This window comes from Triticum aestivum, chromosome 5B, assembly GCF_018294505.1.
Source record: "Triticum aestivum cultivar Chinese Spring chromosome 5B, IWGSC CS RefSeq v2.1, whole genome shotgun sequence".
Lineage (NCBI taxonomy): Eukaryota > Viridiplantae > Streptophyta > Magnoliopsida > Poales > Poaceae > Triticum > Triticum aestivum.
The window spans coordinates 306,662,316-306,806,494 of NC_057807.1; the positions used below are offsets into that span (position 1 = coordinate 306,662,316).

A 144,179-nucleotide genomic window follows, 5' to 3' on the forward strand; every position below is an offset into this window, starting at 1 on the left:
TGAGACACGTGAAGGATGGAAGCTAGTGGAGAGCGTTGAACAACTTCTATCGGTATTTTGAATGTGATGCAAGGAACATCGTGCTCGGCACGTGTACCGATGGCATGAATCCGTTTGGCAACCAGAACACCAACCATAGCACATGGCCCATGTTTGTATGGATGTACAACCTCCCCCCCTGGTTGTGCATGAAATCGAAGTACATTCACATGAGAATGCTTATTCAAGGGCCGAAACAACCAGGAAATAATATTAATTTGTATCTGGGGCTACTTAAAGAGGAGTTAGACACGTTATGGAAAACACCGGCCAAGACATGGGACGCTAGCAAAGGTGAGTATTTCAACATGAGAGCCGCGCTGATCACGACAGTGCAGGACTATCTCGGTTACAGATATGTGGCAGGCCAGGTGTGCCATGGATATTGCGGATGCACGCGGTGCATGGACGATACGACGTCTCAGCAGCTAACGTCAAGTAAAGATGGCGGGTCTGGGAAAATCGTGTACATGGGGCATCGAAGATGGCTTGAATAGGACGACCCATGGAGAAACCATGGAGATCTATTCAATGGTTACGCTGAGCATCGAGGACCTCCACGTAAGCGGAGCGGTGCCGAAATTGATGAGCTATTGAAAAACTGGAAGGAGTGCCCCGCGCCGGGAAAGACGATGAGAAAGGCACCGGAGCCGCTGCTGAAGGTATGGAAGATGAGGTTTGTGTTCTGGGACTTGGAGTACTGGCACAAACTCGATACACCTCATTGCCTTGATCAAATGCATATCTATAAGATTGTCCTTGAGAGCTTGCTCGCAACACTGATGAACATGCCGGAAAAGACAAGGGATGGGCCGAATGGACAAGCACGTCCGTGACACGCTTATTGGTCTCTGCAACTTTTTCGACGTCATCTCTCGAAAGTCGATCAGTGTGAAGCAGCTCCAAAGGCTACAGGAAGAGATCGTTGTGATACTGAATGAGCTTGAGATGTACTTCCCGCCCGCGTTCTTCGACGTGATGGTGCATCTGTGTGTCCATATTGTGGATGACATAATAGACCTGGGGCCGTCATTCCTGCACAACATGATGCCGTTTGAGAGGATGAATGGGATCATCAAAGGATTCGTTCGTAACATGTCCCGTCCGGATGGAAGCATCGTCCAGGGCTATTTGGCACAAGAGTGCATCTCTTTCTTTGAGAATTTTCTATATGGCGCAGACCAGCCGCCTGGTGCTAGTGTTGGTTTGCCCGTTAACAAGCACGATGGGAGGCTCAAAGGAGATGGTCACTGCAACGGTCGCAGGGAACTGCACGTGACATACTCAGATCGACGCATCGACTTTGACAGAGCAAACTTGGTAGTGCTACAACACCTAGACGAGGTAGATCCTTTCGTGGCACTGCACAAAGAAATTAACGCAAAGAAGTATCGTGACCGGGGGTATGCAGGACGGACGCCGAAGTTACTAGAGAGCACAACTCCACTTTCCTGCATTGGTTCAAAGAGCATATTATTGCTAATCCCCCGGAGGAGGGCTCTAAGGACGGATTTCTCATATACGCCTTAGCACATGGCTCCTCGCCCAACCTCGTAACCTATCAGGCATATGATATCAACGGATACACGTTCTACACGGAGGCAAAAGATATGGACAGTGATGATCAGAACTCAGGGGTGACGATAGAATGCATGACCGGCAGCGACAACGGCACAACTGAATGATTTTATGGAAGGGTCGAGGAGATCTGGGAGCTTGACTACTCTAGACTGCACAACACGACGATGTTCCGTGTCAGATGGGCTAAGAATGTCGAAAGAGAAAGCCAGATGTACACTACCATGACTATACCCGACGCCAAGAGTGCTACCGTGAACGCTATCGCAAAAAAACGAGCCATGGGTACATGCTAAGCACGTGACACAATGCTTCTTCATAACTGACCCGCGCAATCCCAGCCGTGTTGTCGTGAGGAGAGGCAAAAGGAACATCATTGGAATGGATGGAGTCGCCAACGAGGAAGACTATGATCAGTACGGCAACCCAATGAGGGAAGATGACGATGATGATGAAGTATACATCAAAAGAAGAATCAATACTACATTACCTAAGAAAAATTGTACTCCATGGAAAAGGCAAAGTCACAATGAGGGGCTCAATTATTCTTCGACGAACAAGAAGGGAAAGAAGCTGACTCAAAAACGAAAACGTCAGCACTGAGGAAATGTATGTTATGGGTCCAATGATGTGTAATATATATATATGTTCCTATTTTGTATACACACTTAGCCATTATTATGCATGGGTCCAATGATGTGTAATATATATGTTCCTATTTTGCATACATATTTAACTGTCAAACGATGCAATATATATCGCCCTCCCTTCATTCACTGCCCTCGGGAAATAAAAGTGGGATAAAATAAAGGAAAAGAAAAAGGAAAACTGGCAGTAGCGACGGTAGTAGCAGCGCATTTTGCATAAACCGCTGCAGCTACTGAATTTAGTAGTAGCGCATTTTACCTAAACCGCTGCAGCTACTGATGTTAGTAGCATCGCGTTTTGACGTAACGCGCTACTGCTACGTCCACTTAACCCAAAATTCTCACTCGCCCTGCTTCATCCCGCCATTTCCCCCCAAATCCCCACTCTCTCTCCCCCGTCGCACCGCCGCGCCCGACCTGGCCCCGGCGCTCGCCCCCGACTCCGGCGCTCGCCCTCGACCCCGGCGCTCGCCCCCGTCCCGGCCCTCGACCCCGACCCCGGCGCCGGCGCTAGCCCCCGACCCTCGACCCCGACCCTGCCACTCGCCTCCGACCCGACCGGCCCTCGCCCCCGACTCCGGCGCCGGCGCTCGCCCCCGACCCCGGCGCGCTCGCCCCTGACCCGTCGGCCCTCGCCTCCCTCCTCTCCCCTGCCGGCCGTCGTCGGGCCTGCCTCCTCGCCCCTGCACTCTCTGTAAACCCCCCCCCCCCCTCTGCTAGGGTTCTTCGGTTATGTTAATTAATTAGGTTATCTATTTAGTTATGAATTTAGCTAGGTTTCAAAATTAGCTGAATTTATATGCAAATTTGAACTGGACATGTGATATGTGCATATGTCATGTTTTGGACATGTCATGTTTGGAAAATGATCCGAGTGGCCTATGTTACGCCGGAATGTTGATTCATTTCCGTTCCGGTGAATTTCAGGCGCTCGATATGTCCATTTTTTAGCAAAGGTCATGCCAAAATTTCCCGTGAATAAAGGCATGATTTGTGCTACATAGTTGGCATATCGAGTGCTGGCACATAGATATCTTTTTATGTCATTTCTCATTTATTCATACTTTTAGAAATAAATGAGGTCACTTAATCATGGGAAACATGTCGAACAACGAAGAAACTGGGCCTTCTGACCAAGATGCAGACGAGATGGATTATGAGGGTGAACAAGAGTACCTCGACTACTTGACTGCTAAGCAAGGTTTGCAGGTCGGCCTCGATGATGGTACTGACGCCGACATCGACACCGACGGCGCCAGCATCGATGGCGGCACCGAGACCGGTGGGGAAGGTACCGGGGGGAAGGTACCGGCCCCGATGCCGCTACCGAAAAGAGGAAGCATAAGAAGCAGAGGATACAAAAACCTAACAAACTAGGGATTGGACGACTTGTGATCACAAAGATGGCACCTAGAAAGTTTGAGCCGTTAGAGCTGGAAGAACCTCGCAAGTGCTATGGGAACCAAGTAGGATGCATCCTACGGGAATGCGCGAGCATCAACGACGATGACTTAAGGAGTAAAGAACATTTGACGCAGTTGCTCCTAACGAAGTTGCACAAGAGATTGAAGTTCCCCGACCGGGATGATAACATAGAACAACCGTGGGATGATCCGAAGATGAAAAAGATTATCAATCATGCCATGGGCATGTTCAGCAATGATTTGTCCTCCTGGAAAGGGAGGGTGAAACGAGCTATTGAGGCTGATGAACCCCTGTCCAAGATTCTGGAGGAAAATCCGACACTTACGGAAGAGGAGTTCGAAAAGTTCAAGGACACTTGCGCTACCGAGGCAGCCAAGGCTAAGGCTGCGAAATTCAAAAGCCTTCAGCAAAGGAACACAGGGAAGCATCGCCTCGGAAGCCGTGGCTACCTCGGTAAAAGGCCCATATGGGATAAGGAAGACGCGGAACGTGAAGCCGCGGGTCTCCCAGACCCCTTCGCGAAGTTCACCAACCCCTTGGAGCATGACTTCATCAGGGCCCACTACAAGTGGGACAAGGAGAAAAAGGTTTTTTACACGGACATGATCACGAGGAAATTGATTAGACTACTGGAGAAGCAACACCGGCTTGCAGCCAAAAGCCCTACTTCTCCGATGAGGCCCAAGTGGGACACCCCTCTCAACCGGGCCTTGAACGAACTTAAGGGACTCCCGTTGGACCAGCGGCCGCAATATGGTCATGTGCACGGCGCTAGAGACGGCGCCACGTGGAAGGTGTTTTACAACGACGGCCCGGAGGCCAAGAAGCAGAAAAAGAAGTTTAGTCAGGCGGACATCGACGCAAAGGTGAAGCTTGCGGTCGAGAAAAAAGCAGCTGAGGACGCGAAAAAAGCAGCCGAGGACAAATATGAGTTGCTACAGCAGGCAGTCAATGCAGTTGTAACTGCCTGCAGAAATGATTTTGCTACTAACTTGGTTCCAGTTATCATCAACTGGGCGAAGGAAAATCCAGACAAGATGGTACATGATATCCCGATGCCCAGTTTCGTCGCGAGCAACTCCATGAACAACAACACCATTGCACCATCACTTGCTCAAGCAACCGGGCCTCCTCTCGCAGTCGCTCCCGCTCATAGCAGCCCGTCCTCAGTCTCAGGCACGCTAGGTGGGCCTTTGTCTTTGGCTGAGCTCGACGCCGTCACGGTAATTACATGTCGCACCAACATATATATATAGATAATATTCCATTTTTGTTGCCTTTCGGTTGTTTTATGCCACAGACATATGTGTTTGCAGGCGAAAGAAACCCCGTGCACCATACTCTACTTGATCAAAGGCCAGAAGGTGGACGTGGGAAGGGGATGATAATGGACCCCTCTCAACGCACGTTCCACAACCAGCCGATCCCCGCTGGGCACTTCAGGGTTAGCTTGACCAGTGTGAAATCAGGGCACGAGGATTTGCCTCCTCCAGTACAGCATGTGGGAGCGAACGACGAGACCCCGCCGCGGATTGGAAGCTGCAAGGGTTGGGTGCTGCTATGGCCGAAGAATCTTATTCGTCTGGAGCCGGCCGAGAGCACACCAATAACTACCACACATCAACAAGCATGTGCGGAGACCACCACCCCGCCTACGCAATTACCAGCTCCTGTAGTGCCGGGTGAGAGCGGCGGACGACATGATGAAGGGGGTGCAATAGTATTGGCTGATGTAATTTCTCCTGTAGAACAGAGAATGGATGATGAGACGGAGGTCGACCCTATGGATTACCTCAATACAAATGCGTATGACTGTGACATAGATATGATGAGTCAACCATATGACGAATCGGGCTATCAGCTTGCTAATGAGGATATGGATGATATGCCCGGGCAGGGTCGTACCATGGATTGCAAAAAGTCTCTCTTCATGAAATCCTCACAGGACACGCCTGAAGATGCCGCCTCAACACAGGCTCAACTAGCCGGGCGCGAGGGTCGTTCAGTACTTAGCCCGGGAACACTTGGGCAGGGGTTAAGGAAGGGTCTGGAAGGTGTGCCCAAGAAAAAGGAGAGGAAGAGATCCGGGAAGGTAACTGCCTCCAAACAAGCCAGAGCACACAGCAGCCAGACGATGCATTCTCAAGAGCGTGTACCCATGAAAGGTGCGGTCATGTTCCATCTCACGGGCGAGCCGATGCTACCGCCGAAACTGCTGGAGGCACTATCAGGGGATCTCAGGAGACTGCACAACCATGTGTTGTCGACTGAGAAAAGCCTACTAGCCTCAAAGGATCCAGGATATCCGACATATGTGGCTCGTGTGCCTGAGGGGAAGTGCTACGTCGACACACGGCCCGCGGAGGTGTTCTTCCTGCGGTTTGACCATATCTTTGAGATGTTTCTAACAAGGCGGCTTGATTTTACTATCGTCCGCCTTTTTGCGCTACATATGAGCTCCGTCATGAAGAGTGAAGAAGTCTCGCAAATCTGTGTGGCGGATCCGTACTACATGCACGAGTCTTTCTTGAGTCTCGGCGACTTTGAGCGTGAAACTGCTAGGGAGTACCTCCAAAACTTCATGGTACAGAATAAGGACCGGGAAATTGTCCTCGTGCCTTATCATCCAAAGTAAGTCAGTTCCGGACAACCCTTTCGTACATTTCAATCATTCCTTCTCTCTCATATGGGGAATAATTTGAGGTGTCTTTTCCCCGCAGCAATGGGCGCGCCGTCCTTATCGTTCTTTACCCGGAAGTCTCCCACGCCGTGTATTTTGACCCTTCCAGAGACTACGAGAAAAAGGACTACACCCACATAATGAATATTCTAGATGATGGTCTCCAAGGCTTCAGCTTTAGAGGTGGCCACGTGCATATCAAGAAACAAAGGAACAAGAAGATGGGTTTCGCGCATAAAACTAACTTCTCCTGCATCCATGTCCCAAAACCAAGCAAGAAGGATGGATTCTACATCGTCCATCTCATGATTCAGTTCAACACGGATCACCAAAAGCTTCGCATTAACAGCAGAAATGATGATCATATCCACAAGTGGCTAGAATCTCATGGAGAAGCGAATTATAAACTTAGAGATGACTTCTTTCGCATCCAAAGCGACATTATGACGATCATCATGAAAGAAGTCGTCGATGAGAAGGGGATGTTCCACCACGGCCCTATATCGCGAGCTGACGTCCGAACTCGCATAGGCATGCAACGTCTAGACCTCACGCCGTTCAAGAAGCTAGGGTTCGTCCTCGATGATATGGAAGGATGGAACTTCTAGTGATTTATGATGCCGATGATGATGATATGTGTCGGTTGAACTTGTATACTTTTTGTAGCGATGAAACTTTGTGATCGTCCATGGTCCCTGCCGAACTTGCGTAACGCTACTTTGTTAGTTTGCGTACGATGACCTGCGTACCTCTAGTTAATTAATTTGCATACTGTATATGTTGCATCTAGTTGCTAACCCTTTCTTTTTCGGTGTTGCTCTAGTATATTTTGTTGCATATATATGATTGTACATCCTCTTCATGAACATGCATCTCTAACAGGTACCTAGTTTCTTGATGGCGAGATGGAAATGCTATGTCGTGTACAAAGGGAAGGTTCCGGGGGTGTACAATGAGTGGCATGAGTGTCAGGCGCAAGTGAATGGGTTCACGGGCGCCAGCCATAAAGGCTTCAAAAGCAGACAAGAAGGAGAAGCTAGTTACTTGAGGTTCACGCTAGCGCGAGAGAGGACTCGTAACCACCACCTCATGTACTGTATAGTTCCGCTCTCACTCATAGTGATAGCACTTCTTGCGTATACCTTTGTTTAGATGGATGACGTTGTTGTAGTTGCAAGTATTCGAGACTTGCATGTATCGCTATTTTCGAGATGATGACAAGATATCACTTTGTGTTGGATGATGATTATGATGAGACTATTTGTATGTACATGCTATGATTACATTTGTGGTCTCGCAGGCATTTGTATGTGTATCATGATGACATTTCTATGTGCTAAAGATTCTTCTACAAAGCCTGTTCAAATACAAAACAGATATGCCAAAAAAAAACTACTTAAATTAGCAGTAGCGAGTGTATAAAAGTTAGCAGCAACGCCACAGTAGCAGTAGCGCATCCAGCCAAAGAGCGCTAGTGCTACTAGCAGTAACGAGCTTCACCTAACCGCGCTGCTGCTACACTTGTGTAGCAGTAGCGCGGGTGCGCACGCGCTACTGCTATGAGTTAGCTGTAGCGCCTTATTAGTAGCGCGGATACCCGCGCTACTGACACATCTAAAACCTGCGCTGGTACTAGCCTTTTCCCTAGTAGTGTAGGCGGCACTAGCGTGTGGGTATCTAGTAGTACCGGATACCATAATACAGTAAGTACTTTCAGATCACTGCCGCCCCAGTACCGCACCCTTCCTGAAGGGAAAAGCCCTAGAGCGGTAGTAGGGCCGACATTTGGAGCGGTAGTGCCGCTCCGATAGAAGTGAGCGACACTACCACTTTAGTGTGTGGTACTATCGACTAGGTATGCCATGAAAAGTACAACTCCCACAGGGGAGCGGTGCTATCGTTGTGCATAGCGGTACTACTGGGTGCACAATTTTCGCTCTAAGTTGGACAAGGGTTCGCTCCTCCAAACATTGGGAAAGTGATGTGGGTGCAATATAAATTTTGTGTACGTGCTTTGATTCCACCCATACCTTCCAATGCAGACCCCCCACCCCTCTTAATACTACGGATTTCCTACGACCAAAGAAATAAAAGCGTCAGAAACACCATCTTCGATTTTTCCTTCCAGAGGGGAACTTAACTAACTTGTGCCATTAGAATATTCCTGTGTAGCTCAAGCACACGGTTCATCTTAAAATTGTGTTGTCATCAACACCAAAACACTTAGGGAGGAAATGACATTTCACCCTTTGGAGCGAGGTTGACTCATGTAACACGGCTAGGCACAGCGGCAGACCATGGCGATCACGCCGGTCGCACACTACAGGCTTGGAGGTGCTAGATATAACATTCTGCTATACGATGATATGGCGTGATGAAGGGGGGCAAAGCTGAATACTTAGGAGCTAGAATAGCAGTGACGGTTTTACAATGAAACCGCCTCGAGTACTTCCGAACTATAGGGCAAAACTATTGCATATGGTTTCAAAGTTTCATCCGCTTCCGGCACAAAAATAACTGACTCCACTAATTTATTACATGCGGCTTTGTATCGTCCTGCCATAACTGCTTCTGGGGCTCGCCAGTAATGGCCGTCTTTCAACTAGCGTTACTCAGACTACATGCACCATTGCCGCTGCATACTTATTCCAAAAACTCTTTTTGGATTTGGGAAGCTCTTTCTATTTGTGGAGGACGATGATGATCCTTGTCATGTTTTCTCTTTCATTGGTTGTCCTTGTCATCGAACTTGCTCCTGTTTGACCTCTTATTGGAGAGAATCCCTTCTGTTAAAAATGCTCAAGTTCGTGGCTCTCCCTGTAGGTTGTCCTTTAGTGGCTATTGCCTCTCACATTCTCTTGTAAACCTCCTTGAGTGGTCCCTGCACAGTGTGACAATTTTGCAAACGACCGATGTATAAATGAGTGATGGGAAAGACAAAAGGGAAAGGGGATTGGGATTCTCCCACGTCTCTCCCTCCCCATCCCTGTCTCTACCTCTGGAGTTCCAACAAAAATCACCTATGGTGTAGCATTGTCTCATCCGCATGGTCTAACTCTAAGCGCCCGAGATGTGGGCATTCTATGACACGGGAGTGCCCAGTGTAGAATTCGATTTTGCGACCATTTCATTACTTTTCTTTATCTCTACTCCTAATGTCTCAGTTGGTAGGTCGCGTTCCGGGTTTTATTTTCGTCCCACCTCACCTGGTCTTTTTTGGTACTTCTTTGGTACTTCCTCCCACCTCCCACCTGTTTTATTTCGCTGGGTTTTTTTCGTCCTTCCCCCATCCCACCGGTTTAGTTTCGCGTCACCCTCTCACACAACGAAAAAATCTTAACGGATCATAACTTTCCATGCTGATGCAAGTTATTTTTAGTAATGTCTTTATGTGAAAGAATCAATCACGATCAATCTCTAAATATCAAATCTAAATTAATTAACCTTACCTTAAATTGCTCAATCACATTAATTAGGAAACAAAATAACCGATTTTAAGAAAATATCTACTCTTAATGGAGGGTATTACATACCAAACATAGGTACGTCATTAGCTCGCTTCCTTCCCTTCTCTTCCCTTCGTCCCTCAGTCACATGCTCGTGGCGCTGAAGTGGCATCGACAGGCGATGGCGGCGAGGACAACACGTGGCAGCCCCTGAAGCACGAACACGACTGCACCTCGGGTCTGTCGTCTCCCAAGATATGGGTGAGTTCTTGTGATGCCCACCCTAAACCCTCACGTCCTACAAATTCCTCAACCTCTACCATCTCGATTTCGTCCATGCTCTGATCCAAATGACGATGCAGCTCCGGCCGATTGACAATGGAGGTTTGCCATCCTTCCTCTCAGCACCCACTCCTGGAGGAACGACACGCCATGCCGATCGAACCCGGTCGAGATCACTCACCAAGATTGCTATTCGGAAGAAGAGTGGGACGGGATCTGCACTTTTGTTAATATAACATATACTTGTGCAGGTGCAGGTTTTGTTTTAAAAATCCAATTTGTTTATCCTTTTGTCGCTGAAATTGTTTACTAATTATGTCATTGGTTTTATTTCTTCTAGATGTTGTATATTCTTGGATTGAAGGGACTGTCTGACAAGGTGAAAGAGCTAATCTCTACTCCAAATGATCATGGGCTAATCTCTATAGTTTATTTTTGTCAGGGTTTTTTCGTCCCACCTCCACCCCCTAGCTAGCCCCACCCCTCGATCTTCTCCAAGTTTCCGGTTTTCTTTTTTCATGCAGGAAATTAGGACACAATCTATCTTTCCTTTAATGCACATCTCCCCAGTAAAAAAATCAGGACACTATCCCCTCCTTCCTACTAACACTAACACACATTTCTTCTGAAAATCCGGGACGTAATCCTCTCCTTCCCACTAATCTCTCTTATATGGCTTTCTCATAATTATGTCGGTCCTGCTCAGTTTGATATAATTCAATTTGGATGAAGGACGCCAGAGATTAACTTTCGCTGGCAGAGAAAGAGACTAGGGATTGATTGGTTTTAAACATTGGATTCGGTATTAGCTTAACATCTGCAGGAACAAGACGACCATAGGAAAGGCTGGCTTGCTCGACCTGCATGCTTCATGTATATTCATTCTCTCTCCAATTCTAATACAGTCCAATTGATCATTGTATATGTATCTAATCATGGTTCCTATATCGTTTTGTATGGCTACGTGATGGGGTCCCATCCACATGGGGGAATATCGCAGATTGGATCGGAAGCAGGCCGCACAGATGAACCACCCCACCTCGTTGTCTGCCTGCACGATCTTCATTAATATCCAGCACCGCCTCTCGAGTGGACGACCTGCATGTCGCCAACAACACCACTTACCTCTGCGCTCCGACCAAAGATCATTGTCCAGGTGAGGGTACCTCGCTGCAAGCCCGTAACAGTTGCCGTCACTGTTGATTATTCGTACTCAGATTAAGTTTCAGGCTCAGTCGTCTCTGTCGTCACTCGTCAGCGCACAGACGATGGGTTGGTGCCATACTGTTGTTGGGGAACATAGTAATTTCAAAAATTTCCTACGCACACGCAAGATCATGGTGATGGTATAGCAACGAGAGGGGAGAGTGTTGTCCACGTACCCTCGTAGACCGTAAGCGGAAGCGTTATGACAACGCGGTTGATGTAGTCGTACGTCTTCACGATTTGACCGATCCAAGCACCGAACGTACGGCACCTCCGTGTTCAGCACATGTTCAGCTCGATGACGTTCCCCGGGCTCCAATCCAGCAAAGCGTCGGGGATGAGTTCCGTCAGCACGACGGCGTGGTGATGATGATGATGTTCTACCGACGCAGGGCTTCGCCTAAACTCCGCGACGATATGACCGAGGTGGAATATGGTGGAGGGGGGACACCGCACACGGCAAAGGAACGATCCGTAGATCAACTTGCGTGTCATGGGGTGCCCCCCTGCCCCCGTATATAAAGGAGCAAGGGGGAGGAGGCCAGCCCTAGGAGGGGGCGCGCCAAGTGTGGAGTCCTACTAGGACTTCCTAGTCCTGGTAGGATTCCACCTCCCTTGTTGGAGTAGGAGAAGGGGAAAGAGGGGGAGAGGAAGAAGGAAAGGGGGGCTGCGCCCCTTGTCCAATTCGGACCAGAGGGGGGGCGCAGGCCTCCTTCCTTTTGGCATCTCTCCTCTATTCTCGTATGGCCCAATAAGGCCCATATACTCCCCGGCGAATTCCCGTAACTCTCCGGTACTCCGAAAAATACCCGAATCACTCGGAACCTTTCCGAACTCCGAATATAGTCGTCCAATATATCGATCTTTACGTCTCGACCATTTCGAGACTCCTCATCATGTCCCCGATCTCATCCGGGACTCCGAACTCCTTCGGTACATCAAAACTCATAAACTAATAATATAACTGTCATCGAAACCTTAAGCGTGCGGACCCTACGGGTTCGAGAACTATGTAGACATGACCTAGAACTGTTTCCGGTCAATAACCAATAGTGGAACCTGGATGTTCAAATTGGCTCCTACATATTCTACGAAGATCTTTATCGGTCAAACCGCATAACAACATACGTTGTTCCCTTTGTCATCGGTATGTTACTTGCCCAAGATTCGATCGTCGGTATCCAATACCTAGTTCAATCTCGTTACTGGCAAGTCTCTTTACTCGTTCCGTAATACATCATCCCACAACTAACTCATTAGTTGCAATGCTTGCAAGGCTTAAGTGATGTGTATTACCGAGAGGGCCCAGAGATACCGCTCCGACAATCGGAGTGACAAAACCTAATCTCGAAATACGCCAACCCAACAAGTACCTTCAGAGACACCTGTAGAGCACCTTTATAATCACCCAGTTACGTTGTGACGTTTGGTAGCACACAAAGTGTTCCTCTGGTAAACGGGAGTTGCATAATCTCATAGTTACAGGAACATGTATAAGTCATGAAGAAAGCAATAGCAACATACTAAACGATCAAGTGCTAGGCTAACAGAATGGGTCAAGTCAATCACATCATTCTTCTAATAACGTGATCCCATTAATCAAATGACAACACATGTCTATGGTTAGGAAACATAACCATCTTTGATTAATGAGCTAGTCAAGTAGAGGCATACTAATGACACTATGTTTGTCTATGTATTCACACATGTATTATGTTTCCAGTTAATACAATTCTAGCATGAATAATAAACATTTATCATGAAATAAGGAAATAAATAATAACTTTATTATTGCCTCTAGGGCATATTTCCTTCAACTATCATGTGGCATCTCCGTCGTTCTGGGCCGGAAAGATAATAGATTTTCAGAAAACAAATAATACATTTGAACCTAACTTTCTTAAATTATGCAAATCAATCGATTCCTTTTATTGGTTCAATTTGTCTTAGGAAACAAATAACAGATTTTTAGGAAACAAATAATACATTTTAATCTAACTTTCCTAACTTATGCAAATCAATCGATTCCTTTTATTGGTTCAATTTGTCTTAGAAACAAATAACAGATTTTCAGGAAACAAATAATACATTTTAATCTAACTTCCTTAAATTATGCAAATCAATCGATTTCTTTTATTGGTTCAATTTGTCTTAGGAAACAAATAACAGATTTTCAGGAAACAAATAATACATTTTAATCTAACTTTCCTAACTTATCTAAATCAATCGATTCCTTTTATTGGTTCAATTTGTCTTAGGAAACAAATAACAGATTTTCAGAAAACAAATAATACATTTTAATCTAACTTCCTTAAATTATGCAAATCAATTGATTCCTTTTATTGGTTCAATTTGTCTTAGGAAACAAATAACAGATTTTTAGGAAACAAATAATACATTTTAATCTAACTTTCCTAACTTATTAGTGAAATTTGTTTTAGGAAACAAATAACAGACACGTCACAACTTTCCTCCCAATAAATAGTTTCTTAACATTTGCAAACTTTCCTAATCAGACACATCACAAACGGGCAGGTACTGATATCACATTATCCAACAATAAAACCCCATTTGCATAGAAATCAGTTCAAAAATCCTAACTTTCCTAAATTTTTACCTTTCCTTGATAACAACAAACATTTTCTATGTTTTCCATCGATATTAGCATTTTTTTGAACTGAGATCTCCGGGTTATGATTTTTTTTGTGATTCTTTCCAATTGTGACCTCTCCTTCCACTCCGGCTCCTTGTCGGATAAACACCTCCACCACAGCCAGGTGACACCGCCCCAGACCTCCTGCCTCTCCACAACTTCTCTGCCACCTCCTTCTCGTACTCCATTAACAATCCCTCCGCCACATTTGTCCACGGCGGTGTCGAGGGCATGGTGCAGCAGCGTACCAGCGGTAGAGCAGCGCATAGCAGCAGGAAGCAACACGTAGTAGGCAAGGCTGAGGGGGCGGCCGACAGAAGATGGCCATGACTGGAGGCGGCGCGAGGCAGGGGGCAGCAGACGGGGCGAGCGCCGCCAGCGAGAGTGTGGCGCGCGGCCAAGGTGTGTGTCGTGCGGGGCACAGTGGTGCGGTGGCTGCGGCGAGCGCGACGGCAGCGGCGGGCGCGACCGACGCGGTGTAGCACGGGCGTGGGCATGGAGAGGGAGTGGCCCCGCGGGCGCGGAAGAAGAGCGGTAGGCTCGGGCATGGGCGTGCATAGGAGCGGGCATGTGCCACGGGGTCAATCCGAGGAGCTCGGTGGCTACCCCTGCAATGGCCATGGCGGACGGCGGTTCTCGGCCACGGCGAAATACCTAACGAGAGCAAACGAGAGGGGAGACAAGGGAAAGGCAAGAGGAGATCATGGCGGTGTCAACGGCGCCCTAGGCGAAGGCATGGGAGCTCGGGGCAGCGCGGATCGAACGGCAATGTCGCGGTAGCCCAAGGTTGAGGAAGACGGCAGCGACATCGATGCGGGGGTGCTGGACTTGATCTCGTTGGCGCAGACGAAGTAGCGAAGGCATTCGGAGCTCCTCGACAAGCTCCTAGCCCGCAGGGAGGGCAGTGGCCATGTGGATGGGGTCGGTCATGGTGGCCGTGGCGTCTGACTTCCTCCAGATCGACGGGATCGAGCGAGCGAGGAGGAGAAGTGGATTTGGGAGGGGGCGTCAAGGAGGAGTGAGGCCATGGGGTAGGGAAGGCAGGGCGTCACCCTTATCCATTCCCCTTCGATGCCAGCGAGGTGGTCGGGCGGGAGCCCGTCTCTGTAGCGACGCGGCTCAGGGAACAAGAGAAGACGACCGCGTGGGGACTGGACCGCCGAGCCGGTTCGGTGGCAAGGCCCGGGGGGCAGGGCGAATCCTCTTTTACATCGACCTTTTGGTTTTTCAATGTATTCTAATCTGTTTCTCCTTTTTAACACAGTTTTCTATTTATTCTTATCAACTAAATGATCTCTACTCCTAATGTCTCAGTTGGTAGTCTCCGTTTCGGGTTTATTTTCGTCCCACCTCCCGAGTGAGGGAGAGGGGGAGAGAGAGTGAGGAAGAGGGAGGAAGAGGGTGTGTGTGTGAGAATTTGATGGTAAAAAAGGTCGTCGATGTCACTTAATATGTATGAGAATATTCAATGTAATATTAACATAATTGATATTGAACTTTTAAAGTTAATGTGGCCCCGTTGCAATGCACGGGCGTTCTTCTAGTCTTTATACTTGCTTAAAAAGAATGTAAGGTTTAATGTTTCAGTTTTTTCCCGACATTCCTTCGTCCAACCTTCCTCGTATGATAATCAATCACCTTAATTTATTGGCCTTCTCAACCAATTCTACTCTAATTTACTTACCAAACCTCGCACGGGCAGGATTTTATAAACATTTATTTGATACAATCACATTAATATGCGCAGATAAATCACAAGATAACATACTAAAATATTTACAAGAAAATGATAAATTGTGAATGCTCGGATTTTAAGCATGGCAAACCGAATGTTTTTCATGGCAACTTTAGTTCACACGAGATTGACAAACATGACAATTTTTTTGACAAAAAAGAACGAACTGGACAAAGTTGCCATGTCTTAATGACTAAAGTTGTCACCTCAAGTCAACTAAAATTGCCATGAAAAAATATTTGTAATGAAATGCTTAAAATTCGAACCGTTCAGAATTTATCGGGTCCTATTTATATCACATTGCAACGCATGGTCATTGTACTAATAGTTTTTATAAAAAAAAGAAATCCAGGATTGCAAACTCTTGTTATTAACGTGAATCAACATTTTGGGTAGATAAGAGTCGGGATTAACTTTTCATAACAATCTCCTCGCAGTTGTTCAACATTTTTGTTACTCCTAGACGTGCGGTTTATTTAGATGGCCTTCTTCCGCATCCGCAGACTGAAAAGGCGCCAGATCCACCGCAACCTCCCCGTTTTCCCTCCAAAAAGCATAGATGCGCGGCAAAAAGAGGGCATTGTCGCCGCCGGCCGTCGCCGTCGATGCCACGGCAAGGCTCCAGGACCGGCACCTCGCCGAGATCCTCCTGCGGTTCCCCTCCCCCGCTAGCCTCGCGCGCGCCGCCGTCGTCTGCCGGCGTTGGCGCCGAATCTCCGTCTCCGCGGCTTTCCTTCGCCAGTTCCGCCGCCTCCACCCGCCCCAACTCGTCGGCTTCTTTATCTGCAACGGTGGTTTCCATGTGGAGAGGGTCGACGGCCGCCTCGTCGGCCACATACTCGACCCCACCTTCCTCCCGGTGCTCCCGCCGCTTCAGGGCGTCGGAAGGGCCACCCAGCGCTGCATCGACTTCTCCCTCCGTCGCGTCCCCGACGTGGACCACTAGACCCTCGCTGACGCCCGCGACGGCCTTCTCCTCCTCAGCTCCACCTTCAACGATCGCATGAGCATCCCGCGCAACTTCGTCGTCTGTGATCCCTTGTCCCGCCGCTCTGTCGTCGTGGAGGACGCACCGACGTATCAGCTCGACGGCGAAAGCGCCTACGTCGGCGCCGCTCTGATCGTCGTGGACGGCGGAGCCGGCTCGAGTACCCTCTCCTTCGAGGTGATCCTCGTGACCTACTTCATGTTTGGGCCGCGCCTCTGCGTCTTCTCCTCGCGCACGGGGCAATGGAGCGTTCTTCCCGAAGCCAGGTGCGGCAAGTCACTGATGCCGATGCTGAGCGGGGTGGGCGACCCCGCGCACGCCAATGGCTGCGTGTACTGGGTGATGGACGACGAGAGCGAGGCGTACCTCCTGGTGCTCGACACGCGCACAAAGGAGTTCTCCACCAGCATCAAGCTGCTCGCCAGCATGCGGGAGCAGTACGACGGGAACATGAGAGTCATGAGGAGCGAGGACGGGGGCTCCGGATCGTGGGCATGGCTTGGAGGGCGCTCGCGCTCCATATCTGGCATCTTGACAGGAGCAGGAGCAGGAAAGGCCGATGGGTGAGGGAGGAGGTCCATGAATTGGCCACGTTCCAGGGTGTAATTGAGCTTTTTGTGGACGGCAATGGCGGCAGTACTAGGATCATGGATGCCTGCGAGGGGTTGTTTTCCTCAAGCAGTTTGGCTCTGACTGGGTGTATGCTGTGAATCTGGAGGACAGGAGGGTGCTGAAGCTGCCGCACAAGAGGTTCTCCTCTGGACCTGCACTTCCTTATCGGATGGCGTTGTTCCCCCCCTTGCCGAATCAGGTCCAAGGTTAATTTCACATCAAATACTTGTTTTGCTTGTAGTCAACTATACATTCAACAACAAAAAAGGTAATGATGATCTTGGGAGGGTTGACAATTGCGAACATTTCGATGGCAACTTTAGTTGTCGTGAGTATGGCAATTTTAGTTTGCAAGCACGGTAATTTTCTGGCAAAAAACAAAACTGCAACGAAGTTGCCATGCTCGCCTACTAGAATTGCCATGCATGCACCACAAATTGCGATCGAAATGATTCACAAATGCCATCCCTTCCATCGAGCGTTCGATGGCTATTGCAGTCCAAAAAAAACTATGCACTACATTCGTAACTATTTTATGGAGTACTATTTCGCCTAGTTATATTAAAAATTAATTGCAATGCTTAAACAGTTGTTGTTTCTTCATAGTACTAGTATTCATATTATGTGTTCATTCTTCGGGATTATTTTCTAAGAAAATGTCAAGGACTCAGAGTTGTGCATTGAGAATTGTAAAGGTCCTTCTAATTTATTTATTTATTTATTTTGTAAAAACCAGAAAATAACTGTATTTAGCGGCTCTACAATCTTGTTTGTTGTAAAAAAGATTGCCTTACATGAGTCACTTGACAATCTGATTTGTAAGCTATGCTGGTTCTCCGGACATCAATATTGACTCCCAGAATTTTTGTCTATGGAACAATTTGTTCTACCAGTAACTAACAAAGGAGACTTATGGCTCTGCCTAGTATATCTGACGAATTTGACCAGTGCATAAACAAAGTGAAAATGGTGGACTAGTAGAAAAAAAATACACTGCCAAACTTTCTTTCTTTCAATATCCTTGCTATCTATTCTTTTAAATTAGCATTGTTTTGCGCATAATTCTACAAATGGTGCATCTATATGTATTTTGTGATCCCAAATTATTTGACTATTATAATGTCTTATTCATGTTTTAATACACACCACTTCTTGCTCATAGTTGCATTTCCATAAATTGAAGCACAGCAAATGGATAGCTTAATATCCTTTTCAATCTTGGCTCCAAGCTTTTTTTACAGCGTCGTCTTTGCTCAATCTCAGTTAATAAATCTCAACCAGCTGTGATATTATTTCACTTAAGAGAAATTTTGTTGTGATGCCAAACCTACTCGTCCTTAGGATCATGTAACTTGTAACCAAGCTTGCACCTAGCTGTGCTATTTTGAAAAAGGCTTTCGCCCCGCTTTATATATAAAGCACCGATCAACAATCACCAAGTACAAACGCACGCCACCACAACACACGCGCACACCCAGAGCAGAATACATAGACGCTGAGCGCAGCAACACCATCCTTAGCACTACCGCCGCGAAGAGATGAAGCTACATATGACAAACCATGGGCTCCAAGGCCGCGCCTTCAGGAAGGGAACGACACCGGAGCGCCGCCACCGCTCGATCCGAGGATCAGAGTTTCCCCTGGAGCCGCATGACGGGCAATGAGAGCCGCGACGGCGCCTTCAAAAAGGGAACGAGCTTCGCCGCTGCCGGTCCGTCCGAAGAAAGAACAGGTTTTCACCCCGGCCAACGCTCACCGCTACCCAACACCACACCCCGGCTACCACGCCGCCACACGGGCATGGCGAGCGGGCAGCACCAAGCCACGGGCTCTGCCAAGAGCACCGCGCTACCACCACCAGGGCCGTCGCCCCGGCATCCAAGACCTTGACACCGCCTCACCCGAGACCCGCCGCTACCCCAACAAAGAGACGAGCGGAAAGGACCCACCTTTCACACCCCTGGGCGACCCCGGCGTCGAGACCCAATAGGCCCGCCAGAACTGGCATCCATCGGCCCGTCCTGCAGCCCCGAGCGCGAGACGAGCTCGGTCCTGCAGCATCGTGAGGGGGACGAGGTCAGTCCTGCTGCACTGTGCGCGAGACGAGCTCGGTCCTGCTGCACCGTGCGCGAGACGAGCTCGGTCCTGCCGCACCGGGCGCGAGATAAGTGATGGACCGCGGCTGGGAGAGGGCCAGCCTTTCGATGGACGTAGTGCCCGGACAACGAGGAGATGGGGCGAAGGTCGAAACGGTCCGAACGCGGATGAGGCGACGTCGGAGAAGCCGACCACCGCCGCAGTCAGAGCCGCCAAGCCACCATGAAGTCGCCACGACACCGGGAAGCCACCACCAACGCCAGACCTCCCTGCGCCGCCGCCCACGGCCAGAGGAACGACCACGTCCGACTGCTGCCCACCCGCGTCGCCCGGCGAGCTCCAAGCGTCGGAGCCGCCGGACACGCACCACCGATGCCACACGCCGGAGCGCCAGCCACCACCACAGAACATGCGCGTCCACGCCCTGGCCAACACCACCGGAAGCCCCACCACCCCACGGGAGCAGCACAACCACCAGCAGCACCACCTTAGCAGGGCCGCCGGCTGTCCCCGCCGCCACCAACCACCATCACCAACCAGATCTGGGCAGAGCACCCAGATCCGCCACCAGAACAACCCGCCTCCCCGGAGCCCCCCAAGCCATTGCTGGAGGGGGGAGGGAGGAGAGGGGGGCACTCCTGTGGGCCACCACGACGCTGGGGAGAGGGAGGGAGTCGGAGCAGAGGAGGACCACCGCCCGACGCCGACGGGCAGGAGGGGGCGCCCCGCGATGCCGGCCACCTGCGCGCGGGAGGAGACGCCCCGCCGCCGCAGCGGCGAGGGAGGAGAGGTCAAGGCGAGGAGCTCGGGCGGAGGCGCTAGGGTAGCCGCCCGGAGTCGCCCGCGAGAGCGACTCGGGGGCGGGCGGGCGTTTTTTTCAGCTGTGCTATTTTAAGCTTAGCATCACCTGTTCTATCCTCAGTTAGGATGCATGTTTGGCTTTTTATGGACAATTTCCTTAGCCACATGCACATGATTCCAATTTAATGCACTGCTTGTTTGATTTTTCAGGCCAAGATGGATAAGCTTCTACTGGATCATGGATGAAATTGACGCTGCGTCATACTTATGCTTACTATCATCACGCAGAAACAGAAAAGAAACAACAACTTGTATTCAGGGCCAAAAAAGCATCAAACTAGTATGATACTTTATTCTTGTTTAAAATAGATGAACTTACTACCAAGCTGTAGGAGGCATACGGTGCAAGATTTGTCGCCAGAACTTTTGTTCAGGTGGTAATCTTGTGGATCGACTACCATTTTACATGTTTCATAATGTATGAACCCCATACTTTTTATCTGTTGTTTCCGAATGTCAAAATCACGTGGTAGAATTGTTCATCATGTTATCTGAACTCCACGGGGTAGCACATGAATGAGCCATTTGCATCCATCATGCCCACAAGGCCTGCTCCTGATTATAACTTCCCTAGGACATCTGGTATCCCCTATATTTAGAAAGTATTTGGAGTTCGGAAATATTTCATGTTCGAGCTCACACTGCATCAGTGATGCACGTCAAAAGGTTAAAGCCATCTAGTACCCTATCCTCATCTAGTGTCTCTAGTATTCCTTTCAAACTTTTATATTCACGGTATGGGGGCTGAGCACAATTTGTTGTTGACGGTAAATTTTGTGGACGTTCCAAAGATAAATCTGTTGTCTTCCAAACATTTCACAGTTTTCAGCATCATATTTATTGATGTTTTAAGAAAAGCATTTCCACTATGCAAATCGACGAAGAAACCACGTAGCCGCCTCCTCCTCCTAACCCTAGCCGCCTCTCCTCCTCACTCCCTCCCCTCCTCCCTCCCTCGCCGCCGCCTGAGGCAGCCGTCGGGCAAGCCCGGGGCGCCAAGGATGGTGGCGGCGGGGCCTCGGTTGCCCTGCTCCTGTGTGGGGAACCCCAGATCTGGAGCGGCGACTCCATTGGCAAGGCACGGCCGGCTAACAGTCGTGCGGGTGGTGGATCCTGTGTCCCGGCTGCGCGGGCAGCGGGATCCGGTGGTCGTTGGCGGACGGCGGCTGCTTCTGCGGTGGTCGGTGTGCGCGATCTGGTGCGTCCCTTCCTCCCCTGTTCGGCGTGCGGGCCAGCCTGGTCGGGCCGTGCTTCCTCTTGGTCGCCGGTTCTGTACAGGAGGTGCTGCTGGTGGCGGAGATCTAGCTCGGGCGAAATCCCTGACTGACCATGACCGGCCGCGCCGACGGTGACGCCCGAGGGCGTCGTTTCCCTCCTTGGAGGCGTCGGTATGGGCTGATCTCCTCACTTCACCTTTCCCTAGGTTTCCCGGCCGAAAGCCCTAACTCTGTTGGGTCGCGGTGGCACTCATGGCGTCGTTCCCTTCTAGAAGGCGCCGCTTTGGGAACCTTCGGGTTAGGTGGCGCTTGTGGGTGGTGGGCGACAGCGGTGGTGCGACCCTTTCCTAGCATGGATTTATGTCCGTTGCTTGGAGATGGAGTCGCGTAGGTGGAGGTCGTCGGCTGGCATCGTGGTGGCGTCAATGGCGCCAACGGTGGTGGGCGGTGGGCGACAGCGGTGGTGCAACCCTTTCCTAGCATGGATTTATGTCCGTTGCTTGGAGATGGAGTCGCGTGGGTGGAGGTCGTCGGCTGGCGTCGTGGTGGCGTCAATGGCGGAGGACCTGCCAAGGCTCGCGTAGGTGGAGGTCGTCGTTTGGCGTCGTGGTGGCATCGATGGCGGAGGACCTGCCAAGATTGTCACCTCCATCTGCTCTGTTGATGGACCAGTGTAAGATGGCGGCGACGACACATGTGAGTGCGTCAGACCGGTTTGAGCCCCGGACCCGGCAGATGGCTCGGTCGGGGCTTCCGGCTTTAGATGTTAGGCTTAGGTGAGAGGTATGGGTATGTGGCCCAACTTGCACCCCTTCATTATTTGGATAGGAGTGGCGGTAGATGCTGTCAAGATGGCAGATTTAGGCATATTGTTGTTATACTTTGTAAGGTCCTTAAGAATAATCAATAAAATGGCCGTATGCATCTCCCAGATGCAGAGGCCGGGGGTCATCCTCCTTTTCAAAAAAACTATGCAAATCGACAGGGGAGGTGGATAATGATGAATTCTTCTTTTTCAACAACTGTCGTTTCACATCTCGTGTCTTGTCCTCGTGGGCACCAATATAATGGTTCTGCCGAGATCAGACATCACTACATAGTATATCACTATATCTTGTTAATATAGCTCACATTGGTATTGTGAGCCTAGCTCATTTGGTTGAGAAGTGATTGTACAATCTCAATGCTCAGTTTCATGTCCTTATGGATGTGAAATTGGGATCTTACCTTTTTAAAAAAAAAAATCCCTGATGAAGCAATGAAATTTTTCGGTGGCTCAAAGGGGCATGTTCTCCCTATCAATGCAACCAGATAATGTTGATGCCTATCAATGCTAGGTGTTAGATGGAAGCGTTCCTACTCCCTCGTAAGGGAGCCGCGGGTATATATTGATTGAGGCAGAAAGCCTCTGCCGTGGCGTACAAGATTGCCTATCGCTAGGATACGGTTGTCGTTACAGAGATAGATAGATGAACGAGAGGGAGAGAGAGTTTGTTGAGATTACAACACAAAGTTATCTCTAAGTCTAACACCCTCCCTTAATCTCAACTATCCTACATTAAGATTCTTCTTGAATTCTTCAAACAGCTTGACTGGCAAGGCTTTAGTGAACCCATCTGCTACTTGATCTTTGGAAGGAATGAATCGTATGTCCAACTACTTCTCTGCAACTCTTTCTCGTACAAAATGAAAATCAATTTCTATGTGCTTGGTTCTACCATGAAAGACTGGATTCGCAGAGAGATATGTGGCTCCCAAATTGTCACACCACAAACAAGACACACGATGCTGCTTGATTACCAACTCATTGAGCAATGATTCTAACCAAATGATTTCAGCAGTAGCATTGGCCAGTGACTTGTATTCAGCTTCAGTACTTGACCTGGACACTGTAGCTTGTTTTCTAGCACTCCAAGAAATAAGATTAGAGCCAAAGAAAACTGCAAAACCTCTAGTTGACTTTCTGTCATCACTGCATCCTGCCCAGTCAGCATCAGAGAAAGCACTAACCAGGGAAGAATTAGAGCGCCTGAATTGAAGACCTAGACTCACAGTGTGCTTTATGTACCGTACAATTCTTTTAACAGTTGTCCAGTGTACAGTAGTAGGTGCATGAAGATACTGACAAACCTTGTTAACAGCAAAGGATATATCTGGTCTTGTCAGTGTTAAATATTGTAAGGCTTCTACTGCACTCCTGTATCTTGTGCTCTCTTCTTCCTTAAGTGGTTCTCCTTCAAAAGCTGAAAGTTTTTCTGAAGAGGACAATGGTGTGGGTGAGGGCTTACAGTCCTTCATCCTCATACGAGTTAGAAGTTCAGTAGCATATTTTTCCTGATTTAATACTATGCCATCTTGAATCTTCTTAACCTTAATACCTAGAAAGAAGTGTAGATCACCAAGATCCTTCAAAGCAAACTCTGAACTTAGATCATGCAAAAGAGCATTAGTAACACTTTGAGAAGAGCTTGCAACTATGATATCATCAACATATATTAACACAAATATAGTTGTATTTGCTTTGTTATAAATGAAGAGTGATGTGTCAGCCTTGGATGCAGCAAAACCAAGATATCTTAACTGAGAACTCAACCTTGAATACCATGCCCTTGGTGCTTGTTTCAAGCCATAAAGTGCTTTGTCAAGCTTGCACACATAGTGAGGCGTTTTCTTACTTTCATACCCAGGTGGTTGTCTCATGTAAACCTCCTCTTCCAGAACACCATGCAAAAACGCGTTCTGAACATCTAGCTGTCTCAAGCTCCATCCCCTGGACACAACAATAGCTAGCACAAGCCTAATAGTTGCAGCTTTAACAACAGGACTAAAGGTGTCTTCATAGTCTAAACCATAACGTTGTTTAAATCCTTTTGCAACTAAACGTGCCTTATACCTGTCAATTGTGCCATCTGCCTTTTTTTGATTCTGTAGACCCACTTACAGTCAATGATATTTTTACCTCTTTTCTCAGGTACAAGATGCCAAGTCTTGTTTCTCATGAGAGCTGAATATTCTTCATCCATTGCACTTTTCCACCTTGGATCCCCTAATGCATCTTCCAATTTTGCTGGTTCTCCTGTGATACACAACATGCCATATCTTATAGTGCCATCAGTCCTAACCTTTGGTTTTTTATACCTTTCTGTAGCCGGGTCGTGACACGCGAAACTAAAGTTGGTTGATTTCGTCGTGCAACAATCTGCGACACAGGAGATGAGGCAGCAGAAACAGCCGTAGAGGATCCTGGAGACATCTCAGATTCACTTTCCGCAGCAAATCCCGGTTCAGACTGTGTAGTCTGCGGTGTGGGCGAATCATCAGAAGCAGCGGGCGCGGAAGATCTCGTGCTGCTGGCTGGCACATGTGCGTGGGTCAGGGATCCCGAAGCGAATCCTGATCCTCCTGTCGTTGTCTCGGGCCCGCGCGTGGGACGCGTTACAGGCGTGGGACGCGGTGCGGGATGCGGCGCGCCGTCCGGAAGCGGTGACGTGTTGCCCTCCAACTGGCCGCGCGGACTCCTGCCTGGTGCGCGATCCGGCGCGAATCTGCGCGTCCGATCCAAGGCGGCCTGGCGTACAGGATTTCTGGGCTGCGCAGGATCTGCCTCGTGCTCCACGTGTGCTTCGTCTCCTTCTGGCACATGAAATACCAGATCGTTTTCTTCAAAGTTTGGATCATTTTCTGCACCGATTTCTGCTGCATGATCCTGCACACAAGAGGAAACAGTCCTACTAGTAGGATCATCAGTTGGGTCAGTACAATTATCGCCCCCATGATCAATGCTTTGGAGATGTAGTGGTAGAAGGAGAATTTCTTTCTTGAGAGTTGCTCCGGCATTTGGATGAAGAGATTCAAAAGGATAGACAGATTCATCAAATACGACATCTCGAGAGATATAAACCCTACCGGTGGAAACATCAAGACATTTTACTCCCTTGTGAATTGGACTATATCCAAGGAACACACATTTTTTGGAACGGAATGCAAGCTTGCGTGTATTATATGGACGAAGGTTGGGCCAACAAGCACAACCAAATACACGAAGTGATTTGTAGTCAGGGGTAGTACCAAAAAGACGTGTGATGGGAGTCTCAAATTTGATGACTTTACTAGGAAGCAAATTAATGAGATATGTGGCAGTCAAGAATGCTTCATCCCAGAACTTTAGTGGCATGGATGCATTTGCTAGTAGAGCTAACCCTACTTCAACAACATGGCGATGTTTCCTTTCAGCCGAGCCATTCTGCTGATGTGCATGGGGGCACGATAGATGATGTGAGATGCCAAGTTCTTGAAAAAGGAGATTTAGTTTCTTGTATTCACCTCCCCAGTCGGTTTGCATTTGCAATGATTTTAGTGTTTAGTTTTCGCTCAACAAGATTTTGAAAATTCTTGAAAACTTGAAACACATCAGATCGTTTCTTAAGAAGATAGATCCATGTAAACTTGCTAGAGTCATCAATAAAGCTTACATAGTATGAATGTCTGCCAACAGAAGTAGGAGCTGGCCCCCAAACATCTGAAAACACAAGTTGCAAGGGTGCAGTGGAAATACTGAAGGAAATAGGATATGGCAACTGATGACTTTTAGCTTGTTGGCATGGATCACAAACAGACTCAATACTAAATTCATGAGAGTGGGAAGTTTATTCTTGCTAAGAACAAATTTAACAATAACTGACGAAGGATGACCTAGTCTACTATGCCACTTTGCTGAAGAAGGCTTGACGGTAACAAAAGCTTGTTTATTGGATGATGATGAAGAAGATATAAGTGGGTAGAGACCTCCCACGCACTTGCCCCTAAGAAGCACTCTCCTCGTGTCCAAGTCCTTTACCAAAAATAAATAAGGATAGAATTCAATGAGAACACGATTATCAAGAGTAAACCTATGAAATAAAAGAAGATTATTTGATGTTGTAGGGACATAGATAACTCTTTTTAGATGCAAATTTTTCATGGGGGTTTTGACAATTGAACTACCAACATGAGTGATTTCCATACCAGAACCGCTTGCAGTATGCACTTGGTCATGTCCACGATACTTGTCTCTGATCGTCATCTTGTCGAAATCTCCTGTGATATCATTTGTAGCACTGGTATCTGCATACCAGTTCGTGTCGATGCCGTAGGAGTCGGTGATGACGTTTGCCTCCTTCTCCTCGTACTCATCTTCCTCATAGCGATCCCAACACGCACGGGCGCCCCCGCGGTGATGCTTGAGGCAGATTTGGCACTCGGGATAGTCCCGGTGCAATGGTCCTTGCTGCTGCTGCTGTTGGGGACGACCACCTCGCCTGCTGCTGTTGCTTGGAGAAGAGGAGGGCGAGCGCCTCCCACGGCCGCAGCCTCTGTTGTCGCGTGCACGCCCACGGCCACGAGACTGGCCACGCCCCCTGTACGCCAAGTTCATGGAGGTGTTGAAGCCGGCGTCGGAGCCATCACCCAGCATCTCCATCCGCTGGTCGAAGGCGGCGATCTGAGCGAAGAGATCATCGACGGTGATGGAAGTCTTGACGGCGCCAATGGCTGCCACAACCGGAGCATAGTCCCTATCCAGTCCGGCAAGGACATAGTCCACCATCTCTGGGTCAGAGACGGGGCAGCCTGCTGCAGCAAGTTCATCCCCCATATTCTTCATCCGGGCGATGAATGAGGTGCTTGACATAGAGCCCTTCTTGGTGGTGGTGATGGCGATTCTCAGATTTGTGATCCGAGATTGAGACTGCGAGGCAAACATGGTGGTAATAGCAGTCCATAGATCAAGGGTGTTTTCTTTACTCACAACTTGGGCGAGGATCTCCTTTGACAGAGTTCAGGAGATGGCTGAGGACTTGCTGGTCCTTGGACAACCATGGCGCATATAAGGGGTTAGGCACCATGCGCGTTGTCTTGTCCGTCTGCTGCTGCTCCACCATCTTCGGGAGCGCTGCATCGGGTCCATCCAGGAGGCCGGTGACCTGCGCTCCTCGTAGGCCTGGCATCACTTGTGCCTTCCACAAGAGAAAGTTTCCCTTGGTGAGCTTCTCGGCGGGAGGGGCTCTGAGGTTGAGGGAGACCGGGGCCGAGGAGGAAGACATGGCGATCTGCTTGGGTGATCGATAGGATGGTTTTTCTGGCGATCGGTGGAGCTTCTGGCTAGATAGATGGAAAGATGATGACTCTGTATACCATGTCAGATGGAAGCGTTCCTACTCCCTCGTAAGGGAGCCGCGGGTATATATTGATGGAGGCAGAAAGCCACTGCCGTGGCGTACAAGATTTCCTATCGCTAGGATACGGCTGTCGTTTACAGAGATAGAAAGTTGAACGAGAGGGAGAGAGAGTTTGTTGAGATTACAACACAAAGTTATCTCTAAGTCTAACACTAGGAACTGACCGTACCCTCGGAATTCTGATCTAATCGTCACAATTGACATGTTCTAGATCGCAAAAATATTTTCATTTTAGAGAACAAAGATGAGAGGTGTAGCAAGTTTTGAACCCAAACATTAGCCGATAAAAACACAAACTGAGGCAATACTCATCTCAAGTATGACATGAAAGCAGCACGCTGTACAACACTTTATTAAAATTATTTTGCATAAAAACACTTTATTAATATTATTTTTTCAAATGTTGTTACATTCAAAGGGTGCAATCCCCGGAACCACCCCAATTTGCATGTACTCCACCATCTTGGTCTGATTTGTGAGCAACCGAGTAGCACTTCGGATTTTCTACGGCCACGTCAAACTCGCGAGACATTGGAGTCACGAGCTGATGATCTCTTGTCACAATTTTGATGTTCTTCACATAGGCTGCTTTACCATCTCCCTCTGAAGCAGGGTGTCCGCTACCCATGGGTGGTGGCTTATATTTAATTGTAGGACCTTCAACCAAACCACCCCAGTAGCCAACAGTACCCTTCGATTTTAGGTAACCGAAGAGTTCACCTGGCCAATATCCGACTACAGTGCTCTCCCTGCCGAATTTTACCCACCAGTTTGAATTTGTATCCTAACAAACGAAAAGTACCAACCCGAGAAGTTAAACAAAAAGAACATATGAAAGTACATACAGAAGCATATATACAAATAAAGCTCATTGATGTTGAAGAGTGGGTGACAAAAGTATTGGTACTGAAGATATTTATATGAATCGAGATTGACCGCCGTTAATATATATTAGAATTGTCTACGAGAATGTTGGGGCAAGAAAATCCTTACTATGAGACATTATAAAAAAGTTTGGATTTTAAAATTATTTCATACTTCCCTCAGTAAATTGAGCTTTATAAAACACAACATGCCATTAAAACCATGTAATTGCACAACCGAACTATAAAACATGTAACTTTCCTAGTCCCGATGGTAAATCTAAGTCAAGAATTATACCACGGAAAAATAAATGATTCTAGGAACTTTCCTTTTTGGTGAGAAGATAATAAGATAATTTGTAGTTGTAGTATTATTTTTTCGTCAATGTAGTGTGAACTATTAACACCTCTCTCTCTCTGTGTGTGTGTGTGTGTGTGTGTGTGTTTTTCTAACATTTTGCAAATAAAAAATACAAAAGAAGATTCATGGCAAGCCCAGTTATTCATAATACGTCAATCTCTCATCGATTCCATGTTCTCCCTGCCTTATCATAGTTTTATGAAAACATGTGCGTTAAGCCTTTTAGTTTTATGCAAAACCCACCATTACAACATTAGAGATTTCTTGATAATGTAGAGAGGTAACTACGTGCTGAAGGTGGACGAGCACGGGGAACACTGGTATCCACGAGCGATAGTTGGCATGCAAACTAGGAAATATATAATTTATTTAGGGGTGATTTGTGAAATTGATAATTATATTGGCACGTGTCACTGCCTAACCCTAGGTTTTCTTGATGGTCTTGACCATAAAATCAAGGTATTTCAATATTCCAATATTTTAATTATTAAATAACAGTCTAACTCACGCTATGAGAGAAAATCAACAAAAATATCAACAAAAGGGGATAAAAATAATATTCAAAAAGAAAGATAAAATAAAAAGACTGCTAAGCACTAATCTTTTGTTAGTTGTTACCAAATACACAATTGAAAAAACCATAGTAGGTTGTTTATACTGTGGGTAAAATTAATACCTGATAAACAAAAGTGTTCATATGAGCTTGTGGCCCATCGTACTTCGAGATTGGCGATAATTTCCCCCCTAAAGGTATATTTGGACTCGTATGTATAAATCCGGGGCATTTTAGATCAAAGCATTGTTTTTGTCCATTGTCCTATAGAGCGAAATCATGTAAGTTTCCATAACATTTATCAGAATTCTGACATACATAATTAAACTTACTGCTTACATAGAAAATATGAAATCTAGCAGCCTTGTCACCTCCGTTACTTTGCCAAACCTAAAACAAAATAGAAAATATCAATTGTGATGTGGAATTTATCTTGCCAAACTTAGAACAAAATAGAGACCATGAGTTGTCATGTGGAATGTATCTCAAACAAGCAGATAAGCTCGTATTTTACTAAAAGGCACACATGCGCAAACATATCAGTGTGTCACGTGATGGATTACCAACATCTACATACTATAAAATGTATACCATCCTTACTGTAAAACTTAAGAAGAAGGATATAGTTTGCATGCACGTATACAACAATTTGATGGGGGGGGGGGGGGGGGGAATGCACAAAAATAAGCAAATCTGATTATAGTCGTATAAACTGTCGATTCAACATACATGCATTTTTAAATGAACAAAAAACAGTTTTTCAGTTACACAAAATTTACTTACAAACAAGCCCACTCCAACAGCATTGGTATGCTCCCTATCAAAAGAATAACCACTTATTATAGTTGTAAGCCCTCCAGATTTATCTTGGGTACCATATACTTCTGGGTCATAGACATTTATTGATACGGTAGTTCCATAGATGTCTTGGCCTCTGCTAAGACCTGCCAACTGAACATTTCTATTATAAAGTTAGACCAAAATAATGGTAGCAAACTTGCAGTTGCAGACACATGCATGGGTGAGTGAGGTAAATTTATATTCCCTCCATCCTGAATTACTTGTCGCAAAAATGAATGTATCTAAACGTATTTTTAGTTATAGATACATCGATTTCTATCCATTTTTGCGACAAGTAATTCGGGACGGAGGAAGTATCATGTAAAAAAAATGACGAAAAGGGACTTCATATCGATCAGAGTTGAACGCAATATCCCCCCCCCCCCCCACCACCACACACACACACACACGAGAATGTCTTTGTTAAATAAGGATAGCAAAAACATTACCGAAGTGGTGTTATTCTTATTATTCCGAGTAATATTCCTTGTGTATATTTGTTGAGTTAGTTCCTTAATGTCAACTATAGGATAGTGTTGCTCACTTCTCCATATTGGAATTGTTCCCAAGGGACACGAAACCAAATGGGTACTAGACTCTAATGTTGTATCTGGTATCGAGTTGCCATCGAGTCCAATAGGATGTGAGCTTGGTTCCATCTGCATGCAAGTCAAAGTTGTTTGTTAGTTCCCCTAAAAAAATCGCTGTTAGTTTGATACATACAAACCAACATCCTTACATGAATGTAGAATAATTCACTACCATAAATCAATGTTGATTACATTATTTCTTGTTCATGTGTGCAAATCTATTGTTTATTACCGAAGCAAGACTGGATATTGGGTAAGAAAAGCATGGAATACAAGATTACTTAACTGTAAAAATGCATACCTACATACTACTCCCTCTGTTCAAAATAAGTGTCGTGGTTTTAGTTCAATGAACGCAGGGAGTAACTCATATACCTGTATTGAATGGTTTCTAAGAAGTGGGTGGTCGAATGCCGGCTGAGATTTGATATCTATGCAATCAAAAATGTCACCATCTTCTGTCTACAAAGGTGAAACGGTTCATGGTTATCTCAAAATGGTTTACTCAAACAACAAATATGAGAATAGCAATAAGAGTATAAAACCTGGATTGTCTTATATATTGCCCAATGGCGCTTTCCTCCATTAGGCCTACCTCCTTTTCTATTTTCCTTGGCTACTACGCCACAAACTGCAATAAAACATAGGAGAAACAAAGTCTTTCTTTGTTCCCCGAGAATTTTCATTTTTGAACAATTGGACTCTACTGTTTCTGTTTCCTCCAGAAAGAAACTCAAGCACCGTATGTGTGTATATATGCATGTGTGCCATTTATTTCTAGGATACACAAAAATCTAGAATGTTCCGTTGCTATCTAATGAAAACTATTGCACATTAATGACCTCATCAATAAAATCAATGCCGTGCATATTTTTATTAATATGTATGCATAAATGGCACAACATTATTATCTATCTATATATACATATATATTGTAATAATTGTGCTTATTTGGAAATAATTATCCATATATAAATTGTCGTGGCACGACATTGATATATTGTCATTAATATATATAGATATGTTTTGATGGAACCACACACACACACACACACACACACACACACACATAGGGAAAATCCATCCTACCACCCGGTGGTAGTTACCCTATAATTTTCCCTATATGTCTCATATACTACCATGTGGTACTATATATTACTTTATCATTTTAAATATATTTATATATTATATCTAAGATATTTTAAAGCAAGTTACATGAAAAAAATTACATATGAGCCCATAGTTTTTGTTATATTTGTGAAATACGTACATATTTGTACGTAAAAAAAGCATACTCAAAACATGGTATATACTACCTAAAAGTTAGTATATATACTACCTAATCATTGTTATATACTACATACTACACGTACATACTTTCTATTTCGACAGATACTACATACAACATACAAAACGCAAGTGGTGATAACTACCACTGTTTGTAGGAAACATTTGTCCTCTCTCTCTCTCTCTCTCTCTATATATATATATATATATATATATATATATAAGCACAATTATTACATATTAATGACCCACAAGAATTCTCATGTGCTCGTGAATGTGTATCATGTCTTCTATTTATTTAACATTTTTGAGATAGCAAGAAACTTGACCAACTGAAGGATCGGGGTGATGACCCGGAAGGGATGAATAGGCTTATGCTAAAGAAATTTAAATAGAATTTTCAAGATAATTATTGATAAGTAGAGTTCTCCTAAATGCAACTAGGTGGAAACAACTAATATGATGATACAAGCTAAAGCACAAGCTAAACAAACACATATGAAAAAGGCTTGAATAAATAAATAACCGAGGTAAGCAGGTGGACATAAGATATATCTCGATGTTCATTTGGGGTGGGGGCGACGAGGATATGACACCTCGGAACAACGAACTACTCAAGATTGTGTCCATGTCATCTCAAAGCACGAATGACAATATATGTGCCTGTATATGTGATCATTGCCATGAATAACGCCAGAACTATGCGCTTCTATCAATTGCCCAACAGTAATTTGTGTACCCACTGTATGTTATCTTTGTGACAGAGATGCCTCTAGTGAAAACTATGGCCCCCGGGTCTGTTTTAATCATATTGCAAAAACTAAAAATACCTTGCTGCAATTATCTCTCTTTTATTTTATTTTGCAATTTACCTATCTACCATTACCATATTTGACATTGCAATTAACGAATATAAGGGGATTGACAACCCTCTTGCCCGCGTTGGGTGCAAATATTTTCTCTTTTGTGTCCAGTTACTGTTTATTAGGCATTTGTGTGGTTCTCCTATTGGTTCTATAACCTTGGTTCTCACTGAGGGAAATACTATCCACTACTATATCACCCTTCCTCTTTGAGAAAAATCCCAACGTAGCTCACATGTAGTAGAAAGAATTTCTGGCGCCGTTACCGGGGAGACAACATCAAATACCTACAGGTTCCTTCATGCAAATTATCATTTGCTTGATCTATTTTTATTTGCTTTTATTCGCCTTCCCATTTTTATCTCCCTCCACTTCTCTAAAAATAATCAAAAACAAAAAATATATTTTTTGCTTGTTTGCTCGAAGTTGCTATTATGTCTGAGTTTGAGAAGTTAATGATGCTCACCACTAGTGCGGAATCTTATGATCATCAAGCTATACTTTTAAATTTAATGGAAAATGAAAAAAAGACTAAAAGAAGCTTTGATGAATTTGCTAATAAAGAGACACTTGAGAATCTTGCTGATGATGATACTAATAATAAAGAAGAATCCACTATTATGGATACAAAAAAACTCCTTATAGGTAGTGGTAGTATTATTGGAAAAGGTGTTATCCAGGATTTCTTTACTTATGCAGGCTCGTACCTATGATAGGAGGATCTATTCTTGCTAGAACTACTAGTCTTGCGGATGCCATATCTTTTCTTATAGCTGAATCGGAGAGACAATGTGTGCACGTCCATCCTTCTATATAATGGTTATTCCTCAAAATTTTCCCAATATTCATGATCTTTATGTTAAGCGTCTAACCACGATACTTTTAGTTCATGAACTTGGTCGCATTATGAAAGACGCAAGAGAAATATTTGCTTACTATAGAATAAGTAGTGAGTGTTCTCCTATTGAAGAAATTCTTTATGATCAAGAAAAGATAAGGAAATTACAGTAAACACACTATACTACTTACAATGAGAATCTTAGAAAAAAGGTTCCCCCACCTATCTTGATTGATAAAATTCCCGAACAAGGTGATCAATTTTCTATAGGTAATATTGGGCTAGATCGTGTGCTTAAAGAAAGACTACGAGAATAGAGTAAAATGCATGCATGGTCTGGTGGCGATGTCCACAACCGTCCTGGAACTTGCAAACGGCCTCAATACAGTTCTGGAAGTTGGAAATACGGTGGCAATACAGTCCTTCAAATCGGGGAACTGGTCCTGGGATGCATATGTGCATACAAATCGCATACGCCAGGACTTCCACGTCAGCAGAGGAAAAAGAAGGTTCACGTCGCTTAGCGTGTGCTCGCCCGCACATCTACCTGGGTGAGCCGGCCCATACATCCGAGAGCTAGTTTATTTTTACGGGCACGTCTATAGCGAATGATGCGAACACTGTAGCGAAATATATATTTATTTTTTCCCCTCCTTTATATATATTTCCAAAATTCAAAAATTGTTCACGAATTCAAAAAAGTCCAAAATTTGAAAATTTGTTCATGTATTTGTAAAAATGTTCAGGAATTCAAAAGATGTTCATGGATTTGGAGAAATGTTCACGGATTCAAAAAATGATTCATGAATTCAAAAAAATGTTCATGATTCAAAAATTGTACAAGCCGGCCGACTCCGCATCCGCGTTCGGCAGCGCTCCGCGCCCATCAGTCGGCCGACTCCGCGTCCGCGCCCACAATAGCGGACCCCGCGTCCGTGCCGGCCAGCGCTCCGGGCCCACCAGCCAACGGACGCCGCGTCCTCGCCCGATAGCGCTCCGCACCCACCAGTCATCGGACTTCGCGCAGGGCGTCAAAAAGAAATGAGAAATGACATAAGGAGCAGTAAGGAAGATAAAAGAAGTAGAAATTTCTAATTTCTGATTTCTTTGGACCCGTCCACTTAACTTGAGCTTACATCTTGACCATTGTATGTAGATTTCTGATTTCCTTCACAGTGAACAATCTATTCTCCACTTTTGAATCAAAACACCAACCGCAACCGACCCAATAGTAGGAGTAGGCGGCAGTGAAAGTGCCACAGCTAGGGGAAGTGCCGGAGTCTAGAACCGAAGGTGGTTATGACCTGATAAGATCCAAAGCGCAGCAAAGCCCCACGAAAGCAAACAGTACGGGTGGAGGAGTTACCGTGGGCACCATGTTGGTTCAATCTGAAAGCGTGGTAATTCATTCATTTCATCGGAGAAGGATCAAACAGGAGTCATCACATTGTTTCTAGATCTTCGATACCTCTATGTTCTGAAGAATAGGTCCTAAAATGGTCAATTGATTGTTTTCTCAACGGGAATCGAGAAAATGGCAAGGTTACCTGGCGAGGACGCGGCGTCCGTTGGCTGGTGGGCCCGGAGCGCTGCCTGGCGCGGGCGCGGGGTCCGCTGGCGGGTGGGCACGGACACGGAGTCGGCCGACTGATGGGCGCGGAGCACTGCCGAGCGCGAACACGGAGTCGGCCAACTTGTACAATTTTTGAAATCATGAACAATTTTTTGAATTCATGAATAATTTTTTGAATCCGTGAACATTTCTCCAAATCCATGAACATCTTTTGAATTCTTGAACATTTTTTCAAATACGTGAATAGATTTTTAAATTTTGATTTTTTTGAATTCGTGAACAATTTTTGAAATTTTGGAAATATATATAAAGGAGGGAAAAATTAAATATATATTTCGCTACAGTGTTTACATCGTTCGCTATAGACGTGCCGGTAAAAATAAACTAGCTCTCGGATGTATGGGCGAGCACACGCTGAGCAACACGAACCCTTTTTTTTTCCTCTGCTGACGTGGAGGTCCTGGCGTATGCGATTTGTATGCACATATGTATCCCAGGACCAGTTCCCCAACTTGAAGGACCGTATTGCCACCGTATTTCCATCTTCCAGGACCGTATTGAGGTCGTTTGCAAGTTCCAGGACGGTTGTGGACATCGCCACCAATTTGCAGGACGATGCGTGCATTTTACTCACGAGAATACCTTTATAGGAATTTTTATAATGAAGAAATAGTTATCACCTATAAAGGGCCCAAGGAGGAACCTTGTTGGGGATATTCCCCATGACCAAGACCCGGCTCATAAGGATAAGCCGCCCTAAGGCTTAAGTCATCTCTGGATTTAAAGTCACCCTGACATTAAGTCATCTCAAATCCTAACACGGCAGGTGAGACCCGGCAGACAGTTATGACCCGGCAGACGGATTGTGACCCGGCAGATGCATGGAGTCACAGAGATGAGTCTCAGAGATGAGTCGTCTGGGATTAAGAAGCCCAAGATGTTAAGAAGCCCACGGAGAGAAGACCAAGACGTTAAGAAGCCCACGGTGAGAAGTTAGAATAGTTAAAGTTTAATCTGATTTGGATTCTACATGTAATCCGCTTCTTTAACTTATATAAGGAGGGGCGGGGCACCCCAAGAAGGTCAAGTTTTTTAGACGTCTCAATAAACAGGTTTTAAACAAGATCAAAGTATATGCTCTCGAGATAGAGGTAGCGAAACCTCGGCCTTGTAATGGAAATCGTCATCATCATCAATATAAATCAAGCAATATGAATCGAGCGGCCACAGCAGTTGCAGCCGCTGAGCCTCCTCGGCCGGGCCGCCTACACCTCCTCCTGCACGGCTCTGCCCGCCTCGGGTCCACGCCGGCTGTTTGCTGCTCTCTCCATCGCCACGGGTTACCTCTACGACCGCCTTACTCTGCCGCGTCGAGCCGCCCGCTGGCCTTCTCACGTCACGGTGCCCCTGTCCCTGCAACTCGCCTCGCCGCTGCAGCGCTATGATGCGTAAGGTCCTGCAATGGCTGTGTCTTACACATTGCTGCAGATGTCTCATAGCTGCAGCGGTTACGGCAAATCAAGTATGAGCACAGGCTCATTCCATCCATGCGGTCATGCCGGATTATAATAGCTACAAGTCCAAAATCAAGCTGCTATAAAATACAATTCCTTGGTACAAGATTCAAGGTTTGGTGGACTCTGGAGCCAGCGACGTGAAGGAGAAAACAAAAAAGAAAACCACCAGGAGATAGCTACTACAAGTAGTACTGATTGATGAAAAGTACAAAGCTCGCATCCCACGCGGTCGATGCCTATCCGTGTCACGCTGGCCGAAAGACACGCGCGGACCCGCCGTCTCTCTGGTTTGATCTGTTCCAACACATAGGAGTGCAAACAAAAAGCGGATTGATATGCACCAAAAAATACTACTACAAGTCTGATCAATCGGACATCTAGCGGATCAATCCATATCTCATCCTAATGCATGAGATGATATCCATCCAAGTTTATTTTATTAACACACATTGTTTTCATCAAAGAACAATTACTTTGATCGATATATTTTTATATGCAGGACAGTTATTCAATACAAATGTGGTTTATACCACGAGTACGGATCATGTGGTAGCAACGGCGTTTGTCCGTGCCACATTACCCGGTGAATGGACGCGTGCAAGCCGCCACCCCTGCGGCCCGGTCTATATCGACTTATCGGGACCATACCTGCTCACTGTTCAATGGATAGGCGTACAAGTTGCCGTCAGTACAGTTTGTTTAAACTTCAACAACCAGCTGGGATGAACCACTGGTCGGATGACTAACACAAATCATGCAGGGTCGTTTATAACCCACCGAGGTCAGCATCAACTTTCTGATGATTCACATCGCGTTATAAACGTCAAGGATATATAATGAGTGTGGCGAAGATCATCAACTTGCCACCTTGCCTCCAGCTTCAAACATATTACCGCGTTCCACTGTTCAACTATATGTCGGTTTATACACTACAAAAAAGACACATCTGTGATATTTTGGGCCGATCGAATTTTTTTTCTGTCATGCTTACGACACTTCTATGATGATAATTATGACAAAACCCGGTATCATCATAGATGTGATGGGCTCCTACTTCTATGACAAAAAATCATGACAGAAAATGGGTTTTTCATCCTGGGCGGGCCGGAGATGCAGCTGCATGACATTCTTTGGGTCATCCATGACGGAAAAAACCATGGTAGAAGCGAGAGCGAGAAAAATATCAGGGAGTTCCCGGTTACGGTGGGTGGCCGGGGCCGAGCGTTGCACGGAGGGATTGCACATTTCTCTCGTACAGTACATGTGTGGGTGCGAGGCGTTGGGCTCTAACTGAACCCGAGTGAGGCATTCGTCTACTGAGCCCGAGCGATTGCACTGGCTACGCGTTACTGAACCCAAGCGATCGATCGGTCCCTGGCTGTTAACTAAACCCGATCGAGTGATTCCTTCACTACTGCTGCCTCTTGATGAACAGTGAGCGTTGTTGGGGGTTGGATGAACAATTCCTGGTGGGGGTTGGATGAACAGGACCCCGTGGGGGTAGAGGTCATTGCCGCTGGATGAACACGACCCCGATCGAGCCGGTTGAGGGTGGATGAACAGGACCCCGTGGAAGGCTGGTTAAACAATAGCCGGTGGAGGGCTGGATGAATAGTAGTCCGTGGAGGTGTGGTTGAATAGTAGCCGGTGGAGGCTGGATGAACAGGAGCCCGTGGATGAACAATAGCTAGTGGAGGCAGGAGGGAGACGCCATGGATGAACAGTCGCAGGTGGAGGCTGGAAGAGGTCGACGGTGGATGAACAGTAGCCCGTGGACGCTGGAGCGAGGCAGTAGACGATGGATAAACAGTAATCCATGGAGTCCCGTTTTGCGGTACGCCACACCCCTCCCGATGAACAGGACCCCCATTTCGACCGTGGGAGGTCGAAGAGAAGTCTGTTTCCTCCGTTTTGTGGTACGCCACACCCCTCCCGATCAACGGCACCCCGTTTCGACCGTAGGAGTTCGAAGAGAAGTTCGTTTCCTTCGTTTTGCAGTACACCGCACCCCTCCCGGTGAACAGGATCCTGTTTCGATCGTAGGCGGTCGAACAAAAGGTTGTTTCCTCCATTCTGCGGTATGCTAGGCCTCGTTTCGGCTATTCCGTCCAAGCCGATTGGCTCCCGATGAACACAACGCATTCCGTTGCCCCCCGATGAACACGATAACGCAGTTTCTCCGTTCCGACCCAGCCGGTTGGCTGCCAATGAATAGGACGCCGTCGCTGCTCTCCGCTGCCTCTCCATGTACACGAGCCCTGGCCGTACGTATGCGTGAGTAGGCGTTTGAGACCCCGCCCGTATATACGTACGTGGCCATATTTACTTTCTTGCACCCTGGCTATACATATGTGTACACGATATAGACGGGGCCGCGTGACATGCTACATATGCGCCTCTACTACGACACGTGCCCTTCCTTACTTGGCCATGGTTCATCGCTACAGCCTGCAGACAAACCGATCGACCAGTATGTACGTACACGTTTGCGACCAGACAGACAACCCTATGTACAGTTCGACCGGGTGGGTCCCAACTCTCAGGGAGGTAAGGAGGCACTTCCTTGCGTGCGAATATATAGCTGGTGGGTCCCAGCTATCAGGGGGAGAATCATATTTTTTTATTGAAATACGGTGGCCCGTCCGGTGGGTCCCCGCTGTCACGTGGAGGAATAATTATTTTACGTGTAATAAGGTTGCACTTCATTGCTGCGGCCGTGGACCCAGCTGTCAGCCTCTCCATGTATAGTACTCTTTCGATGGAAGTTGTTCCTTGACCACATTGACCACGCCGCACCGAGAGCACCAAGGCGGTGGACGACAGCGAGGCCTAGGAAGGGGACGACTCGGAGCCGAGGAAGACACGACAGTGGATGCCCACGCAGAGAGGAGTATGAGGGCTGACGGGTTCAGCTGCGGTGTGAGGCTGTTGTCGCCGCAGAATAACAGGTTGTGGATGAGTAGAGGGATGGTCTGGCTAGATATTGGAGTAGGGTGGGGCGGTCAAGTCTGTGTGGCAGCAGGCCGGCCACCGGAGGCAGGAGCAGGCAGCACGACCGATGCTGGTTTGGGCGGCTCGAGCAAGAAGACCAGAGGTTGAAGAAGCACTACGGCCGTTAGATGGACATTGTACGGTCACTGGAGCTAGAATCATTCATATTGACTAAGTTGACAATATCCTCCGTCCGCCTCAACTTAGTAGGCCGACAAGTCAGCCTCCCACTATGGTGGGTCCCAGCTAGCAGGGGGAGTATTCGGTTTTTTTTGCATAATAAGGAGGCACTTCCTTGTGTGCGAAGATATAGCAGGTGGGTCTCAGCAGTCAGGGGGGAAACGTTTTTTTCGTGAAATACGGTGTCCCGTCTGGTGGGTCCCTGCTCTCAGGTGGCGAGGCCTAGAAAGGGGACGATGCGGAGCCGGGGAAGACGCGGTAGTGGATGCCCACGCGGAGAGGAGTACGAGGGTTGACTGGTTCGGCTGCGGTGTGAGGCTGCCGTCGCCATAGAATAACAGGGGTTGTGGGTGAGTAGAGGAATGACCTGGCTAGAGGTTGGAGTAGAGTAGGGCGGTGAGGCATGCGCGGCAGCAGTGTCAGCCCCGGGAGGCAGGAGCAGGCGACACAACCAGCGCTGGTTTGGGCGGCTGGAGCAAGAATGTTAGGACCCCGATCCTAAGTCACACCGATCTAGCATGTAACACATCATATCACTTTGCGGCCTCATGCACGGTATTCCCACGGGTGCCACCTTACCTGGCCCGGGACCGTTTGCGCCTTTTGGCTCACGTATATGATAGTGCCGCTAGCATCCATATGACAAAGAACCCGGGCTGACATGGCTAGTCGTAAACCCAAAGTGGCACTAACTTACAGGGACAGGCATACATGACCCAATAACGAACGTGTCGGTCATCAGCGAGTGAATCTAGGCTGTAGCACTGGGCTAGCAGGACTCCGGTGAACCGGGCTGTAGCGGGCTAACAGGACTCCAGAATTCATCGCATGACATTTCCCCGAGGGGACAGACATAGGAACAAAGAAGGACACATGTCGGTCAGCTTAAGTGTTCCGGAGCAGTAGCAAGCTACCATGGCTCAGTGGAAACACAAGGAGACATTTCCCGGTAAGAGAGGCTACTAAGGATAAACAACTAGATAGTCAGATCCCACACATACCAAGCATTTCAATAACATACACACAATATGCTCGATATGTGCAAATAAAACATGGCAAACAACATGACTCTACAACTCAAGCATTTTATTCAATAGACTCCGAGGAGCGAGATATTACAATCATGGGTCTCATGACCCAACATTCAGAGCAAACAAGTCAAGCACAAGCGGAAGCTTAACATGTCTGAGTACAAACATCTACAAAAGAAAAAGGCTGAGAAGCCTGACTATCTACCAGATCCTGCCGAGGGCACAAGATCGTAGCTGAGGTAACAAGCTAAACGTCGAAGTCCACGCGGTACTACTAGCGAGACTGAAGTCTCTCTGCAAAAACATAAATTAAGCAACGTGAGTACAAATGTACCCAGCAAGACTTACATCAGATCTAACTACATATGCATCATTATCAACAAGGGGTGGTGGGGTTTAACTGCAGCAAGCCAGCTTTGACTCGGTGGCTATCCTGAACTACGACTGCAAGTAACTCTTTTGAGGTGGCGCACACGAGTCCACATATTCACCATATCAATACACCACTATGGATCCGCTCCCATCTCCCTACGAGAATGCCATCCATAGCACTCACGCTTATCTTGCGTATTTTAGAGTATCCACTTTCACTTGTCTATGAACTGTACAGGCAACCCAGAAGTCCTTTTCAGCGGACACGGCTATTCGGATAGATAATGTTAACCCTGCAGGGGGGTACTTCTTCACACACGCTCTCGCCACTTACTGCCATGTACACCTCGTGTATCTCGGCAACCTTCAAGCGGAAGCCTGGCGAGGGAGTCGGCCACGACCTGACTAACCACACAAGTCTCTCGTCCAGGTTTATCGCCTATTCGGGTTCCATCCGCAAGGAGATCCGGCCGGGGTGTCGCTCACGGCCCCAAACGATGTGAGCCGGGTTCCCAAGCCCACCATCCAGGTGCCACTTGGTACACCGTGCCATTGTGCCTAGTCTGTCCCAAGCTCACCTGTACCGGGTGCCACTTGGTAGACTACTAACACTACCTACAAACACCAGAAACTAGTTGCAACTCCTGGACAGAGATCAGGTTGATTAATAAGTCGAGAGGGGCACTTAAGCATTCCAATGCGTGGTAGTAACTGTTCATGGATCACAAACACAGAACTCAGTTCCTGAGGACGGCTGCAATGAGACAACCCACCATGTACTCCTACATGGACTCTCACCGCTACCTTTACCAAATCGTGTTCACACACTTAGCTCTCAACAGTAGGACATGTTCACAAACCTCCGATTCATCTCCGATGAATCAGACCCGACTCAACTCTAAGCAGTAGCAGGCATGACAAACAAGCATGTATGAGTAGGCACATCAGGGCTCAAACAACTCATACTCATGCTAGTGGGTTTCATCTATTTACTATGGCAATGACAGGTCATGCAGAGGAAAGGGGTTTAGCTACCGCAGCAAGTAACAAATAAGTCGTTGTTGTCCTAATGCAGTAAAAGAGAGCAGGGGCGAGAGAGTGGGATTTTATCGGAATGAACAAGGGGGTTTTGCTTGCCTGGCACTTCTGAAGATAGTATAGTTCTTCATCGGTGTCATCGAACTCATCGTCGGAACCACGTCTATCGAGAGGGAACAATTACCGGCAACAGAGAGGAAACACAATCAATGCAATGCACATTATGATGCATGATCTTGACATGGCAACATGCTGGTGTTTTGAGCTAATGCAGCTAGCAACAAAGTTAAATGAAGTTGGTTTGAACCCTAAGTTCAAATCCAAACTCCATATGTGAAATTCAAATGCCATTTATATGATTTGTGCTAAACAGCAGCTATAAGTTGTTCTAACATGCATGAAAATGGTACAGATGGATAGATTGGATTTTTCTGATCATTTTTCATATATAAATTATTTCAATCTGAGCTACGGTTGAATTTATATGAATTTTAGAAGTTTTGGATATTTTCTGGAATAAATAAATCATTTCTGATTTATTTTAATTCTAGAAATACTTTACTGCGTCAGCATGATGCCTGCGTGACGTCAGCAAGTCAACAGGGTTGACTAGAGTCAAACCTGACGTGTGGGACCCATACGTCAGTGTCTCAGGCTGGTTTGGGTGTATGACAGGTGGGACCGGTCAACGGACACGTCAGCACAGTGAACTCTGACTTGTGGGCCTCGCTTTGTTAAACTAATCTAAATAGAAAATAAACCCGGAGTTAATTAGGCGCTGGGCCAGCTGTCGGTGTCACAGGAGGGGTTAGTTAGTGGGTCATTAGCGCTAATTAAGTGACACGTCAACTTCGCCGGAGTTCGGCCGGCGACGACCAAAACCGCGGCGGGAGCTCACCGGAGTGGCGCTACGAGCGGTTTTGGGCCAAGCCAAGGGCACCAGAGGATTGCCCTTGCTCGCGCGCATCCAGAGGAGGCACGCGGGAGGCGCGGGGTGGCCGGAGCTCGCTGGAGTGGAGCCCGTGGCGGCTGCCGGAGCTCGGGTTTGGGCGGAGCGAGGCTACGAAGCGATAGGGGGCTGGCTGAGGGGCTATGCGGACTCCTGGGGCAGCTAGGAGCTCGCTAGGCTCGTCGGACTGGGCGCAGCAGCACGTCAGTGCCATGCCCGGCGTCCATGGCGGACGGCGGCGCTCGGTACGGTGGCTAGCACGGCTACAACGCAGGAAACCAACGGGGAGAGAGGGGAAACGTAGGAGAGCTCACGGAGGGGCTAGCGGAGGAGACGACGAAGTCGGGGAAGCTCTGGACGCGTCGAATCGGCGGAGTCGATCTCCGGGCACCGGAGGTGAAGACGACGATGCTCCGGTCGGCTGGGGCCTCTTCTGGTCGCGTGCGTCGAGTGTGTTGATCCACGGGGTCGTGGCGGAGCTCAGGGATGCGGAGAGGGAGCGAGGGGGTGGCTGCGGCCATGGTGTAGCTCGTCGGCGGCAGCGGGTGTGTCGGCGGTGCCGCGCGGAGAGAGTAGAGGAGGGGAAGAGGTCCGGGGGGGGAGAGGGGAGAGGCACCAGAGAGTTGGGGAAGTGAGGGCGAAGGTGTTGGGCGTCTCCGTGGCGCCGATTAGGACAAAGGGGCGGCCTCCAGCGCGAAGCAGGAGGTGGAGAGCTCCGCGGGTGCGCGCGTGTTCACTCCTGCCTACTGGCAGGAGGAAGACGACGAGCGAGGAGGTAAGTGGGCTGGGCCGGCCAGGTGGGCCGCCAGGTGGGCCAGGTGGGTTCCTTTCTCCTTTTTCAGTTTTTCTTTCTGTTTTCTATTTTGTTTCTCTGTTTTGATTTAGTAATAATGCTAAACCATTTTGTAAACTCCTGAAATAATTTGTGGACTCTCTCTGGATTATTCCAGTGACCCACATTTAGTTTCAGAATTATTTGAGCACTTAAATTATTTATAGTATTTAAATGCCCAAACTCAATTACATTATGATTTAATTCAAAAATCCAAAAATGATCTAAGAATATATTCATCATTTTTGGCAGAGGTTTCCACCTTAACCAGAAATCATGAACTTTTCTTAGGGACATTTTTGGTTTGTTGAAAAAGATTTTAATCCATCCTAGTTGAGTTGATTTAATGCTAGGGTTTGGACATCCCCATTTCAATCTTAATAAAATTTAGACATGATGCAACAACCAAGCTAGTCCAAGTGCATAGCAAGGCTAGGGATGTGACAACTCACCCCCACTAAACAAGAATCTCGTCCCGAGATTCAGGCGTAGGGTAAGATGAAGGGGAAAACGCAACTAACGCAATCTTCACGATCCAGGTGGCACTTCTTGAGGGCGTTAATTCGATCACCATCTTTGTCTCGTCGTCTTGCTCTGAGAACTCCAACTAACATGACAATGAGAGAAGAAGGAGACTTTAGAAGGATCGATCTTCTCGAAGATTGAACAACTCAGGATTAACTCACAGAATGAGACATAACAACATCTCTCGAACTGAGACACGAAGCACACATCTAGAGGGACGGAGTGGAACAGATGACGAGGGTTCACTAGGTAGACAACAGTTCCACACCTAAGAGGGTGGTGAACGGTTGTCAACATAGCGAGGAGTTGAGTTGCCATGATACCACAACGAGACACCTTAGGGATGGTGACTCTTAGATATATCCCTTTAAGTGGCTAAGGAATTACCTTTGATTCAGAGATCATTGAAACTCTTTATACCAGCCTAAGGCAATTCTCGAGCGATCATTTAGAGGGGGTCGGTAGAATGACATGCTTGGATTAGAATGGATGATGTGGATTACCTTGTTGAAGACAACACAAGTGATAATTTTAGTAACTGGGGAGAAGCTCAACAGTAGAGGGTGGGTCCACTGTTTGAAAAGTTATAGCATAACCGAGGAAACTGAGAGCAATCCCAGTTAGTGCCGATGATAACACCTAGCGCTTGTGAGTGCTCTCAAGAACTTGGGCATTTCCATATTCATCAAGGTTTTACCAATATCCGTGTCAATGATCCTGGCAACACAACATACTACCATGATGAATGGTGATGGAGGATGCAGATGCAAAGGAAGATAACACTTTCTCAGATTTCACCTTAGCGAGGCCAAGGAATCAAAATCTGGAAGATCGACCGAGAGACATTTAGCACTCCGCTTCTAATGTTCTCCTTGATGTGCTAGTGTAACCCATTCATTGAAATGGTTTGGTATCTAGAACATCAAGTAACAGGTCGGACTTCGGGAGCTCAAGAATCCATAAGGAATAACTACGGAGGTAAATCCTGCGAGATCCTTATGGGGAGGTGGCCAACTTTCTCAATCAAGATACTACAGTAATAGGTCTTCCGGCTGGATGTGTTGGCCACGACATCCACTTTACCGGTTATCGAGGGACCAATATTATAGTTCTTGGGAAATGTTCCAACCATCATAACTACCTGAGATTCAGATCTGGTTGGTGTCAGGATATTCCAGACTCATCAAGTCTAGAAGGAAAAATGAAAGTTTGCAACACAAATCGACGAGATGGCGTTGCGAGATTCTCGGGAAATGAACCACGGTAGTAAGCTCCAAAACATGAGCTGGTTCTGCTACAAACATGTGAACACGTTGTCTGAGACAAGCATGACCACATAGTAGTCTTATAATAAAACACTACCGAGTTCTAGTAGGGAACCATCATCGAGGATAACGAAGTCCTAACATAAGTCATGATTCTTAAGAAGGAGCTTCTCCTCCCTGAACAAATCAATCAGTGGCTTAGTGTGCTAGGGATACGTAAGGAATGAAGATGATCAGTCTATCAGACCATAGAATACTTCGCACATGCATGACTGACTTGGGATGATTCCGGAGGAAGCAAAACTAACTTTCTCGAATTCACGGCGACAACTTGCACCAATTGCACATGAATTAGAGGAATTCACCTCTTTCATCCAAGCATATCCTTCATGAACAGGACATGAAGATAATGCTTATAGAAGTTTCCAACACTAGCCTGATGTTCATCATGAATTATGGAGGAGATAAAGATGTTGTCGATGGTCTCAACAACAATTCATCCATGTTTCCATAGTGATGGAATTCCACAGCTATGTGGACAAGGCGATGGTATTGGTCAGACCCAAAAGATATAATGGTGTATGCTCAAGGAAACAACCACGAGTAAGACAACATTACGAACATCGTTGGTTCTGATTCAACTTGACGATAGCCCATACTCATGTCAAAGTTTTGACAAGGCAATAGATCCAACAACTAATCACGAGGACCAATCGATGGAGATATCATCTCTCTTCAACACACACACACACAAAAAGATATCCCTTTGAAACGAACTAAGTTAGGTAAGCTTTTATCTTCCAACTCTCCAAGTTGTCGTTTAGCTTAACCAACTAGATCAGGGGCATCCAACACGGATTCTTGGAGAAAGGGTGGTTTCGAAAACCAACTTGGTCACGAGCTCAACATAACAGTCAGGTGACGACCTGGTGATACTACCGAGAAGATATTCGGAAAATCACGAACCACCGATATGTTACTAAACTCGAGAACAATCTTGCTTTTCAGGGCAAGATGATATGATCGAATAAACAAGGATTGACACTATCCTAACCCATTGATCGAAGTGTGCACCAGAAATATGGGCTAGGTAGAACGATCAATCTTAGGATGACGATTCCATAACCAACACGCTAAGAATGAGAGTATTGTCCATTAACTACCAAGAAACAAGGTTGCTAGGAGTATTGATTTCACACATCACGATTCACTTGTCGACATTCCGGTTGCAACAACACAGGAACCAAGAAATGAATAATGATGGAGAGAGTATCACTGTATCAAGAGTTCATAGGATGGTGTGCAATTTCCATGATATTCTTGATATAAGATGGTAATACTCCAAGGTGGAGCAGAATTCAAAAGCTGGGTTGGCATTTTGATCTGCGGAATACAACTGCTTTGACCAAATACTAGATAAGGATGAGGTACTGGAGTTTGTTTCTCCTAGTCATTCCAGAATAGAATGGCTTGACGGACCACAAGAGTAATAGGCATCGATGAATGAATGCACGCATACTCTTGACTATCAATTGATAGACGGGGGTCAGGATACAACTACGGAGGGACAACTCAAAGGAACATATGACTTTCTGAGTTGTGGGTGCATAGGTTAGTATGTCGAGTCAAATTCAACATATTTCTTCCGGATAACCCATGCAGAAAGGTAGAACTGGCAGAGTCACGATATAGAATGGAGAATTCATCAGGAGCACTCTGGTTGTGATCTTTTGATCCAACAAACTTCTGCCATAAGTGGTTCATAGTATTCAGAAAAAGGAAATACCACGGACCTCGAGGACTAATTTAAAGGTTACTAGTAACCTAAAGGTACGAGCAACACTAACAACATGAAGTAAGTAGGGAAATCTCGGGTTCAGAAACCCAGGAGTAGAATACCTACTACTAAGTGGCATCACGGGATGCTTTCGAGAATGATGGCCAGAATCAACACACTGGGAACACAAAACATGGCTAGATTACTAGATGATCCCCTAAGACATCTAAGGTCATAATAATAGCTCCGACATATATGTCGAGGCAATAGAGTATCTCAACTCAACAATTTGTGTGATTAACCTGGCATAGAAGAACATCGAAACCAGAGGGAAAGGATTTTGCAAGTGCATCAGATTGTTTAGAAACCTGGGATGACTCGGACAGCATAACGGCTGTAAATGCTCGAAAAGATTTGAGACATGCTGCCAATATGGTGGCATAACCACTCAGAAGCACAATATCAAGGTTTCGAGATCAAAAATTATCATACGGAAGTAGTAGGAACTGAATCGAGGCTTAAATCCAACAATTCTATAGGTCTACAGATTAGTAATACGTGATCCTGATAGAAGAGGAGAAAGCCTAGTTTCTTAACCCCGCAGGAAAGATAAGATGACTCAGATCAGAAGGGCATGAGATATAAGGAGTAAAAAGAGCCTTACGTTCCATCCCACAATCAATTCCCTTATATAACTAAAGAATTTCTAGACTCAACTTCGACCAGTTTGGCTTGGTAATCCTACAGGCAGTCAAGCTCTGATACCAAAACTGTCAGGACCCTGATCCTAAGTCACACCGATCTAGCATGTAACACATCATATCACTTTGCAGCCTCACGCACGGTATTCCCACGGGTGCCACCTTACCTGGCCCGGGACCGTTTGCGCCTTTTGGCTCACGTATATGATAGTGCCGCTAGCATCCATATGACAAAGAACCTGGGCTGACATGGCTAGTCGTAAACCCAAAGTGGCACTAACTTACAGGGACAGGCATACATGACCCAACAACGGACGTGTCGGTCATCAGCGAGTGAATCCAGGCTGTAGCACTGGGCTAGCAGGACTCCGGTGAACCGGGCTGTAGTGGGCTAACAGGACTCCGGAATTCATCGCATGACATTTCCCCGAGGGGACAGACACAGGAACTAAGAAGGACACATGCCGGCCATCTTAAGTGTTCCGGAGCAGTAGCAAGCTACCATGGCTCAGTGGAAACACAAGGAGACATTTCCCGGTAAGAGAGGCTACTAAGGATAAACAACTAGATAGTCAGATCCCACACATACCAAGCATTTCAATAACATACACACAATATGCTCGATATGTGCAAATACAACATGGCATCACAACATGACTCTACAACTCAAGTATTTATTCAATAGGCTCCGAGGAGCGAGATATTACAATCATGGGTCTCATGACCCAACATTCAGAGCAACAAGTCAAAGCACAAGCGGAAGCTTAACATGTCTGAGTACAGACATCTACAAATGAAAAAGGCTGAGAAGCCTGACTATCTACCAGATCCTGCCGAGGGCACAAGATCGTAGCTGAGGTAACAAGCTAAACGTCGAAGTCCACGCGGTACTACTAGCGAGACTGAAGTCTCTCTGCAAAAACATAAATTAAGCAACGTGAGTACAAATGTACCCAACAAGACTTACATCAGATCTAACTACATATGCATCATTATCAACAAGGGGTGGTGGGGTTTAACTGCAGCAAGCCAGCTTTGACTCGGTGGCTATCCTGAACTACGACTGCAAGTAACTCTTTTGAGGTGGCGCACACGAGTCCACATATTCACCATATCAATACACCACTATGGATCCGCTCCCGTCTCCCTACGAGAACGCCATCCATAACACTCACGCTTATCTTGCGTATTTTAGAGTATCCACTTTCACTTGTCTATGAACTGTACAGGCAACCCAGAAGTCCTTTTCCGCGGACACGGCTATTCAAATAGATAATGTTAACCCTGCAGGGGTGTACTTCTTCACACACGCTCTCGCCACTTACCGCCATGTACACCTCGTGTATCTCGGCAACCTTCAAGCGGAAGCCTGGCGAGGGTGTCGGCCACGACCTGACTAACCACACAAGTCTCTCGTCCAGGTTTATCGCCTATTCGGGTTCCATCCGCAAGGAGATCCGGCCGTGGTGTCGCTCATGGCCCCAAACAATGTGAGCCAGGTTCCCAAGCCCACCATCCGGATGCCACTTGGTACACCGTGCCACTGTGCCTAGTCTGTCCCAAGCCCACCTGTACCGGGTGCCACTTGGTAGACTACTAACACTACCTACAAACACCAGAAACTAGTTGCAACTCCTGGACAGAGATCAGGTTGATTAATAAGTCGAGAGGGGCACTTACCGGATCCCAATGTGTGGTAGTAACTGTTCATGGATCACAAACACAGAACTCAGTTCCTGAGGACGGCTGCAATGAGACAACCCACCATGTACTCCTACATGGCCTCTCACCGCTAACTTTACCAAATCGTGTTCACACACTTAGCTCTCAACAGTAGGACATGTTCACACACCTCCGATTCATCCCCGATGAATCAGACCTGACTCAACTCTAAGCAGTAGCAGGCATGACAAACAAGCATGAATGAGTAGGCACATCAGGGCTCAAACAACTCCTACTCATGCTAGTGGGTTTCATCTATTTACTGTGGCAATGACAGGTCATGCAGAGGAAAAGGGGTTCAGCTACCGCAGCAAGTAACAGATGAATCGTTGTTGTCCTAATGCAGTAAAAGAGAGCAGGGGCGAGAGAGTGGGATTTTATCGGAATGAACAAGGGGGTTTTGCTTGCCTGGCACTTCTGAAGATAGTATAGTTCTTCATCGGTGTCATCGAACTCATCGTCGGAACCACGTCTATCGAGAGGGAACAATTACCGGCAACAGAGAGGAAACACAATCAATGCAATGCACATTATGATGCATGATCTTGACATGGCAACATGCTGGTGTTTTGAGCTAATGCAGCTAGCAACAAAGTTAAATGAAGTTGGTTTGAACCCTAAGTTCAAATCCAAACTCCATATGTGAAATTCAAATGCCATTTATATGATTTGTGCTAAACAGCAGCTATAAGTTGTTCTAACATGCATGAAAATGTTACAGATGGATAGATTGGATTTTTCTGATCATTTTTCATATATAAATTATTTCAATCTGAGCTACGGTTGAATTTATATGAATTTTAGAAGTTTTGGATATTTTCTGGAATAAATAAATCATTTCTAATTTATTTTAATTCTAGAAATACTTTACTACATCAGCATGATGCCTGCATGACGTCAGCAAGTGAACAAGGTTGACTAGAGTCAAACCTGACGTGTGGGACCCATACGTCAGTGTCTCAGGTTGGTTTGGGTGTATGACAGGTGGGACCGGTCAACGGACACGTCAGCACAGTCAACTCTGACTTGTGGGCCCCGCTTTGTTAAACTAATCTAAACAGAAAATAAACCCGGAGTTAATTAGGCGCGGGGCCCGGCTGTCGGTGTCACAGGAGGGGTTAGTTAGTGAGTCATTAGCGCTAATTAAGTGACACGTCGACTTCGCCGGAGTTCGGCCGGCGACGACCAAAACCGCGGCGGGAGCTCACCGGAGTGGCGCTACGAGCGGTTTTGGGCCAAGCCAAGGGCACCAGAGGGTTGCCCTTGCTCGCGTGCATCCAGAGGAGGCACGCGGGAGGCGCGGGGTGGCCGGAGCTCGCCGGAGTGGAGCCCGCGGCGGCTGCCGGAGCTCGGGTTTGGGCGGAGCGAGGCTACGGAGCGCTAGGGGGCTGGCTGAGGGGCTATGCGGACTCCTGGGGCAGCTAGGAGCTCGCTAGGCTCGTTGGACTGGGCGCAGCAGCACGTCAGTGCCATGCCCGGCGTCCATGGCGGACGGTGGCGCTCGGTATGGTGGCTAGCATGGCTACAACGCGGGAAACCAACGGGGAGAGAGGGGAAACGTAGGAGAGCTCACGGAGGGGCTAGCGGAGGAGACGACGAAGTTCGGGGAAGCTCTGGACGCGTCGAATCGGCGGAGTCGATCTCCGGGCACCGAAGGTGAAGACGACGATGCTCCGGTCGGCTGGGCCTCTTCTGGTCGCGTGCGTCGAGTGTGTTGATCCACGGGGTCGTGGCGGAGCTCAGGGATGCGGAGAGGGAGCGAGGGGGTGGCTGCGCCATGGTGTAGCTCGTCGGCGGCAGCGGTGTGTCGTGGTGCCGCGCGAGAGAGTTAGAGAGGGGAAGAGGTCCGGGGGGGAGAGGGGAGAGGCACCAGAGAGTTGGGGAAGTGAGGGCGAAGGTGTTGGGCGTCTCCGTGGCGCCGATTAGGACAAAGGGGCGGCCTCCAGCGCGAAGCAGGAGGTGGAGAGCTCCGCGGGTACGCGCGTGTTCGCTCCTGCCTACTGGCAGGAGGAAGACGACGAGCGAGGAGGTAAGTGGGCTGGGCCGGCCAGGTGGGCCGCCAGGTGGGCCAGGTGGGTTCCTTTCTCCTTTTCAGTTTTTCTTTCTGTTTTCTATTTTGTTTCTCTGTTTTGATTTAGTAATAATGCTAAACCATTTTGTAAACTCCTGAAATAATTTGTGGACTCTCTCTGGATTATTCCAGTGACCCACATTTAGTTTCAGAATTATTTGAGCACTTAAATTATTTATAGTATTTAAATGCCCAAACTCAATTACATTATGATCTAATTCAAAAATCCAAAAATGATCTAAGAATATATTCATCATTTTTGGCAGAGGTTTCCACCTTAACCAGAAATCATGAACTTTTCTTAGGGACATTTTGGGTTTGTTGAAAAAGATTTTAATCCATCCTAGTTGAGTTGATTTAATGCTAGGGTTTGGACATCCCCATTTCAATCTTAATAAAATTTAGACATGATGCAACAACCAAGCTAGTCCAAGTGCATAGCAAGGCTAGGGATGCGACAACTCACCCCCACTAAACAAGAATCTCGTCCCGAGATTCAGGCGTAGGGTAAGATGAAGGGGAAAACGCAACTAACACAATCTTCACGATCCAGGTGGCACTTCTTGAGGGCGTTAATTCGATCACCATCTTTGTCTCGTCGTCTTGCTCTGAGAACTCCAACTAACATGACAATGAGAGAAGAAGGAGACTTTAGAAGGATCGATCTTCTCGAAGATCGAACAACTCGGGCTTAACTCACAGAATGAGACATAACAACATCTCTCGAACTGAGACACGAAGCACACATCTAGAGGGATGGAGTGGAACAGATGACGAGGGTTCACTAGGTAGACAACAGTTCCACACCTAAGAGGGTGGTGAACGGTTGTCAACGTAGCGAGGAGTTGAGTTGCCATGATACCACAACGAGACACCTTAGGGATGGTGACTCTTAGATATATCCTTTTAAGTGGCAAAAGAATTACCTTTGATTCAGAGATCATTGAAACTCTTTATACCAGCCTAAGGCAATTCTCGAGCGATCGTTTGGAGGGGGTCGGTAGAATGACATGCTTGGATTAGAATGGATGATGTGGATTACCTTGTTGAAGACAACACAAGTGATAATTTTAGTAACTGGGGAGAAGCTCAACAGTAGAGGGTGGGTCCACTGTTTGAAAAGTTATAGCATAACCGAGGAAACTGAGAGCAATCCCAGTTAGTGCCGATGATAACACCTAGCGCTTGTGAGTGCTCTCAAGAACTTGGGCATTTCCATATTCATCAAGGTTTTACCAATATCCGTGTCAAGGATCCTGGCAACACAACATACTACCATGATGAATGGTGATGGAGGATGCAGATGCAAAGGAAGATAACACTTTCTCAGATTTCACCTTAGCGAGGCCAAGGAATCAAAATCTGGAAGATCGACCGAGAGACATTTAGCACTCCGCTTTTAATGTTCTCCTTGATGTGCTAGTGTAACTCATTCATTGAAATGGTTTGGTATCTAGAACATCAAGTAACAGGTCGGACTTCGGGAGCTCAAGAATCCATAAGGAATAACTACGGAGGTAAATCCTGCGAGATCCTTATGGGGAGGTGGCCAACTTTCCCAATCAAGATACTACAGTAATAGGTCTTCCGGCTGGATGTGTTGGCCACGACATCCACTTTACCGGTTATCGAGGGACCAATATTATAGTTCTTGGGAAATGTTCCAACCATCATAACTACCTGAGATTCAGATCTGGTTGGTGTCAGGATATTCCAGACTCATCAAGTCTAGAAGGAAAAATGAAAGTTTGCAACACAAATCAACGAGATGGCGTTGCGAGATTCTCGGGAAATGAACTACGATAGTAATCTCCAAAACATGAGCTGGTTCTGCTACAAAAATGTGAACACGTTGTCTGAGACAAGCATGACCACATAGTAGTCTTATAATAAAACACTACCGAGTTCTAGTAGGGAACCATCATCGAGGATAACGAAGTCCTAACATAAGTCATGATTCTTAAGAAGGAGCTTCTCCTCCCTGAACAAATCAATCAGTGGCTTAGTGTGCTAGGGATACGTAAGGAATGAAGATGATCAGTCTATCAGACCATAGAATACTTCGCACATGCATGACTGACTTGGGATGATTCCGGAGGAAGCAAAACTAACTTTCTCGAATTCACGGTGACAACTTGCACCAATTGCACATGAATTAGAGGAATTCACCTCTTTCATCCAAGCATATCCTTCATGAACAGGACATGAAGATAATGCTTATAGAAGTTTCCAACACTAGCCTGATGTTCATCATGAATTATGGAGGAGATAAAGATGTTGTCGATGGGCTCAACAACAATTCATCCATGTTTCCATAGTGATGGAATTCCACAGCTATGTGGACAAGGCGATGGTATTGGTCAGACCCAAAAGATATAATGGTGTATGCTCAAGGAAACAACCACGAGTAAGACAACATTACGAACATCGTTGGTTCTGATTCAACTTGATGATAGCCCATACTCAAGTCAAAGTTTTGACAAGGCAATAGATCCAACAACTAATCACGAGGACCAATCGATGGAGATATCATCTCTCTTCAACACACACACACACAAAAAGATATCCCTTTGAAACGAACTAAGTTAGGTAAGCTTTTATCTTCCAACTCTCCAAGTTGTCGTTTAGCTTAACCAACTAGATCAGGGGTATCCAACACGGATTCTTGGAGAAAGGGTGGTTTCGAAAACCAACTTGGTCACGAGCTCAACATAACAGTCAGGTGACGACCTGGTGATACTACCGAGAATATATTCGGAAAATCACGAACCACCGATATGTTACTAAACTCGAGAACAATCTTGCTTTTCAGGGCAAGACGATATGATCGAATAAACAAGGATTGACACTATCCTAACCCATTGATCGAAGTGTGCACCAGAAATATGGGCTAGGTAGAACGATCAATCTTAGGATGACGATTCCATAACCAACACGCTAATAATGAGAGTATTGTCCATTAACTACCAAGCAACAAGGTTGCTAGGAGTATTGATTTCACACATCACGATTCACTTGTCGACATTCCGGTTGCAACAACACGGGAACCAAGAAATGAATAATGATGGAGAGAGTATCACTGTATCAAGAGTTCATAGGTTGGTGTGCAATTCCCATGATATTCTTGATATAAGATGGTAATACTCCAAGGTGGAGCAGAATTCAAAAGCTGGGTTGGCATTTTGATTTGCGGAATACAACTGCTTTGACCAAATACTAGATAAGGATGAGGTACTGGAGTTTGTTTCTCCTAGTCATTCCAGAATAGAATGGCTTGACGGACCACAAGAGTAATAGGCATCGATGAACGAATGCACACATACTCTTGACTATCAATTGATAGACGGGGGTCAGGATACAACTACGGAGGGACAATTCAAAGGAACATATGACTTTCTGTGTTGTGGATGCATAGGTTAGTATGTCGAGTCAAATTCAACATATTTCTTCCGGATAACCCATGCAGAAAGGTAGAACTGGCAGAGTCACGATATAGAATGGAGAATTCATCAGGAGCACTCTGGTTGTGATCTTTTGATCCAACAAACTTCTGCCATAAGTGGTTCATAGTATTCAGAAGAAGGAAATACCACGGACCTCGAGGACTAATTTAAAGGTTACTAGTAACCTAAAGGTACGAGCAACACTAACAACATGAAGTAAGTAGGGAAATCTCGGGTTCAGAAACCCAGGAGTAGAATACCTACTACTAAGTGGCATCACGGGATGCCTTCGAGAATGATGGCCAGAATCAACACACTGGGAACACAAAACATGGCTAGATTACTAGATGATCCCCTAAGACATCTAAGGTCATAATAATAGCTCCGACATATATGTTGAGGCAATAGAGTACCTCAACTCAACAATTTGTGTGATTAACCTGGCATAGAAGAACATCGAAACCAGAGGGAAAGGATTTCGCAAGTGCAACAGATTGTTTAGAAACCTGGGATGACTCAGACAGCATAACGGCTGTAAATGCTCGAAAAGATTTGAGACATGCTGCCAATATGGTGGCATAACCACTCAGAAGCACAATATCAAGGTTTCGAGATCAAAAATTATCATACGGAAGTAGTAGGAACTGAATCGAGGCTTAAATCCAACAATTCTATAAGTCTACATATTAGTAATACGTGATCCTGATAGAAGAGGAGAAAGCCTAGTTTCTTAACCCCACAGGAAAGATAAGATGACTCAGATCAGAAGGGCATGAGATATAAGGAGTAAAAAGAGCCTTACGTTCCATCCCACAATCAATTCCCTTATATAACTAAAGAATTTCTAGACTCAACTTCGACCAGTTTGGCTTGGTAATCCTACAGGCAGTCAAGCTCTGATACCAAAGCTGTCAGGACCCCGATCCTAAGTCACACCGATCTAGCATGTAACACATCATATCACTTTGCGGCCTCACGCACGGTATTCCCACGGGTGCCACCTTACCTGGCCCGGGACCATTTGCGCCTTTTGGCTCACGTATATGATAGTGCCGCTAGCATCCATATGACAAAGAACCCGGGCTGACATGGCTAGTCGTAAACCCAAAGTGGCACTAACTTATAGGGACAGGCTTACATGACCCAACAACGAACGTGTCGGTCATCAGCGAGTGAATCCAGGCTGTAGCACTGGGCTAGCAGGACTCCGGTGAACCGGGCTGTAGCGGGCTAACAGGACTCCGGAATTCATCGCGTGACATTTCCCCGAGGGGACAGACACAGGAACGAAGAAGGACACATGCCGGCCAGCCTAAGTGTTCCGGAGCAGTAGCAAGCTACCATGGCTCAGTGGAAACACTAGGAGACATTTCCCGGTAAGAGAGGCTACTAAGGATAAACAACTAGATAGTCAGATCCCACACATACCAAGCATTTCAATAACATACACACAATATGCTCGATATGTGCAAATACAACATGGCATCACAACATGACTCTACAACTCAAGTATTTATTCAATAGGCTCCGAGGAGCGAGATATTACAAACATGGGTCTCATGACCCAACATTCAGAGCATACAAGTCAAGCACAAGCGGAAGCTTAACATGTCTGAGTACAGACATCTACAAATGAAAAAGGCTGAGAAGCCTGACTATCTACCAGATCCTGCCGAGGGCACAAGATCGTAGCTGAGGTAACAAGCTAAACGTCGAAGTCCACGCGGTACTACTAGCGAGACTGAAGTCTCTCTGCAAAAACATAAATTAAGCAACGTGAGTACAAATGTACCCAGCAAGACTTACATCAGATCTAACTACATATGCATCATTATCAACAAAGGGGTGGTGGGGTTTAACTGCAGCAAGCCAGCTTTGACTCGGTGGCTATCCTGAACTACGACTGCAAGTAACTCTTTTGAGGTGGCGCACACGAGTCCACATATTCACCATATCAATACACCACTATGGATCCGCTCCCGTCTCCCTACGAGAACGCCATCCATAGCACTCACGCTTATCTTGCGTATTTTAGAGTATCCACTTTCACTTGTCTATGAACTGTACAGGCAACCCAGAAGTCCTTTACCGCGGACACGGCTATTCGAATAGATAATGTTAACCCTGCAGGGGTGTACTTCTTCACACACGCTCTCACCACTTACCGCCATGTACACGACATGTATCTCGGCAACCTTCAAGCGGAAGCCCAGCGAGGGTGTCGGCCACGACCTGACTAACCACACAAGTCTCTCGTCCAGGTTTATCGCCTATTCGGGTTCCATCCGCAAGGAGATCCGGCCGGGGTGTCGCTCACGGCCCCAAACGATGTGAGCAGGGTTCCCAAGCCCACCATCCGGGTGCCACTTGGTACACCGTGCCACTGTGCCTAGTCTGTCCCAAGCCCACCTGTACCGGGTGCCACTTGGTAGACTACTAACACTACCTACAAACACCAGAAACTAGTTGCAACTCCTGGACAGAGATCAGGTTGATTAATAAGTCGAGAGGGGCAGTTAAGGATCCCAATGTGTGGTAGTAACTGTTCATGGATCACAAACACAGAACTCAGTTCCTGAGGACGGCTGCAATGAGACAACCCACCATGTACTCCTACATGGCCTCTCACCGCTACCTTTACCAAATCGTGTTCACACACTTAGCTCTCAACAGTAGGACATGTTCACACACCTCCGATTCATCCCCGATGAATCAGACCTGACTCAACTCTAAGCAGTAGCAGGCATGACAAACAAGCATGAATGAGTAGGCACATCAGGGCTCAAACAACTCCTACTCATGCTAGTGGGTTTCATCTATTTACTGTGGCAATGACAGGTCATGCAGAGGATAAAGGGGTTCAGCTACCGCAGCAAGTAACAGATGAATCGTTGTTGTCCTAATGCAGTAAAAGAGAGCAGGAGCGAGAGAGTGGGATTTTATCGGAATGAACAAGGGGGTTTTGCTTGCCTGGCACTTCTGAAGATAGTATAGTTCTTCATCGGTGTCATCGATCTCATCGTCGGAATCACGTCTATCGAGAGGGGACAAATACCGGCAAGCAAGGAAAACACAATCAATGCAATGCACAATATGATGCATGATCATGACATGGCAAATATGCTGTGTTTGAGCTAATGCAACTAGCAACAAGTTAAATGGAGTTGGTTTGAACCCTAGGTTCAAATTCAAACTCCACATGTGTTATTTAAATGCCATTTATTGAATTGTCCTAAAAAGTAGTCATAAGTTGTTCTAACATGCATGAAAATGGTACAGATGGATAGGTTGGATTTTTCTGATCATTTTTCATATATAAATTATTTCATTTGGAGTTACGGTTGAATTTATATGAATTTTTAGAAGTTTGAATCATTTTCTGGAATTCTTCTTGAAATAAAAAAATCCAGAAAATGACTTACTGCGTCAGCATGACGTCCTTGACGTCAGCAGTCAACAGGCTGCCAGGTCAAACCTGACGTGTGGGGCCATCGTCAGTGACTCAGGCTAATAACAGGTGTCAACGAGTCAGCATGTCAACTGAGTGTTGTTACCTGGTTAATTAGCGGGGGCCCACTGTCAGGGCTATCAGAGGGTTATTAGCGGGTCATTACACTAATTAAGTGCACGTCGACTTCGCCGGAGTTCGCCGGCGACGACCAACGGCGGCGGAGCTCACCGTGTGGCGCTACGAGCGGTCTTTGGCAAGCCAAGGGCACCAGAGGGTTCCCTGCTGCAGCGCATCCAAAGGAGGCAGCGGGAGGCGCGGGGTGGCCGGAGCTCGCCGGAGTGGAGCCCGCGGCGGCTGTCGGAGCTCGGGTTTGGGCGGAGCGAGGCTACGGAGCGCTAGGGGGCTGGCTGAGGGGCTATGCGGACTCCTGGGGCAGCTAGGAGCTCGCTAGGCTCGTCGGACTGGGCGCAGCAGCACGTCAGTGCCATGCCCGGCGTCCATGGCAGACGGCGGCGCTCGGTACGGTGGCTAGCACGGCTACAACGCGGGAAACCAACGGGGAGAGAGGGGAAACATAGGAGAGCTCACGGAGGGGCTAGCGGAGGAGACGACGAAGTCGGGGAAGCTCTGGACGCGCCAAATCGGCGGAGTCGATCTCCGGGCACCGAAGGTGAAGACGACGATGCTCCGGTCGGCTGGGGCCTCTTCTGGTCACGTGCGTCGAGTGTGTTGATCCACGGGGTTGTGGCGGAGCTCAGGGATGCGGAGAGGGAGCGAGGGGGTGGCTGCGGCCGTGGTGTAGCTCGTCGGCGGCAGCGGGTGTGTCGGTGGTGCCGCGCGGAGAGAGTAGAGGAGGGGAAGAGGTCCAGGGGGGGAGAGGGGAGAGGCACCAGAGAGTTGGGGAAGTGAGGGCGAAGGTGCTGGGCGTCTCCATGGCGCCGATTAGGACAAAGGGGCGGCCTCCAGCGCGAAGCAGGAGGTGGAGAGCTCCGCGGGTGCGCGCGTGTTCGCTCCTACCTACTGGCAGGAGGAAGACGACGAGCGAGGAGGTAAGTGGGCTGGGCCGGCCACGTGGGCCGCCAGGTGGGCCAGGTGGGTTCCTTTCTCCTTTTTCAGTTTTTCTTTCTGTTTTCTATTTTGTTTCTCTGTTTTGATTTAGTAATAATGCTAAACCATTTTGTAAACTCCTAAAATAATTTGTGGACTCTCTCTGGATTATTCCAGTGACCCACATTTAGTTTCAGAATTATTTGAGCACTTAAATTATTTATAGTATTTAAATGCCCAAACTCAATTACATTATGATTTAATTCAAAAATCCAAAAATGATCTAAGAATATATTCATCATTTTTGGCAGAGGTTTCCACCTTAACTAGAAATCATGAACTTTTCTTAGGGACATTTTGGGTTTGTTGAAAAAGATTTTAATCCATCCTAGTTGAGTTGATTTAATGCTAGGGTTTGGACATCCCCATTTCAATCTTAATAAAATTTAGACATGATGCAACAACCAAGCTAGTCCAAGTGCATAGCAAGGCTAGGGATGTGACAACTCACCCCTACTAAACAAGAATCTCGTCCCGAGATTCAGGCGTAGGGTAAGATGAAGGGGAAAACGCAACTAACGCAATCTTCACGATCCAGGTGGCACTTCTTGAGGGCGTTAATTCGATCACCATCTTTGTCTTGTCGTCTTGCTCTGAGAACTCCAACTAACATGACAATGAGAGAAGAAGGAGACTTTAGAAGGATCGATCTTCTCCAAGATCGAACAACTCGGGATTAACTCACAGAATGAGACATAACAACATCTCTCGAACTGAGACGCGAAGCAACATCTAGAGGGATGGAGTGGAACAGATGACAAGGGTCACTAGGTAGACAACATTCCAGCACTAAGAGGGTGGTGACGGTTGTCAACGTAGCGAGGAGTTGAGTTGCCATGATACCACATACGAGACACCTTAGGGATGGTGACTCGTAGATAATCCCTTAAGTGGCAAAAGAATTACCTTTGATTCAGGGATCATTGAAACTCTTTATACCAGCCTAAGGCAATTCTCGTGCGATCGTTTGAGGGGTGTCGTGAAGAGGATAGAATGGCATGAGCGATGTAGATGAGAGTAGGGAGAAGCTCAACAGTACCATCTGTTGAAAGTCAAAGCATAAGAGGACTGAGAGAATCCCTTGTGCGAGATACACTAGCGCTTGTGGTGCTCTCAAGAACTTGGGCATTTCCAATTCATCCACAAGGGTTTACCAATATCCGTGTCAAGGATCCTGGCAACACAACATACTACCATGATGAATGGTGATGGAGGATGCAGATGCAAAGGAAGATAACACTTTCTCAGATTTCACCTTAGCGAGGCCAAGGAATCAAAATCTGGAAGATCGACCGAGAGACATTTAGCACTCCGCTTCTAATGTTCTCCTTGATGTGCTAGTGTAACCCATTCATTGAAATGGTTTGGTATCTAGAACATCAAGTAACAGGTCGGACTTCGGGAGCTCAAGAATCCATAAGGAATAACTACGGAGGTAAATCCTGCGAGATCCTTATGGGGAGGTGGACAACTTTCTCAATCAAGATACTACAGTAATAGGTCTTCCGGTTGGATGTGTTGGTCACGACATCCACTTTACCGGTTATCGAGGGACCAATATTATAGTTCTTGGGAAATGTTCCAACCATCATAACTACCTGAGATTCAGATCTGGTTGGTGTCAGGATATTCCAGACTCATCAAGTCTAGAAGGAAAAATGGAAGTTTGCAACACAAATCGACGAGATGGCGTTGCGAGATTCTCGGGAAGTGAACTACGGTAGTAAGCTCCAAAACATGAGCTGGTTCTGCTACAAACATGTGAACACGTTGTCTGAGACAAGCATGACCACATAGTAGTCTTATAATAAAACACTACCGAGTTCTAGTAGGGAACCATCATCGAGGATAACGAAGTCCTAACATAAGTCATGATTCTTAAGACGGTGCTTCTCCTCCCTGAACAAATCAATCAGTGGCTTAGTGTGCTAGGGATACGTAAGGAATGAAGATGATCAGTCTATCAGACCATAGAATACTTCGCACATGCATGACTGACTTGGGATGATTCCGGAGGAAGCAAAACTAACTTTCTCGAATTCACGGCGACAACTTGCACCAATTGCACATGAATTAGAGGAATTCACTTCTTTCATCCAAGCATATCCTTCATGAACGGGACATGAAGATAATGCTTATAGAAGTTTCCAACACTAGCCTGATGTTCATCATGAATTATGGAGGAGATAAAGATGTTGTCGATGGGCTCAACAACAATTCATCCAGGTTTCCATAGTGATGGAATTCCACAGCTATGTGGACAAGGCGATGGTATTGGTCAGACCCAAAAGATATAATGGTGTATGCTCGAGGAAACAACCACGAGTAAGACAACATTACGAACATCGTTGGTTCTGATTCAACTTGACGATAGCCCATACTCAAGTCAAAGTTTTGACAAGGCAATAGATCCAACAACTAATCACGAGGACCAATCGATGGAGATATCATCTCTCTTCAACACACACACACACAAAAAGATATCCCTTTGAAACGAACTAAGTTAGGTAAGCTTTTATCTTCCAACTCTCCAAGTTGTCGTTTAGCTTAACCAACTAGATCAGGGGTATCCAACACGGATTCTTGGAGAAAGGGTGGTTTCGAAAACCAACTTGGTCACGAGCTCAACATAACAGTCAGGTGACGACCTGGTGATACTACCGAGAAGATATTCGGAAAATCACGAACCACCGATATGTTACTAAACTCGAGAACAATCTTGCTTTTCAGGGCAAGACGATATGATCGAATAAACAAGGATTGACACTATCCTAACCCATTGATCGAAGTGTGCACCAGAAATATGGGCTAGGTAGAATGATCAATCTTAGGATGACGATTCCATAACCAACCTGCTAAGCATGAGAGTATTGTCCATTAACTACCAAGCAACAAGGTTGCTATGAGTACTGATTTCACACATCACGATTCACTTGTCGACATTCCGGTTGCAACAACACGGGAACCGAGAAATGAATAATGATGGAGAGAGTATCACTGTATCAAGAGTTCATAGGATGGTGTGCAATTCCCATGATATTCTTGATATAAGATGGTAATACTCCAAGGTGGAGCAGAATTCAAAAGCTGGGTTGGCATTTTGATCTGTGGAATACAACTGCTTTGACCAAATACTAGATAAGGATGAGGTACTGGAGTTTGTTTCTCCTAGTCATTCCAGAATAGAATGGCTTGACGGACCACAAGAGTAATAGGCATCGATGAACGAATGCACGCATACTCTTGACTATCAATTGATAGACGGGGGTCAGGATACAACTACGGAGGGACAACTCAAAGGAACATATGACTTTCTGAGTTGTGGATGCATAGGTTAGTATGTCGAGTCAAATTCAACATATTTCTTTCGGATAACCCATGCAGAAAGGTAGAACTGGCAGAGTCACGATATAGAATGGAGAACTCATCAGGAGCACTCTGGTTATGATCTTTTGATCCAACAAACTTCTGCCATAAGTGGTTCATAGTATTCGGAAGAAGGAAATACCACGGACCTCGAGGACTAATTTAAAGGTTACTAGTAACCTAAAGGTACGAGCAACACTAACAACATGAAGTAAGTAGGGAAATCTCGGGTTCAGAAACCCAGGAGTAGAATACCTACTACTAAGTGGCATCACGGGATGCTTTCGAGAATGATGGCCAGAATCAACACACTGGGAACACAAAACATGCCTAGATTACTAGATGATCCCCTAAGACATCTAAGGTCATAATAATAGCTCCGACATATATGTCGAGGCAATAGAGTACCTCAACTCAACAATTTGTGTGATTAACCTGGCATAGAGGAACATCGAAACCAGAGGGAAAGGATTTTGCAAGTGCATCAGATTGTTTAGAAACCTGGGATGACTCGGACAGCATAACGGCTGTAAATGCTCGAAAAGATTTGAGACATGCTGCCAATATGGTGGCATAACCACTCAGAAGCACAATATCAAGGTTTCGAGATCAAAAATTATCATACGGAAGTAGTAGGAACTGAATCGAGGCTTAAATCCAACAATTCTATAAGTCTACAGATTAGTAACACGTGATCCTGATAGAAGAGGAGAAATCCTAGTTTCTTAACCCCGCAGGAAAGATAAGATGACTCAGATCAGAAGGGCATGAGATATAAGGAGTAAAAAGAGCCTTACGTTCCATCCCACAATCAATTCCCTTATATAACTAAAGAATTTCTAGACTCAACTTCGACCAGTTTGGCTTGGTAATCCTACAGGCAGTCAAGCTCTGATACCAAAGCTGTCAGGACCCCGATCCTAAGTCACACCGATCTAGCATGTAACACATCATATCACTTTGCGGCCTCACGCACGGTATTCCCACGGGTGCCACCTTACTTGGCCCGGGACATTTTGCGCCTTTTGGCTCACGTATATGATAGTGCCGCTAGCATCCATATGACAAAGAACCCGGGCTGACATGGCTAGTCGTAAACCCAAAGTGGCACTAACTTACAGGGACATGCATACATGACCCAACAACGAACGTGTCGGTCATCAGCAAGTGAATCCAGGCTGTAGCACTGGGCTAGCAGGACTCCGATGAACCGGGCTGTAGCGGGCTAACAGGACTCCGAAATTCATCGCCTGACATTTGCCCGAGGGGACAAACACAGGAACGAAGAAGGACACATGCCGGTCAGCTTAAGTGTTCCGGAGCAGTAGCAAGCTACCATGGCTCAGTGGAAACACTAGGAGACATTTCCCGGTAAGAGAGGCTACTAAGGATAAACAACTAGATAGTCAGATCCCACACATACCAAGCATTTCAATAACATACACACAATATGCTCGATATGTGCAAATACAACATGGAATCACAACATGACTCTACAACTCAAGCATTTTATTCAATAGACTCCGAGGAGCGAGATATTACAATCATGGGTCTCATGACCCAACATTCAGAGCAAACAAGTCAAGCACAAGCGGAAGCTTAACATGTCTGAGTACAGACATCTACAAAAGAAAAAGGCTGAGAAGCCTGACTATCTACCAGATCCTGCCGAGGGCACAAGATCGTAGCTGAGGTAACAAGCTAAACGTCGAAGTCCGCGTGGTACTACTAGCGAGACTGAAGTCTCTCTGCAAAAACATAAATTAAGCAACGTGAGTACAAATGTACCCAGCAAGACTTACATCAGATCTAACCACATATGCATCATTATCAACAAGGGGTGGTGGGGTTTAACTGCAGCAAGCCATCTTTGCCTCGGTGGCTATCCTTAACTACGACTGCAAGTAACTCTTTTGAGGTGGCGCACACGAGTCCACATATTCACCATATCAATACACCACTATGGATCCGCTCCCGTCTCCCTATCAGAACGCCATCCATAGCACTCAAGCTTATCTTGCGTATTTTAGAGTATCCACTTTCACTTGTCTATGAACTGTACAGGCAACCCAGAAGTCCTTTTCCGCGGACACGGCTATTCGAATAGATAATGTTAACCCTGCAGGGGTGTACTTCTTCACACACGCTCTCGCCACTTACCGCCATGTACACCTCGTGTATCTCGGCAACCTTCAAGCAGAAGCCTGGCGAGGGAGTCGGCCACGACCTAACTAACCACACGAGTCTCTCGTCCAGGTTTATCGCCTATTCTGGTTACATCCGCAAGGAGACCCGGCCGGGGTGTCGCTCACGGCCCCAAACGATGTGAGCAGGGTTCCCAAGCCCACCATCCGGGTGCCACTTGGTACACCGTGCCACTGTGCCTAGTCTGTCCCAAGCCCACCTGTACCGGGTGCCACTTGGTAGACTACTAACACTACCTACAAACACCAGAAACTAGTTGCAACTCCTGGACAGAGATCAGGTTGATTAATAAGTCGAGAGGGGCACTTAAGCATTCCAATGAGTAGTAGTAACTATTCATGGATCACAAACACAGAACTCAGTTCCTGAGGACGGCTGCAATGAGACAACCCACCATGTACTCCTACATGGCCTCTCACCGCTACCTTTACCAAATCATGTTCACACACTTAGCTCTCAACAGTAGGACATGTTCACACACCTCCGATTCATCTCTGATGAATCAGACCTGACTCAACTCTAAGCAGTAGCAGGCATGACAAACAAGCATGTATGAGTAGGCACATCAGGGCTCAAACAACCCCTACTCATGCTAGTGGGTTTCATCTATTTACTGTGGCAATGACAGGTCATGCAGAGGAAAGGGGTTCAGCTACCGCAGCAAGTAACAAATAAGTCGTTGTTGTCCTAATGCAGTAAAAGAGAGCAGGGGCGAGAGAGTGGGATTTTATCGGAATGAACAAGGGGGTTTTGCTTGCCTGGCACTTCTGAAGATAGTATAGTTCTTCATCGGTGTCATCGAACTCATCGTCGGAACCAAGTCTATCGAGAGGGAACAATTACCGGCAACAGAGAGGAAACACAATCAATGCAATGCACATTATGATGCATGATCTTGACATGGAAACATGCTGGTGTTTTGAGCTAATGCAACTAGCAACAAAGTTAAATGAAGTTGGTTTGAACCCTAAGTTCAAATCCAAACTCCATATGTGAAATTCAAATGCCATTTATATGATTTGTGCTAAACAGCAGCTATAAGTTGTTCTAACATGCATGAAAATGGTACAGATGGATAGATTGGATTTTTCTGATCATTTTTCATATATAAATTATTTCAATCTGAGCTACGGTTGAATTTATATGAATTTTAGAAGTTTTGGATATTTTCTGGAATAAATAAATCATTTCTGATTTATTTTAATTCCAGAAATACTTTACTGCGTCAGCATGATGCCTGCGTGACATCAGCAAGTCAACAGGGTTGACTAGAGTCAAACCTAATGTGTGGGACCCATACGTCAGTGTCTCAGGCTGGTTTGGGTGTATGACAGGTGGGACCGGTCAACGGACACGTCAGCACAGTCAACTCTGACTTGTGGGCCCTGCTTTTTTAAACTAATCTAAACAGAAAATAAACCCGGAGTTAATTAGGCGCGGGGCCCAGCTATCGGTGTCACAGGAGGGGTTAGTTAGTGGGTCATTAGCGCTAATTAAGTGACACGTCGACTTCGCCGGAGTTCGGCCGGCGACGACCAAAACCACTACGGGAGCTCACCGGAGTGGCGCTACGAGCGGTTTTGGGCCAAGCCAAGGGCACCAGAGGGTTGCCCTTGCTCGCGCGCATCCAGAGGAGGCACGCGGGAGGCGCGGGGTGGCCGGAGCTCGCCGGAGTGGAGCCCGCGGCGGCTGCCGGAGCTCGGGTTTGGGCGGAGCGAGGCTACGGAGCGCTAGGGGGCTGGCTGAGGGGCTATGCGGACTCCTGGGGCAGCTAGGAGCTCGCTAGGCTCGTCGGACTGGGCGCAGCAGCACGTCAGTGCCATGCCCGGCGTCCATGGCGGACGGCGGCGCTCGGTACGGTGGCTAGCACGGCTACAGCGCGGGAAACCAACGGGGAGAGAGGGGAAACGTAGGAGAGCTCACGGAGGGGCTAGCGGAGGAGACGACGAAGTCGGGGAAGCTCTGGACGCGCCGAATCGGCGGAGTCGATCTCCGGGCACCGGAGGTGAAGACGACGATGCTCCTGTCGGCTGGGGCCTCTTCTGGTCGTGTGCGTCGAGTGTGTTGATCCACAGGGTCGGGGCGGAGCTCAGGGATGCGGAGAGGGAGCGAGGGGGTGGCTGCGGCCGTGGTGTAGCTCGTCGGCGGCGGCGGGTGTGTCGGTGGTGCCGCACGGAGAGAGTAGAGGAGGGGAAAAGGTCCAGGGGGGGTAGAGGGGAGAGGCACCAGAGAGTTGGGGAAGTGAGGGCGAAGGTGCTGGGCGTCTCCGTGGCGCCGATTAGGACAAAGGGGAGGCCTCCAGCGCGAAGCAGGAGGTGGAGAGCTTTGCGGGTGCGCGCATGTTCGCTCCTGCCTACTGGCAGGAGGAAGACGACGAGCGAGGAGGTAAGTGGGCTGGGCCGGCCACGTGGGCCGCCAGGTGGGCCAGGTGGGTTCCTTTCTCCTTTTTCAGTTTTTCTTTCTGTTTTCTATTTTGTTTCTCTGTTTTGATTTAGTAATAATGCTAAACCATTTTGTAAACTCCTGAAATAATTTGTGGACTCTCGCTGGATTATTCCAGTGACCCACATTTAGTTTCAGAATTATTTGAGCACTTAAATTATTTATAGTATTTAAATGCCCAAACTCAATTACATTATGACTTAATTCAAAAATCCAAAAATGATCTAAGAATATATTCATCATTTTTGGCAGAGGTTTCCACCTTAACCAGAAATCATGAACTTTTCTTAGGGACATTTTGGGTTTGTTGAAAAAGATTTTAATCCATCCTAGTTGGGTTGATTTAATGCTAGGGTTTGGACATCCCCATTTCAATATTAATAAAATTTAGACATGATGCAACAACCAAGCTAGTCCAAGTGCATAGCAAGGCTAGGGATGTGACAAAGAAGACTAGAGGTTGAAGAAGCACTACAACCGTTGGATGGACATCGTACGGTCACTGGAGCTAGAATCGTTCATATTGACTAAGTTGATAAATTCCTCCATCCGTGTCAACTTAGTAGGCCCACAAGTCAGCCACCCACTATGGTTGGTCCCAGCTAGCGCGGGGAGTATTCTTTTTTTGTGCGTAATAAGGAGGCACTTTTTTGCGTGCGAAGATATAGCTCGTGTGTCCGAGCTGTCAGCGGGAGGAACATTTTTTCGTGAAATATAGAAGACCTTCCGGTGAGTCCCAGCTGTTGGGTGGAGGAATAATTATTTTGCACGTAATAAGGAGGCACTTCCTTGCGTGCGACCGTGGACCCAGCTGTCAGCCCCTCCATGTACAGTCCTCTTCTGACGGATGTCGTTTGTTGACCACGCCACGCCGAGAGCACCAGGACGGTCGACAACGATGAGGCTTAGGAAGGGAATGACCCGGAGCCAGGGAAGACTCAGTAGTGGTTGCCTGCATGATGGGGAGTACAAGGGTTTACTGGTTCGGCTGTAGTCGCCGGAAAATAATAGGAGGTGTGGGTGAGTAGAGGAATGGCCTGACCAGCGATGAAATTGGGTGGGGTGGTGCGGCCTGTGCGGCAGCACAACCAGCCACGGGAGGCGGGAGATGGCAATCCCACCGGCACTGGTTTGGGCGGCTGGAGTAAGAAGATCAGATATTGAAGAAGTAACACGGTCGTTGGATTAACATCCCACGGTCACTGCTGCTAGAATCGTTTGTGGACTAAGTTGACAAAGCCTTTCGTACATGTTGCTATCTCTTGAGCTTGCGTTGGTTTTTCCTTGAAGAGGAGAGGGTGATGCAGCAAAGTAGCGTAAGTATTTCCCCCAGTTTTGAGAACCAAGGTATCAATCCAGTAGGAGACGACGCACAAGTCACTGAATACCTGCACAAACAATCAAGAACTTGCAACCAACGCGATAAAGGGGTTATCAATCCCTTCAGGGTCACTCAAAATGTGAGATCTGATAGAGATGGATAAACAGTAAAGTGAATATTTTTGGTATTTTTGGTTTATAGATTGGAAAGTAAAGATTGCAAAACAATAGATCGAAAACTAGCAAGATGTAAACGAGATTTAGTAATATGGAAAAGAGACCCGCGGGGCATAGGTTTCACTATTGGCTTATCTCGAGATAGCATATACTATGGTGGGTGAACAAATTACTGCCGAGCAATTGATAGAAAAGCGCATAATTATGATGACATCTAAGTCAATGATCATGAACGTAGGCATCACGTCCGTGTCAAGTAGACTGACTCCTGCCTGCATCTACTACTATTACTTCACACATTGACCGCTATCTAGCATGCATCTAGAGTATTAAGTTCATAAAGAACGGAATAACGCATTAAGCAAGATGACATGTGCTACGTCTTGAGCTTGCGTTTGTTTTCCTTGAAGAGGAAAGGGTGATGCAACAATAGTAGCGTAAGTATTTCCCTTAGTTTTTTAGAACCAAGGTATCAATCCAGTAGGAGGCTCCTCAAAAGTCCCATGCACCTACACAAACAAACAAAGAACTCGCAACCAATGCAATAAAGGGGTTGTCAATCCCTTCAGGGCCACTTGCAAAAGTTAGATCTGATAGAGATAGTATGATAAGATAAATATATATTTGGTATTTTATAATATAGATTGGAAAAGTAAAGATGCAAATAAAAGTAGATTGAAAGCTTATATGATAAAAGATAGAACCGGGGGCCATAGGTTTCACTAGTGGCTTCTCTCAAGATAGCATAAGTATTACGGCGGGTGAACAAATTACTGTCGAGCAATTGATAGAAAAGCGAATAATTATGAGATTATCTAGGCATGATCATGTATATAGGCATCACATCCGCAACAAGTAGACTAACTCCTGCCTGCATCTACTACTATTACTCCACACGTCGACCGCTATCCAACATGCATCTAGAGTATTAAGTTCATAAGAATAGAGTAACGTATTAAGAAAGATGACATGATGTAGAGGGATAAACTCATGCAATATGATATAAACCCCATATTTTTATCCTTGATGGAAACAATACAATACGTGCCTTGTTGCCCCTGCTGTCACTGGGAAAGGACACCGCAAGATTGAACCCAAAGCTAAGCACTTCTCCCATTGCAAGAAAGATCAATCTAGTAGGCCAAACCAAACTGATAATTCGAAGAGACTTGCAAAGATAACTCAATCATACATAAAAGAATTCAGAGGAGATTCAAATATTTCTCATAGATAAACTTGATCATAAACCACAATTCATTGGATCTCGACAAACACACTGCAAAAAGAGTTACATCGAATAGATCTCCAAGAAGATCGAGGAGAACATGGTATTGAGATCCAAAAAGAGAGAAGAAGCCATCTAGCTAATAACTATGGACCCGAAGGTCTGTGGTAAACTACTCACAACTCATCGGAGGGGCTATGGTGTTGATGTAGAAGCCCTTCGTGGTCGATTCCCCCTCCGACGGAGCACCGGCGAAGGCTCCAAGATGGGATCTCGCGAATACAAAAGGTTACGGCGGCGGAACTAGGTTTTTGTGGCTTGTTCTGATGTTCTCGGGGTACGTGGGTATATATAGGAGGAAGAAGTAGGTCGGTGGCCGCCCGAGGGGCCCACGAGATAGGGGGCACGCCATGTAGGGGTGGGCGCGCCCTCCACCCTCGTGGCCGCCTCGCCTGCTTCTTGACTTGCACTCCAAGTCCTCTGGATCACGTTCGTTCCAAAAATCACGCTCCCGAAGGTTTCATTGCATTTGGACTCCGTTTGATATTCCTTTTCTTCAAAATACTAAAATAGGCAAAAAAACAGCAATACGGGATGGGCCTCCGGTTAGTAGGTTAGTCCCAAAAATGATATAAATGTGTAAAGTAAAGCCCATAAACATCCAAAACGGGTAATGTAATAGCATGGAACAATCAAAAATTATAGATAAGTTGGAGACGTATTAAGCATCCCCAAGCTTAATTCCTGCTCGTCCTCGAGTAGGTAAATGATAAAAACAGATTTTTTGATGTGAAATGCTACGTAGCATAATTCTCAATGTAATTTTCTTTATTGTGGCATGAATGTTTAGGTCCAAATGATTCAAAATAAAAGTTCATATTGACATAAGAAATAGTAATACTTCAAGCATACTAATCAAGCAATCATGTCTTCTTAAAATAACATGGCTAAAGAAAGTTATCCCTACAAAATCATATAGTCTGGCTGTTGCTCTATCTTCATCACACAAAGTTTTTAATCGTGCACAACCCCGATGACAAGCCAATCGATTGTTTCATACTTTAGCAATCTCAAACTTTTTCAACTTTCACGCCATACATGAGCGTGAGCCATGGACATAACACTATATGTGGAATAGAACGGTTGTTGTGGAGAAGACAAAAAAGAGAGAAGATAGTCTCACATCAACTAGGCATATCAACGGGCTATGGAGATGCCCATTAATAGATATCAATGTGAGTGAGTAGGGATTGCCATGCAACGGATGCACTAGAGCTATAAATAAGCTCAACAAAAGAAACTAAGTGGGTGTGCATCCAACTCGCTTGCTCACGAGGACCTAGGGCATTTTGAGGAAGCCCATCATCGGAATATACAAGCCAAGTTCTATAATGAAAAATTCCCACTAGTATATGAAAGTGACAACATAGGAGACTCTCTATCATGAAGATCATGGTGCTACTTTGAAGCACAAGTGTGGTCAAAAGGATAGTAGCATTGTCCCTTCTCTCTTTTTCTCTCATTTTTTTTCTTTCTCTTTTTTTTCTTTTGGGCCTTTCCTTTTTTAGTCCGAATTCTCATCCCGACTTGTGGGGGAATCATAGTCTCCATCATCCTTTTCTCAGTGGGACAATGCTCTAATAATGAAGATCATCACACTTTTATTTACTTACAACTCAAGATTACAACTCAATACTTAGAACAAGATATGACTCTATATGAATGCCTCCGGCGGTGTACCGGGATATGCAATGAATCAAGAGCGACATGTATGAAAATTATGAAGGTGGCCTTGCCACAAATACGATGTCAACTACATGATCATGCAAAGAGCAATATGACAATGATGATGCGTGTCATATAAACGGAATGATGGAAAGTTGCATGGCAATATATCTCGGAATGGCTATGGAAATGCCATAATAGGTAGGTATGGTGGCTGTTTTGAGGAAGGTATATGGTGGGTGTATGGTACCGGCGAAGGTTGCGCTATACAAGAGAGGCTAGCAATGGTGGAAGGTGAGAGTGCGTATAATCCATGGACTCAACATTAGTCAAAAGAACTCATATACTTATTGCAAAAATCTACAAGTCATCAAAAACAAAATATTACACTCATGCTCCTAGGGGGATAGATTGGTAGGAAAAGACCATCGCTTGTCCCCGACCGCCACTCATAAGGATGACAATCATTAAATACAATTGTGCTCCAACTTCATCACAAAGCGGTTCACTATACGTGCATGCTACGGGAATCACAAATTTCAACACAAGCATTCTTTAAATTCATAATCACCCAACTAGCATGACTTTAATATCACTACCTCCATATCTCAAAACAATTATCAAGTATCAAATTGATCATAGCATCCAATTCACTTTCTATGATAGTTTTTATTATACCCAACTTGGATGCCTACCATTCTAGGACCAGTTTTATAACCATAGCAAATACCATGCTGTTCTAAAAGACTCTCAAAATAATATAAGTGAAGCATGAGAGATCAACAATTTCTTAAAAATTAAGCCACCGCCGTGATCTAAAAGATATAAGTGAATCACTAGAGCAAAAACTATCTAACTCAAAAGATATAAGTGAAGCACATAGAGTATTCTAATAAATTCTAATCAAGTGGGCTTCTTCCCAAAAGGTGTGTATGCTATGTCTTGAGCTTCCTTCAAGAGGAAAGGGTGATGCAGCAATAGTAGCGTAAGTATTTCCCTCAGTTTTTGAGAACCAAGGTATCAATCCAGTAGGAGGCTCCTCAAAAGTCCCATGCACCTACACAAACAAACAAAGAACTCGAAACCAACGCAATAAAGGGGTTGTCAATCCCTTCACGGCCACTTGCGAAAGTGAGATCTGATAGAGATAGTATGATAAGTAAATATATTTTTGGTATTTTATAATATAGATGCAAAAAGTAAAGATGCAAATAAAAGTAGATTGAAAGATTATATGATAAAAGATAGACCTGGGGGCCATAGGTTTCACTAGAGGCTTCTCTCAAGATACCATAAGTATTACGGTGGGTGAACTAATTACTGTCGAGCAATTGATAGAAAAGCAAATAATTACGAGATTATCTAGGCATGATCATGTATATATGCATTACGTTCGTGACAAGTAGACCGACTCCTGCCTGCATCTACTACTGTTACTCCACACATCGACCGACTCCTGCCTACATCTAGAGTATTATGTTCATAAAGAACAGAGTAATGCTTTAAGCAAGATGACATGATGTAGAGGGATAAACTCATGCAAATGATATAAACCCCATCTTTTTATCCTCGATGGCAACAATACAATACGTGCCTTGCTGCCCCTGCTGTCACTGGGAAAGGACACCGCAAGATTGAACCCAAAGCTAAGAACTTCTCCCATTGCAAAGATAACTCAATCATACATAAAAGAATTCAGAGGAGATTCAAATATTTCTCATAGATAAACTTGATCATAAACCCACAATTCATCGGATCTCGACAAACACACCGCAAAAAGAGTTTACATCGAATAGATCTACACAAGAGCGGGGGAGAACATTGTATTGAGATCCAAAAAGAGAGATGAAGCCATCTAGATAATAACTATGGACCCTAAGGTTTGTGGTAAACTACTCACAGCTCATCGGAGAGGCTATGGTGTTGATGTAGAAGCCCTTCGTGGTCGATTCCCCCTCCGGTGGAGCGCCGGCGAAGGCTCCAAGATGGGATCTCGCGGATACAGAAGGTTATGGCGGTGGAAATTGTGTTTCGTTGGCTCCCTGGATGTTTTCGGGGTACGTAGGCTTATATAGGAGGAAGAAGTACGTCGGTGGTTGAGGGAGTCCTGGATTAGGGGGTATCCGGACAGCCGGACTGTATACTTTGTCCGGACTGTTGGAGCGTGAAGATACAGACTCAAGACTCTGTCCCGTGTCCGGATGGGACTCTCCTTTGCGTGGAAGACAAGCTTGGCGATCCGGATATTATATTTCTTTCCTTGTAACCGACTCCATGTAAACCCTATCCCTCTCTGGTGTCTATATAAACCGGAGAGGGTGGTCCTTAGAGGGACGATCACAATCATAATCATCATAGGCTAGCTTCTAGGGTTTAGCCTCTACGATCTCGTGGTAGATCAACTCTTGTAATACTCATATCATCAATATCAATCAAGCAGGAAGTAGGGTTTTACCTCCACCTAAAACGGCCTTTGTTACTCGTTATGGCCAATACGAGTACACCGTCATGTCCTTCGGTTTAACCAACGCTCCAACCACCTTTTCTCGGTTAATGAACTCAATCTTCATGGAGTATTTGGATAAATTCGTCGTAGTTTACCTCGATGATATACTCATCTACTCCAAGAACGAGGAAGAACATGCCGAACATTTAAGGCTAGTGTTGAAGAAACTTCGAGAGCATCGCCTTTATGCCAAATTTTCTAAATGTGAATTCTGGTTGTCAGAAGTGACCTATCTAGGTCATGTAATATCTGGTAAAGGTATTGCTGTTAACCCTGAGCGAGTTCAAGCCGTCCTTAATTGGACTCCACCTGAATCGGTCAAGCAAGTTCGGAGTTTTCTAGGCTTAGCGAGCTATTGTCACCGCTTTGTCGAGAACTTCTCCAAGGTTGCTAAACCTCTAACCGAACTCCTCAAGAAAGATAAGAAGTTCGAATGGACTCCACAATGTGAGCACAGCTTTCAGGAACTGAAAAGACGCCTGACCTCTGCTCCCGTACTGGTACCGCCAGACTTCTCCAAGGACTTTGTTATCTACTGCGACGCCTCGCGACAAGGACTAGGTTGCATTCTCATGCAAGATCGACACGTAATTGCTTACGCCTCACGGCAATTGCACCCACATGAGGAGAATTATCCTACTCATTATCTAGAGCTTGCAGCCGTAGTCTATGCACTTAAGACCTGGCGACATTACCTCCTTGGTAATCGTTGCGAAATATTCACTGATCACCAAAGCCTGAAGTACATTTTCACCCAACCGGATTTGAATCTCAGGCAAAGACGTTGGGTTGAGTTGATCACAGACTTCGACTTAGGAATAACCTACACCCCAGGGAAAGCCAACGTCATGGCTGATGCGCTAAGTCGTAAATCTTATTGTAACAATCTGATGTTACAACAAAGTCAACCGCTTCTCCATGAGGAATTTCGGAAGCTTAACCTTCACATTGTACCTCAAGGTTTTCTTTCCACCTTGGTAGCAAAACCTACTCTTACGGATCAAATCATCGCTGCCCAAAAGCGAGATAAGGGAATATCTAAAATCAAAGAGAACATTGCTAGCGGAGGTGCTAGTTGTTTCTCCACAAATGATCATGGTGTTGTGTACTTTGAGAACCGTCTAGTGGTTCCCAAGAACCAGCATCTACGGCAGTTGATCCTTAAGGAGGCTCATGAATCTCCTCTCACCATTCATCCCGGTAGTACTAAGATGTATCAGGACCTACGCCAGAGGTTCTGGTGGACTAGGATGAAGAGAGAAATTGCTCAGTATATTGCTAATTGCGACGTCTGTCGTCGTGTAAAAGCAGAGCATCAACGGCCTGCTAGCACCCTTCAACCCCTAGCTATTCCTGAATGGAAATGGGATAAAATTGGTATGGATTTCATTACCGGTTTTCCCAGGACCAAGAGAGGGAATAATGCTATTTTCGTCATGGTCGATCGTCTTTCCAAAGTAGCCGATTTCCTACCTGTTCGTGAGAGTATAACCGCTAGCCAGCTGGCAGAGTTATACATCTCCCGAATAGTGTCCCTCCATGCTGTTCCTTTGGAAATCAACTCGGATCGAGGAAGTCTTTTCACCTCTCGATTTTGGGAAAGCTTCCAAAATGCTATGGGAACCCGTCTCTCCTTTAGCACCGCCTTCCACCCTCAGTCGAGTGGTCAAGTGGAACGCGTCAACCAGATTCTAGAAGACATGCTTCGAGCCTCTGTTATCTCATTCGGAATGGACTGGGAGAAGTGCCTTCCATTTGCCGAATTCGCTTACAACAACAGCTATCAATCTAGCTTGGGTAAAGCCCCTTTTGAAGTTCTCTATGGACGACGGTGTCGAACACCCCTTAACTGGTCAGAGACCGGGGAAAGACAATTCTTTGGCCCGGATATGATTCAGGAAGCAGAAGAGCAAGTTCGCATCGTTCATGAAAAGTTGAAAACAGCCCAATCTCGTCAAAAGAGTCAATATGACCGAAAACATAAGGCTATGATTTTCGAGGTTGACGAGAAGGCTTATCTTCGGGTCACCCCTCTGAAGGGAACCCATCGTTTTGGTATCAAAGGCAAATTGGCTCCTCGTTACATTGGACCTTTTCGCATTCTTGCCAAACGAGGAGAAGTTGCCTACCAGTTGGAACTACCTCCGCACCTCTCCAGAGTCCACGATGTCTTCCACGTTTCTCAACTCAGGCGTTGCTTCTCGGATCCTATCCGTGAAGTGGACCACGAAACGCTTGACCTCCAAGATAATCTTACATATCGAGAGTACCCCGTTCGTATCCTCGATCAGGCCGAACGTACCACCCGACGTCATAATATCAAGTTTCTCAAAGTTCAATGGTCGCACCATTCTGAGGATGAAGCAACTTGGGAAAGGGAGGATCGTCTTCGACTTGAGTATCCCGCCTTCTTCCTGGAGGAACCCAAATCTCGGGACGAGATTCTTTTGAGTGGGGGTGAGTTGTCACACCCTAGCTAGTCATGCATCAGAGTGTGTGCATCATGTTTAAAATTCCATTTAATTTGAAATGGGGATTTGTGAAACCCTCAGAATCATTTTTGAAAATGATCCAAATAAAAATTTCTCCAAAAGGGTCCAAGAAAATGCTCATGTTGCTCTCTGAAAATATTGGACAGAGATAAAAATCAAACCAATATTTTTAGGAGCTCATAGGTATTTGTTTTGGGCATTTGGAATTAATGCATAAATATTTGCATTGGAAATATATTAATTATATATATTAATATATGTCCAAATATTATGCCAATTATAAAGGAGCTCTGGAATAATATATCTAGCTCCTGCAAAAATTGGCATAAGGTAAATAAATGATTTAATATACTATTTAAATCAAAACAAATGTCAGAAATTAGAAAACAGAAAATAAATAACAGGAGGAGCTTACCTGGGCTCCTCCACTGTGCGGCCCAGCCAGCTGGCCGGCCCAGCCAGCAGGCGGCCCAGCCCGCCTCCCTCCTCTGTCGTCTTCGTCCTCGACAGAGGGAGGGGAGTGTGGTCGGCGCGCGCGCGCCACCGCGCCACGCCACCTGCTCGGCTGCCTGCCTGCCCTCCCCTCCTCGCTCGATGCCCCGGACGACGCCACGCCTCCCCCCTGCTCTCTCTCACTCTCCCTCAGTTCCTCCCTCCTCTCCCTCGCTCTCTCTCTCACACGGCCGAACACCACCCTCGCCGCCGTTCGCCATAGCAGCCGTCACCGGCCACCCCTCGCTCCCCCGACTAGCTCAGGAGCTCCGCCTCGACCCCCTCTTCCTCCCCACCGCTCCACGGGTCTCCGGAAGCCCTGCATCGCCGCCTACGTCGTCGTTCCCCTCCTCGGCCACCGGAGGTCATCGTCGTCGATTCGCTGCACTCCGTCCATCCCCGAGCCCGCTAACCATCCCTGCAGCTCCGCGGTGAGCCACTGATTCGATCCCCCCTTGCCCCGTCGTCCCTAGCCTCCTGTAGCTGCCGCCCCCTTGAGCTCCGAAGCTCGACGCCGCCGGCGATGTCGCCGTCGTGGCCACGGTCACCGTAGCGCTCAACCGAGCACACCCACGCCCTCACTGCACCGCGTAGAAGCCGTAGGTGCCAACCCCGCATCCCCGCAGCCGTTGTAGCCTCGACCCCGAGCTCAACCGAGCTCCGGCAGCCGCCACGGTCGTCGCCGTCGACGGTACAGGCCACCCCAGGCACGGCCACCACCACCGTTCGACGCGCGGGAGCAAGGGCTCTCCAACGAGCCCAAGCACGGCCTCGCCCGTGCCCTGTAGCGCGATCCCGCATCGCGCCGCCGTCTCGGGCCTCGCCGGCGTCATGTCGCCGGTGGGTTTGACCCACCTTGACCATGGCAGGAACCCCCCCCCCCCTGTGTCCCTGACAGGTGGGCCCAGCCCTGTAGCTAATTAGGATTAGCACTAACCGAATCAGTTAAACTAACTAACCCCCCTGACACTGACAGTGGGCCCCAGCGCCACTAATTCCTAATTAGGATTAATTTAATCCTGTTAAACCCCCCTGTCACTGACGTGTGGCCCCCACACGTCAGGTTTGACCTCAGCCAGCCGCAGTGGACCACTGTCGTCATGCTGACGTCATGCTGGCGCAATATTTATATTTCTGGATTTAAATTAAATCAGGAAATTCCAGAATATTATTTAAACTTCAAAAACTCATAACTTTTATTCTGTAACTCCAAATTGGACAAATTATATATGAAAAATGATCAGAAAAATCCAATCTATCCATCTGTACTATTTTCATGCATGATCAAACAAGTTAAATTGATGTTTCAAGCAGAACAAGGAAAAGCACTTTAAAAGGCCATGTTTGAGTTTGAAATTTGAATCTTTGATTCAAATTTGTTCAAAACCTTCTGGTTTTAGTTACATTAGCCCAACACACTCATATTGCCATGTTTCATGCATGCATCATATTGTTGCACATTGTTTGGTGATGGTTGTGTATCGGTGTTCTTTGCGGCAGGTTCTGCCTCCGAGGAGTACCATGATTACCCTAACGAAGAACCGTACCAGTGCATCGAACCATCAGGCAAGCAACCAACCATTTGATCATATTGATACAATCCCATGTTCTCGCTCCTGCTCTCCTTTATTGCATTAAGACAACGCGTTTCAAACTGCTGTGTGCTACGGTAGTTGAACCCATTTCCTCTGCATGACATGTCATTGCCACAGTAACTAGAGGAAACCCACTAGCATGTGTAGGAGTTGATTGAGCCATATGTATGTGTTGTTCCTACCTTGCTATGCCTGCTATGCTTAGAGTCGTGTTAGGTCTGGTTCATCTGGGTGATGGCTAGAGTGAAATGATTATGTCGGTAATGAGAGTGGTGTGGTGAACACGATTTGGTAAAGGTATCGATGAGAGGCCATGTAGGAGTACATGGTGGGTTGTTTCATTGAAGCCGACCTTAAGCACTGAGATCTGTATGTGTGATTTAAGATACAGCTACTACCATGCATTGGGCCCTAAAATATGACCCCGCTCGACTTCTTATTCACCCTAGCTCTCTGTCCAGGAGTTGCAAGTAGTTTCTGGTGTTTGTAGCCTACTGGAGGCCGTGGACAGCGCTGACCGTAGGGGTGGGCTGTGATGCGGTAGGTACGTGGCACGGTGTACCGAATACCCGTTAGGTATCTCGGGAACCCTGTTCACATCGTTCGGGGCCGTATGGGAAACCTCGGCCGGACTCCCTGCGGATGGAACCTGAATAGGCGATAAACCTGGACTAGAGGCTTAAGTGTTTAGGTAGGTCGTGGTCTACACCCACGTCGGCTTTCGCTTGAAGTCTGCCGAGCACATGTCGTGTGCAGACGCTAAGTGGTGGAAACATGTATGAAGAAGTACACCCCTGCAGGGTTATCATAATCTATTCGAATAGCCGCGTCCGCGGTAAAGGACTACTTGGTTGCTTATACAGTTCATAGACAAGTAAATGGAAACTACTAAAAGCCTCAAGATAAGTGTGAGTGCCGAGGATGGCTCTTCCGTAGGAAGACGGAGGTGGATCCTCGGTAGTGTATTGAAGTGGTGAGTAGTGGACTCGTGTGCGCAAAACCATTTCAAGTTGGAGTATCGTAGGTTAGCCTAGCCAAGAGTCAAAGCTGGCTTGCTGCAATAACTCCACCAACCCTTCTTGATACTATGCATGTATGTAGGATCTGATGTAAGTCTTGCTGAGTACCCTTGTACTCATGTTGCTATAATCTACATTTTTACAGAAGACGATGCAACCCCTTCTGATGGGTTCTATGTAGACGTTGACATCAACGAGTAGGCTAAAGGCCTAGGTGGTGACCCTGAGCTTGTGAAGGACCACGTAGTATAGCTAGGCTTTCCAAGCCTCTTTTATTTTACTAGTTGTCTGTACTCAGACAATGTACTTCCGCTGCTGGTTTGTATGACTGTATGACTTGTATGTTGGGTTGTGAGACCCGTATCTTTGTGTATGCTATGTATGGCTCCCTGAGCCTTAAATAAAGTACTTGTGTCGTAGAGTCATGTTGTGATGCTTCGTTGTATTTCCACATATCGAGCATATTGTGTGTATGATTGAAATGCTTGGTATGTGTGGGATCTGACTATCTAGTTGTTTATCTTTAGTAGCCTCTCTTACCGGGAAATGTCTCCTAGTGTTACCGCTGAGCCATGGTAGCTTGCTACTGCTCTGGAACACTTAGGCTGGCCGGCATGTGTCCTTCTTCATTCCTGTGTCTGTCCCTTCGGGGAAATGTCACGCTTTGAGTACCGGAGTCCTGTTAGCCCGCTACAGCCCGGTTTACCGGAGTCCTGCTAGCCCAGTGCTACAGCCCGGACCCACTTGCTGATGACCGACACGTTCGAAGCTGGGTCATGGATGCCTGTCCCTGTAAGTCTGTGCCACTTTGGGTTTACGACTAGTCATGTCAGCCCGGGCTCCTTATCATATGGATGCTAGCGACACTATCATATACGTGAGCCAAAAGGCGCAAACGGTCCCGGGCAAAGGTAAGGCGACACCCGTGGGGATACCGTGCGTGAGGCCGCAAAGTGATATGAGGTGTTACCGGCTAGATCGATGTGACATCGAGTCGGGGTCCTGACACTACCTAAATAGGCAGGAGCTCCCCGAAGACCAGAATGAAGCACGTTGCATCGTGCGGCGTTCTAAAGCTTACAAAGTCCATGAAGGGGAACTCTATAAGAAAAGTGCGACCGGAGTGCTCCAAAGGTGCATCTCCGAAGAAGAAGGGCGGCAGCTCTTGGCTGAAATCCATGCCAGACTGGGCGGGCACCACGCCGCGGCTCGAGCACTAGTCAGCAAGGCCTTCCGTACATGCTTTTATTGGCTGACAGCCCGAGCAGACGCACAGGACCTCGTCCAACACTGCGTCGGTTGCCAGCTCTTTGCCAATCAGAGTCATATGCCCCCTACCACTCTCCAAACAATCCCCATCACTTGGCCCTTTGTGGTCTGGGGGCTGGATATGGTCGGACCCCTTAAAGGGGGAAGCCATAAGAAAAAATACTATTGGTCATGGTGGACAAGTTCACCAAATGGATAGAAGCTAAACCAGTAAAAACGACCGAATCCGGACCAGTGATAGACTTCATATTCGGGGTTGTACACCGATACGGCGTCCCCCACAGCATCATCACTGATAATGGCTCAAACTTTATAGCCGATGAAGTGAAAACCTGGTGCGGCGATATGGGCATTAAGCTCGATTACGCCTCCGTCTACCATCCCCAAACAAACGGCCAGGTCGAACGTGCAAACGGTCTCATTATGAGCGGCATCAAACCCAGACTAGTGCGATCCTTGACAGAGTCGGACACGCACTGGGTCAAAGAGCTCGACTCCGTACTCTGGGGGCTGCGGACCACGCCAAACCGTACCACCGGATATACACCATTTTTTATGGTATACGAAGTGGAAGCAGTACTACCCTGCGACATAATACATGATTCGCCTCGCTTATGCATGTACAAAGAGAAGGAAGCCGAGTTAGATCGGCAGGACAACATAGATGCCCTGGAGGAGGAGCGCGACGTCGCAAAAGCCCGTTCCGCATTCTATCAGCAGCAGGCTCAACGGTACCAAAGCAGAGAAGTGCGGGCCAAAACTTATAATATTGGCGAATTCTTTCTACGCCTACCAGACAAGAAGAAGGACAAGCTCAAACCCAAGTGGGAAGGTCCCTTCGTCATTGATAAAGTTCTCACTGGAGGAGCATACCGCTTACTTAATGCATCCGATAACAGACTCGAGCCGAACCCATGGAACGCGGCCAGACTCCGGAGATTCTACGCCTAGTGCCGAACTCAGTGTTCGTCTCCTTACCCCCTCCTTTTAAATTATGTGCCCTCCCTTTAACTTTCTCGACCTTTTTCCTCTTCACACAAAGTACTTAATATAGTGCAGACGCCCGGATCACTCCGGCCGCACTACGTGTGTAAGCAATACCTGGGGGCTTCCTGTACGGAAGCTAAATATAATTACTTTAAAGGCTTTTTGCCCATCACATATGTGTTCTTTTTCCATATGTGCCTTTTATTCACCATTATATGCATCGATATGACTTAAGATGTGGCCATGCTGGGTTGCCTGGCTCTTGTGTATATTCCCTACGTTCCCGTTAATTCGGCTAGGGCATAAGGGGAGTGATGAAGCCATGTACCTAGGGTAGGGTCATGGACCTGTCCAAGATACCCTCCCCAAGGACATCTCTAGAAGAAACCACTTGTCAGTCGACTCAGAAGTATTCCACTCGACGGACTTGAAGACACTCGACCATGAAGCCAACCACTCGACCGCCAGGAGATCCAAAGTCAGTATGCACACAAACGGTCGGTCATTAAGTAGCTTTTATGGTCATCATAGCACTTTATGTGGGACGTTACCAGTAACTCCCGATCTTAATGTACTTTAAACCCTACATAACTGAGGGCCGGAGGGGTCTGGCAAACTCGATATAAGCCACCCCCCTCCTCAGTGTCAAGGGTTCGCACCCCTGTAACTCATACGCACATAATCCAGTCGACCGCCTCCGGGCTCCGAGACGTAGGGTTGTTACTTCCTCCGAGAAGGGCCTGAACTCGTAAACACCTTGCGTATACAACTACTCCATAGCTAGGATCTTGCCTCTCCATTCCCACCCCCCTATTCTACTGTCAGACTTAGAACCACGACAGTTGGCGCCCACCTTGGGGCAGGTGTCTTAGCGACTTATTGGAGAAGTTGCAATTGTTCCGATCTCCTTCATCATGGTTTCAGGCGGAGTTTTGGTTGAGGGCCGCGAGATCCGTCTCGGCGCGCTCACGTTCATCGCCGACGACTCCGTTTGGCTTCGGGAGGCTCCACTCGACATCGACGCGCTCCCCGTCCACAGGGCGACGCACTTCCGCGCGTGCATCCGCGGCGTCCTCCTGCGGCAACCGTCGACTCAGTATCGATCAGCCCCTGTGTCGTCCTCCCTCTCTGTTTCCCGCCGGCGCAAGCGCTCCAGTCGGTTGAGGCTTCAGCGGTGGGTGAGGCACGCGGTGGCTCGCCAGTCGGCCACTCCCCAAGTCGTGGCGATTGAGCCCGACGAATCTCTCTACGGCCTGTTCAACTGGCTCCGTAGAGACTGCATCCGAGTGCGACATCAGTGATCCAGCGGCGGGTGTTCTTAAGGTCAATGGATCACGCAGCCCTCCTGGTTTTCCCGGCACCGACGGGGTCGATGGCGGAGGCGATCCGGCGCACGCCCACGAAGAATATCAGCCCGAGCCCCTCGCGTCGCTACAAAGGGAAGAACTTCGCCGCCGGAACATGGATGCGTTGCATACTCCTATCGTTGGAGAAACCCCCGAGGCTCGTGCCTTAGAGGACGCGTGTTTGGCCAACTTGGTTGAGCGCACTTGACTGGCGAACCTCCGGCGAGCACTCGACGAGCGTGCGCAGCAACGCATTCCAGACTCCAGTCGACGTCAACTCTTTCCACCACCGACCCTGGTATATCGAACTCCGATTTAGAATCTAGCAGCTGCAACCCGTATAGCAGAGTCGATTCAGCCTTCCCAGTCAGAGGCTGGTAGAGGCTTGCTTCAAATCAGAGATTTACTCCGGGCAGCAGGAGATCAAAATTCAGCTGTATCGTAGTCGCGGAATAGGATTCATAGCAGATCCGTCACTGTGAATACAGTACAGTCAGCCCATAGCCCAAGATCACCCCCGAGGCGTGAGGGACATGGAGGCCGGCGTGATCAGTATGATGAACGATTCGATCGCGATGATCGATGTCGAGTGCCCACTCCTCCCCCAAGGGGTGGGTCGCACGCTCCTCGATAGCAAGATGACAGACGCCAATACAGTGTTGGGTGAAGGGTTCCAATCGACCCCAGAGAACCAGGCTTTGATGCGAGATCCATTATCGTTCAAGGTTTGGTCGATCGGAACAGAGCTCACCGAGAAGGCCATGACAGAGATGTGCCCACCAGCAGCAGAGTTCACGTCTCAGGACCAGAGTGTTTTAGCAAAGCCATCAGGGCCGCGGTGATTCCTCCCAACTTCAGGTTGGCGACTGGAGTCAGTAAGTTCACTGGTGAGTCCAAGCCCGATACTTGGCTTGAGGACTACCGAGTGGCTGTTCAGATTGGCGGTGGCAATGATGAGGTGGCCATGAAACACCTACCTCTTATGTTGGAGGGCTCGGCCAGAGCATGGCTGAATCAGTTGGCACCTAGCAGCATTTACACTTGGGAAGATCTTGCCCGAGTGTTTGTCAGAACATTTGAAGGAACTTGCAAGCGACCAGCAGGGTTGACAGAGCTGCAGGTTTGTGTGCAAAAGTCGAATGAAACTCTGAGAGATTACATCCAGAGATGGATCACACTGCATCACACGGTAGAGAATGTATCTGATCACCAGGCAGTCTGTGCCTTCAAGGAAGGCGTTAAGAACAGAGAGCTAAGTTTGAAATTCGGTCAGACCGGAGACATGACCCTGAGTCGAATGATGGAGATTGCCACCAAGTATGCCAATGGTGAAGAAGAGGATCGGCTCCGGAGTGGCAAGTACAAGCCAGCCGCTCATGAAACCGGGGGAGGGAACTCCAGTCGGAAGCAGAAGCGGAAAGCCGAGCCGGCTGCTCCTGGAGAAGCCTTGGCCGTGACTCAGGGAAAGTTTAAAGGGAAGCCCAAAGGGTCTTGGAACCCTAAGAAGGTGAAGGACAAGGAAGGGAATGACGTAATGGATTTGTCGTGCCACATCCACACAAAGAAAGATGAGGAGGGTAAATTCATTTATCCAAAACATACCACTCGACAGTGTCGGCTCTTGATCCAGCAATTCCAGGGGAAACAGCCCAAAGATAAGGAAAAGGAGTCGGACAAAGTTGAGGACAAAGAAGATAGTGATGATGGATATCCCCAGGTCAATTCCACCCTGATGATTTTTGCTGATGTTGAAAGCAAAAGTCGATTGAAAGTTATAAACCGAGTGGTGAATATGGTTGCTCCGGTGACGCCCAGTTATTTGAAGTGGTCTCAGACTGCCATCACATTCGACCAGTCCGATCATCCGACACACATAGCCACCCCTGGGAGGCAAGCTTTGGTGGTCGACCCAGTCGTCGAAGGCACTCGACTGACTAAAGTCTTGATGGATGGTGGCAGTGGCCTGAATATATTGTATGCATAACATTGGAAGGGATGGGAATTCCGATGTCCAGACTCAGTACCAGCAATATGAGTTCCATGGAGTCATTCCTGGGAAGAAGGCTGAGTCACTCGGCCAAATTGCTCTTGATGTGGTTTTCGGTGATTCCAAGAATTACCGCAAAGAAAAGTTGACATTTGAAGTGGTGGATTTCCAGAGTGCTTATCACGCTATTTTGGGCAGGCTAGCTTATGCACGTTTCATGGCTCGACCATGCTATGTGTACCTCAAAATGAAGATGCCTGGTCCCAAAGGTGTGATCACTATTACTGGAAATCGGAAGAAGGCGGAAGAGTGCTTTCAGAAAGGCTCAAAGATCGCCGATGCTCAGATGGCAGTGGTAGAGCTGCAGGAATACCAGAAAACTGCAGATCCGAGTGATTTGTTACGAGCCAAGAAGCCCGCTACAGAGTCAGCGTTTCAGTCGTCCGGTGAGACAAAGCCTGTTCACATTCACCCGACTGACCGCAGTGCTGCTCCGACTCATATCTCCACAACACTCGACTCCAAATAGGAAGAAGCGCTCATCCAGTTCCTCCGTGAGAACTGGGACATCTTCGCATGGAAGCCTGCTGACATGCCGGGTGTTCCCAGGGGATGGCTGAGCATCGTCTATGAGTCGACTCAAAGGTGACACCTGTCAAAGAACATCTTCGACGGTCCGCCGTCCAGAAGAGAAAAGCCATTGGCGAGGAGGTGGCTCGGCTCTTGGCAGAAGAGTTTATCCGAGAGATTTACCACTCCGAGTGGCTCGCCAATGTTGTCATGGTCCCCAAGAAGGACAAGTCGCTTCGCATGTGCATTAACTTCAAACATATCAATCGGGCCTGCCCGAAAGATCATTTTCCTCTCCCCCGCATCGACCAAATAGTCGACTCGACTGCGGGATGTGAGCGCATGTCTTTTTTAGACGCTTATTCCGGTTACCATCAGATTCGTCTGTATGGACCTGATGAGATCAAAACAGCTTTCATCACTCCATTCGGGTGCTTCTGCTATGTCACCATGCCATTCGGCCTCAAGAATGTCGGAGCCACGTTCATGAGGATGATTCAGAAGTGTTTGCTCACTCAAATCAGTCGGAATGTGGAAGCATACATGGATGATATTGTGGTCAAATCACGAAAGGTTCCGACCTGTTGACTGACCTTGCTGAAACATTTTGCCAACCTCAGGAGGTATGATATCAAGCTTAATCCATCAAAGTGCACATTCGGAGTTCCTGGCGGAAAGTTGCTCGGTTTTCTCGTTTCCGAACGAGGAATCGACGCCAACCCAGAAAAAGTTGGCACTATACTCCGAATGAAACGCCCTGTGCGTGTGCACAATGTCCAGAAGCTTACTGGATGCTTGGCCGCTTTAAGTCGATTCATCTCTCGTCTCGGTGAAAAGGCATTGCCTCTTTACCGACTGATGAAGAAGTCAGACAAGTTCGAGTGGACTCCCGAAGCTGATGCAGCGTTTGCAGAGCTAAAAGCTCTGCTCTCCACCCAGCCGGTGCTTGCTGCCCCAATCAGCAAAGAGCCTTTGCTGCTTTACATTGCAGCCACAGGACAAGTCGTCAGTACAGTACTTACGGTCGAGCGGGAAGAAGAAGGAAAAGCCTTCAAAGTTCAGCGCCCAGTATATTATCTTTCTGAAGTGTTGACCCCATCAAAGCAAAGATACCCTCATTATCAGAAGCTTGTATATGGGATTTATATGACCACGAAGAAGGTTGCTCATTACTTCTCTGACCATTCCATTACAGTCGTCAGCGACGCCCCATTGTCAGAGATTCTGCACAACAGAGATGCAACTGGTCGAGTGGCGAAATGGGCGATTGAACTCCTTCCCCTTGATATCAAATTTGAGGCAAAGAAAGCCATCAAGTCCCAAGCAGTAGCAGATTTCATCGCCGAGTGGATTGAACAGCAACTACCGACTCAAGTTCACTCGGAGCACTGGACCATGTTCTTTGATGGTTCTAAGATGCTGAATGGTTCCGGTGCTGGGGTAGTGTTGGTTTCCCCCCGAGGAGATAAGCTCAGATATGTGCTCCAGATCCACTTTGATTCCTCCAACAATGAAGCAGAATACGAAGCACTTTTGTATGGGTTGCGTATGGCCATTTCACTCGGCGTCCGTCGCCTCATGGTCTATGGCGACTCAGATTTGGTGGTTAATCAGGTGATGAAGGAGTGGGACGTCAGAAGTCCAGCCATGACTGGTTACTGCAATGCAGTGAGAAAGCTAGAGAAGAAATTTGAGGGGTTAGAGCTCCATCATATACCCCAACTGAGAAATCAACCGGCTGATGATTTGGCAAAGATAGGTTCCAAGAGAGAAGCCATTCCCAGTAATGTGTTTTTGGAACACATCCATACACCATCAGTTCAAGAGGATCCTTTCACCGAAGAAGCTCCACAGCCAAAAAGTGTCACAGATCCGACTGAAGTTGAAGTTCCAGCTGTGGTCGACCTGATCATGGAAGTTTTGGTCATCACTCCCGACTGGACAGAGCCGTACATTGCGTATATCCTAAGGAAAGAGCTCCCAGAGAATGAGGAAGAGGCTCGACAGATCGTCCGTTGATCCAAAGCCTTTACCGTGATAAAGGGACAGTTGTACAGAGAGAGCGTGACTGGAGTCGGTCAAAAATGTATAACACTAGAAGAAGGTCGGATAATCCTTGACGATATCCACTCGGGGACCTATGGTCATCATGCGTCCACTCGGACCATTGTGGCTAAAGCATACCGAGCGGGATTTTACTGGCCAAGAGCAAATGAAATGGCAAAGGAAATAGTCGACAAGTGTGAAGGGTGTCAGTTTTGTTCCAATCTATCGCACAAACCCGCCTCAGCCTTGAAGACCATTCCACTCGTCTGGCCCTTTGCTGTTTGGGGGTTAGATATGGTTGGACCACTGAGAACTGGCAGGAGCGGCTTCACTCACTTACTAGTGGCAGTCAACAAGTTTACCAAATGAATTGAAGCTAAGCCTATCAAGAATCTGGATGCTGGCACTGCTATCAGCTTCATCAGAGAGTTGGTATTCAGATATGGAGTTCCGCACAGCATCATCACTGATAATGGGTCAAACTTTGATTCCTGAAGAATTCAGAGCCTTTTGCGCCTCTCAAGGCACACGAGTCGACTATGCTTCAGTCGTTCACCCCCAGTCAAATGGACAAGCAGAACGAGCAAATGGTCTAGTTCTCAAAGGACTGAAATCCCGACTGATGCGTGATCTCAAAAACGCTGTAGGCGCATGGGTCGACGAACTTCCGTCGGTTCTTTGGGGATTAAGGACCACTCCTAATCGGTCGACTAGGAGAACTCCGTTCTTCCTGGTCTATGGAGCTGAAGCAGTCCTGCCGAGTGACCTGCTTCACAATGCACCCCGAGTCGAGCTCTACACTGAAGATGAAGCAGAGCAAGCCCGACAGGACGCAACCGAGCTTCTAGAAGAAGAAAGAGAGATGGCCATGATCCGATCGACTATCTATCAGCAGGACTTGCGTCGATTCCATGCCAGAAACGTGAAGAGTTGAGCCTTCCAAGAAGGAGATTTGGTTCTCCGAGTGGATCAGCATAAGCCACACAAGCTTGCTCCTACTTGGGAAGGCCCCTTCATTGTCACCAAAGTCCTCCACAATGGAGCGTACCATCTTTACAATGTCGATCACCAGATTGACAAGCCACGAGCTTGGGATGCGGAGCTGCTCCGCCCCTTTTATACTTAAGTATTCACTCGGATGAGATGTAATAGAAGTACTTCTGTAGTTTGTTTTTCAAAGACAAGAGTGTTATAATTTTCCCAGTGATTGTTGTTACTTTTGTTTACGTGAGAAATCCCCCAGTGGGTGGCTTAGCTGCGAATCCGTTTCGCCTAAGTTTGTAAAGAAAAAAATCCCTACCAAGTGGTGAGCCAGCCTCCCACTCGGGGGCTTAGCTGCGAATCTGTTTCGCCTAAGTTTAAGAAAAAATCCTACCGAGTGGCGAGCCGGCCTCCCACTCGGAGGCTTAGCTGCAGTACAAGTACTCGCCTAAGTGTTTGAAATCCTACCGAGTGGCGAGCCAGCCTCCCACTCGGAGGCTTAGCTGCAGTCCAAGTATTCGCCCAAGTACTTGAAAATCCTACCGAGTGGTGAGCCAGCCTCCCACTCGGAGGCTTAGCTACAGTCCAAGTACTCGCCTAAGTGTTTAAAATCCTACCGAGTGGTGAGCGAGCCTCCCACTCGGAGGCTTAGCTGCAGTCCAAGTACTCACCTAAGTGTTTAAAATCCTACCGAGTGGTGAGCCAGCCTCCCACTCGGAGGCTTAGCTGCAGTCCAAGTACCCGCCTAAGTATTTAATACAATGTGCACTCTGCAAGGACGACGAGGTGCAGGTCAACTGCTACCTTCTCCTTCCGAGCTACACCACAAATACAATGTGCGCTCTGTAAGGACGACGAGGTGCAGGTTGACTGCTACCTTCTCCTTCCGAGCTACGCCACAAATACAATGTGCGCTCTGTAAGGACGACGAGGTGCAGGTCGACTGCTACCTTGTCCTTCCGAGCTATGCCACAAATACAACGTGCTCTCTGCAAGGACGACGAGGTGCAGGTCGAGTGCTACCTCCTCCTTCGGAGCTATGTCACAAAAAATCCTACCGAATGGAGAGCAAACCTCCCACTCGGGGGCTTAGCTGCAGTCCAGTACTCACCTAAGTATCTGAAAATCCTACTGAGTGGAGAGCAAACCTCCCACTCGGGGGCTTAGCTGCAGTCTAGTACTCGCCTAAGTATCTGAAAACCCTACCGAGTGGAGAGCAAACCTCCCACTCGGGGGCTTAGCTGCAGTCCAGTACTCGCCTAAGTATCTGAAAATCCTACCGAGTGGAGAGCAAACCTCCCACTTGGGGGCTTAGCTGCAGCCCAGTGCTCGCCTAAGTACTTAATCTATTCCGCTCTGCAAGGATGACGAGGCGCAGGACGACTGCTACCTTCTCCTTCTGAGCTACACCACAAATACAATGTGCACTCCATCCTGATCCGCAGGGACGTAGGTCGACTGCCATCTGTGCTCCATCCCTACCTGCAAAAGTGGTGAAGTGCAGGTCGACTGGACTTTCCACCTCAGAGCTGCATCTCAAGCGTTAAAGTGTATTCCGAGTGAAAGACAAAGTTTGCTCGAAGGCAAGTGCAAGCATATTTAGTGATAAGCCAAGTCCAGATAACGTCCTACGGATTTAGAAGTGCTCAGGCGTCAAGCCTGTAAAAGTTTATCGGTTACAAAACCACTCGGCATTCCGAGGCAAATTTAAGACAAAGCATAGGAGTTTTTTACTCCTCACGTCGAGGAATGGAGGGCGCGACGAACTGGTCCAGGTCGATTCCGTCAGCAATCCGAGTGGCTGCAGCAATGAAGGTCTTCATGAAAGATTGGAAGTCATGCTTCTTGGTATTGGCCACCCTGATGGACGCCAGCTTGTCCTCTCGCGCATCCTTGCAGTGAACACGTACCAGAGATAGAGCAACATCAACACCACACCTGGCAGAAGACTTCTTCCATTCCTGCACTCGACCTGGAACGTCATTCAGTTGAGTCATTAAAGACTTGAGGTCACTCTGAAGCGTCTCTCTTGGCCAGAGTGTCGTGTCGATCCGCGACACCGCAACCTTCAGCCGAGCGAGGTAATCAACCACACCAGCAACGCGAGACTCCAGTCGGAACACGTTTATAGCAGGCTCGTCCTTCACAGGAGAGTCAATGGGGTCCAAGTTTGTCTCCAGTCGACTGGTCTCCTCCTCGAAGTTTTGACAGAATTCTATAAGCACAGTTTGAAGTTAAGTCAACAATTCTACGATGAGTTAATGATAACGAGTCAGTCGGATAAAAGAGATTACCTTCAAGCATGAGGAATAACTTCTTGGTGAGCCCTTCCAGATAAGCCTCCAGATCGTTCTTCTTCCCCATCAGTTCGCTAGCCTTGTCACTCAAAGCTATCTTGTCATTCTTCATACGGCTGACCTCCTTGTTGGCCGCATCGAGAGCAGCTTTCAGATTGGTATTCTCCTCTTCAAGTTTACCGAGTGAAGGCAACTTTTCTTCTTCGAGCTTCTTCTTGTCCGAAGCCGCTTTCTGCGCCTCGGCGAGGTCAAGATCCTTCTTCTTCAGAGCCTCCTTCAGTTTATCCGCAAAGTGACAATGAGATCAGAATCAGGAATGGACAAAAAAATAAAGGCAGTCGTCAAGGTTCTCACCAAACATACCTTTAGCTTCCTCCTTCGCCTTCGTGAAGTTCTCCTGGACAAGCTTCAAGTCAAGTTCGAGCTGGATATGTTTGTTCTCCAGTTCAGTGTAGCGAGCCACTAGCTCGCAAGATTTCTGCAAAAGGTCAGTCGACAAACATTAAAGAAAAGTTGCTTCCGAGTGACTAAGAGAAAAATTGTAGCATTTCTAAGACTACAGTCGAATCAAAATATTCAACAGTAGTCTCGGGGACTACACCCAGTGGGTGCACTCAGCGTGCCCCCACTGGTTCTACCGACTCGGTTCGATCAGTCGACCGAAAGAGACAAAAAGTTATGATCCTAAACCATAGCTAAGTGCCAGCAGCCAACCACGGTATCATCGTGATCTAAAAAAAGAGAGATGTTCTTCAGACCTTAGTCGACTGCCAGCAGTCGACCATGGTCTCGGGGACTACACCCAGTGGGTGCACTCAGCGTGCCCCCACTGGTTCCAAGATTCCATTCGACCAGACCGAGTGGAGAAGTTAGAGTGAACAAATTCAAAGTATAAAGACTACAGTCGACTGCCAGTAGTCCACCATAGTCTCGGGGACTACACCCAGTGGGTGCACTCAGCGTGCCCCCACCAATCCAAAAAATCAACCGACACACCCAGTGGGTGTACAAATACAAAGATCTTTAGAAAGAAGAGTTTTCAGATGCCATATCCTAACAGAACAAGCGGTGACCAACTGACCTGGACGTTGCTCTGAAGAGCCGAGCTTGCATCGTAAGCCGCTTGGCTGGCATCCCGGATCGCCTTCACCTGTTCCATCATAACCCCCGCCTGGCGTATAGCCTCCTTAGCAGCACCCGCTTGGTCCTCTGGGACGTGGTGTGTGGCGGAAAGGGAAGGCGGATCAGCAGTCGACGACGAAGGTCGAGCACTCTTCAGTGGCACAGCAAAGGACACGGAAGTCCGAGTGACGTTGCCTCCCTCCTGAGCCAGCATCTCACGTGCTGACACAACCTGAGCAGTCTTGCTAGCAGGCGCCTTTTTATTCCTCCTCAGTCTCAGCGGCGCCTCATCGTCATCATCAGGGAGATCAATGACATGAGGTGGGGCTACAAGAAAGATTCAAAGTTAAAAATGAAGACCCAATCGACCAAAAGCGAAACTACAGAGATCATACCAAGGTTGGAGGTGGCAGCATCTTCCATTTCTTGGTCCTCGTTCCTGGCTGAGGTCTCAGAGGCAGATTTCAGAAATCGGTCGGTTAGCCAACGAGTCGACCAAGAGTTTATCCATGCCAAACAAGAAAACACAAGTTCTGCTATTTCCCGGAAATGGTTGGAATCACCATCCTCATCTTGGGCAGGGCCTTCGTCGGCTTTGATGACGTCGCTCGAGGCTGCTTCGGCGCTTTTTCGGTCGGCGCCGGAGAGATCGTCCGAGGGCGTTTCATCGAGTGGCCAACAGGCGCAGTAGCCTTGCCACGCTCAACCACGGGGTCATGGGCGAGCTTGGATCGCCTTTCCGTGCAAGGAGGGTCAACTTCTTCCTCCTCTTCCTCCTCCTCCTCTTCACCAGAGCCGTCGTCATCTTCGTCCCCTTCACCATCAGATTGCCACTCCTCCTGGCTTTCACCTCTGCTCGCCTCCTCTTCCTCGACCTGTTCTTGCGCCCCGTTGGGCATCGAGTACATCTCAGTCGTGACCTAGAAGACAACAAACAAGACAGAAGTCAGTTGACCGATTTTAAGCAAAGCAGAGTGAAGAAAACAGGATCACAGTCCGAGATGCAGAATTGGACCTTGTCTACTTCATATGATTGGTCGAGTGGAGGGATCCTCCTGGCTCCTTGGGGGTTGTCCTTGTTCCCTGTGATAGCAGTCATCCACCTCTCCAGCGTGGCATCCTTGACCTCCTCCGGGTGGATCCGAGTGGTGTCTTTAGTGCCAGAATACATCCACATCGGATGGTCTCGATATTGAAGCGGCTGGATGCATCGTCGGAGGAAGACCTCTAAGAGATCCATGCCAGTCACCCCGTCACGAATAAGCTGGACTACACGCTCGACCAGCACCTTAACCTGCGCCTTCTTCTCTGGGACCACCTTCAAAGAGGACGGCTTCCTCACTCGGTCCATGGAAAAAGGAGGGAGTCCAGTCGACTGCCCTGGCGTCGGCTGATCTTGGCAGTAGAACCAGGTCGACTGCCACCCACGGACCGACTCGGGAAGGACCATGGCTGGAAAGGCACTTTTTCCCCTCATTTGAACCCCAAGACCCCCACACATCTGAATCACTTGGGTTTTCTCGTCACTCGGATTGGCCTTTTTCACCGTCTGGGAGCGACAGGTGAAAATGTGTTTGAAAAGACCCCAATGAGGCCGACAACCCAAGAAATTCTCACACAAGAACACAAAAGCAGCGAGATACACGATGGAGTTGGGTGTGAAGTGGTGGAGTTGTGCCCCAAAGAAGTTCAGAAATCCCCGAAAGAAAGGGTGAGGAGGCAAAGAAAACCCGCGTTCAACATGGGTGGCCAAGAGGACACACTCACCCTCCTGAGGCTGCGGCTCCGACTCCTTCCCCGGGAGCTGTGCTGATCCATGGGGGATGAGCCCTTCATTGGCCAGGTCGTCAAGATCTTTCTCACGGATCGTCGAGCGGATCCAGTCGCCCTGGATCCAGCCCTGCGGCAGGCCGGCCCTTGACGAGGATCCGCCCCGACTGGACACCCTTCCCTTCGCCTTTGCCGTCGCCTTCTTCGCCCGCTCCAAAGCCGCCGTCTTCTCCTTCACCATCATCGCCGGTGAAGCGCGCACGGAGCAGCAACGCTGGGATGGAGGCGAACGCGGCGGATGAGTCTGAGGAAGAGAGAGAGGGAAATGAGGGTGCACTATTCAAAAAACCCCGTCCGGCGCCTTATATGAGGTTGCTTCCGAGTGGCTGACTTCTAGGCCCGGACGATCCTGTCAAATCCTACAACAGTCGCGCGCGCGATACGTGGCGAAAAAGGTGGCACATAGATCGAGGCGGTCCTGCCTTATCCCATCTGAGTACCGCGGCCTCCTCCGCCTCGCACGCTTCCCAAAATTCGGATCCCGCTAAATCCGCGAACTGCAGAGCAACTTGTCAGACGGGAGATTTCCTCTGCTTTGTCGTTTGGAGATCTCCTAGTACAGAAAATTCACTCGACGGATACAAAGAATGGATCAAGGCGACTGAAAAAGAAGTTGGTGCCGTCACCTAAGTTCATTGATCCAGAACAAGACATACTCATAGCACAAAAAATGGGTCGGAAGAGTTCTCAACTCCTTCCCCACTCAAACCTCGATCCATTCGGGGGCTAATGATGAAGCCATGTACCTAGGGTAGGGTCATGGACCTGTCCAAGATACCCTCCCCAAGGACATCTCTAGAAGAAACCACTTGTCAGTCGACTCAGAAGTATTCCACTCGACGGACTTGAAGACACTCGACCATGAAGCCAACCACTCGACCGCCAGGAGATCCAAAGTCAGTCTGCACACAAACGGTCGGTCATTAAGTAGCTTTTATGGTCATCATAGCACTTTATGTGGGACGTTACCTGTAACTCCCAATCTTAATGTACCTTAAACCCTACATAACTGAGGGCCGGAGGGGTCTGGCGAACTCGGTATAAGCCACCCACTCCTCAGTGTCAAGGGTTCGCACCCCTGTAACTCATACGCACATAATCTAGTCGACCGCCTCCAGGCTCCGAGACGTAGGGTTGTTACTTCCTCCGAGAAGGGCCTGAACTCGTAAACACCTTGCGTATACAACTACTCCATAGCTAGGATCTTACCTCTCCATTCCTACCCCCCTATTCTACTATCAGACTTAGAACCACCACAGGGAGCACCTCTGCAATTGTTACTGCCGGTTCAGCTGGATGTGTACCTCAGACTGGGTGAAGCCGAAAGCTAGCTTCCTTAAGGTAATATTCGATCGGTGGACAAAAGATGTTTTCTGTCAGGACCCCGATCCTAAGTCACACCGATCTAGCATGTAACACATCATATCACTTTGCGGCCTCACGCACGGTATTCCCACGGGTGCCACCTTACCTGGCCCGGGACCGTTTGCGCCTTTTGGCTCACGTATATGATAGTGCCACTAGCATCCATATGACAAAGAACCCGGGCTGACATGCCTAGTCGTGAACCCAAAGTGGCACTAACTTACAGGGACAGGCATACATGACCCAACAATGAGTGTGTCGGTCATCAGCGAGTGAATCCAGGTTGTAGCACTGGGCTAGCAGGACTCCGATGAACCGGGCTGTAGCGGGCTAACAGGACTTCGGAATTCATCACGTGACATTTCCCTGAGGGGACAGACACCGGAACGAAGAAGGGCACATGCCGGCCAGCCTAAGTGTTCCGGAGTAGTAGCAAGCTACCATGGCTCAGTGGAAACACTAGGAGACATTTCCCGATAAGAGAGGCTACTAAGGATAAACAACTAGATAGTCAGATCCCACACATACCAAGCATTTCAATAACATACACACAATATGCTCGATATGTGCAAATACAACATGGCATCACAACATAACTCTATGACTCAAAGTATTTTATTCAATAGGCTCCAAGGAGCGAGATATTACAAACATGGTCTCATGACCCAACATTCAGAGCATACAAGTCAAAGCACAAGTGGAAGCTTAACTTGTCTGAGTACAGACATCTACAAATGAAAAAGGCTGAGAAGCCTGACTATCTACAAAATCTTGTTGAGGGCACAAGATCGTAGCTGAGGTAACAAGCTAAACGTGGAAGTCCACGTGGAAGTACTAGCGAGAGTGAAGTCTCTCTGCAAAAACATAAATTAAGCAACGTGAGTACAAATGTACCCAGGAAGACTTACATCAGAACTAACTACATATGCATCATTATCAACAAGGGGATGGTGGGGTTTAACTGCAGCAAGCCAGCATTGACTCGGTGGCTATATTGAACTACGACTACAAGTAACTCCTTTGAGGTGGCGCACACGAGTCCACATATTCACCATATCAATACACCACTATGGATCCACTCCCGTCTCCCTACGAGAACGCCATCCATAGCACTCACGCTTATCTTGCATATTTTAGAGTATCCACTTTCACTTGTCTATGAACTATACAGGAAACCCAGAAGTCCTTCACCGCGGACACGGCTATTCGAATAGATCATAATAACCCTGCAGGGGTGTACTTCTTCACACACGCTCTCACCACTTACCGCCGTTTACACGACATGTACTCGGCAACCTTCAAGCGGAAGCCCAGCGAGGGTGTCGGCCACGACCTGACTAACCACACAAGTCTCTCGTTCAGGTTTATCGCCTATTCGGGTTCCATCCGCAAGGAGATCCGGCCGGGGTGTCGCTCACGGCCCCAAACGATGTGTGCAGGGTTCCCAAGCCCACCATCCGGGTGCCACTTGGTACACCGGGCCACTGTGCCTAGTCTGTCCCAAGCCCACCTGTACCGGGTGCCACTTGGTAGACTACTAACACTACCTACAAACACCAGAAACTAGTTGCAACTCCTGGATAGAGATCAGGTTGATTAATAAGTCGAGAGAGGTTGGAGCGCCCGGAGCCCAATGTGTGGTAGTAACTGTTCATGGATCACAAACACAGAACTCAATTCCTGTGGACGGCTGCAATGAGACAACCCACCATGTACTCCTACATGGCCTCTCACCGCTACCTTTACCAAATCGTGTTCACACACTTAGCTCTCAATAGTAGGACATGTTCACCACATTCCAATTCATCCCCGATGAATCAGACCTGACTCAACTCTAAGCAATAGCAGGCATGACAAACAAACATGAATGAGTAGGCACATCAGGGCTCAAACAACTCCTACTCATGCTAGTGGGTTTCATCTATTTACTGTGGCAATAACAGGTCATGCAGAGGAAAAGGGGTTCAACTACCGCAGCAAATAACAGTTGTATCGTTGTTGTCCTAATGCAGTAAAATAGAGCAGGAGCGAGAGAGTGGGATTGTATCGGAATGAACAAGGGGTTTTTGCTTGCCTGGCACTTTTGAAGATAGTATAGTTCTTCATCGGCGTCATCGAACTCATCGTCGGAACCATGTCTATCGAGAGGGGACAAATACCGGCAACTGAGAAAGAAACACAATCAATGCAATGCACAATATGATGCATGATCATGACATGGCAATATGATGTGGTTTGAGCTAATGCAACTAGCAGCAGGTTAAATGGAGTTGGTTTGAATCTAAGATTCAAATTCAAACTCCATATATGACATTTCAAATGCCATTAATTCAAATTGTTGTATACAGTAGCTTTAAGTTGTTCAAACATGCATGAAACAAGTGCAAATGGAAAGATTGGATTTTTTGATCATTTTTCATATATAAATTATTTCATTCTGAGTTACGGTTGAATTTATATGAATTTTTAGAAGTTTATACTATTTTCTGGAATTTCTGAATTATTTTAAATCCAGAAATCAAATACTGCGTCAGCATTGCGTCAGGGTGACGTCAGCAGGTCAACTGACTCGGCCCAGGTCAAACCTGACCAGTGGGGTCCACTGGTCAGTGACACGGTGCTGCCTAGGTCACAGACAGGTGGGGTCGGGTCAACAGCCACGTGGCCAGGTCAAACTGACCTGTGGGGCCTACGGTGCTAGTTTAATCTAAACAAAACTAAACCAGGGTTAATTAGGCAGTGGGGACCATGCGCAAGTGGGTCAAGGGGTTGATTAGTGGGTGATTAGCCCTAACTAAGTGACCACGTCAGCACACCGGCGACCAAACAGGGCAGCAGAGGCGCTCGGGATTCGCCGTCCGGCGACCGTTCGACTCGCGGTTTGGCCCTACGGGCTGCTGGACGTGCACCGCATCCAACAGAGCATGCGACTGGGCGAGAGGAGGCCGGAAACGACGACTGCAATGACGGCTGGCGGCGGCCGAAGTTCGAGCAACAACGGTGTGGGCGGTGCGGGGCACGGGAAAACCCGTGGATGGTCGTGTTCGACTTGCGGGAGTGCGGTGAGTGCAGCGGTGAGCTCGAACGCGAGCTTGCGCGGCCGTGGCCACGGTGGCGACATGGACGGCGGCGAGGAGCGCTCGGCTCCAGTGGTAACACGGTCTAGAGAGGGCAAAAGAGCGCGGGGAGACAGGGGTTCGGTCCGTGAGCTCACAGTGGTTGCAGCAGTGCAGACGGCGAGCCCGGAGGAGGTCCGAGGCAAGCGGGGCGGCGGAGGAGATCTCAGCGACTCAGGGAAGAAGAAGGTGTCGGGGGCGGCGTTGCAGCACGTCCGGGGCCTCATGGCTCGTCGAGGAGGTAGAGGACGTCGAGACGGAGCTTCTGGGCGCGTCGGTGAGGCGTGGGGTGGCCGATGGCCGTGGCAGCAGCGAGTGGTGGCGACGGCTATGCTCGGGCGAGCTCAAGGGAGAGAGCCAGGGGAGGGGAGAGAGAGCAGCGAGTGAGGGAGAGGGTACAAAGGCTTCGGGGCGTCTCCGTGGCGTCGCTAGAAGGGGTCGGGGAAGCAGGAGGTGGCCAGGGCAACGTCGGCGCTCTCCACGCACCTGGTCGTCCTCCTGGTAGAGGAGGAAGATGGCAAGGGGGCGCTGGTGGGCTGGGCCGCCAGCTGGGCTGCCAGCAGGCTACAGTAGCGGGCCGCAGGTGGGTGCAGGTAAGTTTCCCTCTCTCTCAGTTTTCTGTTTGCTTTTCTATTTTTCTGTAAGTGTTGGGCTTTTCTAAAAATACCTAGACACCTTCAAAAATCATGTAAATAATCATAGGCTCTGTTCAGATTATTTCCAACAGCCCACACTTATTTCCAGGATTATTTGGGCATTTAAAATATTTTGTAGCATTTAAATGCCCAAATGCAAATAGGTAAAGATTTAATCCAATGACCTTAGGTGTCCTAGAAAAATGTGAACCCATTTTGTCAAAGGTTCTAACCCAAGACAAAAAGGGTGGACTTTTTAGAAGGGAATTTCAGGTTCATTGAAATTATTTTTGGTAAACCCTAGTTGGTTTAAAGGGGGGTGCTGGGGGTTCTGTCATCCCCATTTCATCTTTCTGGAAGATTTAAACATGATGCAACACCAGATGCTAGCACTAGGCAAACCAGAACTAGGGATGTGACAGCTCACCCCCACTAAACAAGAATCTCGTCTCGAGATTCAAGCGTAGGGTAAGATGAAGGGGGACGCAAACTAACACAATCTTCACGATCCAGGTGGCACCTCATAAGGGCATTAATTCGATCACCATCTTTGTCTTGTCGTCTTGCTCTGAGAACTCCAACTAACATGACAATGAGAGGGAAGGGAAAACTCTAAAAGGATCGATCTTCTCAGAGATCAAGCAACTTAGGATCAACTCATGGAGTAAGACATAGCACAACTCTCGAGCTGGGACACGAAGCACACATCCAGAGGAATGGAGTGGAACAGGTGACGGAGGTTCACTAGGTAGACAACAATTTCACACTTAAGAAGGTGGTGAACATTTGTCAACGTAGCGAGGAGTTGGATTGCCATGATACCATAACGATGCACCTTAGGGAAGGTGACTCGTAGAAATATCCCCATAAGTGGCAAAAAGAATTACCTTTGATATAGAGATCATTGAGACTCTCTATACCAGCCTAGGGCAAATCTCGAGCGATCGTTTGGAGGGGTTCGGTAGAATGGCATACCCGGATTAGAATGGATGATGTGGATTACCTTGTTGAAGACAATGCGATGAATGATTTTTGCTTATCATCAGGAATGGATGGGACTCATGGTAAGTCCACTTTTGAAGATTATCGTAGACAGCAACTGCTGAGAAGGCAGCCCATGGAAAATTGGCACGATGAGGTGCAAGCTGGGAACAGAATGCAAATGTTGGGAATGTTCCAACCATCATATCTACCTGAGATTCAGATCTGGTTGGTGTTAAGATATTCCAGACTCACCGAGTCTAGAAAGAAAAATGAAAATTTGCAACACAAATCGATGAGATGACGTTGCGAGATTCTCGGGGAATGAACTATAATAGCAAGCTCCAAAACATGAGCTGGTTCTGCTACAACATGTGGACATGTTGTCCGAGACAAGCATGACCACATGGTAGTCTTACAATAAAACACTACCGAGTTCAGGTTGGGAACCATCATTGCGGAGAGCGAAGTCCTGCGCATGTACCTTTGGGTCCTTAAGGATTAGCACTTAAGAACTTCTTTTCCTTGAACAAATCAATCAGTGGCTTGGTGTGCTAGGGATTACACATGGAGTGGAGGTAGCGAGCCTATCAAACCATGGAATACTTCGCACATGCATGACTGACATGGGATGATTCCGGAAAAAGCAAAAACAATCTTTCTCAATTCACGGCGGCTACTTGCACCTAATGCACGTGAACTTGGAGAAAGTCACTTCTTACACCAACCATGTATTTCATGAACGGGACATGAAGATAATGCTTACAAAAGTTTCCAATACTAGCTTGGTGTTCAACATGAGTCATGGAGGAGACAAGATGCTGCTGATGGGCTCAATAGCAACTCATCGGAATTTCCATATCACTGGACTTCCACCATTATGTGAACAATGTGATAGTATTGGTCAGACCAAAAGATGTAATGGTGTGTGCTCGAGGAATCAACCACGAGTAAGACAACATTACGAATACCGTTGGTTCTAACTTGATTTGACGATGGCCCACACTCAAATCAAGGTTTGGGCAAGACGATAGGTTCAACATCTGATCACGAGGACCAATCAGTGAAGAAATCATCTTTCTACAACAAACACACAAAGACAAGATATCCCTTTGAAATGAACTAAGTTAGGCAAGCTTTTATCTTCTAACTCCCCAAGTTGTTGTTTGGCTTAACCAACTAGCTCAGAGGTATCCAACATAGATTCCTGGAGAAGGGGTGGTTACAAGAAACCAACTTGATCACGAACTCAACATAGCGGTTAGGTGACAACCTGGTAACACTTCCGAGAAGACATTCGGAACATCACGAACCACTGAAATGTTATTAAGCTTGAGAACAATCTTGCTTTCGAGGCAAGGCGATATGATCAAAAGAGCGAGGTATTGACACAATCCTAACTCATTGATCGGGAAGTGCACCAGAAATAAGGACTAGGTAGCACAATCTATCTTAGAATGATGATTCAATAATCAGCATGCTAAGAATGAGGTTGTTGTCCATTTAACTACCAAGCAACGGAGTTGCTAGGAGTATAGATTTCACACATCACGATTCACTTGTCGACATTCCAGTTGCGACAACACGGAACCGATGAATGAGTAATGATGGCGAGAAGTATCACTACGTCAAGAATTCACAAGAGCCGGTGCAATTCTCATGAAAATCCTGATATAAAGACGGTAATACTTCAGGGTAGAACAGAATCAAAAGCTGGGTTGGCATTTTGATCTGCGGAGCACAACTATTTTGACCCAATCCTGGATATGGATGAGGTACTGGATTTTGTTTCTCCTAGTCATCCTGAATAGAATGGCTTGACGGACCACAAGATTAATAAGCATCGATAACACGAATGCACAATTTCTCCCGACTATCAATTGATAGATGAAGATCGGAATACGACTGAAGAGGGATAACTCAAAGGAACATATATCTTTCTGAGTTGTGGATGCATAGATTAGTATGTCGAGCAAAGCTCAACATTTCTTCTGGATAACCCATGCAGAGAAGGTAGAATTGGCAGAGTCACAATATAAAATGAAGAACTCATCGAGAGCACTCCTGTTATGATCTTTTGATCCAACAAACTTCTGTCGTAAGTGGTTCATAGTATTTGGAAGAAGGAAATACCACGGACCTCGAGGACTAATGCAAAGGTTACTAATATCCTAGAGGGACTAGCAACACTATCAACATGAAGTAAGTAGGGTGAATCTCGGGTTCGGAGATCCAGGACTAGAATACCTACCAACTAAATGGCATCATGGGATGCTTTCAAGAATGATGTCCAGAATCATCACACTGGGAACACAAAACATGGCTAGATTACTAGATGATACTCTAGACACCTAGGGTCATAATAATAACTCCAACATATAAATCGAGGCAATAGAGTACCTCAACTCACTGTTTAGTGTGGTTAATCTGGCCACAAAGGACATCGGGAATAGGAGGAAAGGATTTGCAAATGCATCAGACTATTTAGAAACCTGGGATGACTCGGACAACATAAAGGTTGTAAATGCTCAAAAAGATTGGAGACATGCTACAAGATGGTGGCATAGCCACTCAGAAGCACAATATCAAGGTTTCGAGATCAACAGTTAACATACGGAGGTAGTCGGAACCGAACTGAGGCTTAAATCTATCAATCCTTAAGTCTATGGATTAGTAACACGTGATCCTGATAGAGAGAAGAGAAAGCCTAGTTTCTTAACCCCGTAGAAAAGATAAGATGACTTAGATCAGAAGATCATAAGGTATAAGGAGTAAAAAGAGCCTTACGTTCCCAACCATAATCAATTCCCTTACATAACTAAAGAATTTCTAGACTCAACTTCGACCAGTTTGGCTTGCTAATCCTAGAGGCAGTCAAGCTCTAATACCAAAGCTGTCAGGACTCCGATCCTAAGTCACACCGATCTAGCATGTAACACATCATATCACTTTGCGGCTTCACGCACGGTATTCCCACGGGTGCCACCTTACCTGGCCCGGGACCGTTTGCGCCTTTTGGCTCACGTACATGATAGTGCCGCTAGCATCCATATGACAAAGAACCCGGGCTGACATGGCTAGTCGTGAACCCAAAGTGGCACTAACTTATAGGGATAGGCATACATGACCCAACAACGAACGTGTCGGTCATCAGCGAGTGAATCCAGGCTGTAGCACTGGGCTAGCAGGACTCCGGTGAACCGGGCTGTAGCGGGCTAACAGGACTCCGGAATTCATCGTGTGACATTTCCCCGAGGGGACAGACACAAGAACAAAGAAGGACACATGCCGGCTAGCCTAAGTGTTCCGGAGCAGTAGCAAGCTACCATGGCTCAGTGGAAACACTAGGAGACATTTCCCGGTAAGAGAGGCTACTAAGGATAAACAACTAGATAGTCAGATCCCACACATACCAAGCATTTCAATAACATACACACAATATGCTCGATATGTGCAAATACAACATGGCATCACAACATAACTCTACGACTCAAAGTATTTTATTCAATAGGCTCCAAGGAGCGAGATATTACAAACATGGTCTCATGACCCAACATTCAGAGTATACAAGTCAAAGCACAAGCGGAAGCTTAACATGTCTGAGTACAAACATCTACAAATGAAAAAGGCTGAGAAGCCTGACTATCTACCAAATCCTGTTGAGGGCACAAGATCGTAGCTGAGGTAACAAGCTAAACGTCGAAGTCCACATGGAAGTACTAGCAAGACTGAAGTCTCTCTGCAAAAACAGAAATTAAGCAACGTGAGTACAAATGTACCCAGCAAGACTTACATCAGAACTAACTACATATGCATCATTATCAACAAGGGGATGGTGGGGTTTAACTGCAGCAAGCCAGCTTTGACTCGGTGGCTATCCTGAACTACGACTGCAAGTAACTCTTTTGAGGTGGCGCACACGAGTCCACACATTCACCATATCAATACACCACTATTGATCCGCTCCCGTCTCCCTACGAGAATGCCATCCGTAGCACTCACGCTTATCTTGCGTATTTTAAAGTATCCACTTTCACTTGTCTATGAACTGTACAGGCAACCCAGAAGTCCTTTACCGCGGACACGGCTATTCGAATAGATCATATTAACCCTGCAGGAGTGTACTTCTTCACACACGCTCTCACCACTTACCGCCGTTTACACGACATGTACTCGGCAACCTTCAAGCGGAAGCCCAGCGAGGGTGTCAGCCACGACCTGACTAACCACACAAGTCTCTCGTCCAGGTTTATCGCCTTTTCGGGTTCCATCTGCAAGGAAATCCGGCTGGGGTGTCGCTCACGACCCCAAATGATGTGTGCAGGGTTCCCAAGCCCACCATCTGGGTGCCACTTGGTACACCGAGCCACTGTGCCTAGTCTATCCCACGCTCACCTGTACCGGGTGCCACTTGGTAGACTACTAACACTACCTACAAACACCAGAAACTAGTTGCAACTCCTGGACAGAGATCAGGTTGATTAATAAGTCGAGAGAGGTTGGAGCGCCCGAAGCCCAATGTGTGGTAGTAACTGTTCATGGATCACAAACACAGAACTCATTTCTTGAGGACGGCTGCAATGAGACAACCCACCATGTACTCCTACATGGCCTCTCACCGCTACCTTTACCAAATCATGTTCACACACTTAGCTCTCAACAGTAGGACATGTTCACCACATTCCAATTCATCCCTGAAGAATCTGACCTGACTCAACTCTAAGCAATAGCAGTCATGACAAACAAACATGAATGAGTAGGCACATCAGGGCTCAAACAACTCCTACTCATGCTAGTGGGTTTCATCTATTTACTGTGGCAATGACAGGTCATGCAGAGGATAAGGGGTTCAACTACCACAACAAATAACAGTTGTATCATTGTTGTCCTAATGTAGTAAAATAGAGCAGGAGTGAGAGAGTGGGATTGTATCGGAATGAACAGGGGGGGTTTTGCTTGCCTAGCACTTCTGAAGATAGTATAGTTCTTCATAAGTGTCATCGAACTCATTGTTGGAACCATGTCTATCGAGAGGGGACAAATACCGGCAACTGAGAAAGAAACACAATCAATGCAATGCACACTATGATGCATGATCATGACATGGCAATATGATGTGGTTTGAGCTAATGCAACTAGCAGCAGGTTAAATGGAGTTGGTTTGAATCTAAGATTCAAATTCAAACTCCATATATGACATTTCAAATGCCATTAATTCAAATTGTTGTATACAGCAGCTGTAAGTTGTTCAAACATGCATGAAACTAGTGCAAATGGAAAGATTGGATTTTTTGTGATCATTTTTCATATATAAATTATTTCATTCTGAGTTACGGTTGAATTTATATGAATTTTTAGAAGTTTATACTATTTTCTGGAATTTCTGAATTATTTTAAATCCAGAAATCAAATACTGCATCAGCATTGTGTTAGGGTGACGTTAGCAGGTCAACTGACTCGGTCCAGGTCAAACCTGACCAGTGGGGTCCAGTGGTCAGTGACACGGTGCTGCCTGGGTCACAGACAGGTGGGGTCGGGTCAATAGCCACGTGGCCAGGTCAAACTGACCTGTGGGGCCTATAGTGTTAGTTTAATCTAAACAAAACTAAACCAGGGTTAATTAGGCAGTGGGGCCCATGTGCAAGTGGGTCAGGGGGTTGATTAGTGGGCGATTAGCCCTAACTAGGTGACCAGTCAGCACACCGGCGGTTAGCCGCCGGCGACCAAACAGGGCGGCGGAGGCGCTCGGGATTCGCCATCCAGCGACCATTCGACTCGCGGTTTGGCCCTACGGGCTGCTAGACGTGCGCCGCATCCAATGGAGCATGCGGCTGGGTGAGAGGGGGGCCGGAAACGACGACTGCAACGACGGCTGGCGGCGGCCGAAGTTCGAGCAACAACGGTGTGGGCGGTGCGGGGCACGGGAGGACCCGTGGATGGTCGTGTTCGACTTGCGGGAGTGCGGTGAGTGCAGCGGTGAGCTCGAACGCGAGCTTGCGCGGCCGTGGCCACGATGGCGACATGGACGACGGCGAGGAGCGCTCGGCTCCGGTGGTAACACGGTCTAGAGAGGGCAAAAGAGCGCGGGGAGAGAGGGATTTGGTCCGTGAGCTCACAGCTGTTGCAGTAGTGCAGACGGCGAGCCCGGAGGAGGTCCGAGGCGAGCGGGCGGCGGAGGAGATCTCGGTGACCCGAGGAAGAAGAAGGTGTCGGGGGCGGTGGTGCGGCACGTCCGGTGCCTCGTGGCTCGTCGAGGAGGTAGAGGACGTCGAGATGGAGCTTCTGGGCGCGTCAGTGAGGCGTGTGGTGGCCGGTGGCCGTGGCAGCAGCGAGCGGCGGCGACGGCTGCGCTCGGGCGAGCTCAAGGGAGAGAGCCAGGGGAGGGGAGAGAGAGCATCGAGTGAGGGAGAGGGGACAAAGGCTTCGGGGCGTCTCCGTGGCGTCGCTAGAAGGGGCCGGGGAAGCAGGAGGTGGCCAGAGCAACGTTAGCACTCGCCATGCACCTGGTTGTCCTCCTAGCAGAGGAGGAAGATGAGAAGGGGGCGCTGGTGGGCTGGGCTGCCCGCTGGGCTGCCTGCAGGCTACAGTAGCGGGCCGCAGGTGGGTGCAGGTATGTTTCCCTCTCTCTCAGTTTTCTGTTTGCTTTTCTATTTTTCTGTAAGTGTTGGGCTTTTCTAAAAATACTTAGACACCTTCAAAAATCCTGTAAATAATCATAGGCTCTGTTCAGATTATTTCCAACAGCCCACACTTATTCCCAGGATTATTTGGGCATTTAAAATATTTTGTAGCATTTAAATGTCCAAATGCAAATAGATAAAGATTTAATCCAATGACTTTAGGTGTCCTAGAAAAATGTGAACCCATTTTGTCAAAGGTTCTAACCCAAGACAAAAAGGGTGGACTGTTTAGAAGGGCATTTCAGGTTCATTGAAATTATTTTTGGTAAACCCTAGTTGGTTTAAAGGGGGGTGCTGGGGGTTCTGTCATCCCCATTTCATCTTTTTGGAAGATTTAAACATGATGCAACACCAGATGCTAGCACTAGGCAAACCAGAACTAGGGATGTGACATTTTTTTATTACAACATAAATCCCCAGAAGTTTTGTATCCTGTGTCCATGTTCGCAGTCCGGACATGTGCATCGTCGCATGCGTACCCAGGGAAAGGAACCCCTAATGGAACTATTCTCCCTGGAAGATGTTTCTTACTATCCATGTAATATTACATAACTAGTTGGGTACTTGTCTGTTCAAGCACTTATGACCCCTACGCCTGGTTTCCACGCATACCCCGGTTCTGTATAACTGAGCGGGTATTTGGATACACCCCGGACTGTAGGATCCGGGGGCTGAAGCGAAAAGGTCCGCCATGACAAATGATTTTAAATCCGGCTAGGGACTACTTATGTCCATTGAATTACACAGTCCCTTGGACTGACTATATTCCTCCTCTATACCATCCAACAGGTTATCTAGCTTACAATCCTGTTGGGAATACTTTGCGGCTAACGCTACCTGGTCATACACCAGACTCACGGGAATTTCTTGCCCATCTGGCCCCGCCGGTCCGACTTCGGCCATATGGTTCGGGTCCAGCTTGGTGTAGCGCGTCTTCACCATAGCCCAGGCTTCTCTGGCACCTTGTCGGCACGCTGGCATATTCCACAATCGGAAGCGCCGCCCTGCTCCTTGAAGCATATCCACAAGCTCCCCCATGCCCTTCGGTAGGAAGCTTGATGGCCACAAGGCCTGAGCAAGGCCCTGCATCACCTGTCGAGCTCGCTCGTGCAGTTGTGAGAGGTCTTGCAGTAAATCTCCTGCAGATGCGGGCATCTCCTCCTCAGGGCGGCCCGTCAACATACCTACAAATAAAAAATTCTTTCAATATGCTTCCTCACCGAGCTGTACTACAGTTCATCTAGGCACTTACCATAAATACCGCGACGAAGCATTTTGTTCTCCTTTATGGAGTCCGCCAACTGAGCACAAACATCTTTTAATTCGACGTCCAGCCGGACATTGGCATCTTGAAGTTTGTTCTTCTCCTGCCTAACTTGCGTAAGAATACGCTCGCCAGCCTTCAGCTGCCTTTGGAGATGCGACTCGTTATCTCCTACAAACTCCGGATTCACCCCGGGATTGGCTGCAGAATTTTCTGTTAGACTTATCATACGAGCCACTTACTAACTGGTACATCTTCGTACAATTGAGACAAATGTTACCAGATGAGGCCTTTTGGGACTCCTCTAACTTGGCAACCGTGGCCCTCAGCTGGCCCTTGCACTCCTCCAGCTCCCAAGACAATTGCTCATTCTTATCTACAAGGACCTGTGCATAAATTGATCCTTAAAATAGTTGTGCCAACTGTTTCAAGTCTCAGGGGCTACTGCTATATATGCTTATTAAATTTTCTTACCCATATATCTTTGGTATACTGGTCTGCCGCTCGGGCAAGCCCGCCTTGAGCAACTCGGATGTATGCGTCTCCTGAATTGAAGGCATTAAATGCATCTTCGGAAAAGATGTTGTTATGAAGTATGGCCCGTCGGCGCGGGTGACTCATGGCGCTCTCTACTTCGGAATTCGTGGTAGAGAGCATATCTGCGTCCTCTGTCGGAGGATTATGCGGCATCGGCCCCACGTCCGCCTCCTCTCTTGAAGCCGGTTCCGGAATCCGGCTGGTGGAGGTGTGATTGGCAGGATCCCTGGATATAGTCCGACTACTCCTTTTCCTGCCAGGACACGAAGGGCGCTGTTACATTTCAAATACAATAATCACAGAATAGGTTTTTGCCTTACCTCTGTAGCGGCATTTCGACCCTAACCGCCTTCCTCTTAAGCGTACCCGATCCGGACGCCCGTTGCCAGTGGGTCCCTAGGGGCTCGGCCCCGCGCTCTGACCATCGTCTTTGCAAAAACACGACACTTCAGGGGTAAGACATGACATCAAGAAGGAGTTCTCTTCGGAGGATAGGGTTTTCGTCTTGGCTTACACGCGACGTAGGTAGCAGTCCTGGATAGTCGGCGATAATAGCCACTGAGGCGCCATCGCAGCTCGCCTGATAAAATATCCCGTTGACAAGCTCCACAGTAATATCTGGATCCTCTTCGAGTCTGGGATCGAGGGCCCTTCCGGGGTCCTCTGGCTGCAGGGAAGGGCTGGAGATTCCTTCTACGGCCCTCCTCAGTTCCTGCTCGGAAATTTTGAGGCAGATAATCTTAGTGAAGAACGCCACGATAAGTGAAGCAGGGAAAAGAATAATGACTTACCCAACTTGGGGGGTTGTACATGGAGAATCCATCCCGTGGTTTAATGTGAAGGAATTCTTCCTCTTCTCCTTTGTATAAATCGGACAGTATCCTCGCCAGAGCCGTGGCAGAGTCCGGACCTTTACGGCCACAACGGGTGGCATCGTCTTCCCCATTGAAATGCCACATGGGATTCCCCCAATATTGAAGCGGCTGCACTCCCCGCATTTTGCATATTGCCATGACCTCGACTATCGTCAGCCCAGATTTGGCCAGTAACTTTATCCTGCTCATCAGAAAGTGTATTTCTCTGGTATCCTCCTCTTGGGGGCCCCGAGGGTGCCAGCTTCGATGTGCCTTCAGTGGGGCATTATTGAACATGGGGAGACATGTCCGGACTGGATCCGGAAGGGGAACGTCATCGATATAAAACCACTCCGAAGGCCAGTTCTCCGGTGCCTTCTTGGGAGTACCGGTGAAAGGACCACGATGTTGCCTAGAGGGGGGGTGAATAGGCGTTTTAAAATCTTATACGGATTTGGCTATATCCTAATGCAGAAATAAACTAAGAGGATACTTTTCAAGCACAAATCCTAAATATACCAGGCTAACTAAGTGCACCAACAACTTAGGATAAACAAGATGAGAAACAACGAGGATATGAGTAAGCACAAGTAAGTTACACAAACTTACTCAATGTATATCACAAGATATATAAATGAATAATACACACAACCACAAGTAAGCAATACAGGCTTACACAAATTGTATCACAATATATGGAATTGAATGATACAATGAAACTCAAGTAAGCACTACAAGCTTACACAAGTTATGTCACAAGATATGGAAATGAATGTTACAAGCTAGCAATTCACATTAAGCACACGATAAAACAATAGTAGCAAGTATGAATTGCGGACTATTAAGTGTTGGCCTAGATAATCTCTATGATATGGTAACCAACACAATATAATGAGGACAACAAGATATAGTGAATGCAAGGTCAAGAGGCCAAAGTAAACCACAAGTAGTGGCTAGGGTTAGAATTAACCGAAGACACAGAGACGAGGATGTATTCCGATGTTAACTTCCTTGGAGGGAAGCTAGTCACCGTTAGAGAGGTGGATGTTACCACGAAGGCACACCAACGCCATGAAGGCTCACCTTATTCTCCTTGAGATATCACCACGAAGGCGATTCTCAACCACTAGTGGTAGACCTTGAGGCGGCCTCCAAACCTTCACAAACTTTCCGGGGGACAAATCACAAGTTGATTCCTCACCGGAGCACTCCTACCGCCTAGGAGTCTCCAACCTCCAAGAGTAACAAGATCAAGGGGGAAATGCTCAAGACTTGCTCAAATCACGAATTGCTTTGGTCACAAGAGGGAGAGGGAGAGGATCTATCTTTTGATTGGAACAACTCTCAAGAACACTCACTAATCTCTCCGGGATCTAAGATTTGGTGTAGGAGAAGTGAGAGGGAGTCACTTGTGTTCTTGGGACGATTTGGGATGAAGTGCTCAACCCTCCCCCGGAGTGGGAGAGGGATATTTATACCCCCAAAGAAAATAGAGCCGTTTCCCGCAGTTGTTGACCTGCCCGGATGATCTGGACGCATACCCGGATGATCCGGGCAATGCCCGGATGATCCGGGAAGGTCAATATATAATGTGGTGAAGTAGATACCCGGATGTCCAGGGGCATAGCCGGATGATCCGGGCAATTCCTGGATGATCCGGGTGGGTAGCCGGATGATCCGGCTAGCGGAATAAGCTTCTGTGATGAATTTTACGAATAACCCAGATGATCCGGGCAGGAACCCGGATGATCCGGGCAAAGCCCGGATGATATGGGAGAGGACCCGGATGATCCGGCCAAACCAAACTGCTGCAGCCTAGAAACTGAAACAGGCACAACTTTTACATCCGGACTCCGATTTTGATGATCTTGGGCTCGTTTTGAAGCTATGAAAAAAAACCCAGGTCCTCACATAGAGAACCACCCAAGATGAACCAAAATGGAGGATGCAAAATATGCAAAGGTTTTATCATGTATTTGGGTAACCTATTTGGCTTTGGATTTTCTTTGGTATATAGGATATGAGTGGAATTGTGTAGAGAAGATGTTGACTTGAGCAAATCTATCACGAACCCCTTTGATCCCCTCTTAATAGTGCGGGATCCCTATAACTCAAGAATCATAAAAGGTATACACTACATAGCTATCAATAATCCATTCTTGAGTGTATGTGTTCTTCGGTGTTCATCACTCCACAACACTAACGTCGAAGGAACTAATACCTTTGACTCGAGCCTTTCACTTGAGCTTGAAGTTAAAGTTTCTTCTTGGATCAAGAAGAATGGCAAGACATTGGTGAAGTCTTCAAGTAGCTCCCCCATACACAATGTGGGAAGCTTTGCTTTGTATTTATCTTCATGTGTCCATCATGTGATCATCCACAAGCTTCAAGCATGTAATCCTTCGGGATAGTTATCTTGAACTTGCCCTTGTCAACCATGATCATCAACACTTGATGTCATCCTCTCATAGACACTTGAAATATCTCTCTCGATGCGAGCCCATGAGAATCTCCTCTCAAAAACATAGGCAACACATAGTATGGGTTAGTGCACAAAGCGCAATTGACAAATTCTGACCATACCACAAGATCTCACGTGGCACATGATTTGCGCTTGTGTGTTGACCATCTTTGAATTCAATCTTCGATCTTCATCTTGGTCAACCTTAATCTTTGATCCATGATTAATCTTGATGCACAACTACATGTATATGGCATTCATTCCGAATCCATTCAATATCCTTCTTGCATCACCCATGGAACAAACCTTCCTATATAACTTGATGTCATTGTTTCTTCATAGGAATTGTCATTCATTATCACTTCTCAATGCATATATAGATGTTGATGGATTTCATCCACCAATTCATCCAATATTCTTCATGCATTGCAAATGGAACTTTCCTTCAAATGTATATCTCAGTGCAAACATTTGTCCATTAGGATTGTCATTTAATTACCAAAACCACGCATGGGGACTACATGTACTTTCAATCTCCCCCATTTTGGTAATTGATGACAATCTCAACAAGAGGGTTTATATAATGAATTTTTAAACAAGCATGAAATTTATCCAAGGATAAATTGTATACTTGGGATGGTTGTAGTATCATCAATACACTACACAAGCATTTGATGATAGTACACCCATAGTATATAGAGCAAACTCCCCCATAATATATGAATTTGTGAATGAACTTTGAATGTCATTGCGTATATTGGTTGACATAAACTAGGAGAAGATTTCTCTATATACAAGACTCATCCATGCAATAAGAATATATAACAAGGATAGATATGCATGAGTGACAACAAGAACTAGAAAAGATATTTATCTTAAACCCTCTAAACTTCTCCCCCATTGGCAACAAATGCCAAAATGGAAGACAAAACATCTAGCAGACCAATATAGTATGAGTTCCTCCTTGATGTGTGCATATAACAAAATGTGAGTGAAAACAAATGCACATATTCAATGATGAACAATTAAAGGAGCTCGAAATCTATAGAATGCAACCAGATACGAAGATATGAACTTTTTCATGTATAAAAATTTCTAAGTGGCCTATAATAATCATGATATGTATCCACAAAGAAACTCGTATACACAAAAAGAAAGGTTGCAATTGATAAGAACATGATATCCACAAGTGAATCCACTATTATACAACTTGAGCCTAGTCATAATAGCAAGGCACATGGCAAAAATTGATCTCATTTGCATAAAACAAAGTGAAGCAAGCAATCAAAAGATCCGATGAGCCAAAAGGATAAATGAATACTATGATTTGGGAAGAGGAGTGTTCTAAGGAAAATAGAGAAGCTCCCCATGATTTGTGCACTATTTAGAATTTTCGTATTTGGATACAAGTGCACAAAATAGGATCATCACTCCCCCAAAATCAATAGGAACACAAAACAATTGCAAGCAAGCATAGATAAGAAAAGAAGCCTAGCATTTGCAACAAACATATGGTTGAGCAACATATAAATGAGGCAACCTAAGAATAGGCACAACCAAAATGATATGTGTGAGTCACGTCAAAGCACTTGAGAAGACTAGTATAAGGATAAGAATTAAGCATCAACATAGTCTTGAGTAAATGAGATACAAGGTGCAAGACATGTCCTTCCCACACACACGAAATTAAGAAGGTCACACACACATCAAGAAAATGGGTTCACAAGGTCACTAATAGCAAACTAAAAATCAAAGCTTGTGACAACCCATGATGAAGATAGGAAATAATAGGCTTGTCAAGACAAGCATGAGGACAACAATCTTCACCAAACATGAGTGCAATAACATGGAAAGAGGTAAGACATGCACTCATTCAACAAATGCTTCCATGGAGCCACCAAAAAGATATAAAAAGTGAATGAAACGGTGGACATGAAAGAATAGGGATATCAACTAGAGATGTAACTTCTCTCACGTGTATAAGATACTAGGTAGATGATATCCACAAAGAAGGATGTACACATAAAATAGTTACAAAAGGAAGGAATAAGATATCAAAACGGGAGTCATAAAATATACCAATGAGATCTTTGCTTGAAAGCATGGCACATGGCTTAATATAATTTTATTGTATATTAATGAACTCCAAACACACAACCATCAAAGACATCACAACTAGCAACAAGAGATCATTGTTGGGATGCTTTGAGAAAGGAAACAAGTATCACAGGAACGAGTCAAGAAATTCATGCCATGATGCAACCTACACAAGGTTGAATGCAAGAAGTGTATGCATGAAGTAGATACTTGTTACCGTGATAGCATTGGAATGATGTAGTAGGTAATGGTTCGAGCTTGGCTCTAATTTCCTCATAGTGCAACCACTTTCATGAATAAGCCAAGCACCCAATGCTTCTCAAATGTACCTAAAACAATTTAAGTACAATATGGTCCCCAAACTTATTGGGTCCAAAGTAGTTAGCATAACTACAAAACATAGGGTATCATCACTTAAATATGTGCATATCGATATGAATTTGAATATCATGCACATCTTTGCTATTAAGAATTTGATGGATTTACCATATATATATTGGATCAAATAAAGCAAACAAGGCATGTGAATTTACACATAGTAAATACACATGCACAAGCCTCCCAAAATCCAGGGAGATACAAATTGGACAAATGAACACATAACCGTTAATACTTCCAATAACATCACTAGTCATTCATGTTGTCCAAAATGGCTCAAAGTGACAAATCAACATATGATAGCACACAAAGTTCAACATATGAACCAAGGAAAAACAATGAGCATATAAGATATGCATTGCACACATACTCATGGGAATATCTCACTCAAGTAGATATAGGACACTATAAACAATGAGATAACAAACTACCATAACTCCATACAAACTAATAAGATGAACTCGAACAAAATGGTGTTTCAATTTGACATTTGGTGTAGAAACCAAATAAGTACATGATCATCTATACTAACACAAGCATAACATGAGAGTTTAGAAATAAACACAATGCTTGGATAGCATATTATTAACATTCCAATTAGATAGATCATCATGCAAAGCAACAATTAGAATGGATCTATTCAAATGATTTTCTAAATACGATTTTTTTAAGATAACCATGGGCAAAACCGCACAAGAATACCATACTCAAACAAAGCATTGCATGCCACAGAGATATAAGATAATCTCAAATATAAATTCTAAGTGGCAAACTGGCAAACCTCTATTGTTAATGTTCACACGAGAAGTGATATGTACAAAGTATATCACTCCCCCATAATGTGATAATCCATGTATTATCCATAAGAGGCAAATGAAACCCAACTAAGGATAATTAATGGATGAGGATTTGAGTTTTAAATGAACTTTACATACCACATAGTAACTAGATAATATTGCACTAACAATACTAGGTGGTATCCTACATATATACATATTTAAGGTTTGTGATATGCGTAAATCATAGCACTCCCCCATAATGTGATGATCCATTAATATCTCAAAAACACCAATGAAGATTCAACTAATGAAGCAATAAAGGCTTGAAACCACACACGCACAAATATATGAAGTGCATTGTGACCTACACATGCTAGATAACACAAATCAAGCATACTAGGAAGCACAACTCTAAAAGCACATGCTAGGTACACAACCTAAACATGCAAGGGACACAGTAACTTTCAATGTAAACAATGCAAGTACAAGTTACCGCAAAGAGGAGCATTGGATTGATAGATATGATGATAATCCACTTGACTTGGCATTAACCATAACATATGGTGAAAATAGTTTTTCTTCATGAAGTAGCCAAGTCTCCAATGCCCTCCACACACCTATTGATCAAGTTTGTGCTTGATGGTCCCCAACCAAGTTGGGTCCTAAGAAGTTAGTAACAATAGGCTTGGCAACCCAAATGGTCTTGTCCACTTTCAAACTTCTTTGGGAACCCACAAACTTGGCAAACACATTGCCAACAATATCCTTCTTTAGCGAATAATGATTATTGACTATAGGAGGCTTAGATATGTTACCGTTGGAACAAGATGAAGCTATGTGTCCCTTCTTACGGCAAATATAGCAACATGTGCTCCCTTTTCTCTTCTTCTTTACCTTTTCAACTTGGAGAGCATTATCTTGGTTAGGCATGGGAAGAGGCCTTTCATTATCTTGATATTGAACTTGAGGCCACTTCCCTTGATGCTTCACACTTGAAGCCTTCTTCTTCAATGGATAAGATCTCACATGGTGTCCAACATTCTTGCACTTGAAGCAAATAATGTTGGACGAATTCTTGACTTGATCTCGTCCCTTCTTCTTGTTCTTAGACTTCTTCTTGTTGGAGATGAAATCAAGTCCAATTTTTTATTGAGGGTCCTTTTGCACACTCAAGATCTTATCACAATATTTTTCCAAGTCTTTCTTCAAACTGGTGACTTGGGCCTTGAGCTCTTTATTTTCCTCTACAAGGTTAGTATTAACACAAGAACTAGAGGAAGTAGAAACTTCATTGTTAGAGCAACAAGGCATGGTGAGCAATTCATCACAAGATGTACCAATATCATGTAGAGAGGAATTGCAAGGACTAGCACATGGCAATAAGGCATTTCGAGTAGAAGATGTGCTAATATCCACATGAGACTCACACGATTTTACCTTGGTCCACATAGCCTCATGAGCTAACTTTAGCCCATCATGAGAGATTATAAGATCCTCATGAGTGCCCGAGAGCTTTTCATAACTTTCTTCCAATTTCCCATAGTTTCTAGTTAGCAAATCAAGTTGAGTCCTTAGGTCAACATTTTCTTTTAATATCGATGCTTCACACAAGATAGAGTTAGTAGCAAAAGCATTATTATCAATATGAGAGGAGCATGTAGAAGCTAGGGACTCCGCATGAGTAGATTGAAGTTCCTCATGAGACTTAGAGAGTTTGATGAGCTCTCCTTTGACCTTCTTGTAGTCAAGGTCAAGGGGCTCAAAATCCTCTTTAAGTTTACAATGCGTAACTTCAATCTCTTCTTTTAAAGACCTCAAGTCACTAAGACATTGATGAGCCATAGCAAGTTCATGTTCAAGTTGTTCACTTTTTGCTTGCTCGTAAAGAAATAAGTCATTACGTTTCTGAAAGCAAGCAAGAACATGTTGGAACCTTTTATAAGTGTTATTTTAGCTCTACGAAGAGTTTTCCCAATCTCATAGAGATTTTGGGTCAAGACTTCATCATCTTCCTCATTACAACTATCATCATTGTTATTAAGAGAAGATGATACCTCGTCATTACCTCTTGCCGTGAGGCACATGTGAACGCAAGGGGTTGATGATGATTCTTTTGGAGAAGAGGGTTCTTCATCAACCAAGCATGCCTCATTTTTCTTGATTTCCTCTACATGGTTAGTTTCACAAATAGAACTAGAGGGAATCACGATATTTCTATCATGGCAACATGGGAGATCAAGCATATCATCACAAATGAGCTTAACACCATCATTACAGGATATTTCTTCACTCACCATGTCATTACCTTGTGGTATGCCACATGTTGGTGAAGTGAAAGATGTTGGGGTATGCAAGTAATCGGAGGTGGAAGCAATAGAGAGCTCTTCATGATTTAAAAATGTGGAGATCTCCTCCATTAACTCCCCAAAAAGAATATTGTCTTCATGAAGATTGGACCCACCATATATATCTTCAATTTTGGTCCAAGCATCATGAGCCAACAAACAAGACGAGATTGACTTGAACACCTCGAAGGTTATAGCTTGGTGAATGAAACTGAAAGCTTCACAATCAAGATGCATATCATCAAGTGATGGAGATTGTCCATCCTTTAGATTTGAATTTCCTGCAACCACAATCTGCAAAGCATTTGGACCCATGGCCCGAAAGTGACAAAGCATGCGTAATCTCCACATAATGTAATTTATGCCATTAAAACAAAATGTGTCATCGTGCACTAGTTCACTAGTCGACATCGTTACTCTCTAGGCGGTTAAGCCTAATAAGGAGAGACCTAGCTCTGATACCAATTGAAAGGACCACGATGTCGCCTAGAGGGGGGTGAATAGGCGTTTTAAAATCTTATACGGATTTGGCTATATCCTAATGCGGAAATAAACTAAGAGGATACTTTTCAAGCACAAATCCTAAATATACCAGGCTAACTAAGTGCACCAACAACTTAGGATAAACAAGATGAGAAACAACGAGGATATGAGTAAGAACAAGTAAGTTACACAAACTTACTCAATGTATATCACAAGATATATAAATGAATAATACACACAACCACAAGTAAGCAATACAGGCTTACACAAATTGTATCACAATATATGGAATTGAATGATACAATGAAACTCAAGTAAGCACTACAAGCTTACACAAGTTATGTCACAAGATATGGAAATGAATGTTACAAGCTAGCAATTCACACTAAGCACACGATAGAACAATAGTAGCAAGTATGAATTGCGGACTATAAAGTGTTGGCCTAGATAATCTCTATGATATGGTAACCAACACAATATAATGAGGACAACAAGATATAGTGAATGCAAGGTCAAGAGGCCAAAGTAAACCACAAGTAGTGGCTAGGGTTAGGGATTAACCGAAGACACAGAGACGAGGATGTATCCCGATGTTCACTTCCTTGGAGGGAAGCTAGTCACCGTTAGAGAGGTGGATGTTACCACGAAGGCACACCAACGCCATGAAGGCTCACCCTATTCTCCTTGAGATATCACCACGAAGGCGATTCTCAACCACTAGTGGTAGACCTTGAGGCGGCCTCCAAACCTTCACAAACTTTCCGGGGGACAAATCACAAGTTGATTCCTCACCGGAGCACTCCTACCGCCTAGGAGTCTCCAACCTCCAAGAGTAACAAGATCAAGGGGGAAATGCTCAAGACTTGCTCAAATCACGAATTGCTTTGGTCACAAGAGGGAGAGGGAGAGGATCTATCTTTTGATTGGAACAACTCTCAAGAACACTCACTAATCTCTCCGAGATCTAAGATTTGGTGTAGGAGAAGTGAGAGGGAGTCACTTGTGTTCTTGGGACGATTTGGGATGAAGTGCTCAACCCTCCCCCGGAGTGGGAGAGGGATATTTATACCCCCAAAGAAAATAGAGCCATTTCCCGCAGTTGTTGACCTGCCCAGATGATCTAGACGCATACCCGGATGATCCGGGCAATGCCCGGATGATCCGGGAAGGTCAATATACAATGTGGTGAAGTAGATACCCGGATGTCCGGGGACATAGCCGGATGATCCGGGCAATTCCCGGATGATCCGGGTGGGTAGTCGGATGATCCGGCTAGCGGAATAAGCTTCTGTGATGAATTTTACGAATAACCCGAATGATCCGGGCAGGAACCCGGATGATCCGGGCAAAGTCCGGATGATATGGGAGAGGACCCGGATGATCCGGCCAAACCAAACTGCTGCAGCCTAGAAACTGAAACAGGCACAACTTTTACATCCGGACTCCGATTTTGATGATCTTGGGCTCGTTTTGAAGCTATGAAAAAAACCCAGGTCCTCACATAGAGAACCACCCAAGATGAACCAAAATGGAGGATGCAAAATATGCAAAGGTTTTATCATGTATTTGGGTAACCTATTTGGCTTTGGATTTTCTTTGGTATATAGGATATGAGTGGAATTGTGTAGAGAAGATGTTGACTTGAGCAAATCTATCACGAACCCCTTTGATCCCCTCTTAATAGTGCGGGATCCCTATAACTCAAGAATCATAAAAGGTCTACACTTCATAGCTATCAATAATCCATTCTTGAGTGTATGTGTTCTTTCGGTGTTCATCACTCCACAACACTAACATCGAAGGAACTAATACCTTTGACTCGAGCCTTTCACTTGAGCTTGAAGTTGAAGTTTCTTCTTGGATCAAGTTGAATGGCAAGACATTGGTGAAGTCTTCAAGTAGCTCCCCCATACACAATGTGGGAAGCTTTGCTTTGTATTTATCTTCATGTGTCCATCATGTGATCATCCACAAGCTTCAAGCATGTAATCCTTCGGGATAGTTATCTTGAACTTGCCCTTGTCAACCATGATCATCAACACTTGATGTCATCCTCTCATAGACACTTGAAATATCTCTGTTGATGCGAGCCCATGAGAATCTCCTCTCAAAAACATAGGCAACACATAGTATGGGTTAGTACACAAAGCGCAATTGACAAATTCTGACCATACCACAAGATCTCACGTGGCACATGATTTGCGCTTGTGTGTTGACCATCTTTGAAATCAATCTTCGATCTTCATCTTGGTCAACCTTAATCTTTGCTCCATGATTAATCTTGATGCACAACTACATGTATATGGCATTCATTCTGAATCCATTCAATATCCTTCTTGCATCACCCATGGAACAAACCTTCCTATATAACTTGATGTCATTGTTTCTTCATAGGAATTGTCATTCATTATCAAGTCTCAATGCATATATAGATGTTGATGGATTTCATCCACCAATTCATCCAATATTCTTCATGCATTGCAAATGGAACTTTCCTTCAAATGTATATCTCAGTGCAAACATTTGTCCATTAGGATTGTCATTTAATTACCAAAACCACGCATGGGGACTACATGTACTTTCAACCGGATAGGTATCCGGACTCGGCGATGCGCCATACTTCGGCTCCGCCCACTTGACATAGGGATTCTCCCTGGTTGTGGGGGACAAGGCAGAACAACTTCTTCCATAAACCAAAGTGAGCCTCACAGCCTAGAAATAGCTCGCAAAGGGCGACGTATCCTGCTATATGCTGCACGGAGGCAGGGGTGAAGTTGTGCAACTGGAGGCCGTAGAACCCTAGGAGCCCGCGAAGAAATGGGTGGATAGGAAACCCGACGCCCCTTAGCAGATGTGGGATGAGGCATACTCGCTCCTCTAGGGAAGGATTAGGAGATCCCTCCGCTTGCTCCCCGCCATTATAGGTGGCTATTCCGGCTCGGACGGGGACCATGAACGCCGGTGGGAGAAACCCTTGGGTCTGTAACTCTATCAAACGGCTGTGAGGAACTGAACACTCTTCCCAGTCACCCGGCTTGGAGCGAGGAGAGCGGGAGGAAGAGCTGCGGCGACCGGCCATGCTGGAATAATTTTTTCGGAGCGCTCTGCTGGATGCTTGCTCGAGGGAAGAGGATGAGGTTTGGATATGAGAATCCCCGTCTCTTCAAATAGACGGTTAACTTGCCCGATCGGGGGGTGGCAAATGCAAAAATGCCTCGGCTCCTCGCATTCGCTCGACACGTGGAGATGGTCATTATTGAGGCATAGATGCCGAGGAGTACAACATTGATGGGAAGCCGGACATTGTTCGTCGTAACAGGTATTTTGGAGTATTCAGAAATGGAACCTGCCTTGCAATGCTGAAGACAAGACTGCATGCCTGACTCATCGTCATTGAAGCCTGGTTCAGTGGCTACTGAGGGAGTCCTGGATTAGGGGGTATCCAGACAGCCGGACTGTATACTTTGTCTGCACTGTTGGACCGTGAAGATACAAGTCTAAAGACTCCGTCTTGTGTCCGGATGGGACTCTCCTTTGCGTGGAAGACAAGCTTGGCGATCCGGATATTATATTTCTTTCCTTGTAACTGACTCCATGTAAACCCTAGCCCTCTCCGGTGTCTATATAAACCAGAGAGGCTGGTCCTTAGAGGGACGGTCACAATCATAATCATCATAGGCTAGCTTCTAGGGTTTAGCCTCTACGATCTCGTGGTAGATCAACTCTTGTACTACTCATATCATCAATATTAATCAAGCAGGAAGTAGGGTTTTATCTCCATCAAGAGGGCCTGAACCTGGGTAAACATTGTGTCCCTTGCTTCCTGTTACCATCAGCCTAAGACGCACAGATCGGGACTCCCTACCCGAGATCCGCCGGTTTTGACACCGACAGTGGTCGCCTCGGCTGCTTCTTGACTTGCACTCCAAGTCCTCTGGATCACATTCGTTCCAAAAATCACGCTCCCGAAAGTTTCATTCCATTTGGACTTCGTTTGATATTCCTTTTCTTCGAAATACTGAAATAGGCAAAAAAATAGCAATACGGGCTGGGCCTCCGGTTAGTAGGTTAGTCCCAAAAATGATATAAATGTGTAAAATAAAGCCCATAAACATCCAAAAGGGGTAATATAATAGCATGGAATAGTCAAAAATTATAGATACGTTGGAGACGTATCAAGCATCCCCAAGCTTAATTCCTGCTCGTCCTCGAGTAGGTAAATGATAAAAACAGAATTTTTGATATGGAATGCTACCTATCATATTTCTCAATGTAATTTTCTTTCTTGTGGCATGAATTTTCAGATACAAATGATTCAAGATAAAAGCTTATAAAACATAAAAATAATAATGCTTCAAAGCATACTAACAAATAATCATGTCCTATGAAAATAGCATAGCCAAATAAAGCTTATCCCTACAAAATCATATAGTTAGGCCATGCTTCATTTTCATTAAACAAAATACTCCCATCATGCACAACCCCGATGACGAGCCGAGCAATTGTTTCATACTTTTTAGCGCGCTTCAACTTTTTTTCAACTCTTACGCAATACATGAGCGTAAGCCATGGACATAGCACTAAGGTGGTAAAAGATGGTGGTTGTGAGGACAAAAAGAGGGAGAAGATAGTCTCACATCAACTAGGCGTATCAACGGGCTATGGAGATGCCCATCAATAGATATCAATGTGAGTGAGTAGGGATTGCCATGCAACGGATGCACTAGAGCTATAAATATACGAAAGCTGAACAAAAGAAACTAAGTGGGTGTGCATCCAACTCGCTTTCTCACGAAGACCTAGGGCATTTTTGAGGAAGCCCATCATTGGAATATACAAGCCAAGTTCTATAATGAAAAATTCCCACTTAGTATATGAAAGTGACAATATAGGACACTTTCTATCATGAAGATCATGGTGCTACTTTGAAGCACAAGTGTGGAAAAAGAGATAGTAGCATTGTCCCTTCTCTCTTTTTCTCTCATTTTATTTTATTTTATTTTTTTCTTTTCCCTTTTTTTTCTTTGGCCTTTTTTTGGCCTTTCTCTTTTTTTCCTTTTTCTCTTTTTTTTTTCTTTTTGTAAAGTCCGAAGTCTCATCCCGACTTGTGGGGGAATCATAGTCTTCATCATCCTTTCCTCACTGAGACAATGCTCTAATAATGAAGATCATCACACTTTTATGGATTTACAACTCAAGAATTACAACTCAAAGCTAGAACAAGACATGACTCTATATGAATGCCTCCGGCGATGTACCGGGATATGCAATGAATCAAGAGCGGCATGTATGAAAATTATGAAGGTGGCCTTGCCAGAAATACGATGTCAACTACATGATCATGCAAAGAGCAATATGACAATAATGGAACGTGTCGTAATAAATGGAACGGTGGAAGGTTGCATGGCAATATATCTCGGAATGGCTATGGAAATGCCATAATAGGTAGGTATGGTGGCTGTTTTCAGGAAGGTAAATAATGGGTTCATGACACCGGTGAAAGTTGCGCGACACAATAGAGGCTAGCAAAGTGGAAGGATGAGTGTGCGTATATCCATGGACTCACATTAGTCATAAAGAACTCATATACTTATTGCAAAAGTCTACTTAGCCCTCGAAGCAAAGTACTACTACGCATGCCCCAAGAGGGATAGATTGGTAGGAAAAGACCATCGCTCGTCCCCGACTGCCACTCATAAGGAAGACAATCAAAAGAGCACCTCATGCAACAAATTTGTCACACAACTTTTACCATACGTGCATGCTATGGGACTTGCCAACTTCAACAAAAGTATTTCTCAATTTCATAATTACCCACTAGCATGACCCTAACATTACCACCTTTATATCTCAAAACAATTATCAAGCATCAAATTGATCATAGCATCCATTTCACTTCCTATGATAGTTTTTTATTATACCCAACTTGGATGCTCATCATTCTAGGACCAAATTTGTAACCATAGAAAATACCATGCTGTTCTAAAAGGCTCTCAAAATAATATAAGTGAAGCATGAGAGACTAGCAATTTCTTCAAAATTAATCCACCGCCGTGCTCCAAAAGATATAAGTGAAGCACTAGAGCAGAAACTATCAAGCTCAAAAGATATAAGTGAAGCACATAGAGTATTCTAGCAAATTCTAATCAAGTGGGCTTATCCCAAAAGGTGTGTACAGCAAGGATGAATGTGGTAAACTAAAAAGCAAAGACTAATATAATACACAACGCTCCAAGCAAAACACATATCATGTGGCGAATAAAAATATAGCTCCAAGTAAAGTTACCAATGAACAAAGACGAAAGAGGGGATGCCTTCCCGGGGCATCCCAAAGCTTAGGCTTTTGGCTATTCTTGAATATCTTGGGGTGCCATGGGCATCCCCAATCTTAGGCTCTTGCCGCTCCTTATTCCATAGTCCATCAAAGCTTTACCCAAAACTTGAAAACTTCACAACATAAAACTCAACAGGAAATCTTATAAGCTCCGTTAGTGAAAGAAAACAAAACCACCACATAAGGTACTGTAATGAAATCATTCTTTATTTCTTTTGGTGTTAAACCTACTGTATTCCAACTTCTCTATGGTTCATAAACTATTTTACTAGCCATAGATTCATCAAAATAAGCAAATAACACATGAAAAACAGAATCTGTCAAAAACAAAACAGTCTGTATCAATCTGTAACTAACGCAAACTTTTGAAACTCTAAAAATCATACCAAAAAAGTAAGTCCTGGAAAATTTATCTATTTATCATCGGCAAATAGAATCAACGTAAAAGCACGTTTCTATAGTTTAACAAAACTAAATTAGTGCGTGCAAAGTTTCTGTTTTTCAGCAGAATCAAATCAACTATCATCATAGGTTATCCTATAGGTTCTACTTGGCACAAACACTAATCAAAACATGAAAACACATCTAAACATAAGGTAGATGCAAAATTTATTACTAAACAGGAACAAAAACAAAAAACACAAAGAAAATTGGGTTGCCTCCCAACTAGCGCTATCGTTTAACGCCCCTAGCTAGGCATAAAAGCGAACATAGATCTAAGTAGGGCCATCTTTGGCACTAAATTCATAAGTAGCTCACATGATAGATTCATAAGGTAATTTAACTTTCTTTCTTGGAAAGTGCTCCATTCCTTTCCTTAATGGAAATTGGAATCTAATATTCCCTTCATATCAATAATCGCACCAATCATTCTAAGGAAAGGTCTACCAAGAATAATAGGGCAAGAAAGATTGCAATCTATATCAAGAACGATAAAATCTACGGGCACCAAATTTCTATTTGCAACAATGAGAACATCATTGATCCTTCCCATTGGCTTTTTAATGGTGGAATCCGCAAGGTGCAAATTTATAGCGCAATCATCAAGATCATGGAAACCTAGAATATCACATAAAGTTTTCGGAATCATGGAAACACTAGCACCCAAATCACACAAAGCAAAACACTCATGATCTTTTAATTTTAATATTTATAGTAGGTTCCCACTCATCATTAAGTTTTCTACGTATAGAAACTTCCAAATTAAGTTTTTCATCATAAGATTGCATCAAGGCATCAACGATATGTTTGGTAAAAGCTTTATTTTGACTATAAGCATGAGGAGAATTAACAACGGATTGCAACAAGGAAATACAACCTTCTAAAGAACAATTATCATAATCAGATTCCTTGAAATCCGAGATAGTGGGTTCAATACTATTTAAAGTCATGACCTCTCCAATCCCACTTTTACCAAATTTAGCATCAAGATCTAAAAACTCCGAATTCTTGGGACGCCTTCTAACTAAAGTTGACTCATCTCCAGTCCCATTATTATCAAGATTCATATTGCAAAACAAAGATCTAACAGGAGACGCATCAATAACTTTAAGATCTTCATCATTATTTTCATGAAAACTAGAAGAACACACCTTTATAAAGCAATCTTTCTTAGCACGCAATCTAGTGGTTCTTTCCTTGCACTCATCAATGGAAACTCTCATTGCTTTGAGAGAATCATTGATATCATGCTTAGGAGGAGAAGATCTAAGTTTAAGAGAATCAATATCAAGCGAAAGTATATCAACGTTCCTAGCCAAATCATCAACTTTGAGCAATTTTTCTTCAAGCAAGGCATTAAAATTCTTTTGAGAAATCATAAATTCTTTCACACTATTCTCAAAATCAGAGGGCATCTTATTAAAATTACCATAAGAATTGTTGTAGGGATTTCCATAATTATTAGAGGAGTTACTAGGGAACGGTCTAGCATTAAAATTTCCTCTATACGCATTGTTTCCAAAACTATTCCTACCAACAAAATTCACATCCATAGATTCATTATTATTCTCAAGCAAAGTAGACAAAGGCATATCATTGGGATCAAGAGGAGTATCCTTAGTAGCAAGCAGTTTCATAAGTTCATCCATCTTTCCACTCAAAACATTGATTTCTTCTATAGCATGCACTTTTTTAATAGAAGATCTTTCGGTGTGCCATTGAGAATATTAGCCATAATATTATCAAGAAGTTTTGTAGCATCTCCTAACGTGATTTCCATAAACGTGCCTCCCGCGGCCAAATCTAAGAGATTTCTAGAAGCAAAGTTCAAACCGGCATAAAATTTTTGTATGATCATCCATAAATTCAAACCATGAGTAGGACAATTGTGAATCATCAATTTCATTCTTTCCCAAGATTGGGCAACAAGCTCATGATAAAGTTGTTTAAAATTCATAATATCGTTCCTAAGAGTGATAATCTTAGTGGGAGGAAAATACTTAGAGATAAAAGCATCTTTGCACTTGTTCCAAGAATCAATACTATTTTTAGGCAAAGACGAGAACCAAACTTTAGCACGATCTCTAAGTGGAAACGGAAATAACTTCAATTTAACAATATCATTATCCGTATCTTTCTTCTTTTGCATATCACACAAATCAACAAAGTTGTTTAGATGAGTAGCGGCATATTCACTAGGAAGGCCGATGAATTGATCTTTCATAACAAGATTCAGCAAAGCAGTATTGATTTCACAAGACTCAACATCATTAAGAGGAGCAATCGGAGTACTAAGGAAATCATTATTATTGGTATTGGAGAAATCACACAACTTGGTATTATCTTGCGCCATGGCAACAAGTAATCCAACACACAAGCAAACATAAAAAGGCAAGCGAAAAGAGAGGAGGAGATTAGGAAAGAGAGGGCGAATAAAATGGCAAGGGTGAAGCGGGGGAGAGGAAAACGAGAGGAAAATGGCAAATAATGTAAATGCGAGGGAGATGAGTTTGTGATGGGTACTTGGTATGTCTTGACTTGAGCGAAGACCTCCCCGGCAACGGCGCCAGAAATCCTTCTTGCTACGTCTTGAGCTTGCGTTGCTTTTCCTTAAAGAGGAAAGGGTGATGCAGCAATAGTAGCGTAAGTATTTCCCTCAGTTTTTGAGAACCAAGGTATCAATCCAGTAGGAGGCTCCTCAAAAGTCCTATGCACCTACACAAACAAACAAAGAACTCACAACCAACGCAATAAAGGGGTTGTCAATCCCTTCACGGCCACTTGCGAAAGTGAGATCTGATAGAGATAGTATGATAAGATAAACATATTTTTGGTATTTTATAATATAGATGCAAAAAGTAAAGATGCAAATAAAAGTAGATTGAAAGCTTATATGATAAAAGATAGACCCGGGGGCCATAGGTTTCACTAGGGGCTTCTCTCAAGATATCATAAGTATTACGGTGGGTGAACAAATTACTGTCGAGCAATTGATAAAAAAGCGAATAATTATGAGATTATCTAGGCATGATCATGTATATAGGCATCACGTCCGTGACAAGTAGACCGACTCTTGCCTGCATCTACTACTATTACTCCACACATCGACCGACTCATGCCTGCATCTAGAGTATTAAGTTCATAAAGAACAGAGTAACGCTTTAAGCAAGATGACATGATGTAGAGGGATAAACTCATGCAATATGATATAAACCCCATCTTTTTATCCTCGATGCCAACAATACAATACGTGCCTTGCTGCCCCTGCTGTCACTGGGAAAGGACACCGCAAGATTGAACCCAAAGCTAAGCACTTCTCCCATTGCAAGAAAGATCAATCTAGTAGGCCAAACCAAACTGATAATTCGAAGAGACTTGCAAAGATAACTCAATCATACATAAAAGAATTCAGAGGAGATTGAAATATTTCTCATAGATAAACTTGATCATAAACCCACAATTCATTTGATCTCGACAAACACACCGCAAAAAGAGTTTACATCGAATAGATCTCCACAAGAGAGGGGGAGAACATTGTATTGAGATCCAACAAGAGAGAAGAAGCCATCTAGCTAATAATTATGGACCCGAAGGTCTATGGTAAACTACTCACAACTCATCGGAGATGCTATGGTGTTGATGTAGAAGCCCTCCGTGGTCGATTCCCCCTCCGACGGAGCGCCGGCGAAGTCTCCAAGATGGGATCTCGCGGATACAGAAGGTTACGGTGGTGGAAATTGTGTTTCGTTGGCTCCCTGTATGTTTTCGGGGTACGTAAGCTTATATAGGAGGAAGAAGTACGTCGGTGGCTGCCTCGGCTGCTTCTTGACTTGCACTCCAAGTCCTCTGGATCACATTCGTTCCAAAAATCACGCTCCCAAAGGTTTCATTCCATTTGGACTCCGTTTGATATTCCTTTTCTTTGAAATACTGAAATAGGCAAAAAAACAGCAATATGGGCTAGGCCTCCGGTTAGTAGGTTAGTCCCAAAAATGATATAAATGTGTAAAATAAAGCCCATAAACATCCAAAAGGGGTAATATAATAGCATGGAACAATCAAAAATTATAGATACATTGGAGACGTATCAGTGTACAGCAAGGATGATTGTGGTAAACTAATATCATACAAGACGCTCCAAGCAAAACACATATCATGTGGCGAATAAAAATATAGCTCCAAGTAAAGTTACCAATGAACGAAGACGAAAGAGGGGATGCCTCCCGGGGGCATCCCCAAGGTTAGGCTTTTGGCTATTCTTGAATATCTTGGGGTGCCATGGGCATCCCCAAGCTTAGGATTTTTCCACTCCTTATTCCATAGTCCATCAAATCTTTACCCAAAACTTGAAAACTTCACAACATAAAACTCAACAGGAAATCTCATAAGCTCCGTTAGTGAAAGAAAGCAAAACCACCACATAAGGTACTATAATGAACACATTCTTTATTTATATTGGTGTTAAACCTACTGTATTCCAAGTTCTCTATGGTTCATACCACTTAATACTAGCCATAGATGCATCAAAATAAGCAAACAACACACGAAAAACATAATCTGTCAAAAACAGAACAGTCTGTAGTAATATGTAACCCACGAATACTTCTGGAACTCTAAAAATCCTACCAAAATAGTAAGTCCTGGGAAATTTGTATATTGCTCTATAGAAAGAAGAATCAACACAAAATCACGTTTCTGTGAATTAAAAAAATTATTTTCGTGTGTGCAAAGTTTCTGTTTTTTAGCAGAATCAAATTAACTAACACCATAGGTTATCGTATAAATTCTACTTGGCACAAACACTAATTAAAACATAAAACACATCTAAACAGAAGGTAGATGCAAGATTTATTGAATTACAGCAAGGAAAAATATTGGATTGTCTCCCAACAAGCGGTTTTCTTTAAAGCCTTTTTAGCTAGGCATTGAGATTTCAATGATGCTCACAAGAAAGACAAAAATTGAAGCACAAAGAGAGCATCATAAAACATGTGACAAACACACTTAAGTCTAACATACTTCCTATGCATAGGCATCTTGTAAGAAAACAAATTATCAAGGCAAGCAAAAACTAGCATATGCAAGGAAGAACAAAGAGATGATAGCAATCTCAACATGAAGAGAGGTAATTTAGTAACATGAAAATTTCTACAACCATATTTTCCTCTCTCATAATAATTACATGTAGGATCATAAGCAAATTCAACAAAATAGCTATCACATAAAATATTTTCAACATGATCCACATGCATGCGAAGTTGACACTCTTCCAAAATAGTGGGGTTAACATTAACTAAAGTCATGACCTCTCCAAGCCCACTTTTATCTAAAATTTCATAAGATCGATCAAAATCCAAATATGTGGGATCTAAAGTTGACACTCTTCCAAACCCACTTTCAATAATATTGCACACACTATTATCAATCTCACATTCATCAAGGGGGTTAAATAAATTTTCAAGATCAAAAGAAGAATCACCCCAATCATGATCATTGCAACAAGTAGTAGACATAGAAAAACTAGCATCCCCAAGCTTAGGGTTTTGCATATTATTAGCACAATTGACATCAAGAGAATTTATAGTAAAATCATTGCAATCCTGCTTTTCGTCGAAGGAACTATCAAGTATGGGTGCAATAGCAATGATCTCATGTTTAACATAAGGAATTATAGAAAATTCGTCTTCAAAAATATTGGCATCATGGCCACAAGAATAGCAAGCATCATGTTCATCAAGGGATATTTCAATCAAATCATCGGGATCACAATTATCTAAAGGTTCATGCATATCATTAATTTCTTTAGAAGCAACGGTCATTCTTTCAATAAATTCTTTGACATAGACATTATGAGCATAGTTTTCATAGCAATATTCAAGTATGTCAAAATTTTCAGATTCGTAAAGAGTAATACCATACTTTTCAATCAAGGAAGCAACTTCATAAGAACCCTTAAAAGCAACAAATTATTCAATTTGTTTGATATCATAGTAACTATAAACACCCTTTGCATAAGAAGATAAGATTTCAATTTCATTAAACTCACATAGGTAGGGAAGGTGTTTTTTAGGTTTCTTAGAGCAACAAGTAATATCACAAATTTCACAAAGATTCCAAGCATAACACAACAAACGGTTTATTTGTTCCCATAAGAGTACCGTTTTTGTGACACACGATGACACACAAAATGAGCATGCTCATCTAAAGATTTCCCTTCAACTAAGCTAGTTGGGGTTTCAGCATGAGCGCATAAGGATCGAAGATGATCCAAGTATAACACTTTAAGTGAATCCATATCAATAGATTTTTAGCAAGCAAAGATGCAAGCAAATAGAAGGCACAAGCAAACATAAGATCGAAAGGAAGAAGGGCGAATAAAATGGCAAGGGTGAAGTGGGGGAGAGGAAAACGAGAGGCAAATGGCAAATAATTTAAGTGCGAGGGAGATGAGTTTGTGATGGGTACTTGGTATGTCTTGACTTGAGTGAAGACCTCCCCGACAACGGCGCGAGAAATCCTTCTTGCTACGTCTTGAGCTTGTGTTGGTTTCCTTGAAGAGGAAAGGGTGATGCAGCAATAGTAGCATAAGTATTTCCCTTAGTTTTGAGAACCAAGGTATCAATCCAGTAGGAGGCTCCTCAAAAGTCCCACGCACCTACACAAACAAACAAAGAACTCACAACCAACACAATAAAGGGGTTGTCAATCCCTTCACGGCCACTTGCGAAAGTGAGATCTGATAGAGATAGTATGATAAGATAAATATATTTTTGGTATTTTATAATATAGATTGGAAAAGCAAAGATGCAAATAAAGGTAGATTGAAAGATTCTATGATAAAAGATAGACCCGGGGGCCATAGGTTTCACTAGTGGCTTCTCTCAAGATAGCATAAGTATTATGGTGGGTGAACAAATTACTGTCGAGTAATTGATAGAAAAGCGAATAATTATGAGATTATCTAGGCATGATCATGTATATAGGCATCATGTCCGCAACAAGTAGACCGACTCCTGCCTGCATCTACTACTATTACTCCACACATCGACCGCTATCCAGCATGCATCTAGAGTATTAAGTTCATAAGAACAGAGTAACGCATTAAGAAAGATGACATGATGTAGAGGGATAAACTCATGCAATATGATATAAACCCCATCTTTCTATCCTCGATGGCAACAATACAGTACGTGCCTTGCTGCCCCTGCTGTCACTGGGAAAGGACACCGCAAGATTGAACCCAAAGCTAAGCACTTCTCCCATTGCAAGAAAGATCAATCTAGTAGGCCAAACCAAACTGATAATTCGAAGAGACTTGCAAAGATAACTCAATCATACATAAAAGAATTCAGAGGAGATTCAAATATTTCTCATAGATAAACTTGATCATAAACCCACAATTCATCGGATCTCGATAAACACACTGCAAAAATAGTTACATCAAATAGATCTCCAAGAAGATCAAGGAGAACTTGGTATTGAGATCCAAAAAGAGATAAGAAGCCATCTAGCTAATAACTATGGACCCGAAGGTCTGTGGTAAACTACTCACAACTCATCGGAGGGGCTATGGTGTTGATGTAGAAGCCCTCCATGGTCGATTCCCCCTCCGGCGGAGCGCCGGCAAAGGCTCCAAGATGGGATCTCGCGGATACAGAAGGTTACGGCGGTGGAAATAGGTTTTTGTGGCTTGTTCTGATGTTCTCGGGGTACGTGGGTATATATAGGAGGAAGAAGTAGGTCGGTGGCCGCCCGAGGGGCCCACGAGATAGGGGGTGCGCCCTGTAGGGGTGGGCGCGCCCTCCACACTCGTGGCTGCCTCGGCTGCTTCTTGACTTGCACTCCAAGTCCTCTGGATCACATTCGTTCCAAAAATCACGCTCGCGAAGGTTTCATTGCATTTGGACTCCGTTTGATATTCCTTTTCTTCGAAATACTGAAATAGGCAAAAACAACAATACAGGCTGGGCCTCCGGTTAGTAGGTTAGTCCCAAAAATGATATAGATGTGTAAAGTAAAGCCCATAAACTTCCAAAACGGGTAATATAATAGCATGGAACAATAAAAAATTATAGATACATTGGAGACGTATCAACACGATGTAGAGGAATTAACTCAAGCAATATGATGAAAACCCCATCTTTTTATCCTCGATGGCAACAATACAAAACGTGCCTTGCTGCCCTTACTGTCACTGGGAAAGGACACCGCAAGATTGAACCCAAAGTTAAGCACTTCTCCTATTGCAAGAAAGATCAATCTAGTAGGCCAAACTAAACCGATAATTCAAAGAGACTTGCAAAGATATCAAATCATGCATATAAGAATTCTAAGAAGAACCAAATAATATTCATAGATAATCTTGTTCATAAATCCACAATTCATCGGATCTCGGCAGACACACCGCAAAAGAATATTACATCGAATAGATCTCCAGGAACATCAAGGAGAACTTTGTATTGAGAATCAAAGAGAGAGAAGAAGGCATCTAGATAATAACTATGGACTCGAAGGTCTGTGGTAAACTACTCACGCTTCATCAGAGAGGTAATGGTGTTGATGTAGAAGCCCTCCATGATCTAATCCCCCTCCGGCATATCGCTTGAAAAGGCCCCAAGATGGGATCTCACTGGTATAGAAGGTTGTGGCGATGGAAAAGTGGTTTCGTGGCTCTCCCTGATGTTTTTAGGGTATAAGAGTATATATAGGCGAAGGAACTAGGTCAATGGAGCTACGAGGGGCCCATGAGGGTGGGGGCGCCCGCCTGCCTCGTGGCCGCCTCATTGCCTGTCCGACTTCATCTCCAAGTCTTCTGGTTTGCTTTCGGTCCAAGAAAGATCATCGCGAAGGTTTCATTCCGACTCCGTTTGGTATTCCATTTCTGCAAAACTCTAAAATAGGCAAAAAAAATTAGAAAGTGGCACTAGGCGTTCGGTTAATAGGTTAGTCCCAAAAATAATATAAAAGAGCATATTAAAGCTCATTAAACATCCAAAACAAATAATATAATAGCATGGAACAATCAAAATTATTGATATGTTGGAGACGTATCAAGCATCCCCAAGCTTAATTCCTGCTCGTCCTCGAGTAGGTAAATGATAAAAACAAAATTTTTGATGTGGAATGCTGCCTTACATATTTATTAATGTAATTTTCTTTTATTGTGGCATGAATTTTTAGATCCAAAAGATTCAAGATAAAGTTTAATATTGACATAAAAATAATAATACTTCAAGCATACTAACAAAGCAATCATGTCTTCTCAAAATAACATGGCCAAAGAAAGCTATCCCTACAAAATCATATAGTCTCGCTATGCTCTATCTTCATCACACAAAATATTTAATCATGCACAACCCCGATGACAAGCCAAGCAATTGTTTCATACTTTTGATGTTCTCAAACTTTTTCAATCTTCACGCAATACATGAGCGTGAGCCGTGGACATAGCACTATAGGTGGAATAGAAGGGTGGTTGTGGAGAAGACAAAAAAGAAGAAGATAGTCTCACATCAACTAGGCGTATCAACGGGCTATGGAGATGCCCACCAATAGATATCAATGTGAGTGAGTAGGGATTGCCATGCAACGGATGCACTAGAGCTGTAAGTGTATGAAAGCTTAACAAAAGAAACTAAGTGGGTGTGCATCCAACTTGCTTGCTCACAAAGACCTATGGCACTTGGAGGAAGCCCATCATTGGAATATACAAGCCAAGTTCTATAACAAAAAAAATCCCACTAGTATATGAAAGTGACAACATAGGAGACTCTCTATCATGAAGATCATGGTGCTACTTTGAAGCACAAGTGTGGAAAAAGGATAGTAATATTGCCCCTTCTCCCTTTTACTCTCATTTTTTTATTTGGGCCTTCTCTCTTTTTTTATGGCCTCTTTTTTCGTCCGGAGTCTCATCCCGACTTGTGGCAGAATCATAGTATCCATCATACTTTCCTCACATGGGACAATGCTCTAATAATGAAGATCATCACACTTTTATTTACTTACAACTCAAGAATTACAACTTGATTCTTAGAACAAAATATGACTCTATATGAATGCCTTCGGTAGTGTATCGGGATGTGCAATGATTCAAGAGTGACATGTATGGAAAATTATGAATGGTGGCTTTGCCACAAATACGATGTCAACTACATGATCATGCAAGGCAATATGACAATGATGAAGCGTGTCATAATAAACGGAATAGTGGAAAGTTGCGTGGCAATATATCTCGGAATGGCATTGGAAATGCCATAATAGGTAGGTATGGTGCTGTTTTGAGGAAGATATATAGTGGGTGTATGGTACCGGCGAGAGTTGTGCGGTACTAGAGAGGCTAGCAATGGTGGAAGGGTGAGAGTGCGTATAATCCATGGACTCAACATTAGTCATAAAGAACTCACATACTTATTGCAAAAATCTATTAATTATCAAAACAAAGTACTTGATGTCGCTTGAAGCTACGTTGATATTTCCCTAAAGAGGAAGGGATGATGCAGCACAGCAGTGGTAGGTATTTCCCTCAGATATGAAACCAAGGTTATCGAACCAGTAGGAGAACCAAGCAACACAACGTACACAGCCCCTGCACACAAATAACAACACCTCGCAACCCAACGTGTTAAAGGGGTTGTCAATCCCTTTCGGGGTACGGCGCCTCAAGATAGGCAAAGGACGTGAGGTAAATTTGTAGATGGGATAAATAGATCGCGGAACAAATAAATTGCAGCAAGGTATTTTTGTATTTTTTTTGGTTTAATAGATCTGAAAATAAACGCAAGGAAAAAGTACATCGCAAGTCAAATATATGAGAAAGAAGACCCGGGGGCCGTAGGTTTCACTAGTGGCTTCTCTCGAGAAAATAGCAAACACTGGGTGAACAAATTACTGTTGGGCAATTGATAGAACCACAAATAATCATGACGATATCTGGGCAATGATCATTACATAGGCATCACGTCCAAGATTAGTAGACCGACTTCTGCCTGCATCTACTACTATTACTCCACACATCGACCGCTATCCAGCATGCATCTAGTGTATTAAGTTCACGTAAAAACGAAGTAATGCAATAAGAATGATGACATGATGTAGACAAGATCCGTTTATCTATTGCGGCAGATATGGATCCCGTCTTTTTATCCTTAGTAGCAACGATACATACGTGTCGGTTCCCTTTCTGTCACTGGGATCAAGCACCGTAAGATCGAACCCACTACCGGGCACCTCTTCCCATTGCAAGATAAAAAGATCAAGTTGGCCAAACAAAACCCAAATATCAGAGAACAAATACGAGGCTATAAGAGATCACACATATAAGAGATCAAAGAACTCAAATAACTTTCATGGATATAAAAAGATATAACTGATCATAAACTCAAAGTTCATCATATCCCAACAAACACACCGCCAAAAGACTTACATCATATGGATCTCCAAGAGACCATTGTATTGATAATCAAGAGAGAGAGGGAGAAAGGAAGCCATCTAGCTACTAACTATGGACCCGAATGTCTACAATAAACTACTCACGCATCATCGTAGAGGCACCAATGGAAGTGGTGAACCCCTCCGTGATGGTGTCTAGATTGGATTTCGTGGTTCAGGACTCTACGGCGGCTGGATGAAAATTTCGCTGACTCCTCTAGGGTTTCTGGAATATTGTGGTATTTATAGAGCAAAGAGTTGGTCCAGGGGCCGAGGTGGGCATAACCCACCAGGGCACGCCTGGGCCTCCTGGCGCGCCCTGGTGGGTTGTCCCCTCCTCGAGACTCCCCCAGGTGCAACCAGGGCCAGTTGTGTTCCTTATGGACCATAAAAAATCATCGTAAATTGGTGTGGCATTTGGACTCCATCTGATATTGATTTCCTGCGATGTAAAAAACATGCAAAAAATAGCAACCGACACTTGGCACTATGTCAATAGATTAGTACCAAAAAATGATATAAAATGACTATATAATTATTATAAAACATCCAAAATTTATAATAAAACAACATGGAATAATCAAAAATTATAGATACGTTGGAGACGTATCAGCATCCCCAAGCTTAACTCCTGCTCGTCCTCGAGTAGGTAAGTGATAAAACAGAATTTCTGATGTGGAGTGTTGTTTATCATGTCATATCATATTCTTTCTTCATAGCATGGAAATTTGGACTTCTATGTGATCCAAAGCAATAGTCTAGTTTTGACATAATAATTTAGATACTCAAGCATATCAACAAGCAACCATGTCTTTCAAAATATCAATGCTAAAACAAGTTATCCCTAGCCCATCATGCTCAAACATTGATCCATTCATGAAACACACTCGAATATTAGCTACACCCAATACTTAAGTACGATCATATTGTCCCTTAGTTGGTGCTTTTATAAGAGAGGATGGAGACTCAGTTTCAAAAATAAAAATTGCATAAAGTAAAAGAAAGGCCCTTCGCGGAGGGAAGTAGAGATTTGTAGAGGTGCCAGAGCTGAAAGAGAAAATATAGAGGTAAAAACATTTTGGGAGGTGTATCCATCCCACCAACGAAAATGACTTGGAGCATCCCAACACTTTCCATGCTAGATATATCATAGGAGTTCCCAAACAGAAAATAAAGTTTATTCCTTTTTCCACCATACTTTCACTTTCCATGGCTAGTCGTATCCACGAGTGCCCTCCATACCAACACTTTCCAAGGATTTTATTATTTGACAACATAAAGTAAATTCATTTTTGCATTTCGGGACTAGGCATCCCTAAAACCTTTGCCTTACTCTCATGCAATGACAAGTGAATAAACACTCGTCCTCTGAGAATCTTGCTCGATTCTCATAGGGTGGCCTTTAGGATACAAAGGTTCCTGTGTCATTCTACCATTTCTAGTAGCCACTCTAACAGCAAAGTCATTTTTATTATTTAATTCATCAAGAAAATCATTTTGAGCTGTGAGTACTTGCTCAGCTTGAGTAGCAACCATAGAAGTATATTTGCTAATGAGTTTGAGTTCACCTTTAACTCTAGCCATATTATCGCTCACGTGTCCTATCTCAAAAGCATTATTCTTTAACTCTCTACCAACATAAGCATTAAAATTTCTTGTGTAGCCATAAAGTCATCAAATTCATCTAAGCATGGTCTATGAAATTTAGTAGAGGGGATTTCAACTTTATCATATATAGAGAGAGAATTTACCTTTACTACCTGTGTCGGGTTATCAAGACAATATGGTTCTTCAACAGGCAGTATATTAAGACCATGTATTTCTTCAATAGGAGGTAAATTCTTAACATCTTCAGCTTTAATACCTTTTTCTTTCATTGATTTCTTTGCCTCTTGCATATCTTCAGGACTGAGAAATAAAACACCTCTCTTCTTTGGAGTGGGTTTAGGAATAGGCTCAGGAGTTGGCTCAATTGGTCCAGGAATTGGCTCAGGAAGAGTCCAATTATTTTCATTAGTCAACATATTATTCAATAATATTTCAGCTTCGTCGACTGTTCTTTCCCTGAAAACAAAACCAGCACAACTATCCAAGTAGTCCTTGGAAGCATCGGTTAGTCCATTATAAAAGATATCAAGTATTTCATTTTTCTTGAGAGGATGATCAGGCAAAGCATTAAGTAACCGGAGAAGCCTCCCCCAAGCTTGTGGGAGACTCTCTTCTTTGATTTGCACAAATATATATATTTCCCGCAAGGCAGCTTGTTTCTTATGAGCAGGGAAATATTTAGTAGAGAAGTAATAAATCATATACTGGGGACTACGCACACAACCATGAGCAAGAGAATTATACCAAGTCTTAGCATCACCCTTTAATAAGAATGGAAATATCTTAACGATATAATAATAGCGAGACTTCTCATCATGAGTCAACAGCGTAGCTATATCATTTAACTTGCTAAGATGTGCCACAACAGTTTCAGATTCAAGGCCATAAAAAGGATCAGATTCAACTAAAGTAATAATCTCAGGATCAACAGAAAATTCATAATCCTTATCAGTAACACAGATAGGTGACGTAGCAAAAGCAGGGTTAGGTTTCATTCTAGCATTAAGAGACTGCTGCTTCCATTTAGCTAATAATTTCTTAAGATCATATCTATCATTGCAAGCAAGGATTTCCCTAGCAGCTTCTTCATTCATAACATAACCCTCAGGAACAACAAGAAATACATAATCATTGGGAGAATTTTCATCATCACTATCATCAATAATAGCATCTTCAATAATTTCATTCCCCCTAACTCTAGCAAGTTGTTCATCAAGAAATTCACCTAATGGCAAAGTAGTATCATGCACAGAAGTAGTTTCATCATGCATAGCAGAAGTGGCATCATCAATAACATGCGACATATCAGAATTCATAGCAGTAGCAGGTTTAGGTGTCGCAAGCTTACTAATATCAAAAGGAAAATCTAGTGCAAAGCTAGATGGCAGTTCCTTAACTCCCCTCGTAGTTGAGGGCAAAATCGTAGTTCTGTCGTCTTTCAAGTTCTTCATAGTGATCAACAGATATAAATCCCAAGTGACTCAGAGAATAGAGCTACGCTCCCCGGAAATGGCGCCGGAAATTAGTCTTGATAACCCACAAGTGTAGGGGGTCGCAACAGCTTTCGAGGGTAAAGTATTCAACCTAAATTTATTGATTCGACACAAGGGGGGCCAAAGAATATTCTTGAGTATTAGCTGTTGAGTTGTCAATTCAACCACACCTGGATAACTTAGTATCTGCAGCAAAGTATTTAGTAGCAAAGTAGTATGATAATAAAAGTAACGGTGGCAAAAGTAAAGATAATACTTTTTGGGTTTTTGTAGTAGTTGTAACAGTAGCAACGGAAAAGTAAATAAGCGAAGAACAATATGTGAAAAGCTCGTAGGCAATGGATCAGTGATGGATAATTATGCCGGATGCGATTCCTCATGTAATAGCTATAACATAGAGTAACACAGAACTAGCTCCAGTTCATCAATGTAATGTAGGCATGTATTCCATAAATAGTCATACGTGCTTATGGAAAAGAACTTGCATGACATCTTTTATCCTACCCTCCCGTGGCAGCGGAGTCCTAGCGGAAACTAAGGGATATTAAGGCCTCCTTTTAATAGAGAACCGGAACAAAGCATTAGCACATAGTGAATACATGAACTCCTCAAACTATGGTCATCGCCGAGAAGTATCCCGATTATTTTCACTTCAGGGTTGTTGGATCATAACACATAATAGGTGACTGTAGACTTGCAAGATAAGATCAAGAACACACATATATTCATGAAAACATAATAGGTTCAGATCTGAAATCATGGCACTCGGGCCCTAGTGACAATCATTAAGCATAGCAAAGTCATAGCAACATCAATCTCAGAACATAGTGGATACTAGGGATCAAACCCTAACAAAACTAACTTGATTACATGATAAATCTCATGCAACCCATCACCGTCCAGCAAGCCTACAATGGAATTACTCACGCACGACGGTGAGCATCATGAAATTGGTGATGGAGGATGGTTGATGATGACGACGGTGACGAATGCCCCTCTCCGGAGCCCCGAACGGACTCCAGATCAGCCCTCCCGAGAGAGATTAGGGCTTGGCGGCGGCTCCGTATCGTAAAACGTGATGAAACTTCCTCTCTGATTTTTTTCTCCCCAAACATGAATATATGGAGTTGGATTTGAGATCGGTGGAGGTCTAGGGGGCCCACGAGATAGGGGGCGCGCCCTATAGGGGGGGCGCCCCCCTGTCTCGTGGACAGGGTGTGGGTCCCTGGTGTATTTCTTTCACCCAGAAATTCTTATTAATTCCAAAAAGTGCCTCCGTGGATTTCCAAGACATTCCGAGAACTTTTCTTTTCTACATATAAAACAACATCATGGCAGTTCTGCTGAAAACAGCGTCAGTCCGGGATAGTTTCATTCAAATCATGCAAGTTATCGTCCAAAACAAGGGCAAAAGTGTTTGGAAAAGTAGATACGTTGGAGACGTATCACGAACCACGATGCCTACGTACTGGCACGGCGGGGAGGGTGGCTTTGGCAGAGCGAATGGAGTGGAGGGGGCCGAGGGGGAGGGGGTTTGGGAATATTATTGGCTAGTTGGCCGAAGGGCAGTTGAATTTGGGATTTGGGTGAAATTTTTTTTGGGGGGGGGGGGGGATTTCGCGCGGTGGGCGGGGGAGTTTGGCGCAGGGTCGGTTTCTCCAAGTGCAGTCCCACGTGTCAGTGAAGAGGCAAGCCGAAGCGCGTTCCGTTTGCATGAGCCATGTGCAGGACCGACCGTGTGAGGGGTGCAATGCGACCGCAACAGGCGTGTTGTGAGTGTACCGCCTTTTTTACTTTTAAACTTGGTGCTTCGCCCCCTCAAAAAAAAACTTGGTGCTTCGTGCAATCCATCGATACTACTAGTAGTAATCTGGTAATCCCGACTAAAATGGCTTAGTTGGCTTAGTCTTTTCCCGCGTGATATGCTGGGAGGTTGGCTTAGTTGGTTTATTCAGGACGAGTAATGCTACACCTACGTAATCCCAGTTACGTAATTAACATAATGTGAAACATGTGAGCTATTGATTGGAGATTGGGGGAGGGAGGGGCCACCACCATGAAAATCCGTGGGGGGGGGGGAGAGAGATGCAATTTACGTTAACCCTTTTGTAGGTTCCCGTAGATGTAGAAAGATGTGAGATGCGTGAATGTTTAGTGGACGTACTATTGGAGTGCCTAAGATAAATTGTGTATGTAGACCTTATGTGTTTACTTACTTTGCATGTTAGCTTTGTCTCGGGTCAAACCTTCAAAGTTTATAGACACAAAAATGAATCATCATTCCATATCTTTTCATACTCCTACAATATATCTTACTATTATTTTGAAAGTTCATATACACCGGACGAGATTCATGGAAACATGGCATATTTTCATTACATTTCAAACTTTTATAGGACAGAAAAATAAAAGAAACCTGACCCTAAACCTATTCTACAGCAGCGACCGACGTCCTCCATCTGCGATCTCCATATACGGGGGCGGGGTTCAAGACCCGTGAAGTGAAGGTGCGGCCTACGGCGAGGAAGAGTAGAACATGGGAGACGGACCGGCCAGTTGGCACACCATGCCCTGCCACCTCCCATGCCCTAGTCATCCTCGGGGAGTCCCCGACCTCGGTGGTGCCAGTCGAAGTGAGGTCGATGATGATGGACATGTACGGTCCGTCGCTTCACCTACCACATGCGCCACCGAAGATGGGACAATGTCAAGTAGGACGCATGACAGACGGTGCTCCTGTCGTCGGTCGCCAACGTGGCCACCGCTTGTGTGGTCGCGTCCACGTCTGGCTATGCTGCTATTGTGTTGCAAGCAACGACTTGAGCGAGGGTGGCGACCTCAAGCTTCATCCCCGAAGACAAGCTCTCTCGCAGAGCGTTCACACTCATAGTCATGGCGGATGTGGTGCCAGGTAGTAGGACGATGCGCTATGGTGTGGAGTTTAGTTGGGTGTTGCCGCTTTAAGTAGCGCATTCCGGTGAGGCCAAGCGTCCGGGTGTGTCATTAAGTCACCAGAGTTGGTGATACGTCTCCAACGTATCTATAACTTTTGATTGTTCCATCCTATTATGTTACCCGTTTGGGATGTTTATGGGCTTTACTTTACACTTTTATATCATTTTTGGGACTAACCTACTAATCGGAGGCCCAACCCATATTGATGTTTTCTTGCCTATTTCCGTGTTTCGAAGAAAAGGAATACCAAACAGAGTCCAAACGGAATGAAACCTTCAGAAAAGTTAGTTTTGGAACAGAAGCAATCTCGGGAACTTGGAGTGCAAGACAGGGGAGGTTTGAGGAAGCCAGGAGATAGGAGGGCGCGCCCACCCCCTGGGCGCGCCCCCTGTCTTCTGGGCCCCTCGAGGCTCCCCCGACCGACTTCTTTCGCCTATATAAGTCCACGTACCCTAAAAACATCGACACAGAAGATAGATCGGGAGTTCCGCCGCTGCAAGCCTCTATAGCCACCAAAAACCTC

General features: G+C 45.7%; 1 protein-coding gene across 1 annotated transcript; it reads right to left on the reverse strand.

Moving 5' to 3' along the window:
• Positions 1-28,036: 28,036 nt before the first annotated feature.
• Positions 28,037-31,595, reverse strand: LOC123116019 (uncharacterized). The gene is made up of 7 exons (XM_044537036.1): positions 31,434-31,595; positions 31,264-31,350; positions 30,748-30,957; positions 30,242-30,409; positions 29,798-29,848; positions 29,582-29,722; positions 28,037-28,465 (listed from the first exon to the last, which is right to left on the reverse strand). The coding sequence occupies exons 1-7, from the start codon at positions 31,572-31,574 to the stop codon at positions 28,094-28,096; spliced, it is 1,170 nt and encodes a 389-aa protein (XP_044392971.1). The 5' UTR covers positions 31,575-31,595; the 3' UTR covers positions 28,037-28,093.
• Between the last annotated feature and the right edge of the window lie 112,584 nt (positions 31,596-144,179).

Excerpts from the sequence above, each read along its gene's own strand:
- LOC123116019 (XM_044537036.1), bottom strand. The coding sequence starts at position 31,574 with ATGAAAATTCTCGGGGAACAAAGAAAGACTTTGTTTCTCCTATGTTTT. Across the intron at positions 30,958-31,263 it reads TTAGAAACCATTCAATACAG|ATGGAACCAAGCTCACATCC; the intron begins GTATATGAGTTA and ends ACTTGCATGCAG. Across the intron at positions 30,410-30,747 it reads ATAAGAATAACACCACTTCG|TTGGCAGGTCTTAGCAGAGG; the intron begins GTAATGTTTTTG and ends AGAAATGTTCAG.